We start from the raw sequence: 114,797 nt of genomic DNA on the forward strand, positions 1-114,797 counted from the left end.
GTCAAAGCAACAAGTTGTCTAAAACTCATTGGTTCTGCTGCTGTTATTATTGCTATGACTGCAGAGATCATTTGGTCGATTACCTCCGATACCCTGCTAGTGTGGTTGCTGGAGGAACATTTGTTGCTTAGCGTGGGATCTTCTGCAGTACCAATGACAGGAAACACCTGTTAGAATTTAACGGCTCTGCACATTCTGAAATAGTTTTGTAAAAATTGCACCTCATGGATGTTATCTCCATAGGTTGAACAACTAGCATAAATTGTGTCCATTATATTAGATCTCTCTCACTAGGCTTGGGAGGGTTTACAAAGAGGAAAACAGTGCAACACCTGATGTATTCAAAATATATTTTCTAGTAGTTTAAATATATTTCTGCATGTTTTCTTTATTATTAATATGCTTTTATACATTTATATATATAATGCTAAGAAATCAGATGATTACAGATATTGACTGAATAACATTCAGAAGATTTCACAAGTAAAATGTAGATAAACTTTCCTCACAAAACCCTATTTAAATAACAAAAAGTTCCTGTCACTGTGACTTATTGGATTATAAATATTCACTGTTTTAAGGGAGCTTCAATTCTTTGTAAATGTTCTATAATGTCTATGTTTATTGATTCAGTCCTGCTAAATGTGAGAAAAGTACTTTAAATACATGTACATGTTGTACAGCAAAATTCAGAACTATCTAAGCAAATACTATTGAATCCTATTGCATGCTGTAAATTACAGCTAAAACAAAATCTTACATTGTATATAGGAGTGTTAGATCACTGTAAAGTCAAGTGTGCTATTTATCATTTGGCACCATTTCTAGCACCAATAAACTTTCTTTCTGTTTCATGTGGTGGAAAATTGCCAGTCAAGCAGACTAGTCTTGTGCAACATCAAAGATGATTCATCTCACAGCACAGTTGAATTAGTGCAACCAGAACTAAAAAGTACCTGACATTATAATGGGACAAAAACATAATGGGGGTATTTTGACTTTGTGTGATAGTATTATTTCCTTTGACTTCAATGGAAATTAAAATCGAGAGAGATATAAAAGGGGCCGCCGATTCACTATTGCTCGTTTTACACTATCGCAAAAAGTCAAAATTACCCCCAGATTGCCCATAAGTAATGGATTCTGTAAATATTTTAAAACTGTCCATTAGAATTGTTCAGACAGTTGAGACTGCTAACAAAACTGTAACATGCTTCTGGAATTCAAAGTGCATTTACATATTTTTGAAGCTTGGTATTTTAAAAATAAATTCAAACTCCTTTCCTGTGTATCAAATATTTCCTTAGAAGAGTTTGTCTATATGTTTCAGTGCCAAGTAGGCAGCATCCAATACCTCATTACCGTTCCTTTAGTGAAGTTGATGTTTGGAATTACACCAACATTCCTCATATATAGCTGTAAAAATTCATACCAGATCTGCAACATATGATTATTCAGAAACAACATAACATTTTTCATAAAATATTTAGAGATTTAAAAACAATTGCAGTCAGACTTTGTGAAATGCTGCAGTTTTGTAAACGATGAATTCAGGAAATGGCTCAGTTTATTGCAGCATAATTAGGGTCAGTTTATGGACAACTGGATGAGGGAACTACCCAGTCAGGATGAGCAGTTGAACTTTGATGTACCAACAAACAGAAATCAGTTAACAATTGATTGCAGCATTTCAGACTAAAGTGGTAAAGAGATGTCTGTAGTCCACAGTAATGCAAACAGTTGCTGTGACAATACCTAGCTGTGTCTTAGCATAGACTCTTGAAATAATTAAATGATGAACAGTAACATCAGGTAACTGATTGTGGTTGATCACTAGTCTGTCTTAGACATGTACCAAAACATTGACTTCAATTGAGCATAAAATCAGGCAAAGTGTAAAACAGGCATTTGACCCGAGCCCACCTTGTTCCTGCCAGACAGGTTGGGTTAAAATTGGGGCCTAAGAAACAAAAGAATGTACAAATAGCTTGGACAGTGAAAATCCATAGGAAACAGGCAGGAAACTGAGGGACATTTTGCAGCTGTGAAATGAACACCGCAAATGCTTGAAAATTACTGTAGGAAATAATAGAGTATATCGATAAAGGAAATTCAGTGGACATCACATATATGGATTTTCAAATAAGATGGCACATAGGAGGCTTGTTAATATGATTAAAGGACACTGTATTGAAGGCAAAATGGAAGCCTGGATAAGAAGTTGGCTAAAGAACAGAAAACAGAGAGTAGTGGTTTGGACACTTTGTGTGACCGATCCTGAACTGAATACTGTAAATCCATCCCTTTTCCATTTATGTTTGTTGTAAATACCTCATTGAACTTCTGGAATTAACCAAACATTTTAGACACAGATTATTGTCATCTGGGATGAATTTAACAGCATATCTGATTCTTATATATGAAAGAAACCTGGAATATAACCTCCATGAGGGGGTCATTAGGAAACTGGGTGAAAACTGCTACTTGCTTGCTAACATAATGTGAAGTGAAAGGTAAGTAAATGAAATAAGCAGCTGTTGCTTGTTGTGTAGGAATGAAGACATGCTGAAACCTATTATTTTTATATGAAATTAATGTTTGTTATAAACAGCATAAAGAAAGAACATTTCGCTCATTAATGGACAGGACTGTCAACTATCCAGACTTCAGTGATGAGGAAAGATGAGAAAAATAATAACAAAATTAAAGTCCCTTCCATGACTAGAGAGAAAGAATTGTCTAAACAATAGAATCTGTGAATGTATTAACCATTCTCTGGAAATATGAAAACCTGGGAAAAGTAAAGATTGTGTTCTCTCACTAGCAGACCGCCTACAAAGCTAATGTAACTTCCTAGCTCAAACTAGGAAGGCATATCTATAGATAAAGAAGTTCTTCAGAATGTCTATATGTATGAGTAGGATATGATATTCCCAATGGCCCTGGTGTACGCTCAGAGTATGGTGTCGTATTCCCTTTGAAATCCTTCGCAAGTTCGGGATTTCCGCATGTGTGAAATCTGGAACTTGCGGCCTGTCAACGTACGTGGGGATTCCCTTCGTAAATGATTAAAATAGAATTCTGCTTTGTGATTGGAGGACTGGGCCCATGTGATCCCAGGTACGCTTCCGCACCGCCTGCATCCCTGGGATCCATGGGCCATTGCGCTGCCCTCTGCCTCAAGACCTGAGACCACAAGATTTCGCAGCCTTGCTGCCAGCAGGCAGTTTCGTAATTCTTTCGCGGGTCGGAGGCGTACTTTAGAGGTATGCCTCCGACTGCAATTTCTAGCCCAATATTATTTTCTGAACCAGGAAGGTGACAGCACAAACAAAATTAACATGAGCTTTACACATAAAAACCTTCCTATCCAACTTCTCAATGACAGGAAAGGCAGAACAACTCCTGTGAGTAGTGAGTGTTGTTGCCAATTTTTCACAGATAAATATAACCTTTTGAAATAGTTCACAATGGCACAAAACCTATGCTAACACAAAGCAATATAACTCTAGAAGATCTATAGGCACTTCATCCTGATAGCAAAAGGAGGATCCTGTGATTAGATATTCTGGAACCAACTCCCATAAAAATAAATCTCCTGAATCTATTAAAGCTGCTTAGCAAACTCTGTGCATGCCTCAGAATTCTCAGACAAATTATAGAAGAGCCTTTATCATCTATTGTGAGAATACAGTGCTCCACATCATTATTTAATTCCACATGTGGGTAAACATGCCCACATGGAGTTCAACCTATCATCAAATTACATGAAAAATACTTCAAGTGGCGCACTATAATTTCATAGTCATACTTCTATTATATACACTTCACACATGTAATATTGAATGTCATACTGTGAATAGATATAAAGAACCTACCTCTTATGTGATTGCATAGAAATACAAGTGTAGGGTTATTTAAATACTTACACTAATATCTTGCACTTAGTGAGTCCTCGGCTCTGGTAGTTTATTTCTATGTATAAAGTTTCTAAAAGGTGTAGGCATACCTAAATTTGTCCTTTCTCATTACAACCTCCAGGATATTTTCTTTGCCTTTTAATCTAATGATCTGAAGCTGCAGTTACATTGCGCCACTGATCTGAGAGTGATAGCTGCAGAGTGCAAAGCACAGGCCACAACACACGAGTTATATTGACCGGAATCTTTACCTAATCGTTGGGGCGGGTGCATGCGGGCCGCGTAGCGGATTGCCATCCTGAACTTTACAACAGCGCGTTCTGCACTGCGCAGTTAACTCAATTGCATCAATTAAAAGAGTCATGCGGGTTTCCCGGCCCAATTAAATGGAGCAGGTCTGATGACATCATTGATGACTTGTTTTCAGAGTGGATATTTAAAGTAGCCATGCGGACATCTCATTTGAAGGTTGCTGTAGGAGAGATCAAGGTGTTTGGAAGAGCTACAAATTGCTGCAATAATCTTGAGATTTCTGTGGGTCATGGGGACACACAGACAAAAGGCAGCCCCAAGATTCTCAGATGCATCCCTGGAAGTGCTGGTCCAGGGAGTCAGAGCATGCAGGGTGGTCCTCTTACCTGTAGATGGCTGAAAAAGACCAGCCAGAGACACTAAGGGGACATGGCTAGAGATCACAGAGGAGGTCAGCAGCAGGGATGTGGTGAGTAGGACGTGGATCCAGTGCCACAAAAGATTCAATGATCTCATGAGGTCAGGAAAGGTGAGTGCAATGCCACACTCACCTACATCCTGATGTGCGTGTCACCTCAACCCCATCACTCTGCCTTCCCAAACCTACTCCTGCACATCACTCCTCACACCAATCTATCTTGCAGGTCCACCCTTCCCTCTCTGTCTATGCACCTACTCACATCCCCATCTGACTAACCACCACTGACACTCACCCTCATCCTAATACAATCATAGCAAGTAACACCACAGAAGGAGGCCATTTGGTAACGTAACTCCACTCCCTCATAGTCACCCTCTACAGATGTAGTCCTTACTCATTCCATCACTCTCACTCAAGCTTCAAGCTGTGCTGAGCTGTATGCAGATCCTGAACCTCAGGGGCCAGCAAGAAAGAGGGTGATCTTGGAGGAGCAGCAACAATTGCGTGAGGCTCTGGCAGCTTTTGCAGCTGCGATGTGTGCAACTGTACAGTGAAAGGAAGAGTCCATCTCCAACATGAGCACCACCATCTCACAGGCAATGGGGACGATGGACCATGGAAAGGATGGCCACCTGCATGGAGCAGCAAATGTGAGAACATGCTTACTGTGAACAACAAATTGCAGACACTCATTGACCTCATCTCGAGGAGAGATACCAACATAGACTTGGGCCTTCATCATCCCACTGATGTGCAGCAAGGTACTCTCCAGCTCCTTGCTGGCAAGGAAGTGTGGGTGGGCCATGAGAGGGATGATGGTGAGAGGGGACATGGAAGTGGGGGCTCACACTTCTCCCCCATTGCCTCCCCCTCAGTCAGAGCCCCACATGCTGCTTTGGATCCCAATGGCCAAGTCTGCCCCTGCACAGTTGCAGGAGGAGCAGTCTTCAGCGGGGCCCTGACAGGCTCCAAAGCCCAGAGGATGTCCGCCAAAAGTGTCTAAGCAGTCGCAGCAGGGAAGTGAGCAGCCTGCCTCTACCTCTGCTGAAGCCACGGGGGTTGCACCTCATAGAAGCATGGGTAAAAAAAAATTTAAGTCCTAGATCCACAAGGGTATGCACATGGGTGTATGAAAACATTTTAAGGTTAAGTTTCAGTTATATTTATGACGCACATAAATTTATTTCTCTGCACAACTTTCCTGTCTTGTCCATTTTTGCCTGCTACCTGGGAAGTGGCTTTGTCACTTGGAGTGAATGTTGAGACATTACTTAACCTCGAGCAATGGGGGTTTGGGTCACAGAAATGGCTTGGTTATTGTAGGACTGCTTTGTGGTGTTGTTGGGGGAGGGGGGAAAGTTAATACAGCATCTGGGAGACATATGGGTGCACTGGTGCAAGTTAAGTAAATCGGGCCATTATGAGGCCATCCTGGGCCTCCCAGGCAGCAATGTGCGCCACTGCTGGTGCCATCTCCACCTCAGGTTCATCCTCCTCCTCCTCATGTTCCACTTGTTCCTCCTTCTGCGCCTTGCTACTCCTGCAGCTCCAATCCTCGCTGCTGCGCTATGTTGTGTAGCGCGCAGCATACGATGATGATTCTGGAGACCCTGGCTGGTGCGTACTGAAGGGCTCCTCCAGATCTATCAAGGCATCTGAAGTGCATCTTCAGCATGCCGATTACTTGCTCTATGACACATCTGGTGGACATGTGGCTGTCATTATAATGCTCCTCGGCCTCATTGCTTGGCCTCCTCAAGGGTGTCATGAGACACGTCTTCAGTAAAAAGCCCTCATCTCCAAGCAGCCAGCTGGCAAGTCTGTTTGGAGGAGCGAAGAGCTAAGGGAGGGTAGACTGGGGCAGGATGAAAGAGTCGTGGCAGCTGCCAGGGAATCTGGCACACACATGCATGGTGATCTTTTTATGGTTACAGACAAGCTGTACATTGAGGGATTGGAAGCCCTTGCAGTTCACAAACACTCCTGGGTGATGTGGGGACACCTTGATGGCCACATGTGTGCAGTTGATGATGCCCTGCACCTGTGAGAAGCCAGCCAGAGCCACAAAACCGAGCGCCTGCTTAGTAACATTGGCTTCATCAGTGACAAAGTTTACATAATTGGCTGACTTGTGAAACATGGCATCGGTCACCTAGGTGATACATCTGTAGGCAGCCGACTGCAAGATCCTGCAAATGTCTGCTGCAAATCCCTGGAAGGAGCCTGAGGCGAAGAAGTTGAGGGCGGTGGTTACTTTGGCAGCCATTGGTAAGGCATGTCCACCAGGTCCTCTGGGCAGCAGGTCTTGTTCCAGCAAGCTACAAATGTCTGCGATGACCTGGCGCAATCGCCTGAGCCTCCTGAAGCACTGCTGTTCAGTCATGTTCAGGAAGCTCATCCTCTGCCTGTATATCCTGTGCTGGGGGTATTGCCTCCGGCATGGTGCACCCCTGTGCTGACCACATCTCTCCTGTGGAGCATCAAGTCATTGAGAAGAAGGCTGCTGTTGTGGTGGCTGTTGCTGCTGGTGTTCTGGCTGCTGCTGCTGGTGTGGCTGGTGTTTTGGTGCTGGGGCTCATCTTGGTCTAATTCTGAGGTCCAAGGTGAAGCAGCACCCATCCTGATCTAATAGATGGCATCCTTCAATGTACCGATAGTGATGAGCAATCTCAACCCCAGGACATCGCTGCAGGAGTTCCTCAGGCCAGGCCCAACCATCTTCAGCTGCTTCACCAATGACCTTCCCTCCATCATAAGGTCAGAAGTGGGGATGTTTAATGAAGACTGCACAGTGTTCAGTGCCATTCGCAACTCCTCAGATAATGAAGCAGTCCGTGCCTGCATGCAGCAAGACCTGGATGACATTCAGACTTGGGCTGATAAGTGGTGAGTGTCTAACCAACACCCCTTGACATTCAATGGCATTACCATCGCCGAATCACCCACCATCAATATCCTGGGGGGTCACCATTGACCAGAAACTTAACTGGTCCAGCCACATAAATACTGTGGCAACAAGAGCGAGTCAGAGGCTAGGTATTCTGTGGCGAGCGACTCACCTCCTGACTCCCCAAAGCCTTTCCACAATCTACAAGGCACAAGTCAGGAGTGTGATGGAATACTCTCCACTAGCCTGGATAAAAGCAGCTCCAACAACACTCAAGAAGCTCAACACCATCCAAGACAAAGCAGCCTGCTTGATTGGCACCCCATCCACCACCTTAAAGATTCACTCCCTCCACCACCGGCGTACTGTTGCTGCATTGTGTACCATCTACAAGATGCACTGCAGCAACTCGCCAAGGCTTCTTCGGCAGCACCTCCCAAACCCGCAAACTCTACCACCTAGAAGGACAAGGGCAGCAGGCGCAAGGGAACACCACCACCTCCAAGTTCCCCTCCAAGTCACACACCATCCTGACTTGGAAGTATATCGCTGATGCTTCATCACCGCTGGGTCAAAATCCTGGAACTCCCTACCTAACAGCACTGTGGGAGTACCATCACCACACGGACTGCAGCGGTTCAACAAGGCGGCTCACCACCACCTTCTCAAGGGCAACTAGGGATGGGCAATAAATGCTGGCCTTGTCAGCGACACCCACATCCCATGAACTAATAAAATGTGGTGAGAGTGGCTTCTGAGGTTGCAGAAATGACCTGCAAACTCCTGACAGCTAACTGGCTGCACAAAATGGAGTCAGCAAGAGCCTTTCCCTTAGGCAAGGAAGCAGGTGTAATGTGGGAGGATTTATGTGCTTTTTCCAGCTGTCACTTAATGGACTCACACAATGGACACTGAGCTTCCGCCTCCCCTTCAGAGGCAAGGTTCCTGAGGAGCGTGAATCCCGTGCTCAACAAGTTAAAGCCAAAACCTGAGGTTAAAAAGGCAGTTAAGGATCTCTGAACAAGCAGTTAACAACCTCAATGAGGTCGCCCGCCTCTCCGGAGCAGGTCTGTGGCATGCCTCGAAATGCCCCTGTGTTAAATGTGGAAGTCATCAGGATGACGGTGGGTTCCTGATGCTGTCAATTTCTGTGCTTTTAACTGCCGACCTGCCCCCAAACCCGCAAGCTTGGCAATGGGAAAATTCTGGCCATTGTGTGCTGCAGCTGACTGTGAATCACACTGTGTCAGTCTCATGTATGAAATGAAACAAAGTAATTACAATGGGAATGCAGTGGGACATAACTTGTTACGACTAAATCTGAAACATACCCATTAGTTGTATTAGATAGGGGGAATTCAGGAAGTATACAAAAGTGTGCAGTGGTGGATACATATTTTTTCAAGGGGGAAATTGACCGCTGATAATGCAACCTTTATTTTCTATGAGGGTCTGGGGGAATGCCCCTCCCAGGAAACTTTGACTTTCCTTTATACTTTTTGGTACATTTCCCAGCATTTTGAAGCATATTGTGACTCTGAATTCGAAGCTCATAATCATTTATTTTTGATTTTTTTAGTATTATAGTAAATGAAAGTAGTTGTATTGAGGGACAATTAAAACTTGATTTTGACTTACAGCATCAAAAAATGATTGAACCCGACAATAATGGAACATTTTGATATAAAAGCATTAATTTAAAAAGCATAACTTGTATTTCAATAAGCACATCTCAGTAGGATTCACAAAATTCCGGGACCCCCTACTCAGTGGACATGTGTCTGCAATTTAAAAAGGGACTGTGTTGGACCTTTTTGGAGGAGAAATATGGACAGAAATATCTCACTATTAGGCGCCTTTTGGACTAAACTAGGGCCTATTGGATTGAGTTTGGACATTTTAAATTGTGTGCTGGGTCTGCACAGGGAAATGGGATCCTTATAGGGCTGCTAACCCACCTGGGAGGCAGGCCCCCAGGGAGACATTAGCAGTCTAACAAAAGCCCACTTACCAGGGACCCAGATACATACATATTTTAATAGTTCTTAAAACGGCTATACAGAAAAACCCTGGCATCAGCAAAACACACAATGGACAGTATCAAGACCCAATTACATTCTAACAGCACCATTCAAAAACCTCATCAACACCTTTGGGAATCTTGTATCATGCTAATGCTCAATCAGCCCACCAAAATTCTCACAAAGGGATCACATCAGAGTTGATCAGCCTGCCAAAATCGCACAAAAGGGAGTCATCGAAAATCAATTGTGCACCCGAGTTTTGGCGCAAAAGTTTAAGCAGCCACTCGGGTATAACTGGGGGCTTGCTAGTAGCTAAAGAGAACTCAACAGACGGGCTGAAGAGAGAGAGTGCCGGCGGGCAGCAGCAGCAGCAGCAGCACACCAGAGCAGAAGAAACGTACCCGAGAACACGCTGGAAAAGCACTTGGACTCTGGGCTCTTCGACTCTGGCTTTGAAACATCTAACTTGCCACACGAGGTTACAGCAACGCAACAAGAAAACCTAACAAGAAGCCTGGGAGTCACTGAAAGATCAACCATCATCCAGCGCTGACTCTAGGAAAAACTTGTTTACCATCAAAACATCGACCAGTGCTAATACCGAAGACACCACAACCAGCCAAGGAGTCCACAAGATTGAGGAGAGAGAAAGCAGTGTGCAACTGGTCTAAACTGTGGAGAAATCCTTTGCTGAGTATAGTCCCTGTAATTTCAGAGCCTAACTTAGTTAGTGTAGTGGTGGGAGGTGGTTTTATTTTGTTTTCTCTCACTGCATAACCTCTGTACCTGTTGCGTATATGTTTTTGTTTAGTTAATTCGTGTGGTGTGCGATTTCTAAATAAAATATTTGTTCTTGCACCAAACAGTTGTCTGCCTACATCTATCACATCCCCTAAATAATTCCAAGCCCCAGAACCAGGGAGTGGGACGATTCGAACCGTCAAGGTCAATTTTAAAAGGCCGACAAACCCACCACCCCCTACATAATAGCGAGCCAGGTAGGAGCTTGGTACAAAGGACGTGAGGATGTAGACTCGGTTCTGGTGGAAAGAACAAAAATGGAGGAAAGAATCTCCAATTATGTACATAAGAAAGTAAATATTACCAAAAGGTGGGTCATAAGCCTGTTACGGGCTGAGCATCCAATGGACGTAGCTGCTAAGTGGACCGAGAGCAAGGACCACAAAAGGCCAATAGAGAAGGCTATTTGGTTGGTCTGCTACCAAAGACAGATCCAGTTGCTGGATAGGAAGGTCAAGAAATTAGTAGCAGAGCTCCGGGAATCCGAAGTGCACTCAGCCGTAAGGGCTATGGCAGGGGAGAAAATGTTTGAGGAATTAACTAAACAAAAGCATATCAGATTACAGCTAGAAGAGACCCACAGGAATAAGCAGGACTATTTCCAATGCCAAGTAACAGAGGCAAAGGGGAATGAGCTAGCGCTGCGGGGGGGGGGGAAATGTCCGCCTAACAAAAGTAATAAGAGAACAGGAGGAGAGGATACAGGATGTGCAGGCAGCCTATAAAGTAGCCAGTAGCAAGGGCTTCGGGGTGGAGGATCACGGGCCCTGTGAAGCCAAGATAAAAGGTTTAACCCAGGCCCTATCTAATGCTAAGGGGATGGTATGCCTGATAAGCCCAAGCGCTCCCAAGGGAGGCATGCAGGAGCAAGGGGGAGTAGAGGGGGATAGAGTGGCAGAAAGGGACGTCCAACCACCACCTGTAGCCCTACCGAGGTTAAGCCTGGCAGTACAGAGAGAGCACGGCACCGAGGAAATACAAGGGTTGTCAGGACCGGGGCCGATGTGCCCGATCCGACAACAAAAGTATGGTGCCGGCAACGGTGGTCAGGGACAAGGGGCCCTGGAGAGCCAATTTGTAATTCCCCATGGAACCCAGCAGCGCCGGGCAATGGTAGCTCATTTAGAAAAGTTAACCCCTCAAGGGGACCCCTTGGTCCATTTTATGGACATAGAGCAGGCAGCCGGTATAAACGGCTGCGATGAGGCCGAACAGGCTAAAATGCTGCTTTTCTCCTTGGATCGCAAGGTATACCAGGCCCTCTCTGCAGGTAGCAAGAGTGGGCAGAGCACATATGCAGCGATCCAAGAAGAGGTGTTAGAGGTTCTAGGCCAAAATGATGGAAGTCCGTTTTCCCGGGTGGAGAAGACCCTGTAACAGGCAGGTGAAACCCCACAGGCTTTCGCAGACAGGCTGTGGCCCGTCTACGAGAGAGCATGTGGAGGAGATCTCGACCAGGAACACCTGGACCGGGAACCAACAGCTCACTGGCTTCACAGCCTAGTGGCCAACTGCCTGCCACAAGTAAAGGCTAAAGCCGAGCTGTGGTTCGACCCCAGAGACCCCACCGCTACTGAGGAGTCAGTGGTTAGACAGTTAACCCTGGTTTACCGGAATGGCAGAGGGGCAGTTGAGGCCCCACAAAAAGGAAAGGTCCATGAGCTCTGGCCCAGTAATTCCAGGAGAGAATAGTACCAGGAAGGGGGGAGCCCTTCCGATTCAAAGAGTACGTGCTATGGGTGCGGAAACAGTGGACACTGGTGGAAGAATTGCCGAAATCCTTGGAAAGATAGGGCAGAAAATGAATCCTCACCCTAAAGGATTCCCCTGCCACAAAAGGTTTAACAGCCCCGGCTCAAAGAGCCAGGCCTGTGGCACACAATCTCTCTGGCAGTTTCGATGAGATCATGGCCACGCTCCGCACTATGATAATAGGCACAGGGAAGGTAGCTGTAGCCACCGGCACAACCCCATCTGCCCCACCTAATCCTGATCCATGACTAGAGCCAGCACAGCCTGTATACCTGTGCCCTTTATACTATGATGAGTGGAAACGGCCTTGTGTGAAGATGGAGGTGGAGAGGGTTAAAGGGACCTATGTGCTAGACACTGGTGCTTCCAGCACCATCGTCTATGCTGATAACCCAACCACCTCACCTCTGTCGAACAGAGTCCCGTATTCCTTGGTAGGGTTCACAGGTAACGAGCAGGCTGGCTCGTTCTCTATTCCACTATCAATTGACTTAGGAGCACTCCACACCAAGTGGAAGTGTGTCCTAATGAAGTGGGAGAAAGAGGGAACAGGGATCCTAGGTGCAGATTTCATTATTGGCCACAAGGTCCTAGTGGACCTCAGAAATCATTGTCTATGGGGAGCGGTGTGCACGGGGGAAGAGAAAGAAGTTGTAGTGATCCCGGGGATACAAGGCAAAGGGACCCTATGCACGGTAAAGCCAAAAGAAGGCTATGACCTCGAGTTACTGGTAAGCAGTACCCCCAGAGAGTATCAGGCGTTTGTGCGGGCAAATCTCGGTGCATTCGCCACCCACAAGCATGATTGTGGAAGGGTAACAGGGGTCGAGGTTAGCGTAGATGGGGATCCCATGGCCAGGCCCCAAAAACAGTAAGTTCCCTAGGGAGGCGGAGACAGACCTGGAGATTGCCCTGGGTTCCCTAGTCACACAGGGAGTGTTAAGGCCGATAGCCATCCATGTGAACTCACCACTTTGGCCGGTTAGGAAACCGGACAATTCGTGGAGAGCCACTGTGGACTACCGGGTCCTCAACCGCAATATCCCAGCCTACGCGCCCACGGTCGCTGCCGTCGCCGGCCTAATTGGAAGCATACCGGCATCCGCGTGCACCTTCATGGTGCTGGATATCTCAAACGGTTTTTGGTCCATCCCGTTAAAGAGAGGGGACCAGTACAAATTTGCTTTTACCTTCAAGGGCCAGCAATACACGTGGAACTGCCTTCCCCAGGGGTTTCATAACAGCCCCAGTATATTCCACCAATGCATGGCCAATTGTCTAAAACACTTCAGCAAGCCCGAGCAGTTGGTACAGTATGTGGATGACCTGCTCCTATTCACCAACAAGGGTGAGTAGCACGGCCCACTGCTGGCTGAACTGCTGGAACTGCTAAAGGAAGAGGGTTTTAAAGTCAACCCAAAGAAGGTGCAGATCAGCCAGCTAGAAGTAAAATTCCTGGGGCTGACTGTGCGCGCAGGCGAGAGGGCAATAGATAAGGCCAGGAGAAAAGCAGTGCAGGAATTGCCAGCCCCTCGTTCTGTTACTGGAGTAAGATCTTTCCTAGGGCTTACTGGTTACTGCAGGGATTTCATTGAGGACTACGCAGCCACAGCAGCCCCCCTACTCCGACTCCTTCACAAAGGAATGGAGTGGGACTGGGATAAAAGCTGCGGAGAGGCATTCACTCAATTAAAAAAAAAATCTGCAAACTGCGCCAGCTTTAGGGGCTATTGATGGGGATGAGGAGTTTTTCCTGGAGGTAGCAGCCAGTGGGGATAGCCTGAGCGCAGTGCTGCTTCAGGAGCGACATGGCCAGCTCAGACCGGTGGTCTACTCCTCCAGGGCCCTCACAGATGTGGAGAAGGCATACTCCAACTGTGAGATACACCTCCTCGCCACTCATTGGGCGGTAAAAAGATCCCTTATTTTTACAGGGGGGTCTCCAATTACGCTCCTCACCTATCACACGCCCACCCAAATGCTCCAAGATGGGAGAATTAAGACGGGACAGTGAGCAGTGCCCACATTGCTCGCTGGACCCTACACCCTACTTCTCTCCCAAATGGACTTAAAGCTGAAAGGTCTTTGTGAGCCTAAACTAGCGGCCAACATGATCTGCTCAGGGGTGGCCCATAGGTGTTCCATAGAAGGGGTATGGGACGTCGATGTAGGATTTCAGGACGGGATACATCCCACAGGCTGCGAAATCTACGTTGATGGCTCCAGCACAGTGTCGGCAGGCGAGCGACTCACGGGTTGCGGGATCTATGACCCACGGGCAGGCATTGCCCTGGCGATTAAGCTCCCGAGCACCATGAGCGCCCAGCATGCCGAACTGTCAGCAGTGGTGTACGTTGTGACCCACCCCGAGGAGTTCCCTACCCCGTACATGATTTGTTCAGATAGCATGTTTACCTGCAATTCGTGTACAGAATACCTAGCCATCTGGTCCTGTCGCGGGTATACATCTGTGGACGGGAAACCCCTAGCAACCAAACCGTTGCTGGAGAGAATCATGCGGGCTATAGGCAGTGAAGGGCAGGTGTATATACATAAGGTAAAGGCCCACTCAAAGGCCGAACCCTGTGGGGAGGTTAACCAGCGGGCAGACACCCTAGCTAAAGAGGGTGCTCGTACGGGCAGTTTCTGGGACCCGTACAATTTAGGACCCATGGCAGCAATTAGGGGCAGAGACAGGTTACAAGGGAGTGCAGGGGTAGCATTGGCCCTGGACCTGAAAACGGTTCAGGCGCAGGACTCCACTCTGAGATCTGTTTTGAGTTTGCTCGCCAAGGGGGAGAAGGTAGAGGGTCCATACGGCGCGACTAAAGTGGCCATAAAGGAAGGCATGTTGTTCCATGGGGATCAGTGGATTGTTCTGCAGCAGCACCAAAGGGAATTCCTCCAACTGGCCCACGAGGGTCCAGGAGCCGGACACGCCGGACCTGAGACTACCTGGCAATGGGCGGAACAGGCAGGGTGGTGGCCGGGACTCAGGGAGGATGTCTGGTAGTTTTGCTCGGAGTGTTTGGTGTGTGCAGCCAACAACCCTGCCCCCCAGAAAAGGAAGGTGTCCATGGGGCATATCAGAAGGGTAGAGGGACCATGGCAGTCAATTCAGATCGACTACATCGGGCCCCTACCCACCGTCCAGGGAGGATACAAATACTGCCTGGTTTTGGTAGATGTTTTCTCCAAGTGGGTGGAAGCCTTCCCATGCCGCACAGTGACCGCACTAGGCACAGCTAGAATTTTAGTTAGGGAAGTGTTCTCCCAGTGGGGACTTCCACAGTATTTTACCGGGAAGGTGATGCAGGCCACCCTTAAGGTGCTTGGCATTGAGGGGAAATGGCATGTTGCCCACAACCCGCAGTCATCGGGCCCTGTGGAGCGACTGAATCGGATTATAAAGGAGAGGCTGCGAAAGGGGACGGGAGACTCACCCAAGGCATGGGTGGAGGTCTTGCCGTTGGTCCTAATGGGGATCCTGGCTAGCCCGTGAAAAAGCACGGGGTATTCCCCGCACGAGCTTATGACTGGCCGGACCATGCGAACTCCCACCCATGCGCTAGCCCCGGTGCTTACTGAGGGCCAACACAGGGAAGTGAGCCAGGACAGCTTCACTAAGAATCTGTTTGAGCACCTCAAACAGATTCACTGGCAGGCTGCTGGTAACATGGGGAGGCAGCACAGGAGTAACCGATTGCTGTTGGAACCCCGTAGATGCCACAAATGGGCGGTAGGGGATCAGGTGATGGTGAGGAACTTCGCGCGGGTAGGTGTTTTTGAAGCACTGTACATGGGGCCATACAATATTGTTGATAAAGCAAGCCCCATGGTGTACACTGTCAAATTGCCCCGCCGCACGAAATGGTTCCACATCAACCAGTGCAAGCTGTACAACCCAGGGTCAGCTAAGCACAAAGGGCAGCCGGGAGGGGTGAGCCGTCCTCAGGACAAGGGCCCCCAGCTGTCAGCCTCCGACTGTGGGGGAACTGCAGGGGTAGTGGGGGCAGACTCACAGGCCGTACAAGTAGGGGCTGTGAGCTGCATTGCTGGAGGGGCTGTCCTACCTATAGTTTGGGACTCGTACGAGCCCCAGGTACTCGGAGGCCTTAGAAGGACCTTCCGTACCCTGCAGCCCAGGTTCCCATGGTCCCCTACGCTATGATACAGACTGCTCCATCCCGAGAGGGACTCCAGGAAGCAAAGACTGCGGAAGGCGGGAGACCGCTTACAGGCAAAAGGTCCCAGGCCTGCAGTGCCCGACTGTAGGGAACCGGCAGGGGAGGCAGCAGCTGCACCGGTCGTAGCCTCTGAAGGGAATGAGCCCACAACAGAGGTAACAGCCCCACCAGGCACTGAACCCGATTATGGGAAGCCTGTGGGTGAAGTAGCAGCTCCACCGGACATAGGTTCCGACTATGGGAAACCAACAGGGGAGATAGTAGTCCCACTAGCTTTAGGGTTAGGCGCAGTTCACTGCATAGAGGGAAGGGCCATTCCGCCTATGGTATGGAACTCGGAAAACCCCCCGAGTACTGACCCCGTGAGAAGGAGTAGCCGAGTCTCACAGCCTAGGACGTCATGGTCCCCAGTACAAAAGCTGCCCAGATACCGCAGAAGGCACAGGACATCCAGGATGTAGCCGGGCCACCCAGAGACGGATGGCACTGTATATAGCTTTGGTTTAAGTTAATATCTAAGTTAAAGGGGTTTTGAGTTTTAAGTTAGTAGTTTGGTTTGGATTTTAGTGCTTTCAAGTTTAAATTTGAATAAGATTACCTTGTAGCCAAGTCAGAGAACGTTTTCTCAAAGGCAAGGCTGTCGGTTTATGACCCCTCCAGGAAAAACGAGAAGATGATGGAAGGAATCCTGTTCCTATTCGCCCTACTGGGGGCAAGTACCGGCAAAAGAGGTGATGTCGAGGAGTCCCGGATCTTTGGGTGCTCGGGTGGAAGAGCGCCCATCGTTACTACCGGGGATGGTACTCGAGGCGTGAGTGAGGTCACCATCTATCACCACCAGGGAAGGTGGCCAGGATGGCTGGGGTCCAATTCGACCAAATACCCCAGCCAGGCCGGGTTTACTTACGGGACGGTGTCCCTCCCATGCCCAAGGTTACAAGTTGTTGCTTCCTGGGTTAGGGTGATGGAAGGAAAGAGGGTGTGTTTGAGTTGTAAAGGACGGATTCCCCTGGGTAGGTGGTGGTGGCTCAGATAGCTGAGCAAGGACGCGGGGGACCAGGAAGCGGGATGTGTACAACTTAACAATGATACCTACTGGGCCATTACGAGTGCCCCAGATGGAGTGAGAGTATGTTGGGATAAATGGTGGGAGTCAGAGCAAGGAATGTATGTGTGCATGTGGGGATCGGTGAAGGTCTGTCCAGCAGGCATCTCTATAGTGTTCGTTAGACAGTGGCAGGATTCAGGGAAGGGGATGGTGTGGGACCAAAGACTACACACCTGTGTGATCCCACATCCCCCAACCCCAATAAATGCCATGGAATTAGTCGCACACCCTAGAGGGCCCCCACCGACTGCTCCGCCAGCTAAGACCATACTAGAGAGGTGTCCCACAACTACCAAGAGACCAGGGAACAGGCTAGTTTTAATACCTACAGGAAAAATCCTATACCAGTGGGTACACTATGCAGCGGCATCGGTAATACTAAATCTGACAGAAGTCCACTTACCGACATGGTGCCCCAAGGAGACAGAACGATTGTATCAAGCTCTACTTCGGGAAATGTTTCGATGTTTCTACGAGCTAGACTTTGGGGAGGTGGATAAAGAACATTTGTACAGTTTCCCCGCAGAGCAAAATAGTGGTACAGGGAGGCAGAGAAGGGGGACGTGGAACGATATTTTTACGGCTTATAACACTGGGTCCTCAGTCGTCAACAACATAGACGATGTGGAACTCCAGATTCAAATTAATGGACTTAAGGATCATTTACGCAAAATACTGGGGGATGAGAATACAGTGCTGGGCTCAGAGCTACACGAGGACCAAACTATGACGGTCCATTTAAAAGATATTATTGAAGAGCTGGAAAGACACTGTGAATGCACTGATACGGGAGGATCGGAATGCTTCGGATCAGGTGGCACAGAATGAGGTGTGCGTGCTGTACGGGGCATGGTTGCTGGGTGAGAGCCACAACAACCTGGAAGACTTGAGCCAAGGTCAAGTCCCCTCCTGGATCAGTAACAAGCACCTCACAGCTCTCCACCCATAGTCATTCACTAAGTCCGTGTCAGCTCCATCTAGCCTCTGAAGCCTACCCCATACCAGTAAACTGCGGATGGTCCAACCATACACTTATAGGGGTAGTGGTCAGGATGCCAGTCATGAGTGAGACATCCTGACCAGCACCCGTTTACAGAGTGGAGAATATAGGGATCATTCAGGGAAGAGCACACATTCGTTTCACAGCGGTCCCACCTTATGTCATAAAGTGGGAGCATGCTATGACAGGTACTGACCTCTCCGGGTGCCGGAGCCAGGGTGCACATGTAATACTGTGCCCCCAGCACGTGAACGCCTATGCAAGATCAAAATGCGGGTTTAAAGCTGCTGGCGCACGGCCTATCAACTGCACTATGGAGGTGATGGCCCAAGACCATGTTCCTCCACAAGTGGCATACGTAGGGGGTGGGACATATTGTGTCACCACCAGTGCGCCCCACTATCAACACGGACCCTACATCTGGTGCCCAGTGAGAGAAAGCAGTTTCTGTTTTAAACCCAAAGCAGAAGTTCAAGTGCCCCAGGAACTAATATTACCCATTCCCGAACCCTCTACCATTCACCTCACTGTCAGGAGCAATGTAACAAACCTGCAAAATTACGTTGCACATTTCGGGTATACAATCCCCCTCCTGTCCGAACATCTCACTGCTCTGCTCAAGGCAGTGGAAGTATCCTAGAAACATTTCTACATGCTAGAAGAGAAAACAGTGCAAATTGGGAGTGAAATCACAGAGATAAATGTTCCACCCTGGTGGGATTTGATGGAGGACATAGAAGTCCCTCCATGGATTCGGATTGCCTCCCATACTCTTGTTTTGTGTCAGCTTGGCATTGTAGTGTATTTACTGTGGACTAGTTGCAGGAAGAGGAAAAAAGGCCACCGATCCTGGCACCAGAGGGTATTCGATGAGCCCTGAATAGGCTGCGAGACATGTGTGTGGAGGGAGGGAGTAAAACATGGAACAAAGATATGAGGCATGGCAGTACGATTGCAGGGATTTCTATTTAAATTTAAAGTCCCAGACCACCTGCTGTACAAGCGCAGGGGTTGGGTTAAAAGGGAAAGTGCTGTATTTTAATTTTTTTATAGAAGTGGTGTGTAACATGAATGTTTGATTAATGCGTAACTGACCTCCCGGCTGCAGGGTACGCCTAGGGGAGTGTAAGTAAAATTTTGTGATGTTTGAGTCTACTCTGAAAGTTTGTAAGGTACCTTGAAGAATCTGTGTTATATATTGAATGTATAACTGGGGGGGGGGGGGGGATGGTCGGATCCCCTCGGCCAATGGAACTTGTAACACAAAAGGCATACTTGATGTACTGTATTCGTTAGGGAAATGTAATGTTTTGAGTTTTTTTTTTACAATTACTAGGTAATTGAGGGAAGGTTCGGCTCTGGGATATTAGGAATTTTGTTCACCAACGGTGACACTATAAGGGAATAGTGTCAAAGGCGGGACTGTAGGATTCACAAAATTCCATGACCCCCTACTCAGTGGACATGTGTCTGCAATTTAAAAAGGGACTGTGTTGGACCTTTTGGAGGAGAAATGTGGACAGAAATATCTCACTATTAGGCGCCTTTTGGACTAAACTAGGGCCTATTAGATTGAGTTTGGACATTTTAAATTGTGTGCTAGGTCTGCACAGGGAAATGGGATCCTTATAGGGCTGCTAACCCACCTGGGAGGCAGGCCCCCAGGGAGACATTAGCAGTCTAACAAAAGCCCACTTACCAGGGACCCAGATACATACATATTTTAATAGTTCTTAAAACGGCTATACAGAAAAACCCTGGCATCAGCAAAACACACAATGGACAGTATCAAGACCCAATTACATTCTAACAGCACCATTCAAAAACCTCATCAACACCTTTGGGAATCTTGTATCATGCTAATGCTCAATCAGCCCACCAAAATTCTCACAAAGGGATCACATCAGAGTTGATCAGCCTGTCAAAATCGCACAAAAGGGAGTCATCGAAAATCAATTGTGCACCCGAGTTTTGGCGCAAAAGTTTAAGCAGCCTCTCAGGTATAACTGGGGGCTTGCTAGTAGCTAAAGAGAACTCAACAGACGGGCTGAAGAGAGAGAGTGCCGGCGGGCAGCAGCAGCAGCAGCAGCACACCAGAGCAGAAGAAACGTACCCGAGAACACGCTGGAAAAGCACTTGGACTCTGGGCTCTTTGACTCTGGCTTTGAAACATCTAACTTGCCACACGAGGTTACAGCAACGCAACAAGAAAACCTAACAAGAAGCCTGGGAGTCACTGAAAGATCAACCATCATCCAGCGCTGACTCTAGGAAAAACTTGTTTACCATCAAAACGTCAACCAGTGCTAATACCGAAGACACCGCAACCAGCCAAGGAGTCCACAAGATTGAGGAGAGAAAAAGCAGTGTGCAACTGGTCTAAACTGTGGAGAAATCCTTTGCTGAGTATAGTCCCTGTAATTTCAGAGCCTAACTTAGTTAGTGTAGTGGTGGGAGGTGGTTTTATTTTGTTTTGTTTTCTCTCACTGCTTTATCTCTGTACCCATTGTGTATATGTTTTTGTTTAGTTAATTCGTGTGGTGTGCGATTTCTAAATAAAATATTTGTTCTTGCACCAAACAGTTGTCTGCCTACATCTATCACATCCCTATAATAATTCCAAGCCCCAGAACCAGGGAGTGGAATGATTCAAACCGTCAAGGTCAATTTTAAAAGGCCGAGAAACCCACCACCCCCTACACTCAAGTGGAGAAAGATGGCTTATTACTCTTTAAATTAAGGAGGGAAAGGAAGTAATCATGTAAACATTTTCAACAATCATTTGAGCCATCTCCTGTTTTCTATTTTAGCACTTCACGAATCATTCTACTTCTCTTATGTGTGTGTTTACCCTCTCACTTCCTTTTTTTCTGTTCTTTTTTAAATGCTCTTGATTTATAATTTCTTCCAGTTCTGAAAAGTCAGCTTATCTGCTCTCTCCAAAGATGCTGACTAACCCGAGACTTTCCAGCATTTCCGGTTTTTGTTACAAATACCAAAGTTCATCTGTTGCGAACTGGGAGTATGTCTTAATAGGGTGTTGTCATAGAACAGTTTTTGCAAACTTTTGTTGTTGTTCTCCGTATAACGCGATGACATAATTCATGCTGAAACATGTAAAAATGTGTTAAGAAAATGTAATTATGTCACTCGAATATTTTATCATTGTAACAAAATTGACATACGGGCCTTCCACTTCCCTGGCGAGCCAATTCAAAATAAGCATTTAAATAAGCAATAGAGTGTTTGCACTTTAAATATGCAAGATTATGCCCTGTTGTAGCTTCTGGGGATTAAATTTTTTTTTATATAGTAACTACAATTCCCGTATTATCAAAAATAATGCGCCATGATTTTCGAACACCATCTTTAAAATATGTTTGCATATATATAATGTGTATATATATAATTTCAAACACTTATGGATGTGGTGGGTAGATTTTTATAGATAGGGCGAAAGTGGATAAAAGGGAAATTGGAAGATGTATTGGAAAACGGATCCATAATAGCTGGGATGTGTTTATGCTAAACTATTATGAGCTTTTAAGGTCAATACAAACTGTTTATTCCGAAAATAATACATCTGTTGCATGAAGCCAGCTGCCAATCATCATCTAAGCACGACCTTGCAAAGGCCGCGTCCCAACCACCTCTATTTCAGTGAATACGGTAAACAAAAAGTAAAACGGAGCCTGTCAGCTGATTGCTTTCCCAAAAGCAGAAAGATGGCGGCAGAAATCCACTCCAGGATGCAAACTAGCCGCCCGGTCCTGCTGAACAAAATCGAAGGGCACCAGGACACGGTTAACGCGGCCGTGCTCATCCCGAAGGAAGACGGGGTGATCACGGTGAGCGAGGACAGGTACGGACATGCCCCGGGTCAGCCCTGCCCCGCGGGGAATCAGGAAATGTTTCTGCAGATATGCGGCTGGAATTTTTTTTAAAGCAGATGTTGGAAGCCGCAACTCTTGTAACAGAATTGGATGCGGGGTTTTTGTGCGCGTGTGTTTCACTTGCGGACAGTGCGGCCGGCGGCGGCTCTCTTTGTGTAATTGACTCGGTCCCTGCGGGGATTTGGTCGCTTTCGGCCAGCAGCTTTCGGGTTTGTTTACATGTTAGTTCGTCTCCTCTTCGGTTCCGTGTCACACGAGCGACTCAAAGCTTCAGATCGTCTGGGGTCCTGTGAGCGAATGTCGCTGAAGTTTGCCAGCTCGGGGTGCTTTCGTAAGAAACGGATTTTGATTGCCAAAAAAATGATAATCTTCCACATTGTCGTCTTGTGTTTTTATCAAATGTGAACTTTTTCATGGCCTGGAAGACAGTTTCTCGAGTCGAGAATAGATGTGCTAAAGAAGCCTGGCTGGGGAGGTAGGTTGAATGAGCTGGGTTTATAGAGGGAAAAAAATATCAAAGTGCGAGCCATAATTTTGAAAAGAACGTCACATATTTCGCTCCCCAGGTCTGGTTAAGTATTATGGTTAAGTGGCACTGTTTTCAGGGGAGAGAAAGAGCTGTTGTACCATTTTTTGTCATTGGTATGGATAAGTGACACAATTTGTCATTGCTTTGTTTTGTTTACAATTTTAGGAAAATGCTGCCCCATTTTTGTTTTAAATCGTAAAGAGTAAAACTCCATGGAAACTGGTTTGAGCAGGTGGAATGAAATTTTACAAAGATACATAATTAAACTTTAACTTCATTCTTGAGATTATGTAAATTACATTTTTTGGTAATGTAACTCCTCCACACACACACTTCTGCTTTACACCCCCTTTTTCAAAACGCTTAAATCATCTTTTGAAATGTAGAAGTAACAGTGTATTGTACATTGTCTTTTGAAAAGTTTTGACATTTTGGAAACTATTCAGTACAGTATGAACTGTCTAAAGGACACATGTTAACAGGATTTCACTACTGTATCGAACATCAACAACTTGTATTCATATAGCTCCTTTAATGTAAAAAAAACTTCCCAAGGCGCTTCACAGGAGCGTTATAAAACAAAATTTGACATGAGCCACATAGGAGCTATTAGGGCAGATGACTAAAAGCTTTGTTAAAGAGGTAAGTTTTAAGGAGTGTCTTGAAGGAGGAAAGAGAGGTAGAGAGGCGAGAGGTTTAGGGAGGGAATTCCAGAGTTTAGGCCAGAATTAGAAGAGTGCAGATATCTCGGTGGGTTGTGGGGCTAGAGGAGATTACAGAGATAGGGAGGGAGCGAGGCCATGGAGGGATTTGAAACAAAGATGAGAGTTTTAAAATTGAGGCGTTGCTTAACCGGGAGCCAATGTAGGTCAGCGAGCACAGGTGTGATGGGTGAACGAGACTTGGTGCGAGTTAGGACATGGGCAGCAGAATTTAGGATGACTTCAAGTATACGGAGGATAGAACATGGGAGGCCGGCCAGGAGTGCTTTGGAATAGTCGCGTCTAGAGGTAACAAAGGCATGGATGAGGGTTTCAGCAGCAGATGAGCTGAGGCAGGAGTGGAGTCAGGCGATGTTTGGGACCGTATAACTTTATCACAATTAAACAATAGGTCACATATGAAATGTATAAAGTCAGTTTTTAAAAATTCTGTGGAGCTGCATGTTTGTTGAATGAATTAATACCCTCTGGTGTGAATACATCCCAGACAGTATGAAAGACAATGAGTTTCCTGGAATTTTGAGCTGTCAAACATTACAGATTCGAGTGTGTTATCTTGTCTGTTGTATATAATAATATAATCTCAAGGCAAGATTGCAACTGGAAGCTCTGACATTAAATATTCTGCTTCTTTCAAGTTTTAACAAAAGTTTCCTGACCTTAAAGCAGCTATTACTGAATATTTTAGGTTTGAAAATGTTCTATAAATTTATTATTTGTTATTGATGGTTCTGACTTATTGCTTATTAACTGATCATTAAACCCACCACCTAATGAATGAGTGTTTTTTTGGGGGGTGGGACCCTGTATAGACCGGTTTTGTGTTTTGCTCCATTAATTTAGAAGATGTTAAAAATTACTGCTAAATCTTCTTTCAGCTTCAAGTAGCAGAACTTTTTTTTACAAATATTCACTACTTTCTAAGGGTTATGCTAGTTGGTCTGAATGTTGCTGAAGTGACCAGGTTTTTAAGCTGGAAGGAATTTTTTGTAATTCAGTTTTGCAGTAATGTTTTGTCATGCAAACCATACATTGAGGTGAATTTAAAACAATTTGTTTTTAATAGACAAAATGACCATGCTAGAACTGATTCACTCAAACTATTTATGACTTAAAAATAAATGTTGCTTATACTTGATTTTGAAATTTGCCAGCAATAAGAATAGGTCAAGTTTGCTTGTTAGATTTGACTATTACTGTCCTTTTCATGGTAGTCATACTGAGACTGTGGAATAATATTGAAGGCAGTAATTTTTGTTTATTCCTCTTGGCTCTTTTATCCCTTAATTAGCCATCAAAATCAGGAAAAATGTGAGCCTGATTAATTTGAAAAAAGAGAATGTGATCTAGTCAAAATATTTGCATAGAGTGGGAAAAAAATGTGTTTGGGCTTTTTACATTGGTGTTGTCTTTAGTCTGCTCAACTGAGAGAATTTGTGAAACCTTCAATTCTTGTGGTGTTCTTGTCGTTCAGCTGAATTGCACTTTTTGTCTCTCATTTGCTTATGTTCTCTCTCCGACAAGCTATGCCAACAGGAGGCTGCTTTGAATTTTCAGTACTGTGCTAACTGTTTTCCTGTAATTAAGTTGAATGCATTGCTGTTAAAACTGAAGTGCAAGGATTAATGTAGAAAGAATGCATCCCTTGCACAATTATGTTTACATAGATATCTGCTAGATAGTAAGTATGAAATTCCCATCTTGATGGCCTGACCCTCTTGCCCTAGTTAAACATTCTAATCATGTATTCAGAACTGCAGAGGAAACTGTACATTGCTTATAGGTAGAAGAACTCTATAGCTTTCCCCCCCCCCCTCCCTAAAACAAAATAGGCTGATAGATTCAATTTGTGGTGATTGAAACAATTATTTTTGGAGAAAGGATTATGAATCCATGTTCCATTCTAATGGGAATGTACATGATTGTGAGACTCTCCCATTTACTGTTTACTAATGCCCCTTGCTCTTTCTGCAGAACAATACGTGTGTGGTTGAAGCGAGATAGTGGTCAGTACTGGCCAAGCATCTTTCACACTGTATCAGGTGAGTAAATTAATAGATTTACAGTGGCTTCAATAGTGTTCACTAATGTGTCTCTTTTCCCAACTTCACGTTGATTCCAAAAAGTTGCTTTTGCAAAGTACAGGTATTATAGGAATAAGTGTGCTATATGAACCAGTGATTTCTACTGGAGGCCTGGGGATTTTCTTTCATATATCTAATCAGTGTATAAAGGAAGTAGCAACAGTGGACAGATTCTTTATCAAGCAATCTTTCTCACCATATTGTGATAATTGTGAAATCTCAAAATGATCAAAGGAATTCTAGAAACGTGTACCATCCGATGTACACAGTGTGAAACTCAAAATATGGAGATAGATTTCCTGTAGGGTGCACTGTGTTCCTTTTGGGCTGCATGTGTTCTAACATGCAGTGTGAGATCACTGCTGAAGCAGTCTTTGAAATGTATAAGTATCTGTTGGTATTGGTTTGAAGTGATTGAAATTACAAAGTATCACTTATATGGTACAATGGACATTGAGGTCTGCTGAGACAGCTCATAGTAACAGAATATCCTCCCAGCTCAGGGAGATAATGACCGGCATAAACTAGATTGTAGTGCAATTCATTTGATATTATTTCTTGTCTCGGTGAATGCATAGCTGGCAGCCATGTTGGTATAGGTAGGTAAAGGAGGCAGATTAAAATTTAAGTGTGAATTTAAAACTTTTAATCCTCTAGCCCATTAGCTCCCTTTAGGGCCAATCCCAGGGGATAGCCTATACTCACCCCACCTGTCTGTTTACTTGGCTGGCTGCATCCCAGCCCGTTCTGCTGCCTGCTTGGCTTTCCCATTAACTGCACATCTTAGTGCTCACCAGTTCGATTGTCCATTGCCCAACCTGCCTAGTCCCCAACTCAGTCCTTCATTTCACAGCTCCTACACCTTTTGTTCACAGTTCTGGAATTACGCCACCCCACATTCCCCGCCCCCCCCCGACCCGTTTGTCAGCAATCCTATCTTTACCTTCACACACACACACCTACACACACACACCTTGAGACACACACACACACCTTGAGACACACACACACACACACCTTGACACACACACACACCTTGACACACACACACACCTTGACACACACACACACCTTGACACACACACACACCTTGACACACACACACACACCTACACACACACACACACACCTACACCTTGACACACCTACACCTTGACACACACACCTACACACACACACCTACACACACACACCTACACACACACACCTACACACACACACTGACACACACACACACTGACACACACACACACACACCTACACCTTGACACACCTACACCTTGACACACACACCTACACACACACACCTACACACACACACCTACACACACACACTGACACACACACACACTGACACACACACACACACACTGACACACACACACACTGACACACACACTGACACACACACTGACACACACACTGACACACACACTGTCACACACACTGTCACACACACACACTGTCACACACACACACTGTCACACACACACACTGACACACACACACTGACACACACACACACTGACACACACACACACACACTGACACACACACACACACACTGACACACACACACACACACACACACACACACACACACTGACACACACACACACTGACACACACACTGACACACACACTGACACACACACTGACACACACACTGACACACACACTGACACACACACTGTCACACACACTGTCACACACACTGTCACACACACTGTCACACACACTGTCACACACTGGCACACACACACACACACTGACACACACACACTGACACACACACACACACTGACACACACACACACACTGACACACACACTGACACACACACTGACACACACACTGACACACACACTCACACACACACTCACACACACACACTGTCACACACACACACACTGTCACACACACACACACACTGACACACACACACACTGACACACACACACACTGACACACACACACACACACACACTGACACACACACACACACACACTGACACACACACACACTGACACACACACACACACACTGACACACACACACTGACTCACACACACTGTCACACACACACACTGTCACACACACACACTGTCACACACACACTGTCACACACACACTGTCACACACACACTGACACACACACACACTGACACACACACACACTGACACACACACACTGACACACACACACTGACACACACACACACTGACACACACACACACTGACACACACACACACTGACACACACACACACACACACTGACACACACACACACACACTGACACACACACACACACACTGACACACACACACACACTGACACACTGACACACACACTGACACACACACACACACACTGACACACACACACACACTGACACACACACACACACTGACACACACACACTGACACACACACACTGACACACACACTGACACACACACTGACACACACACACTGTCACACACACACTGTCACACACACACACACTGACACACACACACACACTGACACACACACACACACTGACACACACACACACACTGACACACACACACTGACACACACACACACACTGACACACACACACTGACACACACACACACACTGACACACACACACACTGACACACACACACACACTGACACACACACACTGACACACACACACACTGACACACACACACACTGACACACACACACACACTGACACACACACTGACACACACACTGTCACACACACACTGTCACACACACACTGTCACACACACACACTGTCACACACACACACTGACACACACACACACACACACTGACACACACACACACACTGACACACACACACACACACACACTGACACACACACACTGACACACACACTGTCACACACACACACACTGACACACACACCTTGCCACACCTTGCCTCCCTCTATGGACCAACAAAACGGCCACTTTCTACCCCACTGAGTATCATATCGACTTGTGCAAGCACCCTCTTTCACAAGACCTTGCTTTTTTCCATACTGAGTATTTCTGCCCCATCTCCACTGACCAGCAATTTAGTCCCTTCCTGTATCTTCATTAAGCAGCATTTCATCCACTGCACCCCCTCCCCACTGAGCATGAGATTCGACCCTGGCCCACTTCTCCATTCCTCTGCATAGCATCAAAATAGACAGTGGGAGACTGATCATCCAGACATTCTCCTCCCTGGTCCTCTTTCTCTTCCCTCCCCATCACCACCTACTCTTCCCCAATTACTGTCCTACTCTTCTTAAGAGGAGGAGAAAGGAGTTGACAAAGTGGTAGCTTCTGGCAGCTGTTTTTCTTTTTCTGTCAAGTGTTTCATCCTGTTCTCTCCTTTTAGTGTTTTTAACTTCCTGGCATGCATTACTTGCAGTTTATGCTGTTCCGTAAGTTTGGCTCAGTAGTAGCATTCTCCTCTCCTGAGTCAGAAGGTTCAAGCCCTCCTCTAGGACTTGAGCACATAATCTAGACTGACATTGCAACAAAGTACTGAGGGAGTGCTACATTATCAGAGGTGCCACCTGTTCAGGTGGATTTAAAAGTTCCCATGGAATTATTTGAAGACCGCCAAGCTAATCTTGGTCCCACTTCTGACAGCATCAAAACAGATTAATTTATGTGGGACCTTGTGTGTAAGTTGCTGAATTTGCCAACCTAACCGCCTCAACAGTAACTTGTGTTAAAAAGTGCTTTGGGACATCCCAAGGACATGAAAGATACTACTTAAATGCATTTGTTCATTCTTTCATAAGCGCAAGATTATTATTTAATTGTTCACAGTATTCTGACTTTATTAAGAAATATCAAACGGAACTATATTCCAAAGCCAATGTTAATGATATAATCCTCCCCGTGCTGGCAACACATTTTGTTACTGTGAAGAGCCTCTTGATTTTCTAGCCCAGAATGCAGATGTGGCTGGAAGATCCAAATTTGGACTAATACTGGGATCCTGAACCTGCAACCATAGGATGTGAAGTGAATGTCTTGAGTCAGCCCTTGGCTTCATTTTTTAAAAAGTAAAAATGCTGTCATTAAAGGTTTCAACATGGGTCCCATAAACAAGCTTGAAGGGGTTATAAAGTGTCATCCTGTGATGCCTGTGATATCATCACATGAGACAGCCATTTGCTTCTGGCTATTGAATATGGCTACTTTGAAATGATTAAATAAAACATTGTTGCAACTACAATCTTCTCAAGTGCCTCTTTCTATCCTGTCCTCTGAAAGCCTGTTTTGAAAGCGTATCATGAGAAACTTGCAGCATTTTGTTAACCATTCAAGTGCAGTTGTTTATCTTTGGGGATAGTGTAACAAAAGGAAAAGTTAAAAGCTGTGGTGTGCTGTATGACTTAATGATTTATTACATTATTGAAGCATCACTGTTTCTAGGGGAGAAAACAATCTCCGTTTAAACAAAAATCAATAATACTTCGAACTGATGTTGCACAATTTGCACAAACAGGAAGTGGAGACACCTCCTTGTAGTTGGCAGCACTTTCTAACCGCTTGCAGCTACCATGACCTGGAGTTTTCACATCATTTCTGCCCAGATAACTGCTTAATCTGTGCAGAATCAAATCAAATAGCGCTAAAGATTGCAGAATTTTAAGCGTAAGTAAGCTGTGGGCATAACCACTTTATGCTCAAGTATTCGCGATCATTTACGCGGGTTCAAAGGTCCATTCACCCAACGCAATCCCTGCCCACACCACCAGGTCATAATGGCGAGTTTCCGCCGATTTGTGCTCGTGAGGGGGAGGGGGTGGGTGGGAGACCCAAGGAGTGGTGGTGTATCATATTGTGCCCAGATTCGCAGGCAGTCAATTGAAGCCACTGGCTTAGGTCTGTTTCTCCTGCTGCAGCAATTAGTTTAAATTCAGTCAATTGATCGCTCCTTCTGGTACATAAGACCTGTTATCAGCAGTCAATTGAAGCCACAAGTGTGTTCTGCTCTGCTGTAAAAAATATTAATTAATTAATTGAAGACAGAGTGGCCAGCAGTCACCTGGACAGGAAGAAATATGTGCTTACCTTGTGATCTCCAGCCTCCCTCTGAAGGGGATTCTTTTTTTCCCCTTGCCGATTGTACTACCCCGCCCTAGCACCTTGAGGCCACATTGGCTCTGTTCCAATCACTGAGATTATGTTCATGGAAACTTCCATGTAACCTCACTTCGGCAAAACTGGCGCAGTGTCTAGCACATTCTAGGCACATTCTGCTATTAGTGTGCCTAGCGGAAACTCCAGGCCCATGTTTGTACAGAAAGATAATGGTTGACCCTGAAAGATGGTCAATCCAGGGATTCTGCCATTTCCAGAATTGGCAGGGAATGCTTCAAATTCAAAAAATAACACCATATCAAATGTGATATCTTGATGTATAATTCAAATGCTTTTTTTTTCAAATAGCATATTTTGGAGTTAGAACTGTAAAACAAATATCTTTTGAGGATATTGAATGATGAAACATGACATGGTAGGGCCGCACAATATTAAAGCAAGATATTATTTGGATTCTATATCTGACTCTGTTTGGAAATCGGTGGATCAAGGACTCTGTCCAGCACTCCAAAGTTATCGCACTATATCAGTTTTTGTTTGGTGTAGTTTTCTAAAAATCAACATGGGAGGACTGTAATGATGGCATAGATCTAGAAAGGTGAGACTGATGCTAGAAAACGTATCATTAGAAACAGAAACGGGTATCCATTTTATAGTTACAAATAAGTTTGTGAATCCTCCTTGGAGTATTCCTTTAAAGAATAATGTGGATGTTTTCTGATGTGAACAGCTGGTGTTAATTACCCACTTTTTATTTTATTTTTAAAGCTCCCTGTTCTGCCATTTCCTACAATCCTGACAACAAACGGATTTTTATAGGGCAGGATAATGGAGCGATTGTGGTATGTATGCCTGCATTATGTCCTATCTCTGTTCCATTCATAAGGATTAGGATTACAGTTCTTGTTTCTTGCTGAAACAATATCAGGGATAATACAAAAAATCTGTTGATTTATGTTCAGTGCTAGACATAATGTTCATTTCATTGCATTACTCGGATGTTAGCAAGTACATTAGTTTACATTTAATGTTTCACTGAATTATTTATATTTTTCCTCCTTTGTGGTTCCCCACCACCCTTCCCACTCCACAGTTCTCAGTCCCCAGCTGCGAAGGTGGATAAGTGACCTACTTCAAAGGATTTTACTAGTGTTCCACTTGGACCAGCTGTTTGTCTCAAAGAATGGCCTTAAGTAATTTTCTTCAGAGGGAGAAACAGTTTGTGTGTCCACTTCCAGCTCCCTATGTTATTCAGCTCAGATCCTGAATTCTTCAGGCAATGATGGATTTAACCCTGTATCCTGTTACTCTGGCACAAGGATCTTGAGTGCCAGGCAGCTATGCTACTGCACCCAGTATAACATTCTGACTCTGTATAGTTTCTGCCTTAAAATGATCAGAACTGACGCTTCCAAATGAAGTAGTTTGTTCAGTGAGTTCATGAAGACTGGAATGTAATCCATGTCCATATCACAGGGATAAATCCTAAATTAGTTGTTTGTCTCCATAATTAAATACAATATTGAAGTAATGCACATTTTCTTTCTTTGATGGTTATTATTACCATTTTTTCTGATCTAAACGGTTTAGGCTGTACAGTCTGATCTGATCTTCACCTGAGTCCCATGGTGCAGTTATTAGTTCAGGGCCATGACACTGCAACTTGGATGGTGACAAATTGAAAGGGAAACTCTTGAGTTTAATGGGATGTACCCTTTATAATGTTAAATAAGGGGAACAGCTGCACTGAGGTAGAAATTTGGCCTATGTCAACCTGTCACTGATTTCCCTGGAGAGGGAGTCAGCCTTTGCCAAAGCCCCTCGGATGCGAATCTGGATTAAGCAGTTGGTGATGAGTGAATGTGCTGTGGCACTGACTTGGATGCCTAGGGCATCATGGTGCTTTGTGTAAGTCCTTTCACCATGCTGAAGGCAAATGAATGCCATATAGCTGATGGGGAAAGTCTTGGATGGACAGCTGCTGGTAGACGTACTTGCAGGCTAGCCATGAGAACATGTGCTCGAAAATCTAGGGCTCGGTGCCAGTTAACATTGCATTTTAGTGAGGTGAGCAGCCGCTGCTGAAGCTCCACCCCTTTGGCCACTGGAACCACCATTCAATGAGGCATGATGTGTGTCCATGTCACATCAAGGAGATGGTTTGGACTGAATCCATCACACTTCATGTGTCACACTGGCAAATTTCTTTGTCAGATTTTTAAAATATAGAAGAAAGCCTGGCATTTCCAAAATACAGAGAACATTTTCACCAACAGAGAATACATTCTAATTGATTTGATGAATTGCACTAAAAAAAAAGTAGAAGAAAGCAATTCGGATCTCTAACTGACTCGAAGGTCTGCCTAAGAACAATTAGCCTTTAATTAACCCGGGTAAGCACTTTATAATTGCAAAAGGATACACATCAGTTACACAAAGCTGTACTTTAGCGGAAGAATAATGCATTTTCTGGTATGAAGTGAACCTTTGGCTTAGTGGTAGCATTCCTGCCTTTGAGTCAGCAGGTGCAAGGTTCTAGGGTGGCATCCAGTGGGATGCTAGTGTCTGGTGGGTATGGCCCCCTCACCCTATGGGTTGTGGGAGCCCATAAAACCTTGCACTGTATAGGGCTAACCACCCTACATGCTGGTATAAAGATGCCTGCAAACCTTTCCACTACTTCACACTATTCTCTAAGGGAAGAGTGTGCAGGTATGAAAACAAAAACATTAAGTGTTATGGAACTCCTGCCCTTCTAAAACTACATATTCTCTAACCTATGCTGAGCAGTAAATTAGGAGATCTGCTTGTACTACTTAAAGAGTAAGCATGTATATACATATATTTTCTTTAGGAGTTCCTCATGGCTGAAGATTTCAATAAGATGACTTATGTAAAGACTTATCCAGGTACGTTACCTCAGGTATTGTCACCAAACTTTATTTCTGTCCTCACTATTTGAGACAAATGTCATCAGTACCAAGAAGTCAATTTTTTTTTGATCCTCCAGTCAGCCAGTGGTTCAGTTGGTAGCACCCTCACCTCTGAGTCAGAAGGTTGTGGGGTCAAGTCCCACTCCAGAGACTTGAGCACAAAAATCTAGGCTGACACTCCACTGCAGTACTGAGGGAGTGCTGCACTGTCGGAGGTGCTGTCTTTCGAATGAGACGTTAAAGCGAGGTCACGTCTGCTCTCTCATGGCACTATTTCGAAGAAGAGCAGGGGAGTTATTCCCGGTATCCTGGCCAATATTTATCCCTCAATCAACATAACAAAAACAGATGATTGCTGTTTGTGGGAACATGCTGAGCGCAAATTGGCTGCCGCTTCAAAAAGTACTTCATTGGCTGTAAAGCGCTTTGGGACGTCCAGTGGTCATGAAAGGCGCTATATAAATGCAAGCCTTTTCTTTGAGTTGGGGGCCCATTGCTGTATTGGTAAAGCTATTGGAGTAGGTGTGATTGTTGCTGGGTTTTGGCTGACTATGTCGAGATGAATAAGGATCTAGTATTTGATGTAGGAAAAACTTTATTACTGAGCTGGCTTTTAAATTGTAAATTTTTATCAATAAAAATGGCTCTCTTGGAAGATTTCTCTGCTTTTAATTTCTTTTCTCCACCACGGATCTCACTAGATTATCCACTATTCTTCAGACGGTGGCTTAAACAGGTGACCACCTCTAAGGCATCTGCCAAAGCTGCTTTGCAAACACCTGCTAAGTGGTCATTTTCAGACTTTCCTAGCCCACTGTTGGTGATCATGCCAATGATGGGGATGTCATGCTACATACTTAGGGTGAGAAAAGGCCATCAGATCTGTACATTTTTTGCTGAACTCATCCCCATGTACCTAACTTTTCATTCCACCACCTCCTGGGAGAGTTTTTTTTTAAAAAAACACAGGAATTGTCTGCTGAAAATTCTTCTCTGCTCTGAGCTCTCAAGATGATCAGGCCAGCCCCAGGTGATCCCAAATTGTTTCTTGGAATCTTGCCTTCCTTCTGCTATGATCGTGTCATTTTTCCAAAATACATCAAACACTTTCTTGAAGGACTACAAAGAGTTATCCCTTACCAGCACCAAGTCTTGTGCCTTTATTGGTGCTTCTGGTACTTTTTTTAAGTTAAAAGTCAAGATTGTTACATAGGTGTGTATTCGGGATAAATATGCCGGAAACACTCAGCAGGTCAGGCAGCATATGCGGAGAGAGAAATGAAGTTAATGTTTCAGGTTGATGACCTTTCATCAGAACTGGAAGGTGTTGGGAGACGAACAGCTTTAAAGCAAGCACAGAGCCAGGGAAAGAACAATGTATGTGATAGGGTGGAGGGCAGGAGTGATTAAATGACAAAAGTGAAGATGGTGCAAGGCAAAAGGGGTTGATAATGGAACAAGTAAAGAAACAAAAGATGGGCCCAGAGGAGGTTATGCAGTATTTTGCTTTTGTGCATTTGGGATGCAGGGCCATTGGTCTTCCTACAGAGAAGGTTGAGATGTAACCTAATTATTTTAACGGCAGCATGATCTTAAATTGGAATAAAATAGGGTTTTACAAAGCTGACCCGAGTTCAAATTCAAACTTCCAATGTAATATTTATAGCACCAAATGCTTCAGTAAGGGCTGCTAGACAAGCCTTTGAATCTGTACATTTCATTTTACTTTACAATGCTGCAAACACTCAGGAGAAGCAAGTGACAATTACTTGTTTTTGATGGAACCGACATTGACTTGTATTTAATGAATGCATAAGTAGGTTAAATGCAGAAGATATCTGTACCTGCCTTTCAAAGTGTACTTGTACACCTTTATCAGAATTGGATTGATGCATATTGAGATGTTAGTGGAAATGTGAACTTACTGTGGCCTTTCCACTAATTGTATTTATGGGGAGTTGTACAATATAGTGTCAGTAGATGTAATAGCTTCTCTTTGAGATGAATGGTGATGTGCTGGATGTATCAGCAGGTTTTAGATTTTTAAACTGCTGATATTTTGAAGCTATTTTCAGTTCTTTGCAAAATAAACTTTATATTGTGGAAGAACTAATGTTTGTTGAAAGGTGACATTCAGTAACCTTCATAACAGTGGTTGCTCCAAGGCATGTGATTGAAGGGTGCATTTAGAATGTGAATACTGTTTGCTGAGTGAACTGAAGCTACTATCACTGCTTTATTTTGGAACAAAAATGCATATAAAACATCAAAACTTATAGGTAAGTGCCCTAAGTACTCCCACTAACCAGTAAAAAACACCCGTAAAATGTACCAGTACCTGCTAAAAGCTATTTTTATAAATACCTTTTGGAATAACAATCAGGTTGTACCCCTTTCCCTTAGTCTTCACTGTGGTTATTCCTGATTGAGGACAATGTAATCACCTTGAAAGTTTTTATTATTTTGATAACTTTTGGCTTGCAGGACATGCACATTCAACTATGGTGAGACTTGATGAAATGTTGAGGCTTCGCAAATGTTTTTAATGCTTATTTTCTCCCCCAAGTTCCATGAAAGAAAGAAAGAAAGACTTGCATTTATATAGCACCTTTCACGACCACCGGACGACTCGAAGCACTTTACAGTCAATGAAATACTTTAGAAGCGGAGTCGCTGTTGTCATGTGGGAAACGCGGCAGCCAATTTGCACACAGCAAGGTCCCACAAACAGCAATGTGATAATGACTACATAATCTGTTTTTGTTATGTTGGTTGAGGGATAAATATTGGCCAGGACACCAAGGATAACTCCCCTACTCTTCTTTGAAATAGTGCTGTGGGATCTTTTGCGTCCACCTGACAAACCGAGGCCCCGTCTGCTCTAACGTCTCATCCGAAAGACGGCACCTCCGACAGTGCAGCACTCCCTCAGTACTGCACTGGAGTGTCAGCCTAGCTTTATGTGCTCAAGTCCCTGGAGTGGGACCCATGACCCATGACCTTCTGACTCAGAGGCGAGTGTGCTACCAACTGAGTCACAGCTGACACCTGGATGCTGAGCACCCTCTGGTACCTTGTCCAAATGCCCATTTTTCATATGAGCCTAGACAAGTAACCATTAGGAAGGCCGTATGATCACAGGGTGGCATAACAGCTGAGCTATACTAACTTCTCTCCAAATATCTATACACATTCTCAAGCAAAGAGAAGAAACCGAATTATTTTTTAAATTGCGAAACAAAGGTCCAAATTGCAGTTAATCCCAAGGTTTGGAAAGAATAAAAATAGATGAAGTAAATGATTAAGTAGTAATTAGATGATGCCAAGTCTGTGCTTGAAGGACCTGAAGATAGTAGGAGGAAGGAAAGAACATTTCACTGAGCTGGTGGCCCAGTTATAATTGTAGAACAGAATTGAAAACAAGATTATGCAGATTTTTCTTTTTCTTTAGACGAGCTAGGGGTGGAAAGGAGGATTCACAGAAGTTGCAAGAGACTGTTTTGATAACGGATCAGAAAGAGCGGTTGCTAAAGGGGCAAGAAGACAACAGGGTCCTTATTTTCAATAAAGTTACAGTTCGAAGTTGTATTTGTGAATTTATGGGCGTTCTGAGCAGAGGTAGGGTTGGCTTGGGATGATTTCGACTGATGCCAGGTACAATAGAATTTTTACAAGAGGCAGCAGAATAGCCATGCTTGAACTAAGATGTGATGCCAAATTTAACAGAAAAATGAAATATTACATCTTCCATGCCAGCTGGAATAACATCAATTACTTCACTGTAGAGTGAAAGTAATAGTTGGACCAGGGAAAAGGAGCAGATTCTCAAAGACCATCCCAGTTGGCTGACTTAGAAAGCCAAACAAGACAGGACTAGTTTAGAGTTGGGTTCACTGTAGGGTATTTTGCAAGAGGTAGATTCGAGAGATTGAAGTCAATTTTAACCTAACCACCTGTGGAGAAACTCACATTGAAGTCAATGGAGAGTGATATTGGGCGGGTGTAAAACTGGCATTCCACCCAAGCCTGTTGGTTTCGCGCCCAGCAAATTAGGTTAAAATTACCCCCATTGTATCTGACTCAACTCTGGACTCAGAATTGGAGGTAAATAAAAGATCTCTGTTCCTGTCCTTTAAATAATCTTAATCAGGAATTTGGGTAGGCTGCAACGTTCCCTATAAGTTGTGTGGCTGCGCAGCTCTCTCCCACGCAGCCCGGGACCGGCTTTTTCAATGTTAAGTTTTACGCATGCGCATAACTGTGAATGGGCCGCACACCCAAAAAAAAATTAGGGGGAACATTGGTAGGCTGTTTGAGGAGTGGTGAATTTGTCATTAAATGACAGTTTTTTGCAGCAGATCTATGATCTGGATTTCATGTCGGATTCTTGCAGACAGAGAAAACTTTCATTCCAGTAGTCTGAGCTTAGAAACATAGAAGATAGGAGCAGGAGTAGGCCATTTGGCCCCTCGAGCCTGTTCCGCCATTTAATGAGATCATGGCTGATCATCCAAATTCAGTGCCCTGTCCCTGCTTTCTCTCCATATCCCTTGATCCCCTTAGCTTTAAGAAATATATCTATCTCCTTCTTGAATATATTTAATGAATTGGCCTCAACTGCCTTGTGTGGTAGAGAATTCCACAGGTTCACTACTCTCTCTGGGTGAAGAAATTCCTCCTCATCTCAGTCCTAAATGGCTTACCCCTTATCCTTCGACTGTGACCCCTGGTTCTGGACTCCCCCACCATCGGGAACATCCTGCATCTAGTCTGTCTAGTCCTGTTAGAATTTTATGTTTCAATGAGATCCCCTCTCATTCTAAACTCTAGCGAATACAAGCCCAATCGACCCAATCTCTCTTCATACGTCATTGCTGCCATCCCAGGTATCAGCCTGGTGAATCTTCGCTGCACTCCCTCCATGGCAAGAACATCCTTGATCTGAACCCAGGTCCCAGAAGTGAAAGTCTAATCAACGGTGCCACCCAGCTGCCCCTATTTTTTTAACTGATGAATTGCTATAAGCTGTGGAAAATTTGAATTTTTCTTCATAAATACACTATGATGGTGTATCTAGGTCCTGTTTTGTATGTTTACATGTATCCTCCTTCATTGAAGTACCTTTTTTTTTAAAGCCCCAATTGTTTTGTTGAAAGGAAGCAGAAGTCTAGATGTGTAAATTGTTCTTTGTATTAAACTTTTAACCTGATGTGTTTACTGCTGAATAATTAGATTCTTGTGGCTCGTGCTAGTTAGCCCACTTTCAATTTAATGCCACTGTCTGATGCTGTTCTTCGCAAATGAGCATTGCAGGTCCTGGCTTGAAACCTGTCCATGCTGCGGTATTCAGTTACATGTCTTCTGTAATTGAAGTAGATCTTTGTGTAGATGCAGCACATTTTAATTTAGTAAATTCTCCACTAGAGATGCTCAAAGCTGGATGAGCAATGATTCCAGTTCTTTCAACTTGCCTTCATGTTTTTTTTTCGCTGTCTTGCATATCTGTTGGTGTTTCTTTTCCTGGGATGATTGTTGGTTAGAGGTTAGGTATCTCCAGAGGCACGCTGTCTGTTTGAGATGGGTGGGATAAATATTTCAATTTTAATGATGCTATTAAGTTTGGCAACCAGATGATGGCCTATTGCAATGTCATTATGGTAGTCAGGAATGCCTCTTGCATTATATGCTGAACAACTGACTTCTCATTGGCCAAGTACTGGTTAACAGCATTTGTGCACTAAAATGAAAAGCCTGATGTTGTAGTTTTCATTTATCCAACCAAGAGTGAGAAGTAAATGTCTTGGAGTTCCAAACCTTTGCTAATGTTACTCAATAAACACCTAATAATTAGAAAATTGGCTTTTCAGACAGCTGCCTCCCAAAGGTAAATTACATAAATTTGCTGTATGATTAGCACACATTCATTTTTAATACTATGAATCTGTAAAATATTTAAACATTTAACCAAATGTTTTAAAATGTAATGTTCTTTATATCGGGCATTAATGGTAATTTTTCTCTTTAACATTACAAACTGACATATTTGACGTCATCTTGGCTCAGTGGTGACACTCGTGCTTCTCACTCAGTAGGTCATGGGTTCTTGCCCCACTGCAGGACTTGAGCACATAATCTAGGCTGACACTTCAGTGCATTATCAAGGGAATGCACTGATCAAAGGTTGTGTCTTTCAGATGAGACATTAACCTGAGGCCCCATCCACCTGTTCAGGTGGACATAGAAGATCCCATGGCACTCTTACAAAGAAAAATAGGGAGTTCTCTTGATGTCCTGGCCAACATTCATTTCTCAACCTGTGGTAAACCACTGTTTGTATTCCACTGTGTACATGCCTCGGCTGACTCCTCCCACAAGTCCTAGTATAAAGGTGACTGCTCCCCAGCCCTTTGTATTTCTGGACCGGTCGACCACTCGAGGCAGACCTTCATTCTTTTGTTAATAAAAGCCTTTAGTTACTCTCTTAACTCTGTCTTTTATGAGTAATTGATAGCGCATCAATTTTATTAACAAAATTTTTATAATTGAGAAGATCCTCACACCAGCATGCCTGGACTTAGATCATCGGGAGGCGGACTCATCCACCAAGTTTACTCACTGGCTTAAGTGTTTCGAAAAATTCCTGACCGCCTCCGCAGCAATCAAATCAGACGAGGACAAACTGGATGTCCTGACCTCCAAAGTGAACCACCGAGTGTACTCGGTCATCCAAGACGCAACCTCGTACGCGGACGCTATCAAGCTCCTCAAGGACCAGTACACGCGCCCAGTGAACGAAGTGTACGCCAGGCACCTTCTGGGGAGTCGTAAACAACAACCTGGGGAATCGACCGTGGAATACCTTCAGGCACTGTCTGTGCTTGTGGTTGTAAGGATGTAAAGGCCGCCGTGTACAGAGGAACTTATCCGGGACGCTTTTGTAGCGGGCCACAGATCCAATTACACCCGACAGCGACTGTTGGAGCAGAGTGACCTCGACCTCAACAAGGCCTCTGAACTCGCACTATCATTGGATGCAGCCTACCGGGGCATGGATGCCTACTCCTCTGCACCGTGGACGCCGCGGGGAATGACAGCCTGGGACACGGTAGGACCGCCTCATAGCGCCGTGCCACCCCAGCCACACCCCAGCAACGGCCCAACTACCGCAGCAGTGTCCCAAGGCCAGACAGCAGTGCCCCAAGGCCAGAAATGCTACTTCTGTGGCCAGGCAAAACACCCCAGAGCGCGCTGCCCGGCGAAAAACGCGATCTGCTCGGGCTGCGGTAAGAAGGGACACTACGCTAACGTCTGCAGGGCCAAAGCCACCCCGAACCCCAGCAGCGCCGCGTGTGGGCCATGCGGGCCGCCATCTTGGACCTCCCCGGCCATGTGCGAACCACCGGTACAGCAGCCATTTTGGACGCCTCCAGCCACATGGGGATCATGGACGCCGCCATCTTGGACGACAGCCGGAACGCAGCAGGCCCCCAACACCGCCTCATCTGATACCCGCAGCGACACACCGACCCCTACGCTGGCATCCGTTACACTGGACCAAGCGAGACCGCACCAGCTGGCCAGTTCCACAATGGACATTAAGGTAAATGGCCACGATACAATCTGCCTTTTTGACTCTGGGAGCACGGAGAGCTTCATCCACCCCGACACGGTGCGGCGTTGCTCTCTCCCAGTCCTGCCTGCGCACCAGTGGATTTCTATGGCCTCCGAGTCCCAGTCAGCGGACATCGGCGGCTACTGCGTAGTGACACTCGTAGTAGACGGGACCGTGTACGATCATTTTAAACTTCTGGTCCTGCCCGACCTCTGCGCTGCCGTCCTGCTGGGGTTAGATTTTCAGTGCCACCTTAAAAGTGTTACGATGGCGTACGGTGGACCCCTACCCCCACTCACAGTCCGCAGCCAGCAGCTCCCAAATTGCCCGCCGCGCACCAGGTGCAACCTCTCCACACTCAGAGTCACCCCCCCCCCCCCCCCACTGTTTGCTAACCTCACCCCCGACTGTAAGCCCATTGCCACAAAGAGCAGGCGATACAGTGCCGGGGACAGGGTTTTCATTAAAACCGAAGTGGAGCGGCTCCTGAAGGAAGGGATTATTGAGGGCAGCACCAGCCCCTGGCGAGCCCAGGTTGTGGTCGTTAAGACCGGCGAGAAGCAGCGCCTGGTCATCGACTACAGCCAGACAATAAATCGCTACACCCTGCTGGACGCCTACCCACTCCCCCGCATAGCTGATATGGTCAACCAGATCGCGCAGTACCGCGTCTTCTCGACCATTGACCTGAAATCAGCGTACCACCAGCTCCCTATCCGCCCTGAGGACCGCCAGTATACTGCCTTTGAGGCAAACGGCCTCCTCTACCACTTCCTTAGGGTTCCCTTTGGCGTCACCAACGGGGTCTCTGTCTTCCAAAGGGAGATGGACCGGATGGTAGATCAAAATGCGTTGCAGGCCACTTTCCCATATCTGGACAATGTGACCATCTGCGGCCGTGACTTGCAGGACCATGACGCAAACCTCGAAAAATTCCTCCGCACCGCCCAACTCCTGAACCTGACATATAACAAGGAGAAGTGCATATTCCGCACAAACCGCCTTGCCATCCTTGGCTGTGTTGTGGAACACGGAGTCATCGGCCCCGACCCCGACCGGATGCGTCCCCTTATGGAACTCCCACTGCCCCACTGCCTCAAGGCCCTGAAGAGGTGCCTAGGGTTTTTCTCCTATTATGCCCAGTGGGTCCCCTACTATGCGGACAAGGCCCATCCGCTGATCAAGTCCACCTCTTTTCCCTTGACGGCAGAGGCCCGCTTAGCCTTCCACCGTATCAAGGAAGACCTTGCCAAAGCCACCATGCACGCAGTGGACAAATCCATCCCCTTCCAGGTGGAAAGCGACGCGTCCGACTTTGCCCTGGCCGCTACCCTCAATCAGGCGGGGAGACCCGTGGCCTTCTTTTCACGAACCCTCCAAGGCCCGGAGACCAGACACTCCGCTGTTGAGAAGGAGGCCCAGGCGATTGTGGAGGCTGTGCGTCATTGGAGGCACTACCTGGCCGGAAAACGATTTACCCTGCTCACTGACCAACGTTCAGTTGCTTTCATGTTTAACAACAAGCAGAGGGGCAAAATCAAAAATGACAAGATCTTGAGGTGGAGAATCGAACTTTCCACCTACAATTACGAGATCTTGTACCGGCCCGGGAAGCTCAATGAACCCCCGGATGCGCTATCGCGTGGCACCTGCGCCAGCGCGCAGATCGATAGACTGCGGGCCCTCCACAATGACTTCTGCCACCCGGGGGTCACCAGGTTCTTCCACTTCATCAAGGCCCGCAACCTGCCTTACTCTATTGAGGAGGTCAGGACCATGACCAGGAACTGCCAAGTCTGCGCTGAGTGCAAACCGCACTTTTATAGACCAGACAGGGCCCACCTGATAAAAGCCACTCGCCCCTTCGAGCGCCCGAGCGTTGATTTTAAAGGGCCTCTCCCCTCCTCTGACCGCAATGTGTACTTCCTCAATATTATTGATGAGTACTCCCGTTTCCCGTTCGCCATCCCCTGCCCGGACATGACCAGTGCCATGGTCATTAAATGTCTGAACGACCTCTTCACCCTGTTCGGTTTCCCCAGCTATATCCATAGCGACCGGGGCTCATCGTTTATGAGCGACGAACTCCGTCAGTACCTGCTAACTAGGGGTATTGCCACAAGCAGGACCACCAGTTACAACCCCCGGGGGAACGGACAGGTGGAAAGAGAAAATGCGACAGTTTGGAAGGCCGCCCTGCTAGCCTTAAAGTCTAGGGGCCTTCCAACCTCCCGCTGGCAGGATGTGCTCCTCGATGCGCTCCACTCTATTCGGTCACTGCTCTGCACTGCCACTAACGCCACCCCTCATGAGAAAATGTTTGTCTTCCCAAGGAAGTCCACATCGGGGACATCGCTACCGCCATGGCTGACGTCCCCAGGGCCGGTCCTACTGAGAAGGCACGTGAGGACCCATAAAACGGACCCCCTGGTCGAGAGGGTCGACCTCCTCCACGCCAACCCCCAGTATGCTTACATTGCATACCCGGACGGGCGGGAGGACACCGTCTCCATAAGAGACCTTGCACCCTCGGGGGCCGCAGTAACTCACTACCACCCCCCCCCCCCACGATCCGATATCCAGCCCCAGCAGACGGCAGGCCTGGGCCCCGCGACCCGCTCGACATCTACGAGGACGACACGCCTGTGCCACAGCCCATGCAGGACTCGACGCCGGAAGCTCCACTACCCCTGCCGTCGCCACGCCGATCACAGCGGCAGACAAGACCTCCGGAGAGACTCCAATACACTAACTTTTAATACACTTCACCCCGCCGGACTCAATTTTAAACAAGGGGTGAATGTGGTAAACCACTGTTTGTATTCCACTGTGTACATGCCTGGACATGCCTCGGCTGACTCCTCCCACAAGTCCTAGTATAAAGGTGACTGCTCCCCAGCCCTTTGTATTTCTGGACCGGTCGACCACTCGAGGCAGACCTTCATTCTTTTGTTAATAAAAGCCTTTAGTTACTCTCTTAACTCTGTCTTTTATGAGCAATTGATAGCGCATCACAACCAATTCCACCAAAATCAATTAACTGACTATTCATCTCCTTAGTATTTGTGGGATGTTCTTGTACTCAATTGTCTGTCATGTTTGCCTACAAAAGAAGAGCAACTACACCTCAAAAATAATTAATTTGTTGTACATTGCTTTGGGATGTCCTGAGAGAGTGCAAGGCACTATGTAGATGCAAGTCTTCTTGTTAAATAGAAATCATACTGTCAAATCACAAACTAAATTGTAATTAATTTAAGGGCATGTTCTCCTCCATTTGCTAATATTAGTAAAAAAAGGTTGCCGGGACTACAGTTCATGCTTTCTCCTACCACTTGATTGATTCTCAACAGCAAGGCAGTTTCCATAGGTAGGCTTACATCTCCTGTGAACCAATGCTTACAAACTTTGTCCACAGCATCAACGGGTTAGCTTACAGGACTAACCATGACTCATTTTTCAAATTACACACCAGAAATAGTATGGGATGCCCACACTATACTCTTGATCTATTTATCCCTAATATATCCCTAATAGAGAGCATCCTGACGAACTGTATCATAGTATGGTATGGCAGCTGTAGCAACTATGACCGGAAAGCCCTGCAGCGGGTAGTCAAAACTGCCCAACGCATTACCGGCACCCGGCTACTGACCATAGAGCACATATACCAGAAACGCTGTTTACGGAGGTCACGGTCCATCATCAAAGACCCTACCCACCCCAGCCACAGTCTGTTCGCCCTCCTGCCATCTGGGAGACGCTACAGATGCATTCGCACCCATACGACCAGATTTAGGAACAGCTTCTTTCCCAGGGCTGTCATCCTACTGAACTCCACAAATAAACTCTAAAGCCTGCACATCTGCCAATGCACTTTATTATGGTTCTGTTTATGTTAATGTATTACAAGCCAAATGTATGTTGAATGTTTAAATGTCTTAATCTAAATGTACACTCTCGGGAGCCGCAAGCCTACATTTCGTTGTACTGCACTTGTGCACTAACAATGACAATAAAGATTATTATTATTATTATTATTATTTTCTGTCCCTTGCCATCTCTCCTATCGTGCCTTAATTTTCATAACCGGTTTCTTATATGACACCTTATCAAATACCTTAAATACATCTTTCCACACTGATTTTCTTTGAAAGAATTACTTACTGAAACAACATCTTGCGTTTATATAGCGCATTTATATAGCGCATTTAATATAGTAAAACATCCCAGAAATGTTATAAATGTCAGCTTAGCTCAGTGGTAATGCACGTGCCTCTGCTTCAGCAGCTCATGTGTTCAAGTTCAACTGCAGGACTTGACCACATAATCTAGACTGATACTTAGTGCAATACTGAGGGAATGTAGTACTGAGGGAGTGCTGCATTGTTGGAGGTGCCGTTTTTCAGCTGAGATGTTAAACCGAGGCACCGTCTGCCTGTCCAGGTGGGTGCAAAAGATCCTATGTCACTATTTGAAGAGCAGGAGAATTCTCCGTGTCTTGGCCAACAGTTATCTCTAATCTTACACCATCAAAAACAGATTCCTGTTGTTGGGACATTGCACATTTCTAGTGATTACACTTCAAAATAACTTGTTGGCTGAGAACCACTTTGGGACGTCCTCAGGATGTGAAAGGTCAAATGAAAGTTAATTCTTTCGTTCTTTATAATGTTCAACAGGGGAGATCCCTTTGCTGTTCCTGTGAGTTTAAAGTGGAAAGCTCATTTTTATAATTCTGCCAATTTTTTCATTAACATGAGTAAACTGAGGGAAATCTACACTTTTGTGCTGTACATCGTGTAATTGCTCACAAACACAGATTCCACAAGTTTAACCATTTGCTTTATAATTATTAAAACATTTTTCTTTCCTCTCCAGCACATCAAAATCGTATTTCAGCAGTCATATTTTCTCCAGTGACTGAATGGGTTATAAGCACAGGACATGACAAATACCTCAGCTGGATGTGTACCAGGAGTGGATGTCTGCAGGGAAGACACTGCTTTAGCGCATGGGCTTCATGCTTACAGTATCCTTAACCTTTGCACTGATTCTGTTTTAGAATTGTAGGCAAGTAATCAGCATTAAGGTTGGTCAATGAGAGTCCCTTGTGTGGCAGGATTGAACCAGAAGAAATGATTGTGAATATGTCCTAAGGAGACATTTTCCTTGTCCTGGTCATTTAACCAACGCCTGTGCGCATCCCTCTATTTCAACAGCTGGTCTCCATTTTAGTTTAAACTACATGCTGTGTTATATGTACAGGACCAAGTTAATTTTTGTTGCAGCAAAATTCTTGAGGCTAGCATCCTTTTCAATTGAAATGCAATACTTCGAGGTTGTTGAGTGACGTGTAGTTTTGGAAACAAGGGTAGAATTACAGCACGTAATTGGATCCTGCGAAAATGCAGCTATAGATCTTTAAAGCATTGCACTAAACAACAAACATGTCTTCATCCTTAAACCAAAAATTTCAAATAATAATCACGCTGTAAAAAAAAAAATTGCCTTGGAGTACAGTAGCTCCCACGCCAGAGTATCTGTTTACCTCTTTTTTAAATAATGCATCACATTTTGCTTATTTAACAGCATTTCATGACCATCTAACAGAAGGCTTCCCCAAACTTATCATTTGAGCATTCTGCAGTTCCAGTTCTGCATTCTTTTCCGTTCTCCCATTATTTACTTAACTGTCCTGCAACTAGATTGTTCCACTTGTTTTTGCATAACGTGTTGACGTTTAGTTTCCATTTCTGACATCCAAACAAAATTCCGTATTAGAGTGCACCTTTATGTACTGAACCAAAATGACCAATTGTCCTTTTTTCTGCCACCAACTGATGATTCTGGCAAGGAGAGTAGGCATTGATTTCCATGTAGATTGCTTAACATCTGACTCTGCTGTATCTCCTCTACAAAACCAATTTTTAATTTAATAGCTACAGACTGATAATGGATAGAATCTGAAAAATTTGCAGTTACCGTTGGTTCTGGAAACGGTTTAGGTTCTAAACCAGTTACTTTAAAGTAGCGACACCCATGATGTGCAGTGTGATGGAAACTGAGCTCCTTTTTGCTTCATATTATAATATTTCTAAATTATATTTTCTTACAATTTTTTTAGCTAGGCGAGTGTTTGGAATTTAAAAGGAAACTCTGCTTCTGAAAGGAATTTATTTTTGTCTTCATCCTTGCCTTGAGGGCCTGTCTGCATATAAAACACAGTGCAGTCAGCAGTTAACTATTAATATCAAAGGAAGGTGGTCTGCCTCTGTTTGTCATTGTTGTAAGCATACCCTCATCTGATCAAGATTTATTAATACTTCAGGTTTGTAAAAGGATATTTTGGTATAAATTCATCTGGGCAGTAGTGCAAAGTGGACAATAGCAAATCGGCAGCCATTTTGCATTCTGCCCGATTTTCTTATCACACTTTCGTTATATAGCGAGTGATTTTGGCTGGAGAATGGCATCAACTTTTATTCTTTTTGACTAATAATTTATTCAGATATGATGTAGAAACAAGTCATGCATTTGTGGGTGATTATTCTGGACAGATCACCTTATTAAAGCTTGAACAGAATTCTTGCAGTATCATTTCAACGTTAAAAGGACATGAAGGTAATATGTGCATATTTACTGCAGCTGCTAGACGCTAAGGTTTTGACTGCGCTTCATGTCTGTCTGTCTGTCTGTCTGTCTGGTCAAAACAACTCTTGCCATTGACTGATAGACAATCAGGACATCACCAGAGACCACTAGCCCTTGAATCAGTCACAATTCAGAGACCATTGTGCTTTCAAACAATCTAATTCCAGAACCAGGACCCAATTGGATTGCAGAACCATTACTAATATTCTTGATGGGTTTTAGATCACATTCTACCAAAATTTTCTATTGCATACAGCCGCCATTACATATTCTCACCCATCCTACTATATACTTAAAAAAATAAAATTCATAATAGAATACAGGAAAAAAATCTCAAATTTGCACATAAATATACCCATTCTATCATGTAATCACCCCAACACTTTTGTTCACTTCTTTGGGCCTCACTGATGGCCTTCACCCTGCAAACATCCTTACATAGAATGTACAACACAGGAACAGGCCATTCGGCCCAACTGGTCTATGCCGGAGGTTATGCGCCACACGCGCCTTCTCCCAGCCCTCTTCATCTAACCCTATCAGCATAACCTTCTATTCCTTTCTCTCTCAGGTACTTATCTACCCTCTTCTGGTTGCAGAAAGGATTAGAATTACTTAACCTTCCCCCCCTTCCCTATTCAAATGTTGTGAAAGATCATTACAGCATTTATTTTTAAAAGACCAATGATCTGGAATTGCAGCTTTTTTGAGGACTCTGGCCTCTTTTCCACCCCCCCTCTGTCTTTCTGTCTTTCTTTCTGTCTTTCTTTCCCACCACCACCTCCTGAAGGGCAGCCAAGGGAGCAAGATAAAGACTGCTGCCTGCTGAATAGTGGCTGGCCTCTTGTTTCACCCTGTAGCTCTCTCCCCAAGCTTTGTCAATGCCATGCTCCCTCCCTTCTGTACACAATTGTTCCATAAAATAGAAAGGCAAGAAAGAGCTACAGGAAGTATAATGGGACAAGAACAGGAAAAAGGTGAAAATCAAAGGAAGAAGGAAAGAGAAAAAGACAGAAAGCTAAGATGCAAGTCTTTCTGTCTTTCTTTCTTTCTTAAGAGGGGAGGATAAGGAGTACCAATGGGGGCCACAAAAGAAAGCAGGGCAAACTGGAGAGAGATAGAAGGAAAAACACAAGTACCATTTTAAAAAAGAATAGCTACTCATTCCACGTTGAGTGAGGCAGCAGCTCATCCAGTCTCTTGGTTATTGCTGTGTGAGTTGTCATGTCTCTCTCTACTTTTCTACTCTATTTTTAAATCTTTTAAGCAGCACCACAGGAGAGCCATTAAGTTGGACTTGACCCCTTTATGTGCACAGTATTAATGTTTCATAAACACATCAAAATACTCAGTGCATCAAATGTCACTTCTTATGTGGTGCAAAAGAAAATGAATAGAATTATATTACACGAAAGGTGGAAAAGGATCTTCCATGCTCATCCTATCCACTAGATGGTGCAACAGTTAACTTATCATGCCAATAAAGCGATTTGAATAATGATTCTAACAGGCAAAAGAACTGACCAATTTTGGGGGGAAAACTGACACAATCTGTGAGGAATTTGTCTCTGGATCCTGGGTTTAAATTTCAATCAGATTGCTGGAAATAGTGCTTCTATGGGATGGGACTTGGGACAATCTCAAGTGGATGGAGATTCACAGTGCACTGCTGTCCATAATTCAGCATAAATTGGCAATCACATTTTGATACCTAAAGATGATTCAAATGGGAAAAAGGAGCAGGGGGGAACCACACTGATGCAGACGGGAAGTGCTGATCCAAGGGTCACATTTTTGAAACCGAATACAGGAAACATTAATCATAGAATGATACAGCACAGAAGGAGGCTATTCGACCCATCGCGCCTGCTCTTTGCGATCCAGTTAGTCCTACTCCCCTGCTCATACTCCATAGCCCTGCAAAGTATTTTACTTCAAGTATTTACCAATTCCCTTTTGAAAGTTATTATTGAATCTGCTTCCACCACCCTTTCAGGCAGTGCATTCCAGATCAACATAACTCGCTGCATAATTTTTTTCCCTCTCATGTCACCTCTGGTTCTTTTGCCAATTACCTTTAAATCTGTGTCCTCTGGTTACTGACCCTTCTGCTACTAGAAACAGTTTCTCCTTATTTACTCTATCTCTCCACGTAACTGAAATCTTTCATCCCTGGCACCATTCTAGTAAATCTCCGCTGCACCCCCTCTAAGGCCTTGACATGCTTTCTAAAGTCTGGTGCCAAGAATTGGAAACAATATACCAGCTGGGGTCTAACCACTGCTTTTATAAAGGTTTAGCATAACTTCCTTGCTTTTGTACTCTATTCCTCTATTTTTAAAGCTAAGGATCCCATATGCCTTTTTAACAGCCTTCTCAACTTTTCTGCCTCCTTCACAGACTTGTGTACGTACACCCCCAGGTCACTCTGTTCCTGCACTCCCTTAAAATTGTACCATTTAGTTTATATTGCCTCTCTTCATTCTTCCTACCAAAATGCATCACTTCACACATCTCTGCAATAAATTTTATCTTCCATGTGTCTTTCCAATTCACCAGTCTGTCTATGTCCTCCTGAAGTCTGTTACTATCCTCTTCGCTGTTTACTACATTTCAGAGTTTTGTGTTATCTGCAAACTTTGAAATTATGCCCTGTATACCCAAGTCCAGGTCATTAATATATATCAGAAGGAGTAGTGGTCCCAACACCGATCCCTGGGGAACACCACTGCACACTTCCCTTCAGACTGAAAACAACAGTTCATCACTACTCTCTATGTTAGTTCCGTGGTTCAATGGATAAATAATTACACGGATGCTGTACATAAACAAATAACAGGTCTTTACTGGAGGAGGGCAATCTCTAGACTGGGGTACAGAGGCATGCGCACAGCTTATATACCGGTGTGGTTACTGCCGGTACTACAGTATACAGGAGCTGTAAAAAGTAGTTCTGACTTAAAGCACATACACTGCAAGTCCTCCCTTTTTTAGATTAATAATACCCCCTTAATATTCAAATAACAATTACATTTTTACATGTACATTCAATAACAAAAGTCCATTTATAGATTCAGTCTTTGGGGCGGCTTCCTGACCCTTTCGGGATAGCGCCTTTCCGGAGGTTCTTATTCTTGGTGCAGAGGCGATTCTGACACCCCTTCATCGGGTAGTTCATCGGGTTCCACTGCTGCTGGGTCTGAAGTAGATACTACCGGTATGTCGGGTTCATCCCCAGGTACTCGAGACATGGGGTTGACTCATTCCTGTGATGCTAAGATCTGATCGACGTGGCGCCTCACAATGTTCACCCCGACATCCACTGTGTACATTAATGGCCCCTGCCTTGTACATATTGTTCCGGGTTGCCACTTCTCTGTTCGATAGTCCTGGGCCAAGACTGGTTGCCCTACATTGAAGCTCCTTGTCAGCTTCTCGTTGATGTGCTGGAATTGTTTGTCCTCAACATTTCTTCGCACATTTGGTCTGAGCAAGTCCAGACAAGATCTCAACCTTCGGTTAAAGAACATCATGGCCGGGGTCTGGTTGGTAACTGCATGTGTCGCGTTTCAGTAGGCTAATAAGAAATTGTCCATCTTATGCTGTAGTGGAATTTCCTCGTCGCACATGGCCTTTATCGCCTTCTTAAAGGTTTGTACGAACCTCTCAGCCAATCCATTGGTGGCTGGATGATACGGGGTGGATGTGTAATGCCTTACCCCATTCCTTTTCATGAATTTTTGGAACTCATCGGACACAAACTGTGGTCCATTATCAGAGCAGATCTGCTCTGGCAACCCGTTTCTGGCAAATATGGTCCGTAGGACTGCAATCGTTTTCTCTGTAGTGGTTGAAGACATCTTTATCACCTCAGGCCACTTTGAATGAGCATCCACTGCTATTAAGAACATTGAGTCCATGAATGAACCAGCGAAATCAACGTGCACCCATTGCCATGGAGAGGAGGGCCACTCCCATGGGTGTAGAGGGGCATGTGGTGGTGCATTTTGGACCTTCTGGCATCCTAAGCAGCTCTTAGTTAGGTCTTCGATTTGTTGATCGATTCCCGGCCACCACACAAGCCCTAGCTAGGCCTTTCATTTTCACTCCCCCCAGATGACCTTCATGTAGCTCATTTAGCACTCTTTCCCTTAACTTGGGTGGAATCACCACTCTGGATCCACACATCACTGTCCCCTGGCATACTGACAGCTGTTCTCTTCTGGATGAGAATGCTGGCAACAGTGAGTCGCCATGTGTTGGCCATCCCCTCACCGTCAATTCATATACCCGTGACAGCGTCGGATCATTGCGGGTCTCCTCTATATCCGCGTTTGTTACTGGCAATCGTTCAATTATCGACTAATAAAATATCTCGATAGGGTCCACTGCTGGTGCTTCCTCCACAGTAGGCAGTGGCAGGCGCGATAGCCCATCAGCGTTCCCATGCTGTCTCGTGCCTTTATATTCTATTTCATATTGATTTGCCCCTAGAAACAGGGACCATCTTTGTAACCGCTGTGCAGTCATTACTGGCACGCCCTTCTTAGGATTAAAGATGGAGACAAGTGGTTGGTGGTCAGTCAGCAAGGTGAACTTCTGTCCATGCAGATAGTGGTTGAATTATTTTACTCCCCGTACTAGGCTGAGGGCCTCCCTGTCAATCTGGGCGTAGTTGCGCTCGGCTGAGGTTAGTGACCGAGACACACAGGTTACCAGCCTCTCCAAACCGTCCGGGAATTTGTGCGACAGCACCGCTCCAATGCCGTAGGGTGATGCATCGCATGCCAAACGAATTGGTAGTGCTGGGTTGAAGTGGGCCAACACCTCTTTTGATGTGATCAATTCTTTACACTTCTGGAAAGCTCGTCTACGTTCGTCATCCCACTTCCATGGTACCCCTGTTTGCAGTAGGGTGTTCAGCGGGTGTAATACCGTAGACAAATTTGGTAAGAACTTGTGGTAATAGTTTACCAGCCCGAGGAACGACCTCAGTTGTGACACATTTTCCGGTGCTGGAGCCTTGACTACTGCCTCTATCATGTCAGGGGACTTATGTAACCCCTCTTCATCGATGACGTGGCCGCAATACGAGATCTGTTTCTGGAAAAACTCGCACTTGTGGCGATTAGCTCGTAGCCCATATTCCTTTAATCTGGCGAGCACCTTCTCCAAGTTAGCGAGGTGATCACCGTCATTTTCGCCCGTGACCAAGATGTCGTCCAAATAATACTGGGTCCCTGGAATCCCTTGCAGGACCTGATCCATCGCCCTTTGCCAGATAGCCGGAGCCGAGGCTACTCCAAACACCAGCCGGTTGTATTGATCGAGCCCTTTATGGGTGTTGATCGTAAGGTAATGTTTCGAAGCTTCTTCTACCTCCATTTGCAACTACGCCTGGGCTAGATCAATTTTGGTGAAGCGTTTACCACCAGATAGCGAGGCGAAAATATCCTCAATTCGTGGAAGCGGATATTGCACCGTGTGAAGGACTGGGTTCACTGTCACCTTAAAATCCCCACAGATGCGGGCCTTCTTTGGTTCTCCAGGCGTATTACTCAACGACCTCTTCATTACAGGAACGATGGGTGTAGCCCACTCGCTCCAGTCCACTTTGGACAGTACCCCTGAACGTTCCAACCCTTCCAGCTCTGCTTCAACCGCTGGTCTGATCGCATAAGGCACTGGTCTGGCCTTCAGAAACTTTGGGCTTGCATTATCCTCTTTTTAATTGTTGCTGTTATTCCTATTAGTGTTCCTAGTCCCTCCTGGAACACTTTCTTTTGCGTCAGTTAGCATTTTTGACAGTCGTCCAGGTGTGACGTCGTCATCCTTTTTGGCCTCCACCTGCAGTGCCTGTATGGAATGCCAATCTAATTGTATCTTCCGGATCCATTCACGTCCTAGCAGTGGTGGTCCTCCATTTGGCAATATATATATATATCCATTTTAGGTATTTCCTGACCTTTATATGTCACTTTCACCCTTATTTTTCCTTTGGGGTAGACTTTTTGCCCCGTATACGTCTTCAAGACAATCTCTGTAGCTTTCAAGGGTATGTGTGAAAATAGCCGCTTGTAGTCTCTTTGATTTATGACTGTTAGAGCTGACCCTGTGTCCAATTCCATTTCCATTTGGACTCCGTCTATCTTGAGTGTAACCCAGATAGTCTGGTGATCCTCCATTTCGGTTACATTATGTAGTTTCAGACAACCCAGCTCCTTGCTTCCGGAGTCTGTGTCACTTTTCTGTTCGTCTGAACCACTGTCCATCACCTGGTGTACCTTTTTGTAGTTCTCCTGTGGAGATTTCTTACTGTTGGTTTTCTTCCCAGACCTGCAGACTCTTGCTATGTGTCCTGCTTTCCCACACTGTCTGCACACTTGGTCCTTGAACCAACAATCTGGTCATGTGTTGTTCTGCCGCAGCGATAGCACTTCCCTGTTCCATAGGTCATTTCGTTGGTGCCATATTCTTGCGGTCTCCGTTGTATCTCTGTAGCGCCCCTTGCGGCTGCTTCGTGTGATACTGCCATACTGAAAGCTTTGTCCAGCGTAAGGTCCTTTTCTGATAGAAGCCGTTTCTGGGTTCCTTCACTTTGTAGCCCACACACAAACTTGTCCCTTAACGTGTCTGCTAGTCCCGCTCCAAACTGGCAGTATTTCGATAGCTTGCGCACTTCCGTTAGGTACTCAGCATTGCTTTCATCTTTGTGTTGGTTCCTTTTATGGAACTTAAATCGTTCTGCTATCAGCAGCGGTATGGGGTTTAAGTGGTCCTGTAGGATTTCTACTATGCTTTCAAAATTCTTGTTTACCGGCTTCTCTGGGGTTATTAGATTTCGCAGTAACCCATAAGTTTTTGCACCCATGGAATTTAACAGAACCAGTGCTTTATTAGCATCTGGCACTTCATTCGCCCTGCAGTACACCTCAATACATTCCACATATGTCACCCAATCTTCGACTTCATTGTCGAACGTAGAGATACTGCCACTCTTCGGCATCCTTGGTTGTGCGTTAACTATCACCAATGGCGCCTCCCGCGCTTCCCCTTCTTCTCCGCTGGCACAAAATGGCGTCTCCCGCGCTTTCCTTCCTTCCTGCGCTCGCCCGTCTTCTCCGCTGCGGCTTCGCAAAATGGCGTCTCCCGCGCTCTTCCTTCTCCGCGGCTCAATGGCGCCTCCCGCGCTCTCCCTGCTTCTCCGCGGCTCAATGGCGTCTCCCGCGCTCTCCCTGCTTCTCAATGGCGTCTCCCCTTGCTTCGCCCCGCGGACCCTGATCAGCCCGTGATCCCTGGCTGTGCTCTGCGCGTTCTTCTCTTGATATTTGTCGACGTCGCTCAGTCTAGAACCCAGCTGTTTCTTATCCTCTCCGGTTTTGCAGTATTTTTCCTCGACGCCGCTCGGTGATCAACCCCCGGCTGCGCCCTGCTCTCTTCACCCTTTTTCTTACCCCGTCGACGCTGCCCGGCTCTCTCTCTCTGCCGTCGGTCGGCTCTAGCCACCGCTGCTCGGGAAGGGTCTGCTCTGGACCTGTCGTCGGTCTCTTACTGCTCGTTGTGGCTGGGGAACCAAGCCCGGCTCTCCACAGCCTCCCCAGTGAAGTTGGATCTCTGCCTGACTGCTGGGCGGTTGCTCGCGGTCGACGCCTGTGTTCCTGGACTCGACTTTTTTTGTTTTTTTTTTGTTTAATGTTGCAGGTAGATTCGCATCAACACTCATCGCCATTGTTAGATCCGTGGTTCAGTGGATAAATAATTACATGGATGCTGTACATAAACAAATAACAGGTCTTTACTGGAGGAGGGCAATCTCTAGACTGGGGCACATAGGCATGCGCACAGCTTATATACCGGTGTGGTTACTGCCGGTGCTACAGTATGCAGGAGCTGTAAAAAGTAGTTCTGACTTAAAGCACATACACTACACTCTACTTTGTGTCTGTTAGCCAATTTTGTATCCACACTGCTACTGTCCCTTTGCTAACAAGTCTATTATGTGGTACTTTGCCAAGGGCCTTTTGAAAGCCCATATACACAATATTAGCCGCACTACCCTCATCAACCCTCTCCATTACTTGATCAAGTTAGTCAAACACAATTTGCCTTTAACATTTGGCTTTCATTTATTAACCCAGATTTTTCCAAGTGCCAATTAATTTTGTCCTGGATTAATCTCTCAAAGCTTCCCTACCACTGATGTTAGGCTGACTGGCCTGTAGTTGCAGGATTTATCCCACTCCTTTTTTCAACAGGGGTGTAACATTTGTAACCACACTGTTCGCAACCTCGGTGTCATATTTGACTTCGAGAGGAGCTTCCGACCATATATTCGTGCCATCATTAAGACCACATACTTCCACCTCCGTAACATCGCCCGACTCTGCCTCTGCCTCAGTTCATCTGCTGCTGAAACCCTCATCCATGTTTTTGTTACCTCTAGACTTGACTATTCCAATGCACTCCTGCTGGTGCTCCCATCTTCCACCCTCCGTAAACTTCAGCTCATCCAAAACTCAGCTGCCCGTGTCCTAACTCGCACCAAGTCCCGTTCACCCATCACCCCTGTGCTCACTGACCTACATTGGCTCCCAGTTGAGGAACGCTTCGATTTCAAAATTCTCACCTTGTTTTCAAATCCCTCCATGGCCTTGCTCCTTCCAATCTCTGTAACTTCCTCCAGCCCTACAACCCTCTGCGATAGCTGTGCTCCTCCAATTCTGGCCTCTTGTGCATCCCTGATTTTAATCCCTCCAGCATTGGCGGCCGTGCCTTCAGCTGCTGAGGCCCTAAGCTCTGTCAGTCCCTCCCTAAACGTCTCCGCCTCTCTTTCCTCCTTTTAAGACACTCCTTAAAACCTACATCTTTGATCAAGCTTTTCTTCACCTGCCCTAATAGCTCCTTATGTGGCTTGGTGTAAAATTTTGTTTGATAACGCTCCTGTGAAGCGCCTTGGGATGTTTTACTACGTTAAAGGCACTATATAAATGCAAGTTTTTGTTGTTGCAACCTTCCAGTCCTCTAGCACCACTCCCATACCTAAGGAGGATTGAAAGATTGTGGCTGGGACCTCTGCAATTTCCACCCTTGCTTCCCTCGGCAACCTAGATGCATCCCATCCGGACCGGTTGACTTTTCTACTTTAAGTGCTGCCAACCTTTTAAATATCTCATTACCTGGTTTGCATCGAATGTACATCAGAATATGCTGTGTTGACCTGGCGATACTTGATTCTGATGCTTTTATGTTTAATGTGGAAGTGAGTTCCATTTTCATGCACTAATGTACCTCCCCTCACCCCCCAAGCAAAAAACCTCAAACTGAAAAAAGCACTGTGTAAAGAATGACATGTACTGTGTAGCTGTATGCTGTGGTAAAATAGTTTTCTTGCTGCAGCATTTCATATTTTATTCAAGAAAGCTTGCATTTGTGTAATGCCCCATGCCTTTGTTCTTTGTTCCAACAGGCAGTATAGGAGCCCTTTGGTGGGATCCTATCCAGCGGCTACTGTTTTCCGGAGCATCTGACCACAGTATTATCATGTGGGACATTGGTGGGAGGAAAGGCAGGACTTTACTGCTTCAGGGTCATCAGTAAGTGATGAGTCATATTCATGCTGCTGTCACACCCTTGTTGTTGTGTTACTGAAAACTTCTGTGTGTCATCTCTTGCTAATTAAAAGTTCAAACATCAGTTCCAATCTAAAATGTTGATAGCTGCTGCTGTCTGTGTTAAACCTTCTAAATTAGCTTCACATTCTCTTTCTTTAAACACTTTTCATGCAAATGTTTGGAGAAGCTTTGTATTAGCTATGACCTTCCATGCAAGTGGAGCAGTGCTGTATTTGATGTGATGTGTATTGAAATGTTGTTTGGTTGAATTTGCCAAAACTTTTCATGAAGATAGTGCTGCTTAATATTGCAAAATAATCTTCTCTTTACTGTGCAAAAGGCTGATTCCAGTTAAAGCTGGATATGTTTAATTGAATACAGTGTATGTCCTTGTGGATTTGGATATTGCAATATTTTGGTGTATCAATATGCTACACCACAGACTGTAGGGCAATAGGTTACACTTTACATTTTCCCATCTCAATTGGGATAATCATCATCATGGGAGATAAATGCTTTTCTACCCGAAGGGAAGAAACCTGAGATGAGATCAATTCTCAACATCCTATGCCTCAATAGCTGAGGAGTGACATTGGGAGAAGTTTGGGAACAGAGCACCTACCCTCTTAGCTCGGGAATTATATAGAGAAACATAAGAGGAAAACATATGAGATTAGAATGTGACAATCCAAGCTATCCTAATGGCTCAGCAGACAAATGTACCACTGGCCTGATAATGAGCTCCACAAACTAGGAAAGGCACAGTTTTCATCTTGTGCCTATGCTAAGTTGCCAATAATAGTTCAGTTTACATAGAATTTTTTCATGGCAGAAGAATAAATGAATGCTGAAGGATATTGATTGCTATATAGATACACTCAGTTGGTATGGCTACAATTGGCTTTAATGTTCTTGAACTAACAAGCGAGGAAAAATCATTCTGGGTTTGTTCTGATTTCTATCTATGGACTCCTGCTGGAAGCATTTCTATAGATGTAGGCTAAGTGATACTCCTACTGAGACTTTGTGTAATTCCTGAATCTTCCTTCCCCTCAAGCTTGGATCACCGTAAACTGTGAAGATCTAACATTAGTACACATATCAACCTTAGGTTAGTTTATCTGTCCCTCTGACTCTGGCCTCTTGTACTTGTCCTCCACCCCCCCCCCCCTTGCCTCCAGCTGCCTAGGACCCACACGCTGAAATTACCTCCCTAACCCCATCCACCTCTCTTTCCTCCTTTAATTACTTTCTTTAAACCCACCTCTTTGACCAAGCTTTTGAGCAGTCATCCTAATATCTCCTCCCTTGGCTTGACATCCAGTTTTAAAAATTATGCCTCTGTAAAGCACTTTGGATGTTTTTCTACATTTAAAGGCATTGTAGTTGTTAACTGAATAATTCTGTGATGCTTTCTACAGTGGTCAATAACTTCTAGTGACTAGCTTGTTTGACAGGATATGGTATTTTTAGCCATCAGTGCAAAATGTGGATGAACAAAATCATTCAACCACGTCATAGCTTGCCAGTCTCAAATTAGACTGGAAAAAAACTAGTCACTCTCATCAGCTCCTGCCAAATTCCTAATGGGGCTGACATTAATCTTCTTACACATCCCTCTTATTTTCCCATTTCAAAATTGTTTAATCTTTCTGTACCACTACAATCCACCTCCTTTTCCAGCCCACAACCCCTGGCATCTTACATTATTTTTAATTGATGATCTATTTATGGTTCAGCATAACGGTCCCCATAACCTTAGTAACTACAAACATTTTATGCAGTGTCTGGTGAAGCTATAGTGCTATCCTTTAACAAGGAATGGCTGTGCCAGAGAAATGACTATCTCAATTGATTGTTGTTCCTTGTGCATTGACATAAGCTTCATGAAATCCATGAGCTTGTACCTCAGCTGCCTGCTTATATACCCAAAAGTGGATATTTTTCCTCTTATTCCTTCTACAGTCCCCCCCCCCACCTTAATGACCGCGCATTGTTTCATATGTGGTCATTTCATGTTTGGAGTCATAGAACGATGCTTCACAGAAGCAGGCCATTCAGCCTATTGTGCCTGTGTCATCATTGCACATCTTTCCAAAGCAGCAAATGAGAACTTTTGTGTTTTGTATTTTTTAAATCCACATTGTCACAGCAGTGTAATCTCTGTACAAAAATTGTTTTAATTTTTATCCTGATAAATATTGACTTAATTTATTAACTATATGGAAAATGTAATGCATATAATTCTGAAGCTGAACTTACAGAAATTAATTACACTTTTTAAGTGGGTATTTTTTTTCAGAATAAATTACACCTTCCACTATTCAAATATAAATCTACAGTCCACCAAAATAACACTTACTGATTTTGATGTTTAAAATGATGTTCTGAAACATAAGTCATGTGAAAATAACTATGTTCTTGTTAGTTTTGGCCTACAATTCAGTTGTACTGCAAAGGGTATGATCAAGTTACTAAACAAGACTCCTGCAGAAAGATTTTATAGAGAAATGATTTGTTTTTCTAAAACTGTATCTTCAAATAATTGTAATGCATTAATATGCCAACAAATGTCATGCTTTCGGTTTTCTAAATGCATTCGCTTTCCAGCCAGTTCTTCAGGAAACAAACTATACTGCCCCTCCATGCATTTTTCAGAAATAAAGGCCGGAATTTTAACCTGGAGGTGGGTCGGGAGCAAGGTGGTGGGCAGGGGAGGTGGCTAAAAAGTGGTCAGGAAACCTGGGAGAATGGGTTTCCTGCAGGCCCTGCCGAATTTAATGGCAGGGTCTGATAAAAATTTCAAGATTGGAGGGCTGGGAGGGTTCGGGGAGGTCAGGTGCATGATCGGAGGCCTCGTGGGGGAGATCAGAGGCCTTGAGGGGGGGGGGGGCTGTCTGATCACTGGAGGTAGGTGTAAAGGCACTTACCTCCTGGATCCAGCAGTCCCCGCCCTCCTTTAGCTGGCTGGTTCCCCGAGGCCCGGGAATCCTGACAAGCCAGTGTTAAATTTGTACTGGTGGATCGCCATGAGGCACGCCAGCCTCATTATAATATTTAAATGGGTGACATACCACCTGGCAGCGGGTTGCCCCCCCCCCCCCCCACCTCCATTAAAACCGCAAGTGGATGTGTTGGGTTCGGGATTCAGGTTTTTTTTTTTTTTTTAACTCTTTAACCTCCCACCCAACACCAATCCATCTTTTTTTGGAGGGGTTAAAATTACCCCCCCAAAACAATTATTATACAAGTTGTTGCTGTCACAATTTTGATCAACTTTTTTTTAAATAAAAAGATTAACCGCAGTAAAATTGGTCACTGGTGATGTTGGGTATTGTTACTAAGAGACATGAGGTTTTTTTGTGTCCTCTAGCACAACGGTCTGCAAGAGAAACCTATTTCTATTTGTGTTCTTGAGGAAACATCCAGGCAGAATTCTAGTGAAAACATTATTAACTGGTTGGGTATAATATACAAGTAGGCAGCTTTATGCGAGAGAAACTAATATAAAACACAAACCAAGTAGGCTTTTACTTCAGCTGCACTCAGTGACTGTGTAAAGGAATCTTATGGAATTCTAAGATATAAATTAAAAGTGCTACAAATACACAGTGGGTCTAATGGGCATCTGAAAGAGGAACAACGGGCTAAAGTTTGGGGCAAAACCCTTTATCAGAACTCACATATGCCAGGCAGGCGAGCCCCTTTTACAGGACTGATTAAAAACAGTTGAGAACAATATGTAAAGGGAAAGAGTATAGATCTGCTAATATTTTATAAAGAGGTAGATCTCAAAAGTGCTATAAAAGAGGCAGATATGTATTCTTGATCTTTATATGTTGTTCTCCACACCGTCCCCACCTTTGCTGTTGATTGGCTGTATGAACTTGTGAGCACTCCTGCTCCTTCTGGCTCCACACAATATATCTTTGAAAATACTTTGTGGCCATTTTTTGAGTGGTCCCTTTAAGGTGCAAGCTCTGCCTATTTGCATCTGATTTTTCATTGAAGTACTACAACCTATTAAGACCCCCATAAAGCAGCCTTTTTCCTTTTTCAGGCGGGCAGGCTGCTCGCCCATTTACAGACCCACCTGACTATGATATGAGGCGGACCTTGTGCATCAATAAGGTGGCTGGGTTGCCCCTCCCCCTCCCAATTTTCAACTCCTGGCTGCTAATTTGATATGGATGCCCGTGAGTTGAATTTCTCCCCCCCAAGGTGTCCATTCATCCTAATTTATACTAGTTTGCTGATTTAAATTGCACATGGCTGAATTGATGGAAGTTGGAGATATTTTCTGTACAAGCTGCTAGTTTTCCATTGTGATGCTTGGCCTAAAAAATCTGCTTGTCTGGAATTGTGTGTTATTTTGCTTCAAAAGAAATATTTAAAAATTAGAAGTTGTAGCTTCATTTTGAATTTTGTCAGATGGAGGCTTCTGCAACTTGAGACATGTGTTGTGTACATCACGTTTCAATTCCAATTGAAAGTGCTGTGAGAAGTTGAAACCTAGTGAATTCATTTTTTCAGTATGATGACTTCTTGTGAAACTGGTTACATTACTTCAGGAGTGATTATTGGAAAAGAATAACTAGCACATTATGGATCTTGCTTGTGTTTATGTTTTGATATTATCCTCTAATTTTTACTGCATTATTTTCTTTGTATTTCCAATTAACTGTAAATAAATTGGATGTTTTAGCTATTAAAAACATGATTTATGTATAATATGTACCTATTCAGAGTGCACAAGACTGTTTAATCCAGTTAACAGATTACTGCTGGTAGGTTGATTGCTAACCCTTTGGGGCAGGGGTTACTGAAATGGTACATAGGAGTCAAGGTCTGCTTATAGAAACCATTGTTAAACCATTGAAAGAAGGGGGGGGGAAGTTTTTTAAAAAAGTAATGAGATGTTTTGGTGGAAATTCTTTAGTCAGTGACTAAGTGGGCCTTCGCTTTGGAGAAAGGGAAATGGGCAATCATTCTTGTCTTGAGTGCTGACTTTGGTTCATCATTATTTTTCATGTATAATTGTGACTGCCAAAAACTGCTTTAACAATAAATACCCCAAGGGAATTCAATAGATGTATATTTTAGCAATGGGAGTCTACATGTTTAACAGATTTCTGATTTATTTACAGTGACAAAGTGCAATCTCTGTGCTACTTGCAGCTAACACGGCAGCTGATTTCCTGTGCAGTTGATGGGGGTATTGTAGTTTGGAACATGGATGTCCAGAGAGAAGAGGTAATGCGCTTCAGTGTTTCTTCAAACACGGACATAGCATCCTACAAAACATTCTGTTGAACCCAGTTGCTTTTCAAAATTGTCAAGATCTGTATATTCATTTAAAATGGGCAGTTGTTGAACATGAGTTATTCACAGATGGACTAAATGTAACCAGCTCATTCATTATTGGGTCATCGTAGACGCTAAATATCTCTGACGGGGTCCCCAGCACATATCCTTTATTTGTAATTAGCGTTTGGGACGTTAACTACTAGTCCAACATATAACAGTTGGCAGAAAATGTGATAACTTATTCAAATATTCATGGTTTTATGGCGATGTGGAGCAATATCCACAACAGCTCTATGGCTCACTAATGAAAGCACTAGTGTCTGAGGTCAAAATAGGCCTGCAATGTTAACACAGGAAATTGGTGGAATAGTAGACAGTTGCATCTCTTTAGTGGCAGCTTGTGACATAGTAGGGAACAATAAAATCTCCTCTATGCTTATAGTAATCCTTAATGAAACAAATGCATTTCTACACACAAGTTGGAGATGTGGAATGCACAACGTTATATCCAGTTCTTCCACTTGGGCATACAATGTGACAAATATACTGGGCAAGTTTAAAAACACTGAAGACAATCCCCTGTGCTTGATGGCATATATCAAGGAATATTGAAGGAGATGAGGGAAGAAATCTCTGAGGCATTGTCTATCTTTGTGGGTGCTGGTGAAGTTCCACCAGATTGGAAGCAAGTAAATAAATACTTATATTTTAAAAAGGCTGACCAATCTGATCTGGGCAACAACAGGCCTATTACCCTAACTTTAGTACCAGGCCAAATAATGTGAATCGTTCTATTAGATTATTATACATGTACTCCTATAGTCTACCTAACGAGAGACAGCCAACATAGATTCAGAAGAGGAAGATCATGCTTGCCAAATGTCCCCCACTTCCTTGTGGACATTCAAGATGAATTGCATAGAAATTATGACATAGAAACAAGCCATTCAGCTGAACCAATCCATGTTGGTGTTCATGTTCCACACTAGCACTCATCCTAGCCCTATATGCCCACACTCTTCCCATATCCCTTTATTCCTTTTTCCTTCAGCCACCTATCTAACCTATTTATAAATGTTGACCTGGTCGCTGCTTCAGTCATTAACTCTAGTAGTATATTTCGCAACCCTCTGTGTAGAAAATGTTTATCCTGCTCTCTCTCCTAAATCTTATATCTATGTCCCCTAGTTCTAGACACCTCAATTGCTGGAAACAATCTGTTGCTATCTACTCTGCCCTATCCCGTCATCATTTTAAACATTTCTATTGAATCACCCTGTAATTTAATTTTTTTTTGAGCAGCCCCAATTTTTAAGTCTTTGTATTTATATTTCCTCATACCAGACAGTATCCTAGTGAACCTGTGCTGTGCTATATTGACATAGTGGGGACTGTGGATTCCCTATAATATAATATAATTTTTGAACTTTCAGAAGGCTTTCAACATCATTACAAATAGAAGGTTTCTAATTAAGCTGATGGCCATGAAAATCAAGTGTAGAGTATGGAATTGGACATGAAATTGGTTAAAATATAGGAACCTGAGTTCTAGTGAGAGGTGTAATGTCTGACTGTAAGGAGTTGTTGAGTGGAGTCCCACAGGAATCCGTGCTTGGATCTCTGCTTTTTGTTATTTACATAACATGACCTGGATTCAGATACTAAAATAGAAAGAGTAGTAGTAAGGATGTATCTTAAGACTTGTATAAATCCAGGGCAAAAAAGATGATTCAAAAATTAAAAAACCCAGAAAATGCTGGAAATACTCAGCAGGCCAGGCACCATCTGTGGAGAGAGAAACAGAGTTAATGTTTACAGTCGATGTCCTTTTGTCAGAACTGGTTTATCCATCCAGAATCCTCGTATAGTTACTCTATATTGAGGACTTCTTTACTCCCCACCACCTCTTCATCCCCTATTCTAAGGAACACTAAACACCTTTTCCTACCTTCCTTGGTATTAATATCTCAATAATCCTTAATTCCCTTCTCAGCAGATGCCAATTTGGTTCCCTTTTTAAAGAATTCAATTGACCCCAAGTCAACTACTTTCTCTGAGAGTCTATTCCAAATGTGCACTATCTTGTGGGTGGAAAAGTTTATTTTTCTAACCAAGACTTGTGCATTTTGTATTTGTGTTCTCCAGTCTTGTGCTCCTTTTGTCTGATTTGTTACTCCAACCATATCTATGCCTTTCATTATTTTAACAACTGTATCATATTCCCCTCTGTCATCTTTTCTCCAAAGAATGAAACAGAATTAGCACAGTAAGATTACGAAAGGGACCTGGGAATAATAGTGAATTCAGCTCTGACATATCCAGTTTTAACTGGGTTAATTAGAACCCTTCTCGACTTCTGTGTTTAGGTTGCCCAGGTTACAGATTTATCTGTCGGCCTATCTCGGCATTATCAACTTTGTTTGATTCAGGAGCTGCGGGAGTCCGAAACCAGATATATTTAATTTCTTAGTTTATGTACTGTTTCTACAATTTGCAATTCATAATGCAGTATCATTCTGAAGTAACATTTAACACTCTGCCCAGCCAAGCACAATGTGAGTCCACCTGCCCAAACAACAGCTTGGCACATCTGTTCCACGTCCAGGGTTGATCAGTAATCCTGCCTTGATGTTTCTGGCCTGCCACTGGCTTGTCTTTTCCAATGATGGCAATTTCACCTTTTTTCCTCAAACTTTAATAACCCTCTTGTTTACTAACTGCTTTCTTCCCAATCTTGTTTTTAACCATCCTCAAGGTCGCTTGTTTACTACTTTTCAACAGTTCATTATTTTCAAGAGTTAATTACACGCTTTATGAATGCAGATGTTCACTCTCTACATATCAGAATTTTATCTTTTTTTGGTCAGCAATGCCCTTGTTACAGTCTTACTGGAGTCTGCTATATCAGCAATGTTTTTGTTTTGCAGCCACATAGATTGCAATTAGCATGGGAACCTAAACTTTTCCCATATATTTTAATTTGATATGAGTATTTAACACATTCCGTGCAGTTCAATTTAGCAAAACTTAATTTTAGTTAACATAGCACAATGATTTGTAATGAACATCTATATATATTGATGCACACCATCACTGCCAATGTCTAGATGAAAAGTTAATCAAAAGTTAATCAAATGCTGGTATATGTAGTTAGAACAGTGGAATACAAGTTTACTGAAGCTCTGCTGAAGCTGTACCATGCACTAGTCAGGCCACATTTGGAGTACTATGTGCAGTTCTGCTCATCACACTGCAAAAAGAAGCAGCATGCATTGGGGTGGTACAGAGATGAGCATTGAGAACGATTCAAGTTTAAGGGGAATGACTGATGAGAAGAGATTGAACAAGCTCACTCTCTACAGCCCAGAGAGTAGTGGGAGAATTTTCTCACAGTTTTAAATGTTATTTCAGTGCACAATCGGGGCATGTAACTTTTTGTGGCAGGAAAATGGGGCAGAAGCCTTTTCTGCTGGTTTTCTGCCACAATTCTATTGAATTCCCTTGTGCTTTTTGGCTCTTCCTACAATTGACCCACTGAATATAGAGTGATGCCACACATGGTGTACCCACAGGGTATGCCATACATGGTGTACCCACAGGGTATGCCACACATGGTGTACCCACAGGGTATGCCACACATGGTGTACCCACAGGGTATGCCATACATGGTGTACCCACAGGGTATGCCATACATGGTGTACCCACAGGGTATGCCACACATGGTGTACCCACAGGGTATGCCACACATGGTGTACCCACAGGGTATGCCACACATGGTATACCCACAGGGTATGCCACACATGGTGTACCCACAGGGTATGCCACACATGGTGTACCCACAGGGTATGCCATACATGGTGTACCCACAGGGTATGCCACACATGGTGTACCCACAGGGTATGCCATACATGGTGTACCCACAGGGTATGCCACACATGGTGTACCCACAGGGTATGCCATACCTGCTCCGAAGAATTTGTCACTGTGAAAATCTCCCTGTGGTCTGACTGTCAGAAGCAATGTCAGGCCTGTATAGGCAGAATATGAATATTATAATGAGGATGGGTCGTTGGTCCAAGTTTTCTACTTTTACGCTTCCAAAGTACTTGGGATAACTTAGATTGAGAATTATAAAATAGGGCCATTTCCAGCATCAACTGAGAGGGGAAGAGATGAGGCGTTTTGGAGCCTGCAGAGTGTGGAGAGTTTCAGTAGAGATTTCTGCAGCTGGAAACCATTCTTTACAGCAATATTTTTTTTTTGCCATTCTGCACATACAGAATTGGACTTGCTTCTCATACACTTTAGTACCTGCACATAGGTCAGCTGAGAATGTGGCACAATCATATCCACTTCCCGCTCCTTCGTGCTCTGTCAATCGCCCGCTACCACGTGCTCACTAACACTATCTAATTCCCCCTGCTAAAATTATTTGATCTGGTGTGTGGGAGTTAAGAGGCAAATGACTCTGGGTGAGTTGCCAGGGGTTGAGAAGAGGAACATGGGGCAGGAGGTCTCTGTAGGAACTTGTGGGTGGGCCTCAGTCTGACTTTAAATTCATCTTCCTCTTTTTAATAATCCTCCTTGGCGTCCTCATCATCATCATAGTTCACAAAGAGGTAGCAGTGTCTCCTCCTCCTCCTCTGCTCCCTGTTGCTGTGGTGCATCTGCAAGAAAAGAGGGAAGAGGCTAAGAATGGGTGAGCATTGCCCCCTTGGGATTAAGGGAACAGAGAAGGGGGTAGAAGCTTGTGTCTTTGTGGTGCTTCACAGGGATTCCAGGGTAACAGTGTCGATGTCTAGTCACTAACCTGGTGCTAACAATATGCCTCTGACCTCACCATCTCCCACAGCAAAAACAGAGTGCTTACCATGAGCTCCATGGTCTTCTCATCATGATGCATGAGGTATTGAAGGAGGTATTCCTCTCGCTAGCATTGTGCGTTAATTTCTCCTGCAACAAGATTGAGTAAATTAGGTGAAGGCTAGCAATTGAGTTGTGTGAACCAAGTTTCATGGGAGAGCTGAAGTAAGAGTTATGGTGGTATCAGCCTGTTAAAGTGGAGGAAGGGTATTTCAGAGGTGCACATTCAAATAATTGCTGTTCAGGAAGATGAGTAGCCATAATCTTAAGAGACCCCATTATCCAGAGTACACTGTAAAGGGTTAGTTATACAGCTGTTACTTTTAGAGGGTAAAGAGTGTGCTGGTACCCAGGGTGGCCGTGGAAGAAAAGATGGAGTGGGCTGGTGTGCTACCTTGTCTGCCCTGGTGAAGTCATTGAACTTCTTGTAGCGCTGGTCTGTAATCCCGTGTGTGAGAAAGTTGGCACATCCCTCCAGGTGACACGACTGGCATTTCTGGCAGGTTTGTTGCCATGGACATCCAACAGTTTGTGTCTCCTGATGTCAGTTCCCTCGAGGAGGGCTTTCAGATCAGACTCTGTGAAATTCTGGCCTCTTCTTGTCTCCCTAGGTGTCATGCCCTTGTTTGGCTGCATGTGTCAGCTGCTCATCTTGTTGATATTCTAGAAAAATGCTCGAAAAAGATTCATGAGACATGCAGTGAAGTTAGCTGACAGTCAAGTGAGTGAGCCAAGCACTGTCCCTTACTTAGCGGCTTGTCCTCCAATCTGCTGTTGAGGTCAGCAACCAGTATTGGCTTTTTAAAAGCTGCACTCTAATTTCCATGTAGCCCAGCAGATTAGAAATGGGGTTAACAGTAATCATTACTCCAGTGCATGTACAAATGGGCTGATCTAGGAAACTCTTCTGTAAATACCTCTGCAGATCTTCAGTGGGCACAAATCTCTCTCCATTGGCGTAGAAGCACTGCAACTCACTGTGTGGAAATTCATCCTAGATGTTGAAAAGAACTTGGTTTAGCTATGCATGAAATGTTAAAGGGCTTGGCAAAGCTAAATCCACAATATTACATTAAAATAAGACCGACTAGCAAGACCAGAGGTCACAAGCAATGTTCCCTATAAGCTGCGTGGCCGCACAGCCCGGGACTGGCTTTTACAATGTTACAGTTCGCGCATGCACAAAACTGTGAAAGGGCCGCGCACCCCCCAAAATAATTACGGGCAACATTGGTCACAAGTATGACATTTGAAAAGTACATTTAAATCCGATAAAAGGATTTCTTCATACAAAGAGTGATGAATGTCTGGAATAATCTCTGGGGTAGGCTACTAGAAATGTGAGTTTAGGGTGTTCAAGATGCAGTTGGATGCTAGACTTAAGGGAGTTGTGCTTTTAGAAGGTTCAGTTTTGGTGGGCTGAAGGACCTTTTTCTCATCCTTCACTTTTCTTATGTTCTTAATCACTGAAGAAAGAAGCTAGGGCCTAGAAATTCGGTTGTTTGCGCCAGCGGTTAGTGCCTAAAGAGACCGAGAATTGGGGCGTTACCCAATGTTGGGGCGGGCGCAATGAAGATAGCGACAACTCCCATATTGACTATACATTTAACGCCTGCGCTAAGTGTTTGCACGCGCCCGCGAGCGCAAGCAGATCATGACGTCATTTCAGTGTGCAACGCCTTTTAGGGGCGCCTGAGTGGATATTGGGTGGCGCCCGGAGCCTTTACGCCTAGCGCTATTAGCGACAGTTCGAAGGAGCGTTAGCAGGCCCTTCTCGGAGTCGGGGGGCGCTATTTAAAGGGGACAGCTCTAGTATAGAAGCTTCAGCCACTTGGCCTGTTCATTGCGATCGTTGGTGGAGAGAGTTGGTGAGCTACTGTGGAGCAGAGTTTTTGGAATTTAGCATTAGAGTACTTGGGACCTTCAAACCTGTCCGGAGCAGTTGGAGCACTAGACCTAACAGCCTTTTGACCAACTGGCATCGGAATGGGAGATGCTTTGGAGTGCGACGGCCTCATGGCCGAACACTATGAAGGGGCAGAGAGACGGCGGGAGAGAGGGCCGGGATTGGCCAGAAGGAGGAGGGGCAATGGAGGTCGGCCAATCCGAGGGTATGCTGCGAGGGTCTTTAGGCAGCAGGTGTCATACCTTGACATGTCGGAGGAGCAGTGTGTGCAAAGGCTCCGAATTGGGAGGGACGTTACTGAGCTGTGCCACCTGCTTGCTGAGGATCTGCAGCCGCGTCTACGGTGCAGGACCTCTCTGTCGGTGGCCGTTAAACTGACTGTTGCCCTCAATTTTTATGGCAACGGATCCTTTCAGTCAGCCATTGGGGACATTGCGAATATCTCTCAGGTTGCAGTCCACTGTTGCATCCGGCAAGTTACAGCTGCCCTTTATAGGCGAAGGCGTCAATTCATCACCTTCCCTCTGACCCCGGAGAAGCAGGCGGAGCGCGCGCAGGGCTTCGCTGCTATTGCGGACTTCCCCATGGTGCAGGGGGCGATTGACTGTACACACGTGGCTTTGAGGGCGCCATTCCAGAATCCTGAGGACTTCCGCAGCCGCAAGGGGTTCCACTCCCTCAACGTGCAGCTGGTCTGTGACCACTGCCAAATCATCATGGCAGTCAACGCCCAATTCCCAGGGAGCAGCCACGATGCCTTTATCCTGCGGTAGACCTCAGTTTGTGACCTTTTTGAGGGGCTGGCTCGACCACGAGGCTGGCTTATTGGGGACAAGGGCTATCCTCTCTGCCCATGGCTGATGACACCACTCCGTGTGGCCGCCACCCCAGCAGAAGAGCTGTTCAACAGCAGCCATCAGGCGACCAGGAACATTGTAGAGCACACTATTGGTGTGCTCAAAAAGCGTTTCCGATGTCTGGACCATTCGGGGGGAGCCCTGCAGTACTCGCCGGAGCAAGTGGGCCACATCATCGTCGTCTGCTGCATGCTCCACAACTTGGCGATTCGACGCACCCAGCCAATTCCAGCTGTCCCTCAACGACCAGCAGAGCTGGAGGAAGAGCAGGCGGAGGAGGAGGAGCATGCGGACGAGGAGGAGGAGGAGGAGGAGGAGGAAGATGGAAGGGCTCCTGAAAGTGGAAGGGCCATCTGTCAGAGGCTCATGAGGACTCGTTTCGAGGCCCCTCTGGCGGAATGATGAGTGTCTTTACTCCTGCGCACTTTGGATGTTTGAAAGCCTCTGAAGGCCAGCATCACTGTAATTAGTCACGTGCACCATAGCACATTAAAACTTCTCTTTATTGTCACAAAAGTCTTTCATTACAGCAAAACAACGTCATGTCAACAGAAACCATAACGAACAAAATAACAGTTAACTCTTCGGCAAAGCCGCAAAACTAAACAAACCATTTCCAACAATTACAACAGGTGAGGGTGTCCTTGAATTTGGCCAAAGAAACGTCTCAGCACCTCCCTCTACTGCTGGCCCCTTGATGGAGAACGACTTCTCTTTCGTGGTCGGCCCCTTCCCTCCCTGCTGCTCCTACGTAATTGAACCCCAGTGGCGGGGTGAAGGCTGGGGGACGCCTGCTGACTGTGGAAGCGCAGAAGCCCCTGAGGGACGGCCTGGCCGACCTCTGGGCTTGGAGGGTGCGGACGTAGGATGCTTGATCTGAGCATGGCTGGAAGCAGAGTGCACTGCAGGTGGTGGCAGCTGCACTGCAGACGTACCAGCGCTGGCATGTGCAATGGTCACCTGCCGAGAGAGGACACCTGCACCATGGTCGGACGACACACTGGCTCTCTGAGGGGACCGGCTCGGCTCATCCGCCACAATCGCATGCTCCACTGATTCCTGGCCTTGTATGGGACTGGAAGGGCCCAGGGTGATCCTAGCTGATGCAGATAGGGTGGCTGCAGTGAGAGTTCGCGTTGCCTCAATCTGGGTGTGGTCGAGGCCGGCAAGTGACTGCGTGGCAGCAGTGAGGACCTGTGTGCCAGGTGCCAGTGCTTCGGAGAAGCCCTGGACAGTTCTTTCCATTGCTTCGGACAAGGCCGGTGCCGACCGCTCCACTGCCTCAGACAAGCCCTGGACAGACCTTTCCAGGGATTGTCCGAAGCCCTGAACAGTCCTTTCCATAGCGGCCTCGAAGCCCTGGAGAGTCCTGTCCATTGTTGCCCTGAAGCCCTGGAGAGTCCTGTCCATTGTTGCCCCGAAGCCCTGGAGAGTCCTCTCCATTGTTGCCCTGAAGTCCAACACACTCTTTGCCAGTGTATCTGTTGACTGAGGCATCCTCCCCACTGCAGCCATCAGCTCAGTGTGCCTGAGCTGGGCCTGGGTGCTCATTTCAGCCAGGCGACGCACCTCCTCTGCACTCTGTGCAGCAGTCATCACTACCTGCCTTGCCCTCCGGGGAGACGGCCGAACTTGCCTACCCCCCTTGCGTTGCTGCATGCCGCTTGTTCCTGCAACTGGCTGATCCTCAGAGCCCCCCCCCCCCTCCCCTCCAGGGAACTACTATCCCCAGTCTGTAGATGTGTATGCTCCCCTGAGATTGGAACGGATGGTCCGGCTTCCTCTTGATCCTCGCCTCCGGAGGCACTGGCACTGGCAGCTTCAGGGCGTTGAGCCCGAGTTGGTGATGAATCATCTGAAAGCAGGGAGGTGGAAGAGTGGCTTTAGCAAAAGGACAGGTTGGCGGAAAGGCATGCCAGATTGCGGCAAGGCTCTGACATGGCTGCACACTGAGGAAGCATGCTGGCGGGGGGACCAAGTGGAAGGAAACAGCTGAAAAAGGAGAGAGCCTTACCCTCGCTGTCGGAAATGGGGTCGGCAGCTGCAGTGGTAACAGGACCAGACAGACGTCCTCCAAGAATCTGGTGCACTCTCTCCTCGAGATCTGTCAGAGTGACGACTTGTGGAGGTCCGCCACCGGTTCGACGCTGGTCCCGCCGCACCAGATCATCGCCAGCTTGGACTGCAGGGGAAAGAAGGGGAAGTTCTGTAACGTGAGGCCTTGAGAGATCATCTCATGCCCCCCATGGTGCAAGAGCCCTTACGTGTGGCCTTGAGTGAAATGTCCATGTGTGTGCCCAGAAAGGGCCATGGGTGCTTGCTGACAGATGGCCATTGGGGCATCATGGCAACTGGGTCCTCTAAGTCAGGTGCAGATGGAGGGAATCAGAAGTTTGCATAACCAACACTCACCCTAACGACCCGAGTGAGGTCGTTGAATTTCTTCCTGCACTGAACAGGGGTCCTGGTCGCCATGCTGCTGGAGTTGACCCTCAGAGAAACCTCCCTCCAAGATCGCCGGTAAGCCTTTTGATTCGGCCTCTTGCCATTGTCAGGATACAGAACATCTCGACGGCGCTCAACTGCAGACACCAACTGGTCCAGAGCCTCAGTGCTGAAGCGCTCTGCTCTCTGTCTCACCTTCTCCATCCTGACCAAGTTTCTTGCACCAGAGAAGGGCGAGCGCCGATTCTGAGGCCTACAGGGCGTTGAGTGTGGCAGCTCAGGCTGACTGACCCACCCCTTTAAGAGCCGGCCGGCGCCTGGAAGGCTCGTGGTTTCCGGTAATTGAGATCACTTGCGCTGTGCCCGTCCACGTCCACGCCGATATTGGGTAGCGCCTGAACTTTTGCGCCTTAGGAGCCCCGTGCAATGTCTGATTTCGCACCTCAATCCCCTTTGGGGGCGATGCAACCCAATATCTCGTCAGGCAGCGATAAGTTTTGTCTGGCTATAAACTTTGCGCAGCGCCAGTTCTAACGCCTCAAGCGGGGCTATACCCAATTTCTAGGCCTAGGTGTTTTACTCTGTTCCCCCACTCCATTTTAATATATTTCTACATGATTTATTTTGAATGGACAAGTTTTTAGACTAACATTACACTAAAGACGCCATGCATCATTTTCCATCGCTCTCCAGGGGCAGCAGCCAAATGGTTGAAAAATCCACTGATCAGTATTCATTGTTTTACTGGTGGATTTTGTACTAACCAATAAATTATTAACTGGAAGGCCGTGGGTTGGAGATTTGTCTTCATATCTGTTACATCAGGACAAAATGACAAGATTTTCAGAGAAACCTTTGTTATCTACAATAGATGGCATATCCTAATTCATGCCTAGGGTTTGTCTGTTTAATGCTTTGCACTTCTGATGTTATGGATTGAATAAATTCTGGGGATTGACTTGGGTGAAATGGAATATAAACAGTGGGGGGGAAAAAAACCAAATTGAATATTAAACAAAATGCAACAAAGACAAAGTAAGGAACGCCAATCCCAGGTCACATGACCTGTTTAAAAAAAAAAAAAACAGGTGCATATTAAGTGGATGTAAAGGCTTAGAAGATGTTAATGAAATTAAAATGGTGTATGTACTGTGACATGAATCTTGTCATTCATGTGGAAATGACTTATGAAATGATATTGGGCGGCCTGCTGGTGGCGCTGTCCAGGGAGAGTATAAATACTCAGGCATGGGCCCACCTTGCTCAGGACATTCTTTAACAGGAACTAGTGAAGGACACAACTAGATCTCCATGTTGAAAAACAGATGATTAAAGCCTTGTTTAATACTTAGACCAAGTGCCTAGGAGTTTTCTTACGTCAATCTGTAATTGTAAATTGAGGAAAATATATTACTAATGAAAAATTGTACAGTACTATATATTTTATATTGTATTGCAAATAAATTGGTTGTGCTCCTTACCAATGGATGGCATTACCTTTTTAAAAATAAAAAGCCCAGTAAACCAATGCAAAAACATGAAGATGCCGTGTTGTGATGCACTAACAGAAAAATGATAGATCTTCTTGTTCCTGACTTTCCCTGTATTCTTATAACAGCAACAGGATCCATTTGTTTGCTCCAGGTTTTTATTAACTTTTTTATTGTTGCTTCATAGGCTCCACAATGGCAGGAAAGTGATTCTTGTCAAAATTGTAAACAGCCATTCTTCTGGAACTTCAAACAGATGTGGGATACAAAGAGCCTTGGTTTGCGACAGGTGTGTGGTATAGCTCTTGATAAATCTAAAATACTTCACAGCTTTATCAGATGCTCAACACTAAATGCTTATGTCAACATATATCAGTTTTCCACAAATACATGTGGCTTTAGAGTATGACTGTCCAAACTACTGCCTTTGGGCTACATATGCCGTCTTTGGCCTCCTTTTTTGAGATGTTGAGGGCTGCTGCTTCTTCAAAGGGTCAGCATTCTAAAGTTGGGGGTGTCCATCACTTGTCATTGATCTCTGGTGGTGGTTTTGGGCTGTCTTCTCCTGAAGGAGAGTAAAAGAATTGAGAAGATGATATGCAGTAAGGCTGAAGTGGTAGCATGCAGCCATAGTGCATGTGTTGACATCTATGTGCAACAATTAAGTACATTAGATGGGAGGATTCTTTTGGGCTGAATGTTGTAAGGATGTGGATGTTGGAACACATCAAGATAATGTTTGGGGTGTAAAAGGCACTACCCTGCCTCATACCCATTCATGGTAAGTTATTTAAGACCGTGTGAGGGGGAGATAATTTTAAGTACCTGTCATGCTTTACACACTGTACTAATGCAAAGTAATTGTGGGTTCTGCTACCTTGGCTGTTCTGGTAAGATCATTGAACTTTTTCTTGCCCTATTCTCTAGTGAGGTGGAGGTGGCATTCATCCTGCGCTGCTCTTGGGAGACTCGGGTACTTGCTGCTAAAGAGAGGCCCCCTCCTCTGCCTCATTATCACTGAACCAGTTAGTAACTAACTCTACTCCCTCCAGACTTTTTTTTGCATTAGAAGCTTGCTTATTGTCCACCTTTTAACAATTTTAATTCCTGCCCCTTTAAGCTGCTGTAGGACTTTATATCCTGCATCAGTACACAGTTGCCCTATTAGCTTCCAATTCTGGCAGCCAGAACCCTAGGAATGGGAGAACCAATAGGTGACAACAATGAAGAGGTTGAGGATGAGTGCCTCAGGTCTAGGGGGCACCACTAGTCAGCCCAGTCCAAACAATATATGACACCAAGGGAACAAAAACTGAGACAATAGCTGAAAACACCTATTGTGAAGTTGTAAGAATCGAGCCCAAAAGTGATCGAAAACACCCGGTGGAAATTACCATCCACTACCCTGCCGATGGCTTATTCTGCCACATATGCAACAAAGTCTATCAGGCTGTTGGTCTTTTCAGATCGCACCTGGAGAAGAAACACCAAATTAAGACTCTGACGACCAGATGCAACAAAACCAGTGAATATCACACGATCGCCTGCCATTACGCCAAATGCAAGGGCAGAGGGCTGCCCAAACCAGAAGGCGTTTTCCCTTGCGAGATGTGTGACTATAAATACGCAACTTACTCGGCCAGCATAAGAAGCACCGACATGCCGCACTGAGGAATGAGAAAAGAATAACGGCACTAATTCCCCAGAAAAAATCCGGCAGGAAATCAATTTGGTCAGAAGAGGAAACAACCCTCCTATTGGAACTAGAACAAAAGTTCCAAGGTTGCTGGGACAGTGACAAGAGAAATGGCGACCTACTGAAATCTAAGACTAACAAACTGATTTCAGATAGATATCTTCTCCTCCACAAAGTTGCAGCAAGAGCAGAAACAGTGGCCCCAAACACCCCCACGACGGTTGGTAACGATTCAGGGCCCTCCGACTTGGAGAAGTTGGCAGACTCTGACCAACCACAAAACTCATGTCAAACCCGGGCAATAATCCAAAACACAGATCTTGACGACCAGCTAACACAGGCTGAAGAACTACCCTGTTACAGGGAAGATCCTGAAAGCAGACTCCTCAGCATCGGTTTAATTGAATGCATTGTGGAGATGATGCTAGAGAACATCAACGCCAAACCTTGCAAGACCATGAGGAAGAAGGCAGGTAATGAGAACAAGTGCGGAGTCAGAACAGCTCTTAACTCCAGCAACCAAAAGGGCAGCCTACAAAATGATAGCCGTTATATCAGAAAGACCGGAGAAGATTGGCACGCCAAATCATGGGTGCACCAGCTGCTGTAAAATGTCCTCTAGCCAAAGAGGAGTTGGAAAAATGCTTTTCAATAAAGCTCAGTAAATGAAACAACAAAGCAAATATAAATAAATCCGCTGACTACACTGGTCTCAAAGCAAGCTGATGATGGTGATACAGTGGTCAAAACAGCAGTTTAAAGATATAAAGAAAATGAGTGTAGCCGGGCCGGACAGCATGAAGTTAAGTGAAGTTCTAAACATAATGGGAGATAATGAGACCCTACTCCCGAGGCTCCTCACGCTATGGCTCAAATCAGTCACCATCCCAGAAATGAAACATCGAACAGACCTGATTACAAAAACTGAGGAGGCTCCTGAAAAACATTGACAATTGGCGGCAGATAACAATCGGGCCTATGTTGCTACGCCTCTTCACCAAGATCATAGTGAAGAGGCTAACCAAGGCCGTGGAACTCAAACCAGAAGGGCTTCATAGCCGTTACCCCCAGATGCAATGAGAACATTGTCATCCTACAAAACATCATGAGGGGGGTGCAAAAAGCAACAGAAAAGAGCTGGCAATAGTCTTCATGGACCTAGCCAAAGCCTTTGACTCAGTCAGGCACAAAATGCTATCAAAGGCTCTGAAAAGGATGGGCTTGCCCAAAGGGTTCATTCACCTCGTCGAGAACCTATAGAGGGTGACCGATTCAAACTGGATTCAATTCACATAAGGCAGCTCTCAATCACCACTACCCTTCAATATAACAATGAAGCCCTTTATATGCTCGCTAGAACAAGCAAATATGGGCATAGTGGTGAAACTAAATAATGGGTCCATCAACAGTGCATGGCTTGCTTTTGCGGTCGACATTGCGATCCTGAGCAACTCCTATGCCAGAATGAACCAGAACCTTAAAATTGTAGTCATTCTGTAAAAACATAGGCTTAAGGTTAATAACAAAATGGCAAACTTCCACTTCACAAGCAAGAGGAAGACCTTATACAGTAGCAAAATACTGCGGATGCTGGAAATCTGAAATTACAACAGAAATATCAGCAGGTCAGGCAACATCTCCAACTTTTTCCAGTTCTGACGAAGGGTCACAGTCCTGAAACGTTAAATCTGTTTCTCTCTCCACGGATGCTGCCTGACCTGCTGAGTGTTTCCAGCATTTTCTGTTGTTATTTAAGAGGATGACCTTCCTGTCCAACCATAAAGACAACTAGTTGATAAACTGGAGTCCCATGAGCTACATCCACCCCCTCCACCCCTGGGAGACGGAAAAGTACCTGGGTTCCTGGGTAGACCCATGGGCAGGAGTCACAGAGAACCAATGGTCAACAAAGCTCAGTTGAGGGATCAAGAGCCTCAGAGATTGAACTGAAACCTACCCAAAAGTTCAAGATCTTAAAAACCCACATAATCCCAAGGATTTATTACCACCTGATCCTGACTGAAGCTTCACTGAATACATGTGCAGAATTAGACAGGTTAATCAAAAAGTAGGTAAAGGAGATACTCCACCTTCCCAACGACATCACTGATGGAATACTTTAAGCAAAGAACAAAGATGGGAACTTGGCCTACCAAAATTGGAGATTCAAATCACTTTTGCGATCATCTTGAATCCCTTCAGATCTCCAATGATGCAGTCATCGAGGCATCAGTCCAATACTGTAGGGAAAACAATATCGCTAACCTTGAAAGATTTAGGAACATGAAAGCTCTCCAGGAGGTCGAAGAATTCCTAAAAACCAAGCAAAGCCACCCAACTGAAAGCAGTGAAAGATTGCCACCCATCCCGGAGGAGGAACTCGATATGCAAGCAGAACATGCCAGTCCACCCAGTGAGAGTGAAACTTGGGAATAGGTATGTGGAATGAAGGTTATGGGAGTTCATAAGGTGGGCGAATCTCTCAATGTCAAGGCTCTGGCATCAAATATTACCAAAATGACAGAACGTCCAACTCGTGGACAAACACACATCACAGAATGAAACAGTCCCAGTTCATAAAGGAACTGCTACTAAGGTGCAACGTATACCCTACCTATGCACCCTTGCCTACGGCTGAACAAACGTGATAAAAACACGCAGGAGATGCAAATTGGCAAATGAGTCACTTGCACATATGTCAGGAAGTTGCCTATCGGTCAAAAGTACACCTATCAAGCACCATATTAGGATCCTGGAGAAACTGGACAACATTCAGACTTGGGCTGACAAGTGGCAAGTAACATTCGCACCACACAAGTGCCAGGCAATGACCATCTCCCCTTGACATTCAATGGTATTACCATCGCTGAATCCCCCACCATCAACATCCTGGGGGTTACCATTGATCAGAAACTGAACTGGACCAGCCATATAAATACTGTGGCTACAAGAGCAGGCCAGAGGCTGGGAATTCTGCGGCGAGTGTCTCACCTCCTGACTCCCCAAAGCCTTTCCACCATCTACAAGGCACAAGTCAGGAGTGTGATGGAATACTCTCCACTTGCCTGGATGAGTGCAGCTCCAACAACACTCAAGAAGCTCAACACCATTCAGGATAAAGCAGCCCGCTTGATTGGCACTCCATCTACCACCTTCAACATTCACTCCCTCCACCACCGGCGCACTGTGGCTGCAGTGTGTACCATCTACAAGATGCACTGCAGCAACTCACCAAAGCTCCTTCAACAGCACCTTCCAAACCCGCGACCTCTACCACTTAGAAGGACAAGGGCAGCAGACGCATGGGAACATCACCACCTACAAGTTCCCCTCCAAGCCACACACCATCCTGACTTGGACCTGTATCGCTGTTCCTTCACTGTCGCTGGGCCAAAATCCTGGAACTCACTTCCTAACAGCATTGTGGGTGTACCTACACCATATGGACTGCAGCGGTTCAAGAAGGCGGCTCACCACCATCTTCTCAAGGGCAATTGGGGATGGGCACTAAATGCAGGCCTAGCCAGCCAGCGACGCCCACATCCCATCAATGAATTAAAAAAAACTAAAAGAACACGTGTCCAAGTACGGATGGATCACTTACCAAGAGCCCAGGATCAAAACACCAGACACAACACTGTGGACATAATTTTCAAGAAAGGGCAAGATGTGGCAGTTGTAGATGTCATGGTCAGGTATGAAGACAACAACATGGTGCTTGAGAAGGCATGGGTTAAGAACTGCGAAAAACACAAGCACCTCACTCCTCAAATTAACGAACTGACCGATGGCACCACAGTCAAATTTTGTAATAGGAGCAAGAGGGAAATGGCTAGAAAATAATAACACCCTCCAAGATTTTTTTAAGAATCGAAAGGTACAAGGCCTTTTTCGAAAAAAAAATATCCAGATTAACAATCTCATTCACCCTGGAAACCCTACAAATCTTCAATGACCTATAACCTCTGGTGTAATGTCTGTAGCACTGGTTAGAGCCAAATATCTACACTAACCGAGTCACCAACCACAACCACATCAGGTCTCAAATGGCCAGTCTAAGCCTTTACTCCATGTAGATGACTTTTGCTTTGGGTGAACCCACAGGCTGTAATGGCAACAAATTTACATGGTGCTGTTTTAAAAATAATAATAATTTTGCAGCAGTAAGTTTGTAAAATTTAGTCTAAAAACCATAAGATTGCTGTTCATTTTTTAAAAATATTGATACAAATCAATTCAATGAAGCTGGATATTAATTTTTGCTTTTTTTCTGAGCGATAATTCAATAGAAACTTGATCTGAATCTGAAGAGCTGTCATAAGTCTGGTGATTGACTCGGGGAATCTATTAGAAAATCTGCCACTATTTGAAGAATGTTTCTACTCTGTATAGGAGGTAGAGTGGAGATTTATTTTTAACATTTTCTTCAAACTTTTTTTATTACACTTGTATTTAGCATCACTGCAGAAAGTGCGGCAAAGCTGTATGTGGGAAATGCAGCACTAAGCGTTCTACCTACCCTGTGATGGGCTTTGAGTTCCAGGTACGAGTCTGTGATGACTGCTTCGACACAGCCAAGGATGAAGAGTGAGTACTGTTCATTTCAACTTCTGTCTGGTGTTCAGACTCCAACTTTTATTTTTTTTGCTTTAGGAATGTTCTTCAAAACAATCTGGGCTTTAGAGGAAGTACAATGTGTAAAATAAATAACGAGTAATTGCAGTACAACAAATAATTTATAAGACATTAACAGTTCTGTGTGAATCGTTCCCTACCTAGTAGTTATGGTTTGAGTCCCTGCTGCTTGTCCATGGATCATAATGGATTAATTTTGTTGGTTTTAGTTAGGATCATTGAATTCAGTATTTCCTAAATGCAGGGAGAGAGACTCCATGCTGTAGGCTATTTTCAGGGGAAGAAGGGAAAATTAATTTGAGTGAAATACTATCTCCATGTTAAATGTGGCTTTTTTCTGAATCAGAAACCTTCAACGTTAAAAATATTTTCCCCAAATCCCTCACTCTTCATTTTGTAATGAAGTGCATTTGTTAGCAGAATCCTATTTCCTAAGGACTGAAATTTATTCTTAAGTGCAGGAACGCTTTTCTATTGGAGATTGGATGGTGTGGCACATTAGTGCCAACGTGTACAACAACTAAATCCAAGGTCTGAGTTTGCAGCTGTGCTCCCCCATGGGGGAAGGTGATGCTCTTAACTGTGCTGTCATTTTGGAAGGGAAGGAAAGAGGGACTAGATGGTTAGATTACCCTGGCCTGACCGTGTGTATTTGCAAGGAGTAGGTATGTGTGATATTGGGGCCAGGTCACTTGGCTAGAGATGAAGGTGGTGTGCCTGAGTGGGGGGAATAGTGAAGAAAGGAAACTATTGAAAATTATAAGAAAAATGAAGACTAGAGATTTTGATTTCCTCAGGCTTGAATGATCCACTATCTTAGTCTCTCTGTAGGGTGCAGATGTGAAATTTTCACCAAAACCAAGTTTATTTTTCCATAGTTCAGTGGTCCAGATGCCTAAACATGATATCCCATGGGCAGAATTGTTTGTTGAGTTCACCTGGTTCTTTTAAAAATAGTTTTGGAGCCAAGCCATAAGGAGTGTTTTGAATAAAGTTCAAGGAGAGTGGTGGTGTTGGAGGCCAGCTTGCAAATTGTTAGCCAGAATGGCAAAGTTGTGTATATTGCCATATACCTCTGGTATTAACACTTGAATACAGTCAGCCAGTGGCTCAGTTAGTAGCACTCTCACCTCTGAGTCAGAAAGTTGTGGGTTCAAGTCCCATTCCAGAGACTTGAGCACAAAAATCTAGGCTGCCACTCCAATGCAGTACTGAGGGAGTGCTGCACTGTCGGAGGTGCCGTCCTTTGGATAACAATCAAGGCCCTGTTTGCGCTCTCAAGTGCATGTAAAAAATCCCATGGCACTATTTTGAAGACGAGCAGGAGAGTTATCCCCGGTGTCCTGGCCAATATTTATCCCTCAATCAACATCACTAAAAACAGATTATCTGGTCATTATCACATTGCTGTGTGTGGGAGCTTGCTGTGCGCAAACTGGCTGCTGTGTTTCCTACATTACAACAGTGACTACACTTCAAAAAGTACTTAATTGGCTGTAAAGCGCTTTGGGACGTCCAGTGGTCACGAAAGGCGCTATATAAATGCAAGTCTTAAATGTAAAACCTGCGGAATGCAGATAGGATACCATTTTGATTGTTGGTAATGCTTGAAATTCGGCTGTCAAAGAATAATTTCTTACCTGGGGTCACAAAATAAAGGATTAATTAGATCAAGGCTGATCTGTATCATAAATCCATTTACCCGCCTTGGTTCCATATCCCTTAATAAATTTAGTTTTGAAATTTTCAATTGACCCAGCCTCAACAGCTTTTTGGGGGAGAGTGTTCCAGATTTCCACTACCCTTTGCGTGATGAAGTGCTTCCCGACTTCACCCTTGAATGGCCTGGCTCTAATTTTAAGATTGCGTCCCCTTGTGCTCGACTCCCCCACCAGAGGAAATCGTTTCTCTCTATCTACCCTAAGAAATGTGGTCAGATGAAAGTGCCTCAGTATCTGGACCAATATATGCTATTCCACTTCAGAGCAAATTCTGTTGAGCTCTGTGGCAATTTTGGTGGCATTTGTTAATTTGGCTATTGGTAAGGCAAATTAATTTGCCTTTTAAAGGGGCATTTAAGACAAATGATTCAAGTGCAATTTATTATCTGCAAATGTTAGTGGAAATTTGACACAATGGCGAAGATTTTATTGTCAAGTGAATGTTTTATTGATGCTGACATTGAAGGATGCTTGTTACAATATTTATTATTATTACAATATTTATTATTACAGTCGAACATCTTTGGCAACATTTCATGAAGGCAAACATAATATTGCAGATATGAATCTGGACAACACAAGAGGACTGATGGTAACCTGTGGAAGTGATCGCATTGTGAAGGTACTTTTCCTTCTAAATATCAGGTGCATGCTGTATTTGACGTCTTCATTTCCTCAAGACTGAGGGAATCCGATTAATACAATGAATGTTCTGTGCATTATTGTAAAGTAAGATGGGGATAAGAATGTTGTATTCAGTGTCCTGTGTGAAGATGTGAAACATGCAAATATAATGGGCCAGATTTTACTGCAGTAGGGCTTCTAATGGCATCTGTCATTAGCTAGACTTCCTCTTGCATTCATCAGGCCAAAAAAAGTTGCCTACTATGTAGCTGGAAGTGTGAGCTAGTAATGGCATCTGGGACCGGAGTAATCAGGGCAACTAATGGGGTATCTCCTTAACCAATGAGATTTAAGGATTGGGAAATAAACAATGGAAAGACAGAGAAATAAATTTAAAAAATAATGCATAATTTGCAAAAAACATATATTCCTCTAGGGCATAAAAACCCAAAAGGAAAAGTGATCCAACCATGGCTAACAAAAGAAATTAAAGCTAGTATTAAGTCAAAGGAGGAAGCTTATAAAGTTGCCAGAAAAAGCGGTCAGCCTGAGGATTGGGATCTTTTTAGAAATCAGCAAAGGGGGACCAAGAAATTGATAAAGGGAAAATGGAATATGAGCACAAACTAGCAAAAAATATAAAAACGGATTGTAAAAGTTTCTATAGGTATGTGAAAAGGAAAAGACTGGCGAAGGTAAATGTAGGTCCTTTACAGTCAGAGAAGGGAGAATTTATAATGGGGAATGAGGAATTGGCAGAGAAATTAAATAAATACCGTTTCTGTCTTCATGAAGACATACAAAACCTCCCAGAAATACGAGAAAACCAAGGGTGTGGCGAGAATGAGGAACTTAAGGAAATTATTATTAGTAAAAAAAACAGTACTAGCAAAATTAATGGGACTAAAAGTCTATAAATCCCAAGGACCAGATGACCTACATCCTAGGGTTTTGAAAAATGTGGTCATTGGGATAGTGGATGCATTGGTTGTCATCTTCCAAAACTCTATAGATTCTGGAACGGTTCCTGCAGATTGGAGGATAGCAAATGTAACCCCGCTTTTTAAGAAAGGAGGGGGAGAGAAAATGGGGAACTACAGACCTGTTAGCCTCACATCAGTAGTTGGGAAAATGCTGGAATCTATTATAAAGGATACAATAACTGGGCACTTAGAAACTAATAGTAAGATTGGACAGAGTTAACATGGATTTAGGAAAGGGAAATCCTGTTTAACAAACCTATTGGAGTTCTTTGAGGATGTAACTAGTGGAGTAGACAAAGGAGAACCGGTAGGTGTAGTGTATTTGGACTTTCAGAAAGCCTTCAATAAGAGGTTGGTGAACAAAATTAGGGCACATGGAATTGGGGGTAATATACTAGCATGGATTGAGAATTGGTTAACAGACAGAAAACAAAGAGTAGGGATAAACGGGTCTTTTTCAGGATGGCAAGCTGTGACCAGTGGGGTACCGCAAGGATCGGTGCTTGGGCCCCAGCTATTCACAATCTATATCAATGATTTGGATGAGGGGACTAAATGTAACATTTCCAAATTTGCTGATGACACAAAACTAGGTGGCAGTGTCAGTTGTGAAGAGGATGTGAAGAGGCTTCAGGGGAATCTCGACAGGCTCAGTGAGTGGGCGAGAACATGGCAGATTTGATATATTGTGGATAAATGTGAAGTTGTCCACTTTGGTAGAAAAAACAGAAAGGCAGAGTATTTCCAAAATGGTGAAAGCGGAATGCAGATGCTCAAAGGGACCTGGGTGTCCTTGTACATGAGTCACTGAAAGTGAATGTACAGTTGCAGCAAGCCATTAGGAAGTCAAATGGTATGCTGGCCTTCATTACAAGAGGATTTGAGTACAGGAGTAAAGAAGTCTTACTCCAATTATATAGGGCCTTGGTGAGACCACACCTGGAGTACTGTGTACAGTTTTGGCCCCCTTACCTAAGGAAGGATATACTTGCCATAGAGGGAGTGCAACGAATGTTCACAAGATTGATTCCTAGGATGGCGGGACTGTCGTATGAGAAGAGATTGAGTAAACTAGGCCTGTATTCTCTTGAATTCAGAAGAATGAGAGGTGATCTCATTGAAGCATACAAAATTATTACAGGGCTTGATGGGGTGGATGCTGGAAGAATGTTTCCCTTGGTTAGGGAGTCTAGAACCAGGGGCCACAGCCTCAGGTTAAAGGGTAGGCCATTCAGGACTGAGATGAGAAGAAATTTCTTCACTAAGAGGGTGGTGAATCTTTGGAATTCTCTACCCCAGAGGGCTGTGGAGGCTCAGTCATTGGGTATATTCAAAACAGAAGTCGATAGATTTCTGACTAGTAAGGGCATCAACGATATGGCGATAGGGCTGGTGAATGGAGTTGAGGCAGAAGATCAGCCATGATCTCATTGAATGGCGGAGCAGGCTCGAAGGGCTGAATGGCCTACTCCTGCTCCTATTTCTTATGTTATGTTCTTACTTGAAAGACTTGCATTTATATAGCACCTTTCACAACCACCGGACGTCTCAAAGCGCTTTACAGCCAATTAAATACTTTTGAAGTGGAGTCACTGTTGTAATGTGGGAAATGCAGCAGCCAAGTTGCACACAGCAAGCTCCCACTAAAAAGCAATGTGATAATGACCAGATAATCTGTTTTGGTTATATTGGCTGAGGGAGAAATATTGGCCAGGACACCAGGGATAACTCCCCTACTCTTCTTCGAAATAGTGCCATGGGATCTTTTACGTCCACCTGAGAGAGTAGACGGGGCCTCGGTTTAACCTCTCATCCGAAAGACGACACCTCTGACAGTGCAGCACTCCCTCAACACTGCACTGGAGTGTCAGCCTAGCTTTATGTGCTCAAGTCCCTGGAGTGGGACTTGAACCCACAACCTCCTGACACAGGCGAGTGTGCTACCCACTGAGCCACAGCTAAAGGTGTAAATTCAATGTCAGATCTGGTACAGAAAGGGAAGGAAAGAGATAGGATTAAGAGAGAGGAAAAAGAGACAGAAAGGAAAAGTAAGAATTTTAAAAAATGTTTACATTTTTTAAATCTCCTAAAACAATTCACAACCTGAAGGAATGAGACTCCACGCTTTTAATGGTTAATTTTTGGTGCAAGAGAGGTTGATTGCCAGTAATTAACATATCATATTGTTAAAAGGGCACTTGCACTACTATGTAGTTTGTACCTACCGCGCAAATACAGCAACTTCACAGCATTCAGTGCATGTCAATGGTGAGGTAGACAGCAAAATGCCCTTTTCGTGAAGCTAACGGCGGGGCGCAGCGACGTAACTCGGATAGTAAATTTTTGGATATTCACGTTTAACTGTGCATTTGCCCCTTGCCTGAAGTTGCTGTACCATTTACACATAAATAACGATGAGTGCCATTAGCCTCACTGTTATTTTGACAGCAAAACCTGGCTCTTTTTTTTTCCTTTCAGAAATTGAATGGAAGATTGTGAGGGGCTCATGGACATTGTGTAGGTTGTTTAACTCCAAATTATTAGAAGAAATATAAGGGCTGAAATCTGCTCCCAGTGAGTGTGCCACAGAAAATTATGGATTTTCTGCTCATTTAAAATTCATGGTTTCTCGCAAAGTGCTGCTTGCGAGCGTCACCCCTCGCTGAGAGCATGGAATCAGCTATATGGTTTGAATCACTAATGGGCAATTAGATTCTCTACCATGTAGAAATACTAATCAGCATCCAATGGTGATACATAGTTGTATGGAATGGTCACGTTTCAGGATTTCTTGACCATTTTCCCACAATGTATTCACTTTTTTTAAAAGGTATTGAGACAATAGTTGGTTAAAATGCCAATGAGGTTATTTCCCTAAAGTCTATAAACGATAAGCACTTCATCAGCCTGTCTCAGCAATTGATAATTTCACACCCATTCTGCTGGATGGTCCCTGGTCCCAGGCACTCAGAAAGCGTTGTCTGGTGTAGGCCCTCCTTTGGACACAGATGGAAAACAGCCCTGAAGGAAGGCCCATGACCAAGACCAATGCTTCAAGGCAACTGAATAAGTTTAATTCAATATTTATTACATTGGATTTTTAATGTTTTGGAATCAGGTTCCTTAATTCAGCTTGTTTTTCCATGAAAACTGAAATCCAGTGGTCTCGCTTATGACATACAAAATGATATAGTTGCAGTGGGACATGAACTTGTCATGACTTAAGATGCAGCTATACCCAATATTCCATCAGTTGAATTACAGGGGAAAAGCTAAAGTACTCAAATTACAGTTGTCAACTGTCCACTTTTTGCGTGGGTGGCTGGCCTTTTTGCCCACATCCCTGTTTATGCCACTTGTGTGGTATCTACTAAAATAGTAGTTCTGGCTTTAGCGAACTCTGGCAAATGGAGTGGTTTCTGGCATGTCAGGGATTGTGGGTAACATGAGCCCCAGTGTTTTCCATTTTAAAATGACAAACATTGACTGGCAGCCGGAGTTTTCATATCCTGTTAGACAGGGTTAGTCATATGGCCCAGATAGTGGATGTGCATGGCCGAGTGAGGAAGAGGAGCGAGCACAGCAAGCGATGGCTGCTGGGGATTGACTTATCGGCGCCTCTGGGGAAGGACACGGTTTGAGACTGGACAGGACAGTGAACATAGCAGACCCTGGTACATGGTGGCAGGACAGTCACTGTTCTATACTGTCCAATCCTGTCTGGTTCGCTCGGTCTTTCCTCGGAGGCTTTGATCACTTGTCCCTAGGCAGACTTCTCTGCCTAACTCTCCATTGATTAGCGGCACGCATCCACCATTGGGCCAAAAGGCCAAGCCTGCCTTGCATGGTTTGAGGATTCCTGCTGCTAGTTAGTCATTTTAAATTGGCGAACAACGGTGATTTATGCCACCCACGTGCCAGAAACCGGTCTATCTGCAAGAGTTGGCTGGAGCCAGGAAAGCTACTGTAATAAGACACCATGCAAGGGGGTGAATGGGAGATGAAAAAGCTAGCTGGCTGCTCAGAAAGTGAACATTTGGCAAGTATAATAATGTAACCTAAATCTCTGGGAGTTCAGTATTAATGAATGTAATAATCGCCTCTTTGCTAAACCGTTTTTCTTGTCTTTTCTTTGTCTTTCCTGCAGATCTGGGACATGACACCAGTTGTTGGCTGCAGTCTGGCAACAGGTTTTTCTTCCCGTTGACCTCTGACCTCCTATGACAATGCACCTTTCACCTACACAGCTCAGAACCAGTCCCGCCTACATGTTACCATGGAGACAGTGCTATTAAAGCTGAATAGAGAGTCTGGTGATAAACTTCTACTTTGCCTAAAGGACTGAATATTCACTTAGCAAATACAGTTTGTGTCCAATGCCATAAGCACAGCAAAAACACTGCAAATACCTTTTCTGACTAAAGAATTGTAAAATAGCACCGATATTACATAGATAGTATATTTATTCTGTGCATAACCTAACATGATTTAATAAATGTCTTTAACGAAGCAAAACTGCAAGATAATTTTTAGATACAAAAAGTGATTTATCCTGGTCATAATGCAATTTAGACATTGTAGATTATAGTGATTCTTGGTCTGTTTACAGTACGATGGTTTTCAGTGTTTGATTTAGTTGTACACTGCAAATTCCTATCGTATGCAGTTTGTGACCAGGCATGAATAAACAGGGGCACTTTATGGGGAACGTAAGCTGCATTTTTATAATGACACAGGAGATATTTGGGTTTACAAAAAACTTATGCCTATCAATCAATTTACTTCTCTTTTTCCAATGATGATGAGTCAGGAACAGTGTTTTTCTTTAACGCCTACACAATGAGTACACTTCCTTTTGCACTGGAGCACATGATCTGATCGAGGGATGAAAGAATCCTGGGTTTATAGTGATCATAGTCTTTTGAATGTGCTGTACAGTCATGTTCTTCAGCATTTTCATGAAACTTTTTGCAGAAAATATTTTGAAACTTCCAATCAGTTTGAGGTATTTAATTACAATGTGTCATGCTAAGATTAAAGAAGTAGTCAGCATTCATTTTATGCAGGTTATAATTCCAGTAAAAGCACATACATCTTTTACCTCAGGTGATGTTGTTAGAATTTCACAGAAACCCCACAGTGCAGATAGAGGCCATTTCGGCCCATCGAGCCTGCACCGACACATATCCCACCCGATCCCCGTAACCCCTACACCAACACATATCCCACCTTATCCCCGTAACCCCACGTATTTAATCCCCCTAACACTAAGGGTCAATTTATCATAGCCAAACAACCTAACCCGCACATCTTTGGATTGTGGGAGGAAACCGGAGCACCCGGAGGAAACCCACGCAAACACGAGAAGAATGTGCAAACTCCACACAGACAGTTACCCGAGGCCGGATTCGAACCCGGGTCCCTGGCGCTGTGAGGCAACAGTGCTAACCACTATGCCACCGTGCTGCCCTTTTGATGGTAATACCCGTGAGCAACTGCTTCGCGATTTCAGATGTTCGCTATGGTCGTCCTAGTTAATAGTCCCAGCTGTGCTGACTCCATGTGACCAACTTCTGCACTGAGCAATTTGCAGTAATGGAAGAATGGTGGAAAATATACCTCCTATGCTTGAGAATAACACAATGAATCATTTTAAAGTGTGCAGTTGAATGATACTATGCACTACAATATGTGCTTCGAATAGTCCTTCAGCCAAGAAGTTATTTCTCCGCTCCCATTTTTGCCCTAAATGTATTTATTTTTAAAAATTCAGTCAAACTTGTTTTCCAGAAGAATTTTCACCAGTTTAATTTTAGAAGCTCAAATGAGGTATTGACCTAAGAATGCTGTTGTATATTAGTGAATTCACACACGGGTGGTAGGGGATGGGAGCGGTAACATAATGCAGACCACTTCAATAATACTAAAGTGCACCTATGGATCTTCCCATGAAACTAAATGTGCACAGTTGTCCAAAATGAGCTTTAGTGTTGCCCTTCAATTGTTTAACATTCCCTCCATTTGGATAGTCAGCCTATACGTATGTTAATGTTTTGATCAATAGCTTTGACTTTTATTTTTAAATGCACTATACCAAGAGTTAAGTTTTTTTTAAATACACTATGTATTTTTTGAAGTGTCTCGTTTCAAATGGTGTGTTGGGAGATGGAAGGAAAACGGAAAATATGTTGCTTTATTAAATATTAAAATGAGAAACACGTTCATTTAGTCCTCAAAAAGTTCATGTTTATATTTATCAAATGTGTGGCGGTACTTAGGGGGTTAATGAAAGACTTTGGTCCAGAACACTTTCCCATCTCCTTCTTTCCCAACACCCAAAAACTTCTACTTTGCAGAGTAACTGAATACTTGAAATCTATCTTCCTGCTGAAGTATTGTCATATATCGTGTTGAAAATAAGTCTTATTGTCTGAAGCCTGGAAAATTGTATCTTGTGCAAAGAGTTTCTGTACTATGTTGAAAAATATAAATGAAACTGAATTGTTGAAAGCTGTACACAGACGGCATCGACTAACAGACTTTTTGCTGTTGAAGAACATCTATTCCAGTTCTGTTCTTAAGCAGTAATTTGAACAGTCTCTGGATCTCCCTTTACGTATTTGTATACATCATATAGAACAGTACCAAGCATTGCTTAATGGCTTGGTATTTCACATCGAAATCACCATTTACTTTCTGCTCATGCTGCTGAATTTCATGATTGTTTCTGCTCTGTTCATATGCTATACATCAAAATTGTAATTAACTTGCTGCCATAAAATAAACTCGCTTCCTAAACATGAATTTCTTGGGTATATTACTGCTCTGAGTGGAGTGGATGACACAAATTCATCACTGATTTTACTCTGAACATATGATTTGAATGTTCAAGTACGGAGTAATAAAACTATCCAATTCCCGTGCATATAAAACTGATCTTTTCAATATCCCTCAGTCTGAAATAGTTTCCTAACCTATAAAACTTTTAATTTGATAAAGGAGCTCTTTAAACTTCTTCTAGATTTAAAGGTCCAATCACATTCAAGAATTTTGCATAGTTGTAATATTAGTCCATAATGTTGCCTGCTTATTTCTTAAATGGATAATTGAACAGTAGTTCGACATTGCCTGACTGTTATCCATAAGCATAGTTAAGTGTTAGTTTTTACATAGCCCCAGTTTAAAATTATAAATTTTAGTACAGTGTAGGAATTGACTAATTCCTACGAATAACTGAGATCGACACCAGAGAACAATTAAACAGGTCTTTACTCAACGGAGATGCCACGAGAACTCGCTGGGCAGTCCCGTGGTTTGCGACGTGACGTCATCGCGTTTGCCACGGCCTGTACATGCAAACTCTATATACAAAACACAGTAATGCCTAACACACTGGTACAGGTTTAGGCTGGTGTTAGAACATCGTTAAAGAGAATTATATACAGTTAGCCAGAGTCATTCAGTGGTTCTGCCACATGCGCCCCCCCAGAATTCGCTTTAACGGACAAAGTCAAACGGTGAGGGGGTCTGACGAGCCTGTCAGAACGACTCCTGTACTCTCGAGGTGGAGGCTGCTGGGCGGCTGGAGGTCTGGCGGGTGGTCGAACTTGGTCTGCCATAACGACGATGGGTGGCTGACCCCATCTCGGCGGTGTAATGATATCAGCAAATAGTGATGATATTTGTCTGTGTTTGATTACTTATGCCTTACAGCATATTTGTCTGTGTTTTTGATTACTTGTGCCTGACCAGCAGAGGTCATGTGAGAGACAAGCAGTCCAGAGGGGGTTTTACTTTCAGTTTCATTCTAGATGCATCACAGCATAGTGTGTTCTGTAAAAAGCTGTAGAAAGTCTTGAACAAGACTTTAGATTAAACAACATTCTCTTTCAGAAATGAGTCTTTATTGAACCCAAAAAGAAATCAAAACATGATGTCAGAAGTGGCTGAAAGAGAAAAAATCTGAAGTTAGCAACTTGATGGGACAGTGAAAGCAGTTGTGGCAAGTAAGCGAAATCAGCTCTCCACATATTAGCAAGCCAGAAGAGAACATCGTTGCTTACCATTAGAGAATAGCTAACGAAGTGAAAAAATGGAAGGTTTACTCCCACCGGCGACGCTTCAATTGACAGGTAACGTGGCTGAAAATTGGAGAAGGTTCAAACAACGTTTAGAGTTGTATTTAGCGGCAATCTGAGCTGACGAGAAAAGTGATAAACAAAAATCGTCCGTGTTCTTGCATGTCGTGGGTGATGCAGTGCTGGAGGTATATAATAATTTCATATTTGCTGTTGATGGAGACGAAATGAAGCTAGATAAAATAATGGAACAGTTTGAGGCCTGCATACCTAAACGCAACGTGACCTTTGAGAGGCACAAATTTTTCACGTGTACAGAAAATCGGCGAGACTATTGATCAGTATGTGACTGAACTGAGAAACCGGAGCAAATTGTGTGAATTTGGGGGACTCACAGACTCGCTGATAAAAGACAGGCTGGTGTGTGGTATTCCAGATAATGGTCTAAGGGAAAGGCTGCAAAGAGAGCAAGATCTAGACCTGGGAAAAGCCATAGCACTGTGTAGGGCTACAGAGACTGTGAAGTTGCAGGCAAAGGAGCTGTTCAGTGACAGTAGCTGCAACGTGGATGCAGTGAGAAAGAACAGATACAAACCGTTTAACAAAGAGAGCGCCAATGTGCAAAAAGAGACGTGGCCAGCAAACGAAAATGAAAGGGACAATCGGAAGTCATGTAGTCGATGCGGTACACAGCATCCACCAAGAAAGTGTCCAGCATATGGTAAAACATGCAATAGATGCAACAAAAACAACCATTATGCCCGTTGCTGTAAGAACCAAGCGCAACAAAGCAAGGTCCATACAGTAGATGAAAGTGAGATAGAGGAATTCAATGTAGATGTGTCTGAAAACAAAAAAGAAAGAGACTGGATGTTGACACTAAAAGTGAATGACATACACATTCCATTTAAATTGGATACTGGAGCACAAGTTAATGGGATATCAGAGACCGATTTTAAGAGAATTAGACCCAGACCAAAGTTACATGGAATACAAGTGAAAGTGACCGGATACTCAGGTACTGATATACCAGTGAAAGGAAAATGCATTGTCAAAGTAACACACAAGGACAGAGAGCACACGTTAGCATTAATCGTGGTGCCAAAGGATGTGCAAGCCATACTAGGGTTAAAAGCCTGTGAGAGACTGAACCTGGTAAAGAGAGTCCTCGTTGTGGAAAGCGAAGGAGAGACAGTCTATGATGAACTCATGAAAGAGTACAAAGACCTATTTAAGGGTCTAGGCTGCATTCCAGGAGAACACACGATCAGAGTAGATAAAAGTATGACACCGGTCATACATCCATGCAGAAAAGTTCCGTTTGCTCTTCAAAAGCAACTGAAGGCAGAGTTGGACAGGATGGAAAGCCTGAACGTGATTCAGAAGATAGATGAGCCAACTGAGTGGGTGAGTTCCCTCGTCGTAGTGGACAAAAAGAATGGAAAGCTCAGAATTTGCCTGGATCCAAGAGATCTAAACAGAGCAATAAAGAGAGAGCACTTCAAGCTTCCTACACGTGAGGAAATCATGGCACAGTTTGCAAATGCAAAATATTTCAGCAAGTTAGATGCGTCCTCAGGATTTTGGCAGATGAAGCTAGACGAAGCAAGTTCAAGACTGTGCACGTTCAACACTCCATTTGGCAGATACAGATTCCTAAGGTTACCATTTGGCATTGCCTCAGCTCCTGAAGTGTATCACAAGACTATCCATATGATCTATGAGCACCTGGAGGGAGTTGATACATCAATGGATGACATCATAGTATGGGGAACCACGAGAACTGAGCATGACGAGAGACTGAAAAAAGTGCTGGAAGCAACAAGGAAAACAAACCTGAAGCTGAATAGAGAGAAATGCCAGCTCGGGGTGACAGAACTGACATTCGTGGGAGATATCCTTAGCAGTGAGGGCATCAGACCAGATCCCAGAAAGGTGTCCGCCATTGAGAATATGCCAAGGTCACAATGCAAAAAGGACGTGCAGCGGTTTAATGGAATGATCAACTACATGGGTAAATTCATATCCAACCTCTCAGGAAAAAATAGCGCCACTGAGAAGACTAACTGAAAAGAACATAGAATGGGAATGGAATCCTGAGCATGAGAAGTCATGGAGCGATCTAAAGAAACTGCTCACAGAGGAACCAGTTCTGAGGTTTTATGACCCAGCGAGACCCATCAAGATATCATCAGATGCATCACAGAGTGGGCTCGGTGCCATTCTTCTGCAACAATATGACTACTGGCAACCTATTGCATATGCATCGCGCTCAATGACAGACGCGGAGACGCAATATGCTCAAATAGAAAAGGAGCTGCTCAGCATCACATACGCCTGTGAAAGATTTCACCAGTTTGTGGCAGGACAAGCAATCAGTGTAGAGACTGACCATAAGCCCTTGATTGCATTGTTCCAAAAGCCACTGAATAGCTGTCCGCTTAGAATACAAAGAATGATGATCAGGCTGCAACGCTATACACTGAATGTTGCGTACACACCGGGTAAGCTGATGTATACAGCAGACACCGTTGTCCAGAGCTGTTGACCCAAGTGAGCCCGCAAACACCACAATGGATGAAAAAGTGAACGCCTACGTGGACATGATCACAAGTGCACTGCCCATAGCAGATGCAAAAATGGAGCTCATAAAGACTGAGACAAACAAAGATGAAACAATGAGACGACTGAGAAAAAGCATCTTGGATGGATGGCCCAACATGAAGCAAGACTGCTCACCTGATATAGCAGAGTACTGGAACTGCAGGACGGAACTATCAGTGGTCGAAGACATCATCTACAAAGGAAGTAAAATAGTTATCCCAAAGAGTCTGAGAAGAGAGATGCTAAAAAAGATCCATGGAGGACATCTGGGAATCGAAAAGTGTAAGAAAAGAGCACGAGAGGTGATGTACTGGCCACGAATCAACCAAGATGTGACAAATGAGGTGTCAAACTGCACAATATGCCTGAAATATCGAGCAAGCAATCTGGTAGAACCACTAAAGCCACACCCAGCACCAGACAGACCTTACCAGAAGGTAGGCGCTGACCTATTCGTATGTCAAGGGAAGGACTATCTTGTCGTCACAGACTATTACTCCCTGTATCCAAAGGTTTGTAGACTGTACACCACCACTGCAGAAGCTGTGATAAGAAGTATGAAAGCCATATTCTCCAGACATGGCGTGGCAAGCGAGGTCTTCACAGACAACGGACCCCAGTTTAACAATGCAAATTTCCGACACTTTGCCAAAGAGTGGGACTTTGTCCACACAACGTCAAGTCCTCACTATCCACAGTCCAATGGACTAGTGGAAAAATCGGTCCAGACAGTGAAAAGACTGATGTACAAGGCAAAAGACAGTGGAACTGACTTCTACCAAAGCATGCTTGTATACCGCACAACGCCGCTCGAGTGTGGTATGTCACCAGCCCAACTCCTGATGGGACGTCGGCTAAGGTCAAACCTACCCATCCCGGAGAACCTCCTGAAAACAAAAGAGGGGGAGAAAGTGAGGAAGTTCAAAGAGCAACAGAAAGAAAAGCAAAAGTACTACTATGACAGAGGAACACAAAACCTACCTGAACTCCACACTGGTGACCAAGTAAGGTTGAAAGACAAAACAAACACATGGACTCAGAAGGGAACTGTCCTGAGTGAAGTTCAACCAAGATCATACACCATTCAGACAGATGAGGGTGCTGTTCTGAGAAGAAATTGTCGAGATCTTCTCATGGGACCAGCCACAGCAGGTCAAGAGACTGATACTGGTGAACAACCTGCTCACACAGCTGAGAACCAATCATCTGAGGCAACAACTCAGATTCAAGGACAATCAATCAGAAAATCCTCAAGACACGTGAAGCCTCCTGAGAGACTCATTGAGCAAATTTAAGGACTATTGTTAAAGAAGGAAGTAATGTTATCTTATTCTTTCTTCAAGTACTAGTGTATTGACATATTTCACGTGAACACACAAAGCAAGGGTAAAAAAAAACCTTGATCATGATAATGATAATGTAAGTTCATTAAATGTTGTTAAAACAAAAGTATTTTACTTTTAACTAAGAAAGGGAGATGTAATGATATCAGCAAATAGTGATGATATTTGTCTGTGTTTGATTACTTATGCCTTACAGCATATTTGTCTGTGTTTTTGATTACTTGTGCCTGACCAGCAGAGGTCATGTGAGAGACAAGCAGTCCAGAGGGGGTTTTACTTTCAGTTTCATTCTAGATGCATCACAGCATAGTGTGTTCTGTAAAAAGCTGTAGAAAGTCTTGAACAAGACTTTAGATTAAACAACATTCTCTTTCAGAAATGAGTCTTTATTGAACCCAAAAAGAAATCAAAACAGGCGGTTGTGCTGTCTCGACGGGGCGGTCGAGGTCCAAATGTGCTGGCTTTAAGCGGTTGACCGAAATGTGGTCCGGCTTACCACTGACATCGACCGTGAAGATTTTGTCCCCTGCTTCCAACACGCGGAAGGGACTGGTATATGGGGCCTTGAGCGGATCCCTATGTGGGTCATGGCGAATAAAAACGTATTCCGCCTTGTGAAGCTCCATGGGAACGTGTGACCTCTGCAGCCCGTGGTGCGAAGTGGGTACCGGTGCGAAGTGGGTACCGGTGCGAAACATCTGGCCGCCTCTTGGTGACTAGCAAGCTGGGCAGACGCAGACCATTGCTCCGTCGATGTTGGTAGGAAGTCCCCTGGGACCCGCAGTGGCTGACCATACATCTCCGCTGATGATGAGTGAAGGTCTTCTTTGGGGGCCGTGCGAAGGCCCAACAGGACCCACGGTAGCTTGTCTGCCCATCCAGCGTCCTGGAGGCTGGCTCTCAGGGCGGCCTTCATTGACCAGTGGAAGCGTTCGCAGAGGCCGTTCGCCTGTGGGTGGTAGGCTGTGGTGCGGTGTAATTTGACACCGAGTCCTTGGGCCACTGCATTCCAGAGTTCGGAGGAAAACTGCGGTCCCCTGTCTGATGAAATATCGGCGGGTACTCCGAAACGGGCGATCCAGGAGGAAATGAACGCCCTGGCCACGTCCGCCGAAGTAGTGGATGACAGGGGGACCGCCTCTGGCCATCTGGTGGTGCGGTCAACCATGGTCAGGATGTGCGAAAAACCATGGGAGGGTGGGAGTGGTCCTACCAAGTCCACGTTGACATGGTCAAAACGTCGCTCTGGAACTGTGAAGGTAGCCAATGGAGCTTTGATGTGGCGCTGTACCTTGGCCTTCTGGCAGACCACGCAGGTGTTGGCCCAGTCGCGGACATCCTTATGCATGACATGCCATACAAATTTTGCCGACATCAGTTCCTGAGAGGCCTTCATTCCAGGGTGTGACAACCCATGTATGGCGTCGAACACTTTGCGGCACCAGACGACCGGCACAACAGGGCGAGGATCCTGTACTGAGACGTCACACAACAGCGTGGTACCTGCCGAATGGAACTTGACGTCGGCCAACTGGAGGCCAGTGATGGCCATTCGGTAAGCTTGGACTTCCGGGTCTGAGGCTTGGTCCGCTGCCATGAGGGCGTAGTCGATGCCCAAATGAACCGTATTGATGATCGCGTGGGAGAGGCAGTCTGCCACCAGGTTGTCCTTACCGGCCATGTGCCGAATATCCGTGGTGAATTCGGATATGTAGGTCAGTTGACGCTGCTGTCGGGCTGACCACGGTTCGGCGGTCTTGGACATTGCAAAGGTCAGTGGCTTATGGTCCACAAAAGCGGTGAAAGGACGTCCTTCCAGAAGGAACTGAAAATGGCGGATGGCCAGAAAAAAGGCAAGCAACTCCCGGTCGAACGTGCTGTATGCTCTCTCGTTCTGCCGTAGTTGACGGCTGAAGAATGCCAACGGCTGCCACGTCCCGTTCACCCACTGCTGTTGCACAGCACCGACTGCGTAGTCCGACGCGTCGGTGGCGAGGGCGATGGTGGCTCCTGGCAGCGGGTGCACCAGCATAGCCGCGTTGGCTAAGGCGCTTTTGGTGTCGGCGAACGCTCGGGCCATGTCATCCATCCAGTCTACCGGGTTCTTGCCAGTCTTGCCCTTGAGGGCCTCATACAGAGGCCGCATGAGTAGTGCCGCCTTGGGCACGAAACGGTGGTAAAAGTTTACCATGCCTAGGAATTCCTGCAGGGCCTTTATGTTCTGCGGGCGTGGAAAGGATTTCACCACCTCTACCTTCGAAGGTAAAGGAACCACTCCCTCTGAGGTGATGCGATGCCCCAGGAAGTCAATTTGGTGCAGGCCAAACTGACACTTGGCCGGGTTGATAATCAGGCCGTGTTGGCTGAGGTGTCGAAAAAGGGTGCGTAGGTGACCGGTATGTTGTTCCTTAGTGGGACTGGCAATTAGAATATCATCCAGGTAGAGGAAGAGGAACTTGAGGTCCCGCAGCACGGAGTCCATCAGGCGTTGGAAAGCCTGGGCAGCGTTCTTTAACCCAAACGGCATCCGTAAAAACTCGGAGGCCGAATGGGGTGATGACTGCGGTCTTCTGGACGTCTTGTGGATGAACTGGGACCTGGTGGTAGCCCCGGACAAGGTCGACTTTTGAGAACACGGTGTTCCCTGCCAAATGGGCTTGGAAATCCTGGATATGGGGGATCGGGTACCGATCAGGAGTGGTGGCGTCGTTTAGTCGTCGATAGTGGCCGCCATCCGCCGCCAGGCTTCGGGACGATATGGAGGGGTGAAGACCAGGGACTGTTCGACCGGCGAATAATCCCTAACCGTTCCATGGTTGCGAACTCCGCCTTTGCGACCGCCAGCTTGCCAGGTTCTAGGCGCCAGGCCCGCGCATAGACCGGGGGGCCATTGGTGGTGATGTGGTGTTCCACACCATGTTTCGTGGCTGTGGAGGAGAACGTGGGTCTTGTCAGGTCGGGGAATTCGCTGAGCAGGCGAGCGAACTCATCAGGAGTCGGGAACACACAGGAGACGGTGCGTGACGTAGTGTTACTGCGGTAACATGGAAGAGAATTAAAAGTTGCTGCGTTGATCAGCCACCGGTTCCTAATGTCGACCAGGAGACTGTTGGCGCACAGGAAATCCGCGCCGAGGAGGGGTTGGGAAGCTTTGGCCGTAACAAACTCCCAGTGAAAACATTGCCCCCCGAGGCACAACTCCACTCGCCATCAGCCGAAGGTCCGAATCGTTCCGCCATTGGCCGCTTCAAGGACGGGGCCGTGATTCCCCGTCTGCACATAGAGGGCGGACGTGGGTAAAATGCTGCACTGCACTCCGGTGTCGCACAGAAAACGACGACCGGAGAGAGTATCAGTGATGAAGATCAATTTTCCCGCGTTGCCGATCGTCATCGCGGCCGTGGGGTGCCCGTTAGACCCGTTCCTCAGTGGTCGCAGTGTCAGTCGTTTTTTTGGGGGAAAATTGCAGGGAGGGCGGCAACGCTTCGCTTTCGCGCCGAACTGCGCGTGGTAGAAACACAGCCCAGCAGGCGGACGAGCTGGGGCGGTGTCTGCAGGGGATGGGTGCCTTGTGGTGGCGCAGTACTGCCGAGTTACAGCGAAAAAAAATTTCAGCCTCCACAGCGAGTGCTGCGCAGTCTTCAGTTTCAGATCTGGCCAGGGCAGCTTGTACCTGTTCAGGCAGTTGGCTGAGGAAAATCTCGCGGAATAGGAAACATTCCCATTCTGAGCCCAGGAGTGTGAGCATTTGGCTCATCAACTCTGAAGGCTTGGAGTCCCCGAGCCCGGGCATAGCGAGTAATCGACAGGCGCGCTTCGATTTTGTGAGCCCGAAAACCTGCAGTAACCGCGCTTTGAGGGTTTCATACTTGCGCTCTGTTGGGGGGTTTTCGAGGAGGCGGACGATCCGAGAGGCGGTAGAGCTGTTGAGTGCGGAGACCACGTAAAGATACTTGGTCTGATCCGCATCGATGTTCCTCAGGGCGAACTGGGCCTCGACCTGAATAAACCACGAGGGCGCTTGCTGCTCCCAGAACTGCGGTAGCTTTAGTGAAATGGCGTTTGCTTCCATGGTCTTTTGTGAAAAAGTTCATAAAAATGGGGTCACCCATGTAGGAATTGACGAATTCCTACGAATAACTGAGATCGACACCAGAGAACAATTAAACAGGTCTTTATTCAACGGAGATGCCATGAGGACTCACTGGGCAGTCCCGTGGTTTGCGACGTGACGTCATCGAGTTTGCCCGCATTTTCCCGCGCTCTTAAAGGGGCCACGCCCCGTACATGCAAACTCTATATACAAAACACAGTAATGCCTAACACAATGGTACAGTTTTAGGCTGGTGTTAGAACATCGTTAAAGAGAATTATATACAGTTAGCCAGAGTCATTCAGTGGTTCTGCCACAACAGGTTTAATAGTATCTGTCAGCTGGTGGTGTTGTATTTCAATGCATCAGAATGGGTGTATTAATATGGGAGAACATTTTGCCCCTTTTCTCCTATCTTGAGGGCTTTGCCTCCTTGCAGTGAGGGTGCATTTCCTATGGGTGAGCCTGGACTGAGGGTACAATTAAGTGCCTTGGGACGTTTTACTACTTTAAAGATACTGTATAAATGCAAGTTGTTGTTGCTGGCTATTTGACGATAGGGGTGTTAATGTGAATGAGTCCCATCCTGCCCTCTCCTGATGTCCATTTATATGCACTACAGTAAGGGTTGCTGGATAGTCATCAGGAATCCTAATGTATTTTTTCCTTTTCCTCCTCCATCAAAACATGACCGTGAATCACCCATCAATATAATAGAGAATGACTGATGCGTTAAATCACATGACTGATGCAAGGTCACAACCTACTTACACTGAGGGATATAAGCCTGTCTACACCACTGATGGATAGAAAAAAGGATATAAAAGTAGAAGGGGGAAAATATTTATAAATATTCTTTTATTTCACACTTTATATTCACTCCAAACAAACAGTAGAAAAAGTACTTTACATTCATAACACAGATGCCTGATTTTAAATGAGTTATATTATTGCTGTGGCTGAAGTCTGATGACCTTCCACCACTAGGTGGAGACTAGTATCTATAACTTCAGTGAGATTTGAAATTGAATGGGCCGCATTTTGCTGTGGAAATAATGGTGAGGCTAACAGCGTGAAAGCCATTGAATATTCTACCGTAGTTACTGTCGCAACATAGGATTACATAGGATATACAGCACAGAATCAGGCCATTCAGCCCAACCAGTCCATGCTGGCGAGTATGCTCCACTCGAGCCTTCTCCCGTCTTTCCTCATCTAACTATCACATAACCCTCTATTCACTTCTCCCTCGTGCTTATCTAACCGCCCCTTAAATGCACCTATACTATTCACTTCAACCACTGTCTGGGTAAAGAGTTTCTTCTGAATTCCCTATTTGATTTCTAATTTCCCTTTTTAATTTCTGGGTTGTTAATCCTGCAACAATAACCTCCGCATGATTTTGGCTCATGGGTTCAAACAACAAGCTTTAATAGATATACTGACTAATAACAGTATTGTTCTTGTACACCTGTTCTACAGTATTATATTAAAAGACAAGCAAGAAAATTACATGTAAGTAATACAACCTGGAGTGATCAGTTCCGGTTCTCTCTGCTGCCTGCCCGGCAGTGAACTTCCAACCGTCCTGAGAATTCTCTAACCTTTGGGAGGGAACAAGCCCTATCTTTATACCATTCGACTACCTTGGGCTGCAGATACACATCTCTCTTGCTGTCTCTTAGTCGTTAATCCCACCCCCATGCTGACTTTGTGTTAGATGACTTCACTGGCCACGTCCTACGGCTGTTCCATCCTCTATCTGTATAACAGTTTGGTCCTCTCAGGAATGCGAGAGTTTCTGTTATCAGGAAACTAGTTAATTTATTACCGTCAAATCCTACAAGTGAGAGCAGTTTGTCATGTTTGGTATGTGGGTCTCCAAGCAACCTGCTTTCTTACCTAGGTAAAGATCATCCTCTTGACCTGGGAGTTACAGCCAAAGGGAACTTAAGCATTCTTTGTTTCTAAGCTTCCTTTGTTCGCAAGCACCAAGACCAAAATTCCATCCCCACCCTCTTCCTACATATTGTTTTCTGGTTAAACTGTTAAATGCAAATCCTGCAGGGAAACACGACCATTTAAACCACTTTGAAATATTCTAACATGGTGTTCACTATTATATGCAAACCGGACAGCAATGTCAGGTGAGCGCACGAGCAGCTAAATGCAAGAATCCTGAAGTTGCTGTCTGAGCTGCTCCATCTCGCTGTCTGGCTCCCCATTCAGATGTATTGAGCAGCGTGAAGTTCCTGACTAAACATTAGGGCTTGTCCATTCCAGTCTAAGTACTCTTTTTAACAGCATGATAAGTCTTAATTACTGCCAAACAACTTCTCTGGCACTGAAAATTTAATTTTACAAATGTGGAGCCTCATTCCTTCAGATTTTAATTAGTAAATGTAATTTTTTTTTACTTTTTCATTCTGTCTCTTATCTCTCTCTTAATCCCATCTTTCTTTCCTTCTCTTTATTTCACTTTCTGTACCTGATTTGACATTGAATTCATTATTCTAACTTACATTTCCTGGTTCAGACTCTACGCTGCTCATTAACTATTCTTCAATCTGATTGGTTATGGAGATACACGGTTACTTTCCCTGTTCACACAGGTCCCACATGCTCTGTAGAGGGCGCTGTGCTGTTTGGATGTCTTGCTGAAAACAACTTGCCATGCAAAACCCCATAAAAAAAATCTATGGGCAAGTTCAAGCCTAACAAACGGCAAGTGCTCACACCAAAATCTGGCCCAATATCTCTGAAGATGTGATTATCTAGGGCTGGGTTTTCCTCCTCCTACACCACCCAAGATTGGGCAGTATAGCAAAGAAAAATCAGGCAGTGAGGCCTACCACCACACACTCACCCTGGCTTTTCTTCACCCTCCACCCCCCCCCCAATCCAGCAAGGAAGGCCGCAAGATATCCCTTCCCCACCCTGCTGCATGTAAATCATGACGGGGAAGTGGGGTATGGCAACCTGGCTGATTTCCCTGCCTTCCTCTACTGCCACCATTGACCTAGGACCTGCCAGCAGAGGGGTGGTAATAGTCCCTGGGACAATGCTAGAAAGCCAGTCGATCTCATTATTGGCGGGGGTGGGTGCAGGAGTGGTCACCTCTCCTACTCCTCAGGTCCCAACCACTCACAGCATAAAGGCCTCATTGCCATTGAGGCCTAAATGAAAAATTTCATGCTGGTCCTTGCAGTTCTTCTGCTCCCTTAAAGCTGCCTCCTCCTCCTGATGCTGCAGCATGTCCCACTTTAGCTTTACCACATCTTCCTCCCTCACAATGGTGGGCTCCCTCTTGGCAGCAGAGATCCTGAGAGGATGCACATAAATAACTCCCAGCCTAGGAAACTGGATCAGGTTTGGAGTGCAGGTGGAAGTCTCACCCTGACCCTGATGAAAAGAACGGAAGGTGGCAATGAAAGTGGCAGTCATTTTGTATACTGCAGGGTCCCACAAACAACAATGAGATGAATGACTGATTAATCTGATTTTGCGGTAATCAAGGGAAGAATGTTGGCCAGGTGACCTGGAGAACTGCCAGTTCTTTTTGAATAGTACCATGGAATCTTTAATATCACCTGAGGAGGGATGGCACCTACATCAGATTGCATCCGCCATCACCCTCCCAACTGGGTAAACAGCAAGAGTAACAGAGAGAGGGGAGGGGATGGGAGTGCCAAGTGCTTCAAGCTGCCACCATGAAATGCAGCTTCCAGCCTTCAGGATCTCTCTTCCTCACCACGCCACACACTACTTTCCACTCAAAAGAAAAGGAAAATGCAAACACAGAAGCAGAAAAGGACAATGAGAGAAGCAAAATAAGATATGGAGAGAACAACAGAAAAGACAGACTGACATACAGCAACACAAAGACAGAAACGATAGACACAAATCCCTTGCCATACACAATGCCATGGGAGATCCACTAGTATTTTAGAAGTATTTACGGATTAAGTGATGGGTGGAATGAAGTGATTCAAATTAAGCCAGTTAGTGGTTTCCAGATTTGCAAGGTCTCTGGAATAAGTCTCATTTTGTATCCGAGTGGTATATAATTTGTGAATTTCTAGAGGGGAAATGTTTCCTGCACTTACAGGGTAGTATGAAGCACTGATCTCAAAATGGATTTTTGTAATAAAGGCTTCCTGTGATACAAATTTCAGATTATATAAGATTTTGAAGTCCAGCAGATTGAAAAGAGATGACTGTTTTGTACTTCTCAAGGTATTTGGGATGTGAAATGTGAACTTTGTTAAATCTACTCTGAGTCATGTCCTTGTACACCTGGAGAAACGATAGCTAGCTCCTATTGCAGGAATGCAATCCAGTCTATGGGTAGCTTCAGTTTATTAAAAAAAGAGCTAAGAAGAACAATAGCACATATGTATTCATAAATGCAGTGTTTGTTTTTAAATCTTTTTAAATTGCAGATTGCCTATGCTGCCCCCATGTAATGGTTAAGATAAGTAGGAAAGTGACATGGTATATATGATAGCAATGGAAGCAAAGTAACGGTCACAGGAAGTGTCACCAATGACTTCGAAACTGGGAATATGGACTCCAGATTTATTTCCCAAATCTAACACTTAAAAATACTAGAACATAGTAATATGATTACTAATTCAGTTGCTAGGATACTCTGCTCTAACTTGTAAAAGTACTTGTGGGATATACAGGAATTGGAGAGTTTTGCCAAAGGCTGGACAAGTTGTGCAAGAAAGTCCAAATCAATCGGGAAAGGGGAACGACACTGACGAGTACCTTCCAGAGAAAACAGAATGCAGGAAGTGGTTTAACGTCATTCATAAAGCAGCCCTACAGTAATCAAAAGAACAGAACAGGCATGGAAATCTAACTATAACGAACTTTTTTCTATATTGATTATATAAGATTTCCACAAAGGAAGATTTTTTTTTAGCATTTTTTGGCAATAAACATGTAATAGAATACTGGCAGTCACATGGACAGTTCCTAAAACAAGAAAAGATCAAATGGTGCAGTAAGCCCAATCCTTTTACAGACTTAAAATCCACTTAAAATGGACTCTGCAGAATCTGTCTTAAGGAGATCAAATGGGTTAGTCAAAGTTGCTTGAGAGTGAGGGGTGGAGAATAACAGCAGACAGTTAAACTTGGCAAAACTCCAGAATATCTGTCTTATATTTTCGTCTTTAACTGGCTGTCTTCATTGCTAGACAAATAGTTCTCAGCATGCCCATTTTCAAAAGAGGACTAGAATCTAAGGATAGACATTTGTCTAATTTGATCAAAGAATTATAAATTACTGCTCTAGCAAGCTAAATTTTTCATTAAAGGGAAAGCAGGCCAGCTTTCAAAAGATATCTAGAATCGGATCGGAGAAAAAGTGCAAATACTTGAATTCTGAAATTAAAAACCAGTCGAGATACACAGCAGGTCCATCAGTGTCTGAAAATGAAAAAGACAGGTTAACATTTCAAGCGGGAGTGATACAGGATTGGTAAAATTCAGATTTTTGTCCTAATCACAGAGGAATTGTCTTTACCACATTTAGTTCCATATTGTTGCCAAGATTTCCATTAAAATTAAGTAGAATGAAGAACAAGTTACTTAACCTTTTAGGGCCTATGTTAATGCTGGTACTTAGCTTGTCAACATCCTAATGGGAACGCTGATCGTTTGTAGTGCAAACTAGGCCAAACACAGCTCCATTTTCAAAGTGTAGTCGGGTTTCACAAGGTCCAAGGATTCATAGGCTGTACCCATTTGGCCATACATGCTCCCTTCATCAATGCCGCCAGCTATGAAGCAGGAAAAGATTCTACTCTTTCAATGTCCAGCTTGTTTGCAACTAGCAGAACTGCAACATACAAGTGCTAGCTCCCATTCATGGCAGCTGCCCTCCTATTTTACTATCTCCAACCTCCCCTGTGCTGTCCCCTCCTAGGGCAGCAAGGGCTTCCTCCTTTTGTGGATAAGAGGGTTGAGATCGATGGGAGGTCCCTGTGGTAATTCTCATCCGGTTATTATGGGCTGCCTTCTTTTTGAAAATGAATGGAAAAAGTTATTACCTTTTGGGTACCATAAGAACGTGCAGAATTCAGGTGACAGCAAGCCGCCCCGAATGGGTGTGATGCACCATGCAATCAGAGAGCATGCAAAGATTTTAGTGTGAAGATTACAGTCAAGGCTGTGAGGAAAGGAATACTCTGAATTCAAGGTGTGGGAGGGAGGGGAGAGCAAAAAGGAACTCTGCTACTTCCTGGGCATTAATGGATAGGCACAATACAGAGTATGAGGAAGTCCCTAGAAGTGGTTGGCATGCTTTGTATAATGCATCCTTGCAAGGTGCTGCTGATGTCTCTTACCTTGCCTCCCCTTGTAATGTCATTAACTTTTTGTGGAACTGAGCTGCTATGCGTGATGTAGTACTGAAAGGAGTCGGCAGCCCCGGAGAAGGCAGAGGATAAAGAGAGTGGGAGGCCAAAGACAGCGGACCTGAAAGGAGTCGGCAGCCCCGGAGAAGGCAGAGGATAATTCAGAGCAGCTGAAGGCAGTTAAGTAGGGAAACTAGGCCTATAAAAACAGGCTTCACAGTACGATCTGCACTGAGTGCGGTTTGCACAGAGTGCTGAGAGTTAGGTGAGTGAGGGAGTTAGGTGGGTGAGGAGTGGAAGGAGGAGCTCCCTTGCTTCACCTTTGCTTTCCCTAACTTTTCACTCTGTAGGATTTGGTCCTTACTTTACACCCAGGAAAGAGTCCGAGAGCGGGAGCAGTCAAAGAACAACAACAACTGCAAAACCGCTAAAGTGATGTCACAACCAGGGATGGAGCTGATTGGTAAGTAGGATCTGGTGAGTATTTCTACAGTCCAGTTGTTAAAGAAAAAGTAAGGTCTCTAGTTTAGAGTGAGTAGTGTTTAAAGTGAAGTAAGGTCTCTAGTGTATTTAATATTCTTAAATTTAGAGGAAGTAAAGGGAGTAAATTAAGGGTAGGACATGGCAGGGCAGTGTGGAGTGCTCCTCCTGTGCTATGTGGGAAGTCAGGGACACACGTGTGCAGGAAGTGTCTCCAGCTGCAACTACTCAAAATCCATGTTTCGGAGCTGGAGCTGTGGCTGGAGTCACTGTGGAGCACCCGCAAGGCTGAGATCTTTGTGGATAGCATGTTTAACGAGGTGGTCACACCGCAGGTAAAGAGTGCACAGGCAGAAAGGGAATGGGTGACCGCCAGACAGAGTAAAAGAACTAGGAAGGTAGTGCAGAAGTCCCTCTCCAACAGATTTTCCATTTTGGATACTGCTGGGGTAGATGGTTTCTCAGGGGAATGCAGCAAGAGCCAAGTCTGTGGCACTATGAGTGGCTCAGCTGCACAGGAGGGGAGGAAAAAGAGTGGGAGAGCAATAGTGATAGGGGATTCTATCGTAAGGGGAACAGATAGACATTTCTGTGGCTGTAGATGTAGCTCCGGGATGGTATGTTGCCTCCCTAGTGCCAGGGTCAAGGATGTCACTGAGTGGCTGCAGCACATTCTGAAGGGGGAGGGTGAACAGCCAGATGTCGTGGTCCATATTGGTATCAACGACATAGGTAGAAAGAGGGATGAGGTGCTGCAAGCAGAATATAGGGAGCTAGGAAATAAATTAAAAAGCAGGACCTCAAAGGTAGTAATCTCAGGATTACTCCCAGTGCCACGTGCTAGCGAAAACAGAAATAGGAGAATAGACCAGATGAATGTGTGGCTGGAGAGATGGTGTAGGAGGGAGCGATTTAAATTCCTGAGGCATTGGGACCGATTCTGGGGAAGGTGGGACCTGTATAAGCTGGATGGGTTACACCTTGGCAGAACCAGGACCAATATCCTCGCAGGGGGGTTTGCTAGTGCTGTTGGGAAAGATTTAAACTAGTTTGTCAGGGGGCTGGGAACCTAAGGGGTCAATTTTCCTGGAGCTGTCAGGTGGGGTTTCAGGCATGTGGGGGGGCGGGGGGGGGGGGAAATCCCAAATTTGGGGGTCCCGACACCATCCCGCCCAAAACCCCACCCCACGCAAGTTTCAAGGGCGGCGGGTACCCACCCGCACTGTGACCCACCGAAACCAGGCGGAAAGGGATTAGTGCCAATTAACTGCCTGTTAACAGATAGTTAACAGGCAGTTTTTAGCCTAATCCCTATTTTGAGGGGTTTCGTGTGGGATTCCCGACGGCTCCAAACCACGCCAGGTTAGAGCAGGCGGGCCGTCGGGTTGAAGGAGTTGGAGGGGTCGCGATGTCGGTGCTCAGGTGAGTGATGGGTGCATGAGTGCAAAGGTAAGTGTGTTTGGTGTGTCTAAAGCGTGTAAAGAAGTTTTACTTACCGTACTTACCTTAACAGCCTTTCTTCCTGTAGCCATTGGGAGCCCATCGCTCAGCTGGCACTTAAAGCTGAACGGCTGCGATCTCTGAAAAGTGACAGCCTTCAGCTTTGAGTGCTGCTGAGAGTTCTAACTGAGTCTGTGGAGAAGGACTCATGTTAGAACTCAGACTGTCGGTGTTTCACAGCTTGAAACAGCTGTGAAACATTGATATTTCATCTGTCAAGAACTCTTGACAGATGAAATTTCAGTCTGTGACGTCACCTGTTGCCGGGTGGCCCTTAATTGGCCTGCTGAGCCCGATGGGCGGGCTCAACAAGGTCAATCAAGGGAAAATCACGCGGATTGGCCGGATGTCGAAGTAGGCGGGTCTAAAACCCAAAAGTTGTAGTCCTGCCACCTTCCCGACAGCTTCAGGAAAATCGACCCCTAAGTGTGGGCCCAGAACAGAGAGAACAAAGCTGGAAGTGCAAGTCAGAAAAGTAGTCAGCAAAACTAGTAGGGAGCAGAAACAAAGGCCAACAGTAAAGAGGGTCAAAGTGCAGAAAAATATTAACAGGCAAAGTTGAAGGCAATTTATCTAAATGCACGTAGCATTCACAACAAGGTGAATGAATTAATGGCACTAATAGAAGTAAATGGGTATGATGTAATTGCCATTACAGAAACATGATTGCAGGGTAACCAAAGCTGGGAACTGAATGTTCCAGGGTACTCAACATTTAGGAAGGACAGACAAAAAGGAAAAGGAGGTGGCGTAGCACTGTTAAGGGATGAGATCAGCACGGTAGAGATAAAAGATCTTGGCTTGGCAGATCGTGATGTAGAACTGGAATCAGTTTGGGTGGAGCTAAGAAACAGCAAAGGGCGGAAAATATTGGTAGGAGTTGTGTCTAGGCCACCAAACAGTAATGGTAATGTAGGGCACAGTATCAATCAAGAGATTAGAAGTGCATGTAACAAGGGCAATGCGGTAATCATGGGTGACTTTAATCTACATATTGACTGGGCAAATCAAATTACCACTAATGGTGTGGAGGGCAAATTCTTGGAATGCATGCAAGATGGTTTCCTGGATTAGTATGTGGAGAAACCAACCAGGGAACAGGCTATTCTGGATCTGATACTGTTTAATGAGAAAGGGCTAATCAATAATCTTGTGGTAAAGGGGCCTTTAGCGACAAGTGACCATAATATGATTGAATTAATTTTATATTAAGTTTGAGAGTGATGTAGTCCAATCTGAAACTAAGGTCTTCAATTTAAACACAGGAAACTACAAGGGTATGAGGGACAAGTTGGCCATGGTAGATTGGGAGACTACACTAAAAGGTATGAAGGTGGACATACAATGGCTAACATTCAAGAAAATAATGCATAATTTGCAACAAACATATATTCCTCTAGGGCATAAAAACCCAAAAGGAAAAGTGATCCAACCATGGCTAACAAAAGAAATTAAAGCTAGTATTAAGTCAAAGGAGGAAGCTTATAAAGTTGCCAGAAAAAGCAGTCAGCCTGAGGATTGGGATCTTTTTAGAAATTAGCAAAGGGGGACCAAGAAATTGATAAAGAAAGGGAAAATGGAATAAGAGCTGAAACTAGTGAAAAATATAAAAACGGATTGTAAAAGCTTCTATAGGTATGTGAAAAGGAAAAGACTGGCAACGGTAAATGTCCTTCACAGTCAGAGATGGGAGAATTTATAATGGGGAATGAGGAAATGGCAGAGAAATTAAATAAATTGGGCTGGATTTTCATTCAGCAGTCGGAAAGGAGGCGGGACTACAACTTTCGGGTTTTAGTCCCGGCTCTATCGACGTCTGGCCAATCCACACGATTTTCCCTTGATTGACCTTGTTGAGCCCGTCCAGCGGGCTCAGCAGGCCAACTAAGGGCCACCCGGCAACAGGTGACGTCACAGACTGAAATTTCATCTGTCAAGAGGTGTTGACAGATGAAATATCAATGTTTCACAGCTGTTTGAAGCTGTCAAACACTGACAGTCTGACTTCTAACCTGAGTCCTTCTACGCAGACTCAATTAGAACTCTCACTGGCACTGAAAGCTGCAGGCTGTCACTTTTGACAGATCACAGCCATTCTGCTTTCAGTGCCGGCTGAATGATGGACTCCTGACGCTTAGAGGAAGAAAGGCTGTTAAGGTAAGTACAGGTAATTTAAACTTCTTCACACACTTTAGACACACCAAACACACTTACCTTTGCCCTCATGCACCCATCACTCACCTGTACACCGACATCTTGACCACTCCAAGTCCTTCAACCCGACGGCCCGCCTGCTCTAACCTGGCGTGGTTTGGAGCCGAAGGGAATCTCACATGACACCCTTCAAAATAGGGATTAGGCTAAAAACTGCCTGTTAACGGGCAGTTAATTGGCACTAATCCCTTCCCGCCTCGGGTCGGCGGGTCCCAGTGCAGGGTGGGTACCCGCCTCCTTTGAAACTTACGTGGAGGTGAGTTTTGGGCGGGATGGTGTCGGGACCCCCGAATTCGGGATTTTTGCTCCCCGCACACCTAAAAGCCCGCCTCACGGCACACTGAATATCTAGGCCTTTGTTTCTGTCTTCACGGAGGAAGACACAAAAAAAACACCCAGAAATATGAGAAAACCAAGGCGTGGCGAAAATGAGGAACTTAAAGAAATGATTGTTAGTAAAAAAAAAAAAGTACTAGCAAAATTAATGGGACTAAAAGTCACTAAATCTCAAGGACCGGATGACCTACATCCTAGGGTTTTGAAAGAGGTGGCCATTGGGATAGTGGACGCATTGGTTGTCATCTTCCAGAATCTATAGAATTTTGGAATGGTTCCTGCAGATTGGAGGATAGCAAATGTAACCCCACTATTTAAGAAAGGAGGGAGAGAGAAAATGGGGAACTACAGACCTGTTAGCCTCACATCAGTAGTTGGGAAAATGCTGGAATCTATTATAAAGGATGCAATAACTGGGCACTTAGAAACTAATAGTAAGATTGGACAGAGTCAACATGGATTTATGAAAGGGAAATCCTGTTTGACAAACCTATTGGAGTTTTTTGAGTATGTAACTAGTGGAGTAGACAAAGGGGAACCAGTAGATGTAGTGTATTTGGACTTTCAGAAAGCCTTCGATAAGGTCCCACACAAGAAGTTGGTGAACAAAATTAGGGCACATGGAATTGGGGGTAATATACTAGCATGGATTGAGAATTGGTTAACAGACAGAAAACAGAGTAGGGATAAATGGGTCTTTTTCAGGATGACAGGCTATGACTAGTGGGGTACCGCAAGGATCGGTGCTTGGGCCCCAGCTATTCACAATCTATATCAATGATTTGGATGAGGGGACTAAATGTAACATTTCCAAATTTACTGATGACGCAAAGCTAGGTGGCAGTGTCAGTTGCGAAGAGGATGTGAAGAGGCTTCAAGGGGATCTCGTCGGGCTCAGTGAGTGGGCGAAAATGTGGCAGATGGATTATAATGTGGATAAATGTGAAGTTATCCACTTTGGTAGGAAAAACAGAAAGGCAGAGTATTTCCTAAATGGTGAAAGATTGGGGAATGCAGATGCTCAAAGGGACCTGGGTGTCCTTGTACATGAGTCACTGAAAGTGAATGTGTAGGTGCAGCAAACCATTAGGAAGGCAAATGGTATGCTGGCCTTCATTACAAGAGGATGAGAGTACAAGAGTAAAGAAGTCTTACTCCAATTATATAGGGCCTTGGTGAGACCATACCTGGAGTACCGTGTACAGTTTTGGTCTCCTTTCCTAAGCAGGGATATACTTGCCATAGAGGGAGTGCAACGAAGGTTCACGAGGTTGATTCCAGGGATGGCGGGACTGTCGAATGAGAAGAGATTGAGTAAACTAGACTTGTATTCTCTTGAATTCAGAAGAATAAGAGGGGATCTCATTGAAGGATACAAAATTATTACAGGGCTTGATAGGGTGGATGCTGGGAGAATGTTTCCTTTGGCTGGGGAGTCTAAACATAGAAGATAGGAGCAGGAGTAGGCCATTCGGCCCCTCGAGCCTGCTCCGCCATTCAATGAGATCATGGCTGATCATCCAAATTCAGTACCCTGTTCCTGCCTTTTCTCCATATCCCTTGATCCCTTTAGCCTTAAGAAATATATCCAACTCCTTCTTAAATATATTTAATGAATTGGCCTCTACTGCCTTCTTTGGTAGAGAATTCCACAGGTTCACCACTCTCTGGGTGAAGAAATTCCTCCTCATCTCTGTCCTAAATGGCTTACCCCTTATCCTTAGACTGTGACGCCTGGTTCTGGACTCCCCGACCATCGGGAACATCCTTCCAGCATCTAGTCTGTCTAGTCCTGTTAGAATTTTATAAGTTTCGATGAGATCCCCTCTCATTCTTCTAAACTCCAGCAAGTACAAGCCCAATCGACCCAATCTCTCCTCATACGTCATTCCTGCTATCCCAGGTATCTTCAGCGACTGGTGCACAAGGACGCCTAGGTCTCATTGCACTTCCCCTTCTCCCTATCTATTGCCATTCAGATAATAATCTGCCTTCCTGTTTTTGACACCAAAGTGGATAACTTCGAATTTATCCACGTTATATTGCATCTGTCATGCTTCTGCCCAATCACCCAACCTGTCCAAATCATACTGGAGTTTTTCGGCATCCTCCTCACAGCACACATGCCCACCCAGCTTTGTGTCATCTGCAAACTTGGAGATATTACATCTAGTTCCCTCGTCCAGATCATGAATATATATTGTGAATAGCTGGGGTCCAAGGACCGATCCCTGCGGTACCCCACTAGTCACTGCCTGCCACTCGGAAAAAGAGCCATTTATTCCAACTCTGCTTTCTCTATCCAAGTCAATACCTTGCCCCCAATCCCATGTGCCTTAATTTTACACGCTAATCTCTTATGCGGGACCTTATCGAAAGCCTTTTGAAAATCCAAATACACCACATCCACTGGTTCTCCCTTATCTATTTTACCAGTTACATCCTCAAAAAATTCCCGTAGATTAGTCAAGCACAATTTACCTTTTGTAAAGCCACGTTGACTTTGTCCGATCCAGTCACTTATTTCCAAGTGCTCTGCTATTACATCCTCTATAATGGACTCTAGCATTTTCCCCACTACTGATATCAGGCTTACCGGTCTGTAATTCCCCATTTTCTCTCTACCACCCTTTTTGAAAAGTGGGGTAACATTAGCTACCCGCCAATCCATGGGTACTGTTCCAGAGTCTATCGAATTTTGGAAGATGATCAGCAATGCATCTACTATTTCTAGGGCCACTTCCTTAAGTATTCTAGGATGTAGATTATCAGGCCTTGGGGATTTATCGGCCCTCAATCCCATCAATTTCCCTAACACCATTTCCCTACAAATACTGATTTCTATCAGTTCCTCCCTTTCATAAGACCCTATGTTCCCCAACATCTTTGGGAAGTTATTTGTGTCCTCCTTTGTGAAGACAGAACCAAAGTATGTATTTAATTGGTCTGCCATTTCTTTGTTCCCCATTATAAATTCCCCTGATTCTGACTGCAAGGGACCTACGCTTGACTTCACCAATCTTTTTCTCTTCACATATCTATAAAAGCTTTTACAGTCACTTTTTATGTTCCCTGCAAGCTTACTCTCATACTCTTTTCCCCCCCTCTTAATTAATCCCTTTGTCCTCCTTTGATGGATCCTAAACTGCTCCCAATCCTCAGGTTTACTGCTTTTTCTGGCCAATTTATATGTCCTCTCCTTGGATCTTATGCTATCCCTAATTTCCCTTGTTAATTTCTGTAGTCTAGAACCAGGGGCCACAGCCTCAGGATAAAGGATAGGCCTTTCAGGACTGAGATGAGAAGACATTTCTTCACACAGAGGGGGTGAATCTTTGGAATTCTCTACCCCAGAGGGCTGTGGAGGCTCAGTCATTGGGTATATTCAAAACAGAAGTTGGTAGATTTCTGACTAGTAAGGGCACCAAGCGATATGGTGATAAGGCCGGTGAATGGAATTGAGGCAGAAGATCAGCCATGATCTCATTGAATGGCGGAGCAGGCTCGAAGGGCCGAATGGCCTACTCCTGCTCTTATTTCTTATGTTACTGTTCACTACCCTGGCCATTTCCTGCCACTGCTACCATGCTGCTTTCCTATGGGGCCTGCATCTCTAAACCCAAACAGTGTGGTCTCTCTTTGCCTTTGTGAGGAAGCATGTCACTTTTGACTCTCATGCAGAATTTACGATAAGTAAATCAGAAGCTGTGCTGCTAAAACTATTTTTGATGGTGTGGCTCTTTCAAGCTGTTA

The 114,797-nt window shown here is 44.8% G+C and overlaps 1 protein-coding gene across 1 annotated transcript; it reads left to right on the forward strand.

Annotated features, from left to right (window-relative positions):
- Positions 1-22,027: 22,027 nt before the first annotated feature.
- On the forward strand, positions 22,028-90,833 carry wdfy1 (WD repeat and FYVE domain containing 1). The gene is made up of 12 exons (XM_085990469.1): positions 22,028-22,214; positions 25,471-25,538; positions 31,461-31,534; positions 33,547-33,601; positions 46,119-46,269; positions 47,749-47,861; positions 57,358-57,484; positions 62,650-62,755; positions 74,558-74,659; positions 80,523-80,653; positions 82,936-83,044; positions 88,177-90,833. Exons 1-12 carry the CDS (start codon positions 22,078-22,080, stop codon positions 88,234-88,236), a joined length of 1,233 nt encoding a protein of 410 aa, XP_085846595.1. The 5' UTR covers positions 22,028-22,077; the 3' UTR covers positions 88,237-90,833.
- The last annotated feature ends 23,964 nt before the right edge of the window (positions 90,834-114,797 follow it).

This window comes from Somniosus microcephalus, chromosome 6 (assembly GCF_052327205.1).
Source record: "Somniosus microcephalus isolate GS21.2 chromosome 6, FLI_Smic_1.0, whole genome shotgun sequence".
NCBI classification, from domain to species: domain Eukaryota; kingdom Metazoa; phylum Chordata; class Chondrichthyes; order Squaliformes; family Somniosidae; genus Somniosus; species Somniosus microcephalus.

Excerpts from the sequence above, each read along its gene's own strand:
- wdfy1 (XM_085990469.1), top strand. The coding sequence starts at position 22,078 with ATGGCGGCAGAAATCCACTCCAGGATGCAAACTAGCCGCCCGGTCCTG. Across the intron at positions 31,535-33,546 it reads AGGATAATGGAGCGATTGTG|GAGTTCCTCATGGCTGAAGA; the intron begins GTATGTATGCCT and ends TATTTTCTTTAG. Across the intron at positions 47,862-57,357 it reads AACGTTAAAAGGACATGAAG|GCAGTATAGGAGCCCTTTGG; the intron begins GTAATATGTGCA and ends TTGTTCCAACAG.